Raw genomic sequence first — 109,836 nt, 5'->3', positions numbered from 1 at the left:
AGGCTGCGCCGAGTTTGGGGGCACTGAGGGTCCCTGCCCTGCACCATCCCTGGCTCCCATTCCTGCAGCTTTGCTCTCCCTGCCCTTACCAAGGGCAAGCCTGCCTGTCACTGGGGGTTGCTGTGCCAGTGCCTCTGGGGCAGCCCCTGCATCTGTGTGCACGGGGGGGGGACCCAGGGGACACCCTGTCACCCCAAAGCTGCATCCTGGGTTGCAGTGGGTCCCTTGCCACTGTCTGTGCTCGTGCCAAGTGGCATCAAGTCACCCCAAAGGCAGGAATACCTTTGCTGAATATTATTGAAGAGTGTAAAATGCAAACACTGGAAGAGGATTAAGCCTTACATAAGAAAACATGTATAGAATTGCAATAGGAGATAATCTCACTCTTTTCCTTCCTTGTACTAAAACACTTAAGCTGAGTGTACAATTCTGTTTGAGTCATAACATCAGTGACAAAGGGAAAGCCTGAGTCTGGTTTTCACATATTTTTTTGCTACAAGTTTAAGCCACAAGCCTGTTAAGTTGTGTTGGTTCTCCCCATCAGAGTCGTGGTCACTGCAGTCCATAGGCCAAGGCAAGGAATGCCCCACAGCAGCAGGAGGGGTGAGCTCACAGCACCAGAGGCTGACAAAACCCCCCAGAAGTCCCCAGGTGTAAAGTCTGGTTTCTGGAGAGGGGGCTGAGCAAGGTTGTTTCACAACACAGGGTATGTATGTATCAATATATCCAAACACATCTGTTTCCAGCAGAACATGAGCCACAGTGCAGCACCACAGAAAGTTGTACATCTCATGGACTAGACGTGGCTGAAGTGTTCTAGAGGGTCAAAAAGCAGGAATGCAATGCTCTTGCCAAGGCAGGGCAGCTTCCAGGCAAGTGGCTGTAATGAATCCCCTCTCCAGGGGGTCAGTGAGCCTGGCAGCCTGGTCTCCAGGTCAAGGCACAGGGATGGGCACTGCCAGGGGAAGTTACACATTCCTCTTTGCATAAACACTGGAGCTGGTTTAGTCATCTGCTGCACAGCAGGCTCCAGGGAGATGCAGATGCTTGAGCTGAGCAGTTATTTGCATCTGATTCGGATATTTCATCTCTTTGCTTTATAAATACTGAATAAATGATTGAAGCAAAGATCTTGCAACTCTGCCCTCTCCTTGCTTTCTTGTTGCTGCCTCACAACCAGCCCAAGGTTGCTGTTCCTCACACTGGTTGCCTGTTGATCTAATGTTAGGTGAGTTTTTAGCTGCTGGGTGGCCTGTGCTGGAGAGGAGCAGGAATCAGCCATGGATCTGTAGGTCCCTGCATTCAGACAGGGCCTGTGCAAAGTCCTGCTCCTTTGCCTGTGGTCAGAGGGGAGGGCGGATACAGCGGTGCTTCCCTTGGACTTTGGGATCTGGCAGCCTTTGGCTGAGTCACAGCTGAGGCCTTGGGCATGAGTCACACTCTCCCAATTCTTCCTGTCAGTGTGAGAAATCCCTCCCTTTCCCCTGCACCCTGCAGTGCCCAGGGCTCCCACCACTGCCTAATGCTTTCATGGACCCAGCCAGGAGCACCACAGCCCTCCGGGGGTTTAGCAGCAGGGGTTCTGATCTGCCCACAGTGCTTGGGAATGATGCTCTTGCTTCCAAGCACAACTTAGTGCACTGCCACTTGTATTTCCAAATATGTGTGCCATGTGCATGTGTGTAACTGGTTCTTCCTTTATCTATCAGGTAAGAGGCTACCCTGTGAAATGGCCTCTCATGAATAATGGGGCAATCAAATGATCTGCCTCCATTTGATACTGAGTTACAGCTGCTGTACCAAAGGGATCCAGCACCCTTAGGCTCAGACCTCAGTGTATCTTTGTCCATTGCACTTCGACAGCCAGAGAAGTTCAGAGCTGTTCTCTCCCTCCTGACCCAGGACCCATTTCAGCTAAACCCCAAATGTGGCTGAACAAACACTGAGGGAGAAGATGGCAGGAAGGGGAAGGCACTTCACCCAAAGCAGTATCATTCCGATGGCCCTTCAGTGTCTTGGGGCTCAGACGGGACAGTGTTAATGTTTCTCCAAAGACTGTTACATTTTTTCTCAGCTTGTTCCTTCCAAGGCATTTTCCAAATACTTGATGACAATTTTCTTTTGCCTGAAATTGAATTTAAGAAACTTAAACCAGCTCTAATACAATCCCTTCTCACTGTGGGTGGCTCAGAGGAGACCAATTCTGGCACACACATGTTTCTGTGGGAAAGAACTCCAGATGGCTTGAGTTTCTAAACCATCCTGGCGTGCTGTATGTGCTGTATGTCAGGAGAGAAGAAAGCTCTTCTACATCAGTCCAGCCGAAGGTTGCTGGAATATTTTTGTGGACACTGCTCCCACCCTGTCCAAAGTCACTGTGATGGGTTTCCCCCCATTGATTAGAGCACACCATGTGAACACCTTCAAGGCCTGTACAGGTTTTATTGAGCAGGTCAGGGATAGGAAAAGGCACAATTTCCCATCTTCAACCCCCACACAAGTCTCCTTGCAGCTGGTTGTGGGTCACAAATCAACCCGCAGGAATATATGAGGCTTGGAAAGTGCTGCTATCCTACTGCAATATCCCAATGCAAAGTGTTCCAGGGTCTGTTCCCTGTCACAGAAGTTTGCAATGTGGTCATAGATGTAAAGGAAACAACTATGTTGTTAAGAAAAATAAGTACTTAAACCTGCCAGAGCTGGCAGAGCTCTAGAAAACATTCACTGGAAGGGTCAGTAACATGTGGGCTCTGCTCCGAGTTCACTTTGCAACAGCTGCTTGACTGAGACCTCTGGTGAACAGCAAAGGGGAGGAAAAGATGGAGCTGGAGCCGTAATTTTAGACTGGCGGGGACCTCCAGTGAGGAACAAATGCAAACAGAGATGGGGCAATAAACTGAGGGGAGTTTGCCACTTGCAAACATAAAAGGTACGGAGGGAGGTGCCGAAGTGAAATGAGTCCAACATAACAAAGGCCCAGTTCTTCCAAGTAGTTAACAATTTGCTCTAGTTAAATGTAACCCACTGAGAGAGGAGAGAAACACAGGGATTATCAGCTTGGGTCACAGTGTTAATGAGGGAAATAAAATGAGGAGACACACTTTACATTCCAGTGACACGATCAGCAAACTCCTTTCATCACTTTGAGATAGTGCAAGAAGTTCTTTATAATTAACTTAATTTATAATTAACCTGGAATTGAGGTGCTTCCCTTTTAATGCAGGGAAAGCTGACAGCAGGAAGCCCTGGGGGATACAAACGCTGCAGTGCCATGTGGCCATGCTATCCCAGCTGGAATGCAGGGAGGGCTGGACCTTCAGCCCTTCCTCCTGCACACACTCCCCGCCGAGGCAGCGCTTTGGGGGGCCCTCCCAGGCTTCTGCCACGCAGCACTGGGGTCCTCAGTCATCGCTGTCTTTCCAGAGCAGGCCAGGGAGTTTGCTGGGGAGCACAGCTCGATTCCCCCACTGTCTCCAGCCTCGCCCTGAAGTTTCCCCCAGGGACAGCACAGGGCTAGAAGACACCACAGTGGTGAGAGCCTTGTTTTAGGCAGCTGTGCAGAAGGGTCCAGAGCAACTGTGTGCACCCAAACTCTTCAGGGGGTCACAACTATTCAAGCAAAAAGGAGAAACTTCTCAGAAAAGACAAATGAATGTGCTGTGGGACAAAGTGAGAAACAGACACTTCAACAGCAGAAGCAGAGGATTGGCTAAGTTAAGGTCCCCAGTATTCCAAGAGATAGAAAACAGCCTGTGTGTGTATAGAGAGATATCATGTATATATCTGTGTGCTGTAACAGCATGACCTTTGGGTTGGAAGAGTAACCAGGGGCTATTGCACAGACCAGGATTCCACCCAGACTGTACTGGCATGAAAATTCCCTAAAGACAGCAGGAGAGAAAGATGCTGCCTGTGCTGGCAAGATGCCAACTGCCCGACACAACTGAGAACGAACCCACAGAGACAAGAACAAACACTCCCCGAAGAATATGAACAAACAAACCCCAGCTTAAACTGTAAGTTTTCTCTCACACTAGGAAAGGCTGAGGAGTTTTTCTTGTCATTATTTTCTCAGTATAATCCCTGGATTGGAGCAGTTCTCCTCCTTCCAGCCAGCCTAAGTGGTTCATCAGGGGCAGTGGCTGCAGCAGTGCTGCTGTCCCAGGGGGGCACACAGAATCACAGAATGGATTGGGTTGGAAAAGACCTCCGAGACCATCAAGTCCAACCCTTGGTCCAACTCCAGTCCCTTTACCAGATCATGGCACTCAGTGCCACGGCCAAGCTCAGTTGAAAAACCTCCATTGTACAGGATGCTGTGCTGGACCCGAGGCCAAAGGAGGAGACAGTCACTACCTGCTCTTTCAGCAAGAAGTGGGGCCTCTTTCTCAGACACAGCAATGAGGAATTTGGATATGGATCATCCAACCCCACCAGTGTGTGTGGGTTCAGTGCAAGACAAGCCAGGCAGGCACTGAGGAGCCAGCAGGCTCTGTGTCACACAGGGCACAGTATGTATGTACCTGTGTGTATATATATACCCTGCTCCTTGAGTTAGCCAGCAGCAAGGTGTGTTCTCAGACCTTCCCAAACCAGGCCTAAGCCATTCCTAATGACAGCAGTAATTAGTCAGGGATGTGACTTGCCAGTGGCTAGGGTGTATTTTTTCTCACAGAAGATTAAACAGAGTACAATCACCACACTGCATCCTTATGGTATTTACAGTTTTCTAAAGCAAATCTGGGACATTTCTAGGGAGTTACAAGAAAATCAGACTGGCCAGTTGTCTGCCTGCAGCCTGTGCAAACCCAGAAGTGAATGAAGAGTGTGGGCTGGGCCCCTGGTGCTGGGCAGCACCACTGTCCTCTAGCAAGCCTGCAAGGCAAAGAACTGGAAGGGCACCCTCAGTTTCCCCCACAGGAGAAAATTCCTGCATGAGCAGGAGATGACTCTTCTCTGCCTGCACCCTGAAATGGAAGGAGACCCACTGGCTCCTCCACTTGTCCCCCACTTAATCCCTAGGAAAAATGGAGGGCAGTTGGGCAACTCAGCATTGTAGCCTGAGAATAAACACTTTTCAGATTTCACAGGGCTCCCAACCAGGAGTGCTTTAAATCTAAAGACCAAAGGGTTTGTTGCTAAACCAACCAGGCTGCCAGTGCAGAGCACTCAAGGAAAACAAACAGTGCAGTCTCCATGTGTTATTGGAAAGGTATTTCCCTGTCTGAAGGGTCAGAGGAGACCTCAGGCCAGAAAAGCAGCTCACATAAAACATGCATTTCTGAAGTGGCCAATGCTCTGGCACTGCACGGCCCCAGCACTGAAAGGAGGAGAGAAGTTTCCAGGGATTTCACAGAACTGAATGGAAAACAAACACACAAAATCAATCAACCAAAGAGAATTTGCTCAACCTCTCTCGCGTTGCAGTGACCAGGGAACAACTGCACAGTAACTCAGGCACAGGGAGCAGGAGCCTAAAGCCTGTCTCTAACACGTGACACCAGCTAACAGCACCAGAGAATGGGGCTCATTTAAGGTGCAATTAGTTGGGCTCTCTCCAAACTCTCCGTGGAGAGTGGTATTTGCTCCCTGCACCCACTTTGTTCTCACAGTTACGTCCTCCTGGCTTCAGTTTGGCTCTCGAGTACCTGTAGGATAGCCAGGGAGTTAGTTGGATGCCACAGTATTTGCAGCATTTTCCCTACAGCACTTTCAGTCAGCATTTTGCCCTCTCTTACACCTCAGTCACAGGACTGCAATCCAGGCTTGTGACTTTCTAGTTCAAACACAGCTCAGTTTTGCTGAAACACCACGAGAACATTTTGAAACGCGTGTGGGGGATATCTGGGCAAAGGAGGGCGTCAGGAGTCAGGATGCTGCTCCTGTAACCACGAGCACGCTGCTCTGATGAAGTTCCAGCAGTCTCCACTGGGGCAGCGTGTTTCCTTCCCAGCCATAAATTCCCGCACTGCGCGCCCCCTTCCCCTCCCTGCCCTGCAAAGGCCATGCTTTGTGCTGTTAAGGCACACAGGAAAGGGAACAGCAGGCAGTAGGGGCTGGCTGTGAGGGCAGGTTCCTCTCCTGTCCTGGCAGCTGCACCCTGCCTTGCCCAGCCTCTTCCTCGGCTAACAAAGCATTTCTCTTTTCCCTCTGGAGCCTTTCACAACTGGAATGGAACCAGTGAGACCACAACACATTTCAAAAGCTGCAGCCTGAATTCTCACATCTACTGGAGCCCCACACCACCAACCTGAACTTTCAGGCATTCTTTAGATGCTGACACAGAGTATACCAAACCCTTGGGGTTCATGTAACTGCAGGCAGTGATGATTCGTACCCAGGGTCTCCCATCAGTCCAGGCTCCTTGCAGGCACGAGGCTGGGCTGGGAGAACATGTTCCCTCCCACAGAGCACTCACTTTGCAGCAGTAACAGGAGGACTCCAACCCTGATTTTAGACAGAGATCACTTGACAAAAGCACCTCACTGCTATCACAAAGCCACACTCTGCTCCTGGGGGAGGAGCCAGGAGACACTGCACAGCAGCTGGGAGACCTTACAGCAAGGATTTCTAGGATCATGCAGAAGTAAACAACCACTGAGCTCTTACAATCACACGCATACTGCTTGTGATGAACAGTATCACTGCACATCTCCCGCTGTCCCCTTTAAAGGGCTGGGAAGCTCCGTCCCGAGCAGCTGCCATCGATCACCACCTTAGCCCTCCCCGCTCCAATCATGTGATGACCGTGCCCAGGGATTTAAGCTGCGGGAGCTGCGCGCTGCGTTACTGCGGGCTGTGCGGAAGGGGCTCGGGGGTGCGCTGCCTGCTGGGGCTGCTGTCTGCAGCATGGAGCAAGTGAGTGCTTTTTGCGGCTGCTGGGACAGGCAGGACTAAGGCTGGGCTGTGTGCGGGGTTTGGGCCTGGTGCCAGAGGTAGGAGGAGACAGAAATGAGCTGAGAGGAAATGCGAGGCTGGTAGATGGCTGTGGGAGGCATAGTTAGGGCTGACCAGCCGGTTTTCCTCGCCTCTAGCATGATGTAAGTGGGAAAGCTGAAGAATATTTATATCCTTAAGTACTCTAAAGGTTTAGGCCCATTTGTAACTCTACAGTTTGAATCTTCTTTATACTGGCCTTTTTTCCCCTCCCCTGAAACTTTGTCTTTTCCTTCTGGTGAAATGCCTTTCAGGTACAGGACTGGGTTAACTCCTAACGCAACAGGAGAAGAAAGCAAAGCTGGCAGTGTGTTCTAACCCGCCCTTGCCCCCCCAGCTTGGCTTTCCTCGAAAGCCCCCCTGGGCACTGAGTTCCAGCGTGGCACTAGAGGCTGAGGGCAGAGATAAGGGCTTAGTGACTCTGGAAACCTGACCTGGCAGTCTGGGTGTGGGCAGGGCAGGGGGCAAGGACCCCTGGGGCTGAGTGGCAGTGCCAACTTGTGTGCAATTGATCTCCCTCCCTGAGCTGAGGTGTGGTTAAATACAGCTCAGCAACACAACTTCTGTAGCACTGGTACATCAGTGCCTGTACCCTGCTTGTGCATCACCTCCTGCCCTGGCCCTGCATGGCCATGCTTTGGGGGGTGGGGGACTACAGCTTCTGTGTCCCCCATGTGTGGCAGAACCAATGCCAGCTGGCTCCAGGATGGACCTGCTGCTGGCCAAGGCCAAGCCCACCAGAGATGGCAGTGACACCTCCATGGTAAGATGCTTAAGATGGAAAAAAATCTGTTGTACAGCAGTAATTGCCCACCAAGAAGAGAGAGTGAGAATATGTGGAAGCAACAGCCCTGCAGTTGCCCAGCTCGATGAAGAAGGAAGGGGAGGAGGTGCTCCAGGAGCCAGAGCTGAGATTCCCTTCCAGTTCTGTAGTGAGGACTATGGGAAGGCAGCTGTGCCCCTGCAGCCCATGGAGGTCCACCAGGAGCCTTGGGAGGAGACCTGGCTGGAGCAGGTGGATGTCCCAGAGAAGGCTGTTACCCTGTGGAATGCTCCCATGATGCAGCAGTTTGCCAAGAACTGTAGCCCATGGGAAGAACTCACACTGGAAGAGCTTGTGGAAAACTGTTTCCTGTGGGAAGGACAGTATGATGGAGCAGAGGAAGGACTCCTCTCCCAGAGCAGTGGCAGAAACAACCTTTGATGGACTGACTGTAACCCCCATTCCCTGTCTCCCTGTGCCTCTGGTGAGGGATGAGGTCAAGCTTGGGAAGGAGGGAGGGGTGGGGGGAATGTGTTCTTAGTGTTTTACCTGTCATTATCCTGCTTTGATTTTGATTGGTAATAAATTCAATTAATTTCTGCAAGTTGAGTCTGTTTTGCCTGTGACAGTAATCAGTGAGTGGTTTTGCCCTGTTTTTATTTCAAGTGATGAACCTTTCATTACATTTTCTCTCCCCTGTCCAGCTGCAGAGGGAAGTGGTAGTGGCTTTGGTGGGTATGTGGCATCCAGCCAGGGTCACCCACCACAGCTCCCTGTCAGGGGTGTGGGAGATCCCAGTGGCAGCTGGGACAGGCAGCTGGCCTGGCTCGAGCCTTACTCTGGCACATAACTCGTGTTTGGATCTGCTAGAGCTGCTTTGTGCCTTGGCCTAAGCTGACCTGGGAGCCTTGCCCTGGGCCAGACTAACCCCTGTGCTCTGGCCCTGCAGGGACTGGTTGTTACACAGCTGGACATCGAGCCTGGTGAGTGCATCAAGGTCAAAGGGAAGATCCAGTCTGATGCCAAAGGGTGAGTAGTGACAAGACAAGGAATGGGTTGCTGGGGCACTGGGGGAGGCCACAGCCCCTGCTGTGTGTTCAGCTTTGCCAGCACGGGGTAGCTGGAGCTGCTGCACAGGCACCTCCTTTGCCCTGACTGTCTCCCCAGGTTTGCTGTGAATGTTGGCAAGGACAGCAACACCCTCTTGCTGCATTTCAACCCTCGCTTTGACTGTCACGGGGACATCAACACCATCGTGTGCAATTCCAAGGAGGGTGGCACGTGGGGTGAGGAGGACAGGAAGGCTGACTTTCCCTTCCAGCACGGTGACAAGATTGAGGTGAGGCCCTGGGGGTGGGCACAAGGCACTGAGCACTGAAGGCCAAGGGCACAGCTCTTTAGGGCTGCCTTGTGCCCTGTGGAGCAGGCATGGAATGGGAATAAGTAACAGGGGAAGAGTCTTGTAGCTAAAGCCAATGTGCTGCTCAAGTGAATGCCCAATGGCTCTGATGGGTTCAGTGCCCCACTCTGGCCTTCCTTTGCAAGCCACACAACTTGGAGCAGTTAAAACTCTGACCTGAGACTCGCACTGGGTCTGTCTTATCCTGGAGCTGACCTTGGGGCAAAGCAAACCCAATTCCTGCCCCCTGTGCCTCTGCTGAGCTAATGAGCATGGCCTTGGCACCAGCAGCCACCCTGCCTGTCCCACACCCAGACTGGAGGTAGTGGGGAGTGAGTGAGGCCTCAGAACTGTGATGTGTTAACCTTTTTCCTTGTGGCTCTCCACAGATGTGCATCTCCTTTGATCCAACTGAGGCAACGGTGAAGCTGCCTGAGGCAGAGTTTAAATTCCCTAATCGGCTGGGCATGGAGAAAATTGAATACCTGGCTGTGGAGGGGGACTTTAAAGTCAAAGCCATTAAGTTCAGCTAACAGCTACAGCTTGGTTTGGTTTGTTTTCTGCCCTGTGCATAGTGAAATAAACCCAAACTTGCAATGGCTGCTTCCTCTGCTGTTTCCTGCTCTAATCTGCTTGCTCCTGTGTGTGCTACAAGGGTGGGCAAGGAGGGATATCCAAACACCTGCCTCCTTACACTGGGGATTTGCAGGTGCTACTGCTGGAGACACAAGCCAGGCAAAGCATGACTGACTGATTGAAGCTCCCTTAGCAGTAGTTGCTCCCTTCACCTTGTTGGCTGCAGTGAGTGGTCCCTGTCTGGTTTCTAAAATCTGGGATTAGTCCTGGCCAGAAAGGCTCAAACAGGTGCATGTGGGGTGTCCATTGTGCTACCTCTGGCCAAGAACTGCTGCACCCATCTCCTTGCTGGGGATGGTGACTGACGGGGAACACGGGGCATGGCTTGGGCTCTTGCCAACAGCTTTGCTTTCCCAGACTGTGCCCAGCACGGGGGTGCACTGCAGGCTGGCACCAGTGTGTGCCTGAGGGGCAGAGAGGAGCAGGCAACTCAGGCTGGCTGCACTGGCCAGGGGAAAGACCTGGAGGGAAAGGTGAGGCCTGACAAAGCTTAGGAGTGAAGTCCTGAGAGGAGCAGGCTGGCTGTGCTGGCTCATGGATTGAGGTCTTGACACAGAGACCCAGTCTGGGGTACCACGAAGGCAGGGGCTGAGCAACATGTCCCCAGTGTGGGTGACAACCCCTGTGGCAGCCTGTGGGCCAGTGCCTGTAATGCTTGACTGCTCAGCTCCAGGTGCAGCTTAAGGGCTGTACTAAGAGGTTACCAGAGCTATAAAATCCTGAGTGCACCAAACACAAATAGTTGCAGTTAGGCAGAAGAAAAATTAAAAAAGCTTAGTGGACAGTCTGCTTACAAACTCTCTGCTTGTGCAATGCCTCGGAGTGTGTCTGCTCCTGCTCTTTGCCAGCAGCCTGCTAACCACGCTGACCCGAGAGAGGGCTGCAGCTGGGACTGAGGAGGACCTTTGGTAAGGTGAGTGTGTGTTCTGTGCTGTGTGGAACTGGGAGCCTACACAGGCTGCCCGGCTGTCGGGGGGGGGGGCGGCCCGGGCTCTGCGGGGCTGCCGGCGGGGGGCGCGGCCCGGGCTCTGCGGGGCTGCCCGGCTGCCGGGGGGGGCGGCTCTGGAGCAGCTCAGGCAGCAGCCTGCCCGGGTGAGGCCTTCCTGAGCCAAGTGCTGCTCCACTGCTGGAATGATGACAATGCTCCTTGAACAGCTGAGCAGCAGGGCCAGCTGCTTGGGTAGGGGCAATACCCCACTGCAGGGGATTTGAGCCATTCCAGGCTTTTTATGGAAAGGCTGAGGGGCTGCAAGGCTCTTGCCTTCATGTCACAACCCTGTCCTGACTGTCCTGCAGCAGCTGCCTGGAGATGGCAGGAGCCTGACCCTGCAGGATGGACATGGATAATGGGCTTTTTTTAGTTCCTGTCCTGGATCCACTGCACCATTTGTGGGATAGGATGTTGTTTTTAGAGACTGGGCTGTATTTACTAGGCAAGGATGAGCCAAGTCTTGCTGATGCTTTGCCTTGTCAAGCAAGTCTTTATTTGCTTTATTTGGCAGGGTATTTGGGGTGGGGACTTGGGGACAAGATATGTTTTTTTTAAATTTTTTTTCTTGTTTCTCCCTCTGTCAGGTTACCTGGCTGAAGGAGAACTAAATGAACTGTACAACACTGAAGAAGCACAAGGCCCTTGTGTAGCTGAGGCACAGGGGAACTTACAGCTGGTCTGTGCATGTGTGTTCCTGGCTGTCGGGGGCAAGTGAGGGCTGTGTCTCTCTGAACTGACACGAATAAAGCTAATCTCATTTTTTTTGCCCTTAAGCTGGCAGCCCTGGCCACAAGTGTTGGTGATTGCTGTGCTCAGGGTACAAATAAGTCTTCAAGGGGGCTACCCCCCTCCTGGACTTGCCAGGAGAATTAATTAGGCTTATCCTGCTTTTTAGCACTGGCAGTTACCACTAAGGAGACCACAAAACAGGAGAAAGGGTAGGAAGGAAGAATCCCTTTGCCAACACTTCCTGCTGCCTGAGTTTTGTTCTCCTGTGTCACAGAACTATAAATAATCCTGTTCCTCTACGTGACACCAGGAAATACAGAGTGCCCTTGTTGGCTCCTGGAGTGGTGACAAGGCTGGAGCAGTGGGGAAAGCCAGAACACCGTGCCCTGCTGGAGGCAGAGAGGGGGGCACAGGGAATGGGGAGCAGAAAGCACCACAGCACAGCCTGAGGATGCAGCTTTGGGGTATTGCTTTTTTTTTTTGTGCAGTCACCATTTTATTTTCTTACAGCATCATGAAGAGGGAAAATCAGACCTCAAACCCCCTGCAAAGCAGCTGTGAGACTTTGTGTTCTAACTTGGAGATTTATTTGGGTATGAGGATAAGAGACTTCAGGGGAAGAGGCTGCCCAGGGAGGTGGTGCAGCCACGGTGCCTGCAGGTATTGAAAAGATGTGGAGGGACACTTGGGGACACAGTGGTGGATTTTAGTGGTGTTAAGCTAAGTTGCACTTAAGGGTCTTTTCTAATCTAAATGGTTCTAGCAATACTGATTAACTGTTGTATGTTTTCACTTCACACTTGGGAAGAGCAGAACAAAGAACTAATTGTCAAAGTTAAGAAGTTTGGAGAGCAGATAGGACAGGAATTAAAATCTCATGCAGGACCTAGAAGAGCAGAGAGGGCTAAGACAGACCCGCAGCCTTGTCTTCTCAAAGAATAACTTCTCCCTGAGTGGTTCACATTAACTTCACTTGACAGAAATAGGCCATGGGAGTGACTCTGTGGCCACACGAGCCTGCATGTGACAGTGACTGTCACAGCCTGAGAGGACAGGGGGACACTGAGATGGTGTGGGGGGTCAGGACGTGCTGGGGAAGCCGAGGGGCACTCCGGGCTGGGAAACCAGCAGGGCGGCTTCCCATGGAGGTTACAAACAACACAGTGCCTGACAATTTCTGCCAAACAAAACACACATGAGATAAACTGACATGTGTCGTAGAAAAAGCCAAGGTGCCCACCAGCCAGAGGTGACAGTCCTGTTCGTCCTGTCCCCTCACCTCCTGCTCCCTCAGCCCTGGTTTTGCAGGATTTAGGAACCAAAGGGAACCCTGTCACTCTTTTTCACAAGGTCAGCCCAAAGTTTACCTCAGAAGTGCCCCCCATTTGGGGGCTTGCTTGGGAAATGGTTTAGCCTGGCAAAGTGCCAACAGTCAGAGCTTCTCCTTCTCCCCACACACACTGAGAATGGGAGAAAGGGAAAAAAACCCTTCAAACTAGGTTTAAACTTTAACTACATATATATTCATACAGAAAAAATTAAGAGCAAACTGCAATCTAATACACACTTACACAAGTTAGAAATAACAAGAAGTAACTTCTTACTCTCTAGTGAACACAAATCCTGCTATTTTAACTACAAATCATTCCAGAGAACTCAATTTCTCAAGGGACAGATTCAAGCAGAGAGAGAAAGACTAAGAACAAACATTTTACTTTGGATTCGAGCCGAGGTTGCTGCTCACCTTTGCTGGGGTGTGATGGAGGTCTGGGCACTGCTGGTGTGGGATGGATGTCCTGGTGAGCAGAAACCCTGTCCCTGCCCTGTGTGCTCCCTGGCACAGGAGCCAAGGCCTGGGGGTACCTTCTGCCATGCTGAGATCCCCTCACACCCCACCCCACCCCACCCCATCCCCACACGAGGGGCCCTCCCTCCCTTTGGATCCCCCGTGGAAACCAAACACCCCACACACCTCCTTTCTGACAATTTCTGTGTTTTCCCCTTTTTCCCCTGACCCAGCTGCTCCACAGCAGGCCATGCTGCCCAGTGAGGGGAGAAAAATGCATAAAAAATAGAATTTTACCCACCTTTTCTCCACAGAGTCAGGCTGAGGTGTGTCCGCTCGGTGCCTCAGGTGTGGGCTCCCCTCAGGCTGCCCCTTGTTAACCCTGATTACCCACAGCTGTTACCCACAGCACACCGGGAGGGGCGGGCAGGGTGCCCTGCTGTGGGGTTGGGGCACATTTGGTGTGCTTTGGAGGTGCTGGTGAGGGCTGGGGGCCCACCCAGGAGCCCCTCAGGTGCCAAGGCCGCCATCACAGCCCCCTAAGATGGCGCTGCTCCCGCCCTTCGTGAGGCAAAATGGCGCCCACGGCCCCTCAGGGCGGGCCCCAGGCCCTTCCCCACAGAGCCCCTTTGGTGCCCCGGACCCTTCCCCACAGAGCCCCTTTGGTGCCCCGGACCCTTCCCCACAGAGCCCCTTTGGTGCCCCGGGCCCTTCCCCACAGAGCCCCTTTGGTGCCCCGGACCCTTCCCCACAGAGCCCCTTTTGTACCCCAAAATGCACCCCGGACCCTTCCCCACAGAGCCCCTTTTGTACCCCAAAATGCACCCCGGACCCTTCCCCACAGAGCCCCTTTGGTGCCCCGGGCCCTTCCCCACAGAGCCCCTTTGGTGCCCCGGACCCTTCCCCACAGAGCCCCTTTGGTGCCCCGGACCCTTCCCCACAGAGCCCCTTTGGTGCCCCGGACCCTTCCCCACAGAGCCCCTTTGGTGCCCCGGACCCTTCCCCACAGAGCCCCTTTGGTGCCCCGGACCCTTCCCCACAGAGCCCCTTTGGTGCCCCGGACCCTTCCCCACAGAGCCCCTTTGGTGCCCCAAAATGCACCCCAGACCCTTCCCCACAGAGCCCCTTTTGTACCCCAAAATGCACCCCAGACCCTTCCCCACAGAGCCCCTTTTGTACCCCAAAATGCACCCCAGACCCTTCCCCACAGAGCCCCTTTTGTACCCCAAAATGCATCCCAGACAATTCCCCACAGAGCCCCTTTTGTACCTCAAAACCTGCCCCCCAGAGCCCCTTTTCTACTCCAAAACCTGCCTGAAGTTCTTCCCCACAGAGCCCCTTTTCTACCTCAAAACCTGCCCCCCAGAGCCCCTTTTCTACTCCAAAACCTGCCTGAAGTTCTTCCCCACAGAGCCCCTTTTCTACCTCAAAATCTGCCCCACAGAGCCCCTTTTCTACTCCAAAACCTGTCTGAAATTTTTCCCCGCACAGCCCCTTTCCTACCCCAAAACCTGCCCCAGACCCTTCCCCACAGAGCCCCTTTCCTACCCCAAAACCTGCCCCAGACCCTTCCCCACCGAGCCCCTTTTGTACCCCAAAACCTGCCCCAGACCCTTCCCCACAGAGCCCCTTTTCTGGCCCAAAACCTGCCCCTGTGGCCACTCATCTTCCAATTTCATCCTCACTGACCTGCCCTGGGTACTTTTCTTTTTAGTCACCACGTTATTTTTCATCAGTGGAGTCACACCAAGACTGTGCAGCAGCAGGTCCCTCACCAGCAGTTTGCTCAATATTTGGTCATGCTTTGTGGTAGTTTTGACCTGACTAAACCCATCCCAATCTCACAGCACCTCCTGCCCTCCCCAGCTCAATTATGTGCTTGCTTTTTGTTGTTCTTCTGCATTTCAGACCTCAAACCCCACCTTGAGAGGGGCACCAAAAAGCAGATTTTGGCAGGGATTTCTGGCCCTGGCACACACCAGAAGCTGCACAGCACAAAGGAGGATTGTTGAGCAGCACTTTGCTGGAAAACAGGCAGTGCCAGAGGAACACAGCAGGGATATAAAGCAATAAATACTCCCATGTGGACACTGGTGGAGGGTGTTGAGGAAAGCCTGGAGAAACCCGGGGTGGGGTCTCTGGATTTGCTCACACTGATGTAAAGCACCTTTTAATGCTCAGGATTTGTGTGGAAAGCCATCCAGTTTGCTTTAATTGCTTTTTTAATTACCAGCCTGAACTATCCCAACAGATGATGGATGGGGACTGACACATCACCTGTTGTGTGCTCTGCCTTTGACCCCTTTTACAGGTGACCTTCACAAAAGGTGTGGGGTGTTAAACCAGAATCTGGGATGGGACAGCCCTTCCCTTCCCACCCTGGCATGGGACAGCCCTTCCCTTCCCACTCTGGGCTGGGACAGCCCTTCCTACTCTGAGTCTTGAGGAAAAAACATCTGATGTGAATTCCCTGTGATTGCCCAAGGGCTCTGATTAAAGCAAAGCCCATTTGGAGTTGGATGACTCTGTTTCCTCAGCACTCACATCATGTTGCTGGGAGCATGTGAGGGTTGAGAGCTGGGTTTACTGCTTTGACTGAAGGGAATAATTTAAGGAATGTTGACTCAGGAAAAGGGCTGTGCCCCAACTGAGGGGCAAACACAGAATGAGGGGCCCAGTTGGTTTTGCACAGGATTTAACTTGGGATGGGCAATGTATGCCAGGGGAAATTGAAGCTGGATATCCAAAAAAAAATTCTTTGCAGAGAAGAGTGCTCAGGGATTGGAATGGGCTGCCCAGAGAGGGGGTGGATTCCCCATCCCTGGAGGTTTTTCAGCTGAGCTTGGCCGTGGCACTGAGTGCCCTGATCTGGTAAAGGGACTGGAGTAGGACCAAGGGTTGGACTGGATGATCTCAGAGGTCTTTCCCAACCCAATCAATTCCATGATTCTAATCTATTCTAGGATTCTTTGTGCTTCCCAGGGTTTTGCTCCAGCTGCTGAAGGGAGACTGCAATTCCCACTGTGCCAGGCACCACCTGGAGCCAGCAGGATCCTCCAGCACTCCATGGCCCCCCTGCAGATGTCTCTGGACAAGGAGCTCAGGTACCCTGAGCTGACCTGGGAGGGAGTGCCACCCACTGTCACCTCCTACAGACAGAGGCCACCCCAGCAGGTCCCACAGCAGGGTGGGAAGGGGGACATTCCACTCCAGTGCGCCAAGTGGGTGTTTTCAGTTCAAGATAAGGCTCATTTTTAGCAGAAAAAGGCCAACTGTTTGACAACAGTGCTCACTGTATCTGCTGTACTGCCTTTCTCCCCTGCACCCACTGAGATGCAGGTTCAGGTCTGAAAACCTCATGCAGCCAGACCCAAAATGCAGATTTGTGTCAGGAAGTGACAGAGTAAAATTCTGTCCCTGGTATCTGTGTCCCATGAAATCATTTCCTCACCCTGGGAAATGGATTTCCATTATCCTGTAGTTTCATAACCAAAAGAGAAAGGCAAGATGGGATAAAAAGCAATGAATATGCTCCCATTTTTGCCAGGGGTACTGAGATGTGAATCTTCAGGTTTGGCCAATGCTTAATTACCTTTAAATACATGCCAAGATGTGCTGCTTCCAACCTCAGCAAATCCTGCAGTTAGCAGGGTAATTTTTGAACAAAACTGTGGCAAGACAGTTTCTACCCCTTAGCACAGAAATTTGGGCTTTAACTCAGTTTTCACCTGAAAACAGAAGCTGTTACAAAAATGTGACTATCACTTGCCTCATTAGCTGATGCTTCTCTGTACAATGGAGCACAGTGTAGGATGGAAGGGTGGCTGCAAAAAAAAAATCTGAATTAAGACAGCTTTTAAATCTAAAAAACTAAGCTGCAGTAGAGGGCAGGATTTTATTTTAGGGCAAATTAGATGTGGTGATTGGATTGAAACAGCTCCCTGCAACTCCACTCAATTACTCTTGAGTGACCCTAAAGATATTTTCCCCTCTAGTTTTGCTTTGATTTGGCTGTTAAGGCATAAAAATCAGTTGTCATGAAATGCTGTGTGAGCCTGGAGAGTGTGCACACTCAGAAGGAATGTCCTTTACAGCAAGTTTTGGGTTACCATTCCATGGGTATCCTTTCTGTGGGTAGAATATTCCATTTCAAGTCAGTGCTTCTTGCAGCTTGTAAAACAATTCCTGGTGAAGCAGATTCAGACAAAGGAGGTATTGCTGCATTGGAAGGAGTCCTACTGTACATCACCCCCTGACAGAGCCAGGCCTGTAAATCCTGTCAGCAGAGACTCCTGACACATCTCAGGGAGATCCTTCTGGCTGCAAATGAAGCACAGGTCAGTCATGAGGACTCAAAGCAGAGTTTTCCCCTCCCTGTTCCTGCAGTGAATTCCTAACTTCCAGCTAACCTGGGCTCCTGAGATGCACATTCCCATGTTGAAACTCCAGAATCAAAGGATCACAAGATCCAGAAGAGGAAAGATGGCATTTTCCTGGCCAAGGTCTCCTTGTGGTGTGTCTCCTTAATGGTATGTGTAGCATGTGTTGAAACAGGGTGAAGCTGCTTCTGGTAGCCCTTTATTATATTAAAAAAACAACCACAACAACAAAACCACGACAAGATGTTGCAATCTACTGCATCACTATCTTTGGGGTTCCCTCTTTTCGTTAAGGTCTTCACAAAATACAAAATTAAATGTCTTTTTCTACATACAGAACAAAGTAGAATCAAGTAACTGATTGGAGTATGTACAAAAACTTACACATTCTGTCTTGTTCTTTAAAAAATATAAATATCAATAATGTTCAGTAAAATGGGTTGGTTTTATTTTTAAGGCTTCATTCTTTTAGATCCTTCATTATTTAATGAGGTGCCAGGTAAGCAGGAAAGGGCAGGAAGAGGAGAGGTCATGTGTTTTATTAAAGGTTTAATTCTTGTGGGACTTTTCCTCTTCTCTGGCAGGAGGAGATTTCCCTCCACATTGATTTCAGTTTCCAGGAAGCAGAGGTGGAAGGAAAGGAAAACAAAACCTTTATTATTGCTAATTTTTCCTTCATTAAAATCTTGCTTTAAACCTGTCTCCTTTCATTGTCTTTGTAGAGAACCATCTGGCAAGTCCTTGGATTAAACAGCCTGGAGCAGGACTGTGTCCCAGGACCCCTGGGATGGGTTAGAGTGAGGAGGAGGCTGCTGGAGGTGTTTTCCCCCCGAGCCCTGTGAGTGCTGCAGCCAGAGCAGCTGCTGCCGCTGCGCCCCTGGGCGTGAAGTCCGTGGGGAGGCTCTCCAGGAGGCACTTGAGCTGCTCCTGACCCAGTTTGATTTTGTCGTCCAGCTCCCGCTGCTCGATGAGGAGGGCAGACTTCATCTTCACAAAGTGCTGGTAGTCCTGCAGCTGCTCCTCGGACAGGTAGTTGCTCAGGATGTCCAGGACCACCCGCTCCCGCCGGTCCAGGTTCTCCTTCAGCTCCCGGGCGTCCTCGTGCTGGCCAGCCAGCAGCTTCCTCTTCTCGGTCAGCAGGCTCTGCACACACCAGGGACAGCCCCTCAGCACCAGCAGCTCTGAAATCCTGGATGCTCCCTGCTCCTTCCTCCCAGCAGCTCTGAAATCCTGGATGCTCCCTGCTCCTTCCTCCCAGCAGCTCTGAAATCCCGGATTCCTCCTGCTCCTTCCTCCCAGCAGCTCTGAAATCCTGGATGCTCCCTGCTCCTTCCTCCCAGCAGCACTGAAATCCTGGATCCCCCCCTGCTCCTTCCTCCCAGCAGCTCTGAAATCCCGGATTCCTCCTGCTCCTTCCTCCCAGCAGCACTGAAATCCTGGATTGCCCCCTGCTCCTTCCTCCCAGCAGCACTGAAATCCTGGATTGCCCCCACTCCTTCCTCCCAGCAGCACTGAAATCCTGGATGCTCCCTGCTCCTTCCTCCCAGCAGCACTGAAATCCTGGATTGCCCCCACTCCTTCCTCCCAGCAGCACTGAAATCCTGGATTGCCCCCACTCCTTCCTCCCAGCAGCACTGAAATCCTGGATTCCCCCCACTCCTTCCTCCCAGCAGCTCTGAAATCCTGCATTCCCCCCACTCCTTTCTCCCAGCACCACCTCTGGGTGCTGCCTGCTCAGCTCCCACACACACAGCCAAAGGCCTGGGAGAGGAGGATGCATCTCCCATCATGGATTGAATGTGAATCCCTGAGTGTTCTGGTCAACAGGAGGGACAAAGTGCTCCAAGGAAGTCAGCAAAATTCACTCAAAAGTGACAATTACCAGGAAAATTCGGCTTTGTCTCTTCAGAAGCACCCCAAGGATGCTAAAATGTGGGTTATTCCAGGAGGCACAGCACCAGCCAGGCTCTGCTCTGGCCACGGGGCACAGACAGGCTGTCCCCAACATGGCCCTTCTGTGACAGGACAACAGCCACAGGATCCCAGATCTTTACACAAACTGGGATCAAGGTTCCCAGGGACAAAACCTGCCTTTGCCACTGCTCAAGCCTAAGCACAGAGACAGCTGTGCTGCCTTCCTGGGAGGCCCTTCTGGAGCAGGGTGTTGTGATGGCTGCTGTGCCCACGTCCCCACGGATACGTACCCGCTCCTCACTGTTGGTGGTGTCCCCCAGAGTGCTCAGGACATTCTCCACCCGGGCCAGGCGTCCCGAGAGGGACAGCAGGAGATTCACCACCTTATCCAGATCACCAATGAACATCTTGTACTTGTCAAACTCGTTGGGTTTGCACAGCGTGCTGATCAGCAGCTCCACCTCCTCTCCAAGGGCGTTATTCATCTTGATGTCTGCCAGCAGGCCCTCCTTGGCTTCCTTCAGGATTTCCAGCTTGTGGGTCAGGCTCCCAATGAGCTCAGCCTGTCAGAGGGGAAACACGTTGCTACCATCACCCTGACCACATGGATGATGACAACAAGAGGATATGGCTGTGGTTCCTGAGGAGCAGGGTCATGTCAGCAACAGCTGACAAAGAAGACATTAAGGAAGAAACAATGCTGAAATTGCCCAACTAGGACATAATCCAGGCAGCTGGATGTATTTGCTCAATAAGCATTTATAGAAGAGAGATCTGATTGGTGTGCCCTATTCTGATACCAGTTACCTGGAGCTGAAATATGCAGGTTCTTTAAAACCTCCAGGCAAAAAGAGCTGCAGCCACATCTCCAGTGCATTCCCCACCCCCTGCCCCAGCCTGAGATGTCCTGAACTGTGCAGAACAACTGCCTCTCACACAGAGGCTTCACCAGCAGTTTCCACCAAGGATGCTCTAAGTTTACTCAGCAAAGACATGGAGAGCACAAATCCATTTTGAGAAAAAAGCTGGCAACTATTTCCCTGCTGAAGAAAAGGAGGCCCACAGGGTTGGGTTACTCCACAAACAGCACTGCTGCACATGTGCTGGAGATCCTAATTCCTGTCAGGATTCAGTGGAAATATGTATGCAAAAGCAAGTCAGTGGCCTGGGGCTTGCAATTCTTGCTGCCATTTCTGTGGAACTGTTAGCAGGAAAAGCTGTTCCTACAAGGAGTGAGGATTTTCAGTGTCTCCACTTTGTGCACTGCTGAGGCACCATTACCTGTGTGCTAATCTACTGTGAAAATATTCTCTCCAGGTCCTGTTTCCATCCAAGCTGAGTGTCACTCCAGAGCAGGAAGGATCTTCAAACAGCTGTAAGGCTGGGAGGGAGAGTCCCTGAGCTGGCCCTGCTGCCCAGGGTGGCCTCTCCGTGGGGTTCCAAGGCTGGTTTGGCACTGGGAGGCACATGGCAGTGCATGGCCAGGCACCACCAGAGGGAACACTCGGTGTGCTTTGTCTGTGGCTGCACTGCAGCTGCTTCCAGCTGCCACACACCCCCAAAGGCTGAACAGAACTGAGTAATATTCCCTTAAAATAAACATCAGCTCCCTGGAATGCCCACTGGGCCACTCCACTGGCTGCAGGGTGGTTTGGGGGGAGGGAGCAAAGGTGGTACTAAATCCAACTAAATCAACCAAACTCCATTCTGGGGTTCTCCCTTGAGCAGGACCCACAGACAAAGCCTAACACTTGTCCTTCCCAGGGACTATGATGCTGATGTGCCCTTCCAAAGGTCCAAGGTGCTCACCAGTTGATTGCTGCATCAGGTCCTGAGGAGCAGAAGGAGGGATCCATTTGCAATGATTACAGTGCAGGGGGAAATCTCTACAGCAGGACTCTGTGGGATGGGCACCAAGTCCAGCATTAACCTGGACAGGTTTCCAGGAGGGTGGAGCTGCTTAGAACTGGCATCTGTTCCTCCCAGCTCCAGGAGCTTTACCCTCCAGACTAGGAGGCATGGCACTGCTGGGAGTGACATTCCTTTGTTCTGAAGGGAACTGGAGGGGCCTGGAAAATACTTTTATGTTCATTAATCCGTGGCTCTCCTGCAGTCCCAGCTGTGAACCAACCTCTGCACACTTACAGAGCAGGTGTGCTTGGGTTACCCATGTGACCTCCCACCCACAGGAGCTGCTTCTCAGGTAACCCTTGTGAAAATGTTCTTGCACACAGAGCATGACCAAACACACCAGGAGATTGTGCTGCCTGGGCCTAATCACTCCCATCTATTCCTGGTTTTCCATGCAAGTGTAACTTTTGAGGCCTGGGACCTGCCCTCCATGGCAGGCTCAGAGCTAATTGCAAGCCTGTCAGATGCTTCTTGTAGGCCTTGTAGTCTCTTTCCTGACTCCCTGAGCAGCACCTTGGTCTTGTTTAGCCACTCTGGGATTTGGGAGCTGGGCAACATGTCTGTAGTTACCATGTAGCTAATGTGAGACACCCACAGGGTTAATTAGAAGGGCCTGCAAAGCCCTGGGAGACAGAGCACAGAAACCTCTCCAGCAAGAGCTGCAGGGGCCATTCCACAGGGAAATGTAACCTCAGTGGGAGGGGAAAAGGTTTCCTTCCCTCCTGCCCTGCTCTCCTCCCTCCCAAGCCAGCACGTGGAGGTTGAACCACTGAAGAGTCCCTGGCTTTCAGTGGGTCAGAGAAACAGTGAAGTGTGGAGAGAAAAGAGTAACCAATGTTTCCTTGGAGGTAGTGAGTGCAGACAGGGGGGAAATGGGGGAACTGCCTTCACTGAAAACCCTAAGGGAAAACCTCCTGCACTCAGGCAGTGCAGTCACTAACTAGACTCCTATTTCCAACCTGAGCTGGCCTTGCTCAAGTTGCTTCACCTCTGCCTTTTCCTTCCTTGCTGCAGGACTGGGACTGCTCCTCACAGCCTGTACAGTCAGCATTTGGCATGAGCCAGGCCTGCCCCGGGGTGGTGCAAGGTGTGCACTCAACTGGCAGTGAGTACTCAGATCAACTCTCTTGGTTCAATTTGGGTCACTCTAACGAAGATTCACCGGTGGCCTGAAGGCTCCCACGCAACTTGAGAGCTGCCAAAAGCTGCCAACTAGAAATGCACTTCACTTTAGGGCTTATTACTATTTCAGGAATGCAAGCAGCAAACGGTGGTGTGTGCTGAATTTACCTTCTTCTCGTTGATGTCCAGCAGCTCCTCTTCCTCACCTGCTTCTTCTGGCAAGTCCTTGATTTTATTCAGCAGCTCTGCTTTGGGTGCTGAGACACTGTAGTAAGCAGGACAGGTGACCAGGGTGACAGGAGCTTCCTTTTCCTCTCTCCTACACCACAGTGAAGAAAAAGGAAGGATTCAGTTTGAGCCTGACTTTTCCCTGTGCCCAGATCCATGGTTTCCCAGCCCTCGCTATTCAGTGTCATTACCCACACGGACAAGGCGGATTGCTGCCACCAGAGGGGGTGTGTCACCTGCTGTCCCAGCGCAGCCACGGGGGGTTTAAAGGTGACTGGTGCAGCTCTGGACAGGGTTTACCTTGCTGAGGGTCGGTCAGCACAGCTCGGCTGGAGGTGGCCACAGTGACCATCTCTCTGATTCCTGGGGGGTTCTCCAGCTGCAGCTTGGTGGTTTCAGTCTTAACACACCCACACTGGAGGACTTTTGCTTATCTTGTGCTAAGTGTGTCCCCTCAATTCTCCTTCCAAAACTTGGCCTCTCTTTATCTTTCTGTCTGTCCTGTCCTTATTTTCACCCTGATTTTACTCTTGTATCTGCTCCTGTGCTTGGGCTGAGTTGCTTCCCATTGCCCAGGTCCAGCCAGCAAACCCCAATCCCACCTCCAGGGCCAGTTCATTCCCTGCCCTGTTCCCAAGCTCAGCATTCCTTTCCATGCAGCCCAGCAAGGTCACACACAGAGCCCAGCTGGGGGGAGAGGGAGCTTGGAACACCCTGCCAGGCCTGGGAACTGCAGAACTCGCTCTCCACGGGAGCCCACCTGGAGAGAGGGAGGCCAAGTGGGCACAGGCTGGCCTAAAAGCCAGGGAGCAGGGGGTTGTGCCAGCCCTCGTGCCAACCCAGCAGTGCTTACGTGCCATCCCCCACGGCCGTCCTGCTGACTTGCTTCTGTGACATTTTCCTCTTCAAGTTGCTCTCCTTCAGCAAGCTGGTTCCACTCGGGAAAATCCCTTCCATTAAGTCCATGGTTGTCTTCATTTTGGAATCTGGATCCAAGATATCTGCCAGAGACTTGTCTTTGTGGACAATTTCTTTTGCCAGAGCCTCTGACTTAATATCCTCTGGGGTCTTGTTCTTTGCCTTTGTTGGAGGTGCTGTGCTGACTGTTGTGGAGTCCAGGCTGGTGTTTTCTGACTCTGGCTCTCTGGGGTTACCTTCAGGCTGAGCTGTGGGCTGTGTGTCAGTGCTTTGAGGCCCTCCAGAAGCAGCAGGTGACTGGTGCTGCTGGTCCACAGCAGATGGAGAGCTAGTCCTCTTGGATGCAGCTGGTGAGAGGGGCCAGTTATTTTCGCTGATACTGGTGCCCAATCCTGTTATCTCCCTCTTGGCCAGGGCTTTGGGAAAGCTTTTGAAGCTGCTATGGGAAGAAAAATGAGATAAAGAGAAACCTACCACCCAGGACACCTGTGAACACATGGTGGAGGCCCACAACAAGTAAGTTCTCCTTCTCTGTCACTCATTTTTGTCTCACTTCTTGTTCCAATACAGAAGGGCACACAGTGTGAAGCTCCTGGCACCAGAAGCATTTTGCCCCTTCAACGTGGACACTGCTGGATTGTCTTTGCAACACAAAAAGAACTAGTGAGTAACAAGTCACTTTGCTTTCTGCTGACAGGTTGGGGACACTGTGTCTCCCCCACCCCTTTGTCCTTGTCATGCTGGAAAAGCCAATCACTGCTACAGCCCCAGCCAGATTCTTCCCAGATGGATCAGAGGAGCTCCCTGGGAGTGAGGGAAGCTGTGCTGAGTTGTACCAGCTGGACACCCAGCCCACAGTCCTGTCCCTCAGCACAGTCTCCCTGTACAGTGTGGCTGTGACATGTTTGTGTTGCTGCTCCCTGGCAGATGGTCACCATTTCATAACAGCCTTGTTTTGTGCCAGGTCTAAAATGCATTCTGGGAAACTGTAACTGCCTCGAAAAACCCATCATGGATTTCCACAGTTGTCCCTCAAAAACCAGGAACTGGAAGGAGTTAGGAGCTATTCCAACTCCTCATGCTGGAGCGAGTCAGAGGTGACCCCACTGAAATCCACAGGGAGACCCAGGCTAGGGGAGTTTTTCTTCCACAACCCCCTTTCCTGGGAGCTTTGGGGGAGCACCTGTCTGTGGCCCTGCTGGTGCCCCCCAGAGCTGTGTGCCCTGCCCTGGCCACATCGTTTGGCACCGCTCTTGGCAGCCAGGCAGGCAGTCTGTCTGTCTGTCTGTCCCCATGCCCATACAACATACCCACCCCTCTGCAAGCCCTCCCAGCACTGGGGGTCACTGCCAGCTGTCTGGGCCCCACATATCTCACTGTATGTGGCGTTCCAGCCCGCCCTTACCTCATGCCGGGCTCCTCCAGGAGCTGGGGGGGTTTGTCTGCAGCTGCCCCGCTCCCCTCCAGCGCCAGGGCTGGGGGGGGAGCCGGGAATTCCTCCGTGCCATTGGCAGAAGTGCAGGAGCTCAGCTCGGGGAGAGGCCGGGACGGCGAGGAGAGGGCAGGTGTGACGAACACCTCGTCGTCCCCCTCGTCCTGCAGCGAGGGCGGGGGAGGCGTGAGCTGCAGGCCCGACTCCGAGATCCACAGGGGGGTTGTCCCCTGGGGAGAGGGAGTCTCGGGGTCCGAGGAAGTGCTGCTCTGTGTGGGCAGGGACTGCCACCTCTGGGACAGCTTTGGGGGAGAGCCCCCAGCCCTCGGGGCGCTGCTGTCCTTGCCCGGGTGTGCCCACGCTGCTCGGGCTGGCAGGGCTCTGTGCCCCAGCCCAGCTTTCCTTCTCCACGCCGCTTCCTCCGTGTGGCTCTCGGGGGATCCATCCTGGGCAGCATCCAAAGGCTGTGCCTGAGCATTCCCGCTGCCCTCAGGGGGCAGAGCCTCCCGTTTGGCGTGGTGCTGTCTCAGGGCCTGGCCCTCCCCTGGGGTCTGCAGGTCTAAGGGAGCTGGGGAGGGCTGGCCAGATGCAGGAGGGGTAAGGTTAAGGAACAAGGGTTTAAAGCCTTGCTTTGGCTCAGGATAGTGACTCCTTGTCTCTGTTGGGGCTGGGAAAAATGCAGAAGTCCTGCTGTCTGGCCTGGAGAGGTCTGAGAGCCTGTGGTTCTGTGCCAGCGTGGTGGAGCCGGCGCCGGCGTCGCTGCCGCGGGGACGGTGGGGACAGTAACTGGGGAAGGCCGTTCTCTCCGAGTGGCTTCTTTCCTTCTTGCTGAAAGACCTGCACATGCCAAGAGACAGACCATGGTAAGGTGAAGAGCTAGTCAAAGAGCAGCAAGAGCTCTTGTGCTCCTCCTGACTGGATAAATTATCCACCCTGTCAGGACTCTGGGTCAGAGGTGAGGCGAAACTCAAGTAAAGTCTCAAGTCAGATCCACTTCAACTCACCATCTCTCACCATTCTCAGGGAGTGCTACAACACACACACGTGTAGCAAAGCATCACAACTCTACTCAGTGGAAAAAAATTTGGGAAAACCTAGTGCCTGGCTTCCTTTCCAGCCTGGGTTTCAATTTTGTTTGTTGCAGATGGGTCTAGTAGTATTCTGTAAGGCAGATTATTTGACATCATCTATCATCAAACTATATTCTCAATTGCTGGTAATTTTAAGCTCTATGAGTCAAAAATTCCCACAAGGTTATCCTGCTCCTGTTGGAAAGGTGCCATTAAAATGATTCATCTGTCTCCAGGAACAAGGTGAGTGCATTTTTTGGCCTATTTTGACTGTGGAGAAAATGAAAAGAAGCTCATACAGCCTTGGAATGCTGCTAGAAAAATGAGCTCCCTCAGACAGGCAGGTGTGACAAACCCCAAAGCCAGCACATTCCAGCTGCAAGGGGGTTGAATTATTCCTTCTGGGTCTCTGAGGATGTTCCCATGTGAATCTGAGAAACAGCAACTGGCCTTTGGAGGGAGCATCCTGCTTGGAATCCAGAGCCAAACCTTCTTGCCTGTACAGCTCTTTAGCTGGAAAACAAACTGAGCACTACTAATGGCACCAGAACATGCAAGAAAAGATGGCCTGAAAACATGAGCTCTCACCATACACCAATAAAACACAACAAAGCTCTACTGCCAGTATGTTTTGTGTTCTTGCATTGTTCAAACAATCCCAACACTGCCAATCTGTGATGCTGGAGCCTTGAGCCCCAGATTTGTTCCCAGATGTAAGGGTACAAATTAGGAATAACTCTGTCAAAGACATGGGTTGTTCTGGCTTTATTCTGGTGTGACTGAGAAGAGTTTGGCAGGCTGTGCCTGGGGGTGGGGATGCTTCCCAGACAGGCTGCTCTTGCCTTTGTCTGTGGTTCCTGGACAGTAGCACTGTGTATTCCTTTCAGATGCTCAGGGTTTGTCAGGAGCACCAGATGGTAATTGTAATTCTCTAACTGAAAGATCTCTCCTACTGTGGAAGCAACTGTGGGTTCTAAAACTGGTGGAGCAACAGCAGTTCCCAATATTGTGACAGGACCAAGGGATTGCTGGCCAGGGCTTTCCTAACTTTTCCATCCAAGAGTTTTCCTCCTCGAGCAAGAGCCATGGTGGGGATGGTCCCACCTCCTCTCCAGCACATTAGGCAGTTGTGTCCCAAGGAAACAGAACTCCTATTGCCTCTTCATAACCAGTAATCTTTGTGCAGAGATGCATGAAAATGAGAAACCTGCATTTTGTGCCCCAGTAAACTTGTTTTCAGTCTGGATGTTCAATCCCATTACTTGGAAAATAGGTTGGGCAAAGAAAGAAATTAAAGGCAGCTGCAAGTAGGGATTGAGCAGCAGGATGGAATGCCATCTCCAGGAAAAACAGGGAGGCAGGAGGAACTGAAACAGCTGCATTGTTCTCTTAGGAAAACCTTGGAACAAGTTGTTTCAAATGACAGCAAATGGGTGTGTTTTAAATAAACCTAAAAGGATGTGCCTGAAGGTAAGATTGGGTCTCTTTAAAACAACATGTATGTCTTCTTAGGGGTAAAACCAGCCACAAGTAAGACCCAGCTGGAGCAGGAGCCTTTCTGTGCTTCCAGCTGTCACTCCCTGCCCCAGAGATGTGTGGGGAAACCTTTGGAGACAGCAGTGCTCAGTCCCACTGTGACCACAGACAAGTTTGTGAGCAACAGAGCTCCTTTGTGAGCAATTCTTTTAGTCCCTCTTGATGAGTTTTCCTGTAATGGGAGTTGGTTGTTTGGGCACTCAGGGCTTAGGGCAAACATCTATTTATTATGTAAATGTAAATAAAGAAGATGGACTTCAGTTCTAGTTAACTTCAAAACTATCCCTGGCTAAGTGGAGAGTTACATAAGTCCTAAGACTATGAGTTTTGTGATTACACTTCTCTATTTTTAAAAGTATTTCTCTCTGCCCCTGTTGCTGAAGAAAACATCCTGCCTGCACCAAGAGGAGCACAGCCTGAAGGCAGCTCCCACCTCACAAAATGAAGGAAACCTCCTGGTTTCAGTCCATGCAATGTTCCCTTGCTTTTGGGGAGGCAGCTGGAGAAAACCATCAAGGCATTTTTTCCTTTAGGACCCTTCAGTTAGGGTGGCATCTGGATGGGAGTTCTAGCAGCAGACCAAACACATTTTGGAAGTAAAATAAATGGAAATCTGCTGCAGAAACCTGCTCCAAGATGTCATGAAGAGAACTTGATCAATGAAGCTCACAGCAACTCCTCCTAAGCCTGCTGGGCACAGCAGGCCCAGAGCTGTGTCTGGGCAGGTGTTTCCCTGGCTTGGCATGATCCAGCTGTTCACCCAGGCCATCCCTGGCAGCTGCTGGATGGGCAGAGCTGACCCTGCAGGACAGAGGGCACAGGGACACACCCACCTGGCTCCTGCGCTGACCACGTAGAAGGGATCCCTCAGCATGGGCCCGAAGTCGCTGCTGTCCCTCCTCAGCAGCTCCTGCAGGACAGAGGCAGCGTCAGCCCCGAGCTGAGAGCAAACAAAACAGCAGCACACTGAGGAGAATGCCCTCTGAAGCCTGAGAGCAAGTCATTCCCCGTGGCTCTCCATTCCCTCCTAGCTCTAAACAAATTCCTGCAGTGACAGGGAAACGTGACTGGTTTGCAGCTTGAAAGGAACACTTAGCACTGTACCCAAGGCCCTCAAAAACCTGCAGTGAGGCAGAGAAGGCTCCTGAACTGGAGAGCAACACTTCCCACAAAAAGTCTGAAGAGAGCAACACTTCCCACAAAAAGTCTGAAAAGAACACAAATCAATAAAGAAATATGTAAATAAAATGAAATAAATAATCAATCCCTTTGTGGGTTTGGCTTTGTGCCCCCTGTTTACAGCTGTGGGTTTGCACTGGAGGTGGATCAGAAACAGATCTAATGAAAGAAACCCTTGAACATCTGCTTCCATCTGCTTCCCTTTCCAACAGACCCTGTGGGTTGGTGTATATGTTAGAAGTCAAATTAGGATTTAAGAACAGGATCTTCAGAAGTGCCAGGCTGCTTGTGGGACTAAATCCTCATTCCAGAAGTGGATACAGCTCAATCCCTCTGGAAAACCTGTGGCCAGGTCTGCAGTGCTGTTCACCTTCTTCTTCAAGCTGGTCTCCAACAGGCAGAGGTTTGGCTGCTGAATGTATGGATGATTAAAAATGAGGCAAAAGGGGGAAATAAAGATCTCAAGGACTTTGTGTATGTCCTGCCTGAGAGAGTGGGCTGGGAAAAAATGAACTGGGGCTGCTTATTGTCCAATCTGTGATTGCAAAGGCCATTTTGGTGATTTTCCTCTCTCTGGATGTCTGGTTTGGCTGCTGCTCTGACTGTTCTGGGAGGCAGAGGAAGGGTCACAGCTTGGCCTTCACCTTAACTCATTCTAGACTCTCACTGAATGCAAGGCAAGCGTGACAAAATGGCACAGATGAGCCTGATGCCTGGCTGGGGTGGAAAAATAGCACTGGTGGGATGAGGCAGGAGTGGTTCTGGAAGTGCATTCCAGTCACTTGATATTCACAAGCTGCTCTTTTAATTCCCTCTATTTAAAGACGTGGTGTAGGAGCTGAGGATGAGGAGGAGGAAGGACACAGTGAGTTTGGGAGGGTTGGGCCTGCCTGTGGGATGCTGCCCAGAGCCCCCTCCATGTCCCTTGCCTCAGGACCACCTCCTTGCACCTGGATTGTCTGTTCTGGGCCAGAGGCAAGGGCAAGGGCAGGGGCAGGAGACAGCCTGGATCTCAGCTGCCCTGGGAATACGTGAGCCTCTCCAAACACTCAGACTATTTGGAGCAAGGAGCCTGTGCACGTATTTTGGTCATTTGCTCCCTCTCCCCACGATGAAAGGAGCTTGGCTCAGGAACAGGGATGGGGCTGCAGCCCCACCACTGCTGCAAATCCCAGTGGCTCCACCAGCTGCAGTTATGAAAGTAGCTCTGAACAGATTTCAGCTCAAGAGCTGCACTGGGCAGTTGTTCTTTAAGAATTTAGCCTGGTTCTACTGTTTACCATCCTCAGAGTCAGTCGAATTCCCCATTTGTGACATCAGTGCCATGTTCCCAACCACCAAGCAGGGGACGTGGAGCAGGGTCTCCATTCAGTCATCTCTGTGATGTTTCCCTCCAGGGCTGGAGACAAAACTTAATGGGTATTTGGCAGTGCCTCTGCCCAGCCCTTCCCAGCACTGTCAGGCACAGTGGGAGCCAGGCAATTCCAAGCAGACTTTAATCCTCTCTGCTTTGCACCAGGAAAAAGGGCTGAGGCAGGACAGCAGCAACAGTCAATGACTGCTATTACACCAGAAAGGTGTTCAGTGCTTCTCCAATGCTGGTGGCAGGTAAGGCCAGGGATGTGCAGAGCAGCAAGGCCACATGCACACTACCAGCACATACACTGAAATCCCTGAAATCCCTGAAACAGCCCCAGCAGGGAGAAAGCTGAATCCCACCCAGCCAGCTTTCCATTTCAGTGCAGTAAACTATCTCAGCAGGCACTGAACCTCTCTCTAACCAATGGAGCAACAGCCAGGACTCAACCTGTTCCTTGACATTCCCCCCCATTCCCTGGATCCAAGAGCCCTGTGGATCCCACACACCCCCATTCCCACATACCTGGTGTTTCTTATCCGCTGTGGGGGACGACCTGGAACGTACGTGCACGGGGACCGGCTGATTGTCGTACCTATCGAGCAAGTCTTCCACAGACACTGATTTCCCAGATTTCCTGCTGGAGGAGGGTGTTTCCAAGACCTGCTCCTGCCTCCTGTGGTGAGGCTGGCCCTGCATGCCCAGCGGGTCTGTCTGTGTGCCCTTGGTGAGCTCCGTCCTGGCTCTGTACTCCCGGCACCGCTCTGCTTTCGGCCGACTCGTGCCCGCGCTGTCCTGGCGCCCCACCCTCTCATCTCCACTCGTGTCCAGGTAGTCCAGCAGCCCGGGAGGAAGGGTAGAAGACATCCGTCCCGTCCTGGATATCCGCTCTATGGACTCTCTCCGGCGGTAAAGGCTCTGGTCCTGGAGGGAATTCATGCTGGAGGCAGAAGAAAGGCTCTGGCTGTCTGTGCCGCCCCCATGCAGGTAGGAGCTGTGGGAGCGCTCCCTCAGCAGCCCCACATCCTGCGAGGACGGCCGTCTCCCCGTTTTCCGCTGGATGTAGTCGGCGAGGGCGTTCTGCTGGAGCTGCTTGAGCTCGGGCTTGGACAGGCTGGCCGTGGAGGAGGCCTTGCCGTCCCTTTCGAAGATCTTCCGCCGGTCAGCCACCGTGTTCTCCGGGAACAAAAAGTGGATGCTCTTCTTCTGGAAGGAGAACGGCGATGGCTCCCCATCCGAGACGCCCACCTCGTTCATCTTCTCCGGCTCGGAGTAGGAACGCTTCTTCTGCTCCGCCGTCAGCCGCTTGCGGCCGCCGATGCGCAGCACGTGCTGAGCCCTGGTGTAGTCCAGGGCGGAGAGGCTGCCCTCGGTGGGAGTGATGCTGTGCCTCTCCTTGGGGGTGTGTGGTGATGGTGCCGTGCTCCTCACACCCACGTGGGCCGAGGCGGGCCGCTGGGGCACCCTCCTGGGCGCGCTGCCGAACGGGGGGCTGATGCGGCGGAAGGAGGTGGCCCTCAGCACCCTGGACTGAGCATCCTTAATGCTGTTCCTGTAGGCCCTGTTGAACAGCGTGTCCAGCTGTGACCCGTGGGTGTCCTGGATGTTATCCCTCCAGAGGATGTCCCTCTCAGCGTCACCTGCCAGCTGGAACGTGCTTTTACTCCGTGGCAGCTGAGCCGCCCTTACTGGCCCCTCATTTTCAGGACACAGGCCGTAGTAGTCACTGGGCCTCACCTGCTTCACCGCAGCTGCCATCTGCAGCTCTACAGGGTGCCACTCAGCCTCGTCCAGCTGCCCGTTCCTGGAGGGGCTGGAGCCCCTGGCTGGCTCACTGGGCAGCCTGCTCCGTGTGTCCTCGGGGCTGTGCAGGGAGCACCTCGTGCCAAGGGGCTGGCTGGGCCTGCTGGGCCCGTAGTGCTGGCCAAAGGTGGGCACACCAGCACTCTGGGGCCGGGGAGTGCTCTGCTCTCGCTGCTCAAACTTGCTCACCTTCTCCAGCACGGAGCAGCGGGGCTTGCCAGCCTCTGCTTTGCCATAGGGAAAGCTTTGGGTGCTGCTGGAGCTGAGCCGGCTCCTCCCGAAATCCGAGGCCTTTGGGTGCTGGGGGGAAGGAGGCTCTTTGCACTTCGGCTCGGCGGCATGGAACAGAGTCACGCTCACATCCACCTCCTCCTGCCTTGAGAAGGCCTGTGGGTCCACATCGCTCCACTGTCTGTGCCCCTGTCCCCTGTGCTCTTTCTCCTCTTTGCTGCTGCTGTTCTGGAAGGACAGTTTGGTGTTGGAATAGCCCTCGCCTGGTTGCATCTCTCTTAGCTCAGAGCAGCTTTGCCTCCTGGAGCTCTCTGGGATGTTCTGCAGGGAGGAGAAGCCGTACTGCTTGGCCTTGCTGTGACCCCACTGGTGGAGAGCAGCAGCATCTCTCTCATTTACCAGCGCATTGCCATTTTTGTCCTCCTGGGATCCAGGTGTCCAGTTCTCCTTGGGCTGGTAAAGGGCTTTTCTCTCACTGGTATCCCTCAGCTGGGGCTGTGGAGCCTGGAAAGTGGGTTTGGAGGCCTGGGTGGTACCTGTGGTCTCTCGGTGGCTTTGTGCTGCCTTGTAAAGGGGTAACAGCTCCTCCTTCCGTGCCGTGGCCAGGGAGACCTCTGGGCCTGCCACGTTGGGTGGTTTCTGCTGGAGAAGTTTGGCTTCGAGCTTTCTCTCGGCTGCAGAGGGCTGGTAGAAGACGGTGGCTCTGTTTGCAGTGCTTTGGTTTCCATTCTCATCAAAGCCCTGGGTGCTGCTGGCCTTGGCCTTGTCGTAGGAGACTGGCAGGGATGGGGAGTACCCACTTTCTTTGGCCAGAGCTGGGTAAAGTGTCCCAGGACTGCCCACGGAGGGCTGGGGCACCTGGGCATAGTGCGGCTCCGGGGAGGGCACGGCATAGACCCCGGTGGGCAGCAGGGGCTGCCCCGGCTGGGAGTAGCCCTGCCTGGGCTTCGTGGTGGGGCTGCTCTCGGGGCTCTTCTCCACCACGGTGTGCAGGTGCCCCTCTCCGAAGGGCCCCTGGGACAGGGAGCTGCCCAGAGGCGTCCAGGTGCCCTTGGGCTGGGTACGGCTGGGCTTGCTGGGATCCAGCCCGTGGTGCCTGATGGCTGCGTAGCTGTCGCTGCGGGCGGGAGGCAGCGGGGGGCCCTTGGGGGGCTGCTGGCTCTTGCTGTCGGGGGGGCCCTGGCCTGGCTGTGCCCAGGAGGGCACCGCGCTGTGCCGGCCCAGGCCGTGCAGCCTGGCGTGGGCACGGCTGTCCAGCGAGGAGGGCGTCACCTCGTACTCCTGGGCGATGCGCTGCTGGGCGTCGTACACCGCCCGCACGTACCTGATGTCCGCCTGCCTCAGGCCCTCCTGCAGCCCCGCCCGCGCGCTGTCCGGAGCCTCCTTGCCCGGCGGGGCGCTGGGGTACTCAGGGATGCTGGAGTTGGTGGAGAAGGAGCTGTAGGCAGAGTCCCTCTTGCTGTGCAGGTGGGACAGCTGGTCGATGCTGTTGGTGGACTTGGCCGGGGACAGGTGACAGGGGTGGTAGCCTGGGGAGGAGTGGTCCAAGCTCTCCATGCTGCCCCGAGAGCTGTACTGGTCTGGACTCCTCCTCAGGTAGCCATGCTCATAGCCAGAGAGATCACTGGTGGAGGAGCTGGGGGAGAGCGAGACAAGAATGAGAACCCACTGACAGCAGAGAGAGGCGCAACTACTTATAAGTGAGCTCAGAAGCAAGATGTTTAGTTTTGAGATGAAACCCCTTATTTGGGCCTTACTCCATCCCCTGTTTGGAGTCATCCCAGTTCACAAAGAGGAACTGCTTGACATTGCAACACATGGCTCTTATTTACCACAGAAGGGTGGGAGGGAGATACAGACAGAAAGGCAGTGCATCTCTGGAGCCAGGGAGGATCAACCCCACCCAGCAAACCCATCCAAAGCCCTTGGAAAGCTGAATGAGCGCCGACGCCACCGAGGAGGAGGACAGGAGCATGAGGGGTGTTCTGGGGGGAACCTAATCTCCTTCTTTTTTTCCTGTTTCATTTCTTTTTATGGAGATGAAGGCTATGCCCTGGCAGGCTTCCTGGAAATTCAGCTGTCCCAAGGATAGTTTGTTTGCTGAGAGAAAACTCAACTGGCAAGACAGAGGAGAGATGCATGTGTTTGTGCCTGCAGAAAAGTGGGGTGCAGCCATAGGAACCATCTGAGAATGTCCAGGAATTCCACACAGCTGCCTCCTCGTGGAGCTCAGCAGGTGCAGGCACACTTTGGCACCTCCTATGAGACACACGTGTCCAAAGAGGACTCATGGATGCCAGAGGTGTGATCAAAAAGAAGGATATCCAGAGATCTTTCCATCCATGGGAAGGGAGCTCCTTGTGCCAGCCACAGTTCTTTTCTCATACCTTACAAGGGGACATCACAAATTTCTGAGAAGTTTCCCCTGGCTAATCTCCCTTCCCAGATTCAAGCAAATACAGTGAGGATCAGAGAGTGTAACCCGAGGATTTCACTTTTCTTCTTCCCTCTGTTCCCAACTTCCCTTCCTCAGATATCACTTTCTCTAGTTCCCTGAGCAACTGCATGTGCTGTCCTGGCAGAGCCACAGGGAAGCGGCAGGCAGGGCCAGGCTGTGGCAGGGCAAGGCACAGAGCTGGCAGCTTGCTCCAGATCACATCCCAACCAAAGCACAGACAGTGTGGACAAGGCTGCTGAGGATGAGGAAGGGCAGAAGGCAGCCCGCTCACAGCAGCTCTGCAGAGAGATGCAGAGGGACACAGACACAGGCAAATGCCAGGATAAAGCTGCTTTACTCATTTAAATGCACCACTCTATTTTGGATTCAAGTAACCATCTGCCTGGCAATGCCCAGCACAGCCCTGGCCAGCTGGCCACTAGATGTTCCCCGTGCTCCTCTTCACGCACCCAGGAGACAGGAGCTGCCAGGAGCTGTGCCTGGGAAGCAAATCCCCTCCAGTAGGAGCTGTGCTGAGGCCACAGACCAACACACATTTGTCCTGCAACCATCTCCCCACTTTTCTTGATGCTCTGTTTTCTCTCCCCTCTGCCCAGGCTCAGTCTTGCTTGTAGAAGAAACGATGTGTAAATCCCACAGTCTGCAGGCAGAGTTTGAAACCCTTCTGCCTCTTGGGAAAATCCTTCAAGGGCAGATTTTAAACTTGTCCCTCCTCAGGCTGCCCCAGGGCTCACCACCAAGCACCTTCTGGGCCTGCACACGCCAGCAGAGCCTCAGCCTGCAGGGCACTGCTTCCCACCTGCCTCAGCCAGCATTTCCCCCCACAGCTTTTGTCTCTCCTCCCTTCCCTCCACAGCTGTGCAGAGCTTACCTGGAGTGGTAGGACTGATGCCAAGGGGTGCCAAGCGTGCCCTGAGATATTTGCATCATGCTGGGATCGGGCTGGTTCTCCACAAGTTTGGTTGAATGCCAGGAGTGGGGTCGGCCTGGAGTTTCACTCCGCCTGGGTGAAAGCAGAAGGATTTTGCACCTCAGCAACAGGACAGCTCTTCCAAGGGAAAGGAAAGTGAAGTAGCACTGACATTTAAGGCCAACATTTGAAACTGCTCGTGCTCACTTGTGTTTCACTGCTACGTTCCTGTCTGTTCCAAGTGAATCCTGCAGCAACCACGGGACGTTCACACGCTCACACAACACACTCCCCTCGGGTTTGCAAGGCAAGGGGCAAGGGGGTTATCACTCAAGGCTGGGGATCTTGCCCTCCAGCTCCCAGCCAGTCTCACCCCTCGGGCCGAGCCGGGGGCCCACTCCCAGGGATCAGTTTACAGACAATCCGGTGGCCAGTGCAGTTCTCAGGGGTGCCAGAGGAGCACTCTGCTCCAAAGGTTCCCTTCATTTCAAAGGGAGGGCTGGCAAAGCCATGGAAAGAATCACATGCCATGAGGGGGTGGGAGTCTGCACAAGGCTCTTTGATCACTCCTCAGGGCTGCTAAAAATGCAGGAGAGCTGTGACAGCCCAGCGTGTCCCTGGCAGCCCACCCCGGCTGGACAGCTGTCCCCAGGGTGTGTCCCCAGGCATGGCACGGATGGCCCTCGGTGGCTCCAGCACCAAGGCCTGGCTCTGGCAGCTCTGAGCAGAAAAAACCCACAACAACCTTATTTAAAGCACAGAGTGGTGCAATGGAAAGTCAGAGCAGGGATTAGTGAGGCCTCTGGACAGGCCACACAGACTGTCCCTTGCCCCAGCCTTTGGGCTTGTCCTTAATCCTCCTGCTGCTTTCCAAGGGGATGTCTCGCTGGCTCTGCAGCTTCTCACCCACCCTGGGACAACGAGGAGCAGCACTGCACCTGTGTGCCACTGCAATGGGACAGCCTGCAGGACAACCCTCACTAAGTAAATGACACATCTTTAAAGTTTCATCTCACCAAAAATTTCACAGTACAGCATGTCCTGAACAAGTCAGTAAATAGATTAAAATGCCCTTGGCAGATGCAACCCAGACACTGAGAGAGGCCTCTCCTACTGCCCAAGATTGTGAAAAGAACTGATGCAGGAAAGTGTACAAAGAAAAAATGGTTGTTAGGGCCAGATGCTTTCCTAGCAGCACTTAACAGTGGTACCTGCACAGAAATGAGAGGCAGAACCATTTTTCCAGTGATTTTTCCATGCAGATTTCAGAAGTGCTCGCCATTCTCTCATCATCTGCTAAAACAAGAAGGAAAAGGGACGTGCTTTTCCTTTTAACATCTGTTGTGGCAGGATTGCCTTAAGGAGAGCTGAACTGGAGGTCTGCAGAGGCCAAGCTGAGCCCAGCACCTTTTCACCTTTACATGTGTAGGTGTGTTGAAGACAGAGCTCTCCTGTTAAGCTCCTTGCCCAGCAAGCAAGGAAGCTGGAAACTGCCAGATGGGAAGTTGACAAAACTGTTTATTAAGGATAACCCACATTCTTGCCTTTGTCTCAGGAGGTTGTAGGATTTGAAAATGTGTGACTGTAATAATAACAACCACAGCAACAGCAAACAAACCTCATCCCCTTATTTTTTATGTATTTTTAAGGGTTGCACCTGTACTGTACCTGCAAAGGTGTCTGGGCAATCTTACTACTAAAAAATTCTCCACTTCAGATAATAAAGAAAGTGATCCCTCTGTTGTAAGTGCCAAGGCTGGAAAAGAGACTGCTGGTTCCTCATGGACACCACCAGTGATAAGCTCCCTGGGCATCCAGGTCAGGCTGGCACCATGACAAATGCCTGGGAGTGAAGACACCTGGGGCAGTCAGTGATGCAACACTGGCATCTAAATGGCAGCTGTGACACTGATTGCAGACCTGATACTGCCAACTCACACTGAGAACTGCAACACCAAAGGGAAGGGGAGAGTCCTCAGTCCTGTCCAGCTGGTGTTATCTGGGTGCTCCCTGCTGCTGCACCGGTCCCAGTGCTGGGCATTCGTGCCCGGCCCATCAGAGGCTCCTGAGGCAGCCTGGCACAGCTGGGCACAGCTGGATACAGGCTGCAAGGACCACACTGACAGCTCCCAGGCCCTTCAGCACTAATAGCTCTGCAGCTCTCTCTTATTAGGAAGAGCTGAGTGTGTTCTTCTCTGTGATCTCTGCAGATTGTTTTTATACTTTGTATGCAAAACAGGAATGAACTTTACATACACATCTTGGCACTAACTCTACAAATGAATCAGTGTCTGAGGCTTTCCTCACAGTGTCACTGAAAGGCTGAGTTATCTTTTTCCCAAGATTACAGACTAAAACTATCCAGAACAGAGTGTTCAGTCTGATTCCTGTTCTTCACATACTGTTCCTTGCTGATCCTGGAGCTCACACACAACCTGAGTACTCTGCAGTCCAAAAGTGTCCCTGCCCAGCATCCCCCAGCAGGTACTTTGGTGTGAAAAGGCCCCAGCAGATTGTTCAAATTGCCATCTGCACCTTTTCTACACCCTTAGAAAGCCAAGTGCAATCCCTGTGGGTGTGGTGTGTCCCAGAGCCCTGCAGGAGGTTACTGAGCTGGAAGGGATTGCCATGTCCTGGAAGGGATGGCCCAGCCCATCATCTGGGGAGGCAGGAAGGGATGGGGGCCCTGCAGCACAGACCCTTCTCCTGCAGGAAAGAAGAAAGGTTTGGATGCAAGTGTAAAGCTTGAGCCTCCTGGATGCAATCCCAGGCACTGAGTCACAAGGGAGAGAGCCAAGAGCTGCCCATCCTCACCACGTCACACTCACAGCGGGCAGCGTTTCCAGCTGGGGATAATTCTAACCTAACAAAGCCCAGGAGGCAGAGGCAGCACATCCTAAACCATGCCCTGGTTCACAGAGCAGCAGGATCTTTGTATATGGAGAGATCCTGATCCCACCAGTTCACTTGTACCCTCCTTCAGGGAGACTGTGCACCTGCACCAACAGAAAGCAGCAACAACCAGCTGAGTTCTCCCCAGCACGGACCTGTCTCCAAGATGGACACATCTAAAGGAGTGTCAGCACAACAAGGAGACATTTTCCAGACATCCAAACGTGCTGCTGCAGCCCCTCTGCCTGGCTATTAGGCAGGAGATGAAGGAAAAACTAAAGCACTTGGAAGCCTATTAGGATTTGGACAGAGCGAGGCAACAATCTACTCAAAGCAACGTCGCTCTTAATTAAGGTTCAGTCATGGCTCTAAAAATAAGCAGAACAGACGAAGCCAATTAGAAAGGAGTTGGACCAGAATGGCATCAGCTTGATGTGTCTTTCACTAAATGTGTCTTTTTAGGCTCACAGAGCCCTTCTGGCACATTCTGGGGAGCTCTGTCCCTTCACCACTTTGACTAAAAAGAAGACTCCTTAGAAAGACTATGAAATGGTATTTCACGTTATGGATCTTGGGCTAGAGTGTCTTCCATAAAGCAAAGGGAGAATCATGCCCACATCCCCCTGTCCTTAACACTCAGATTAAAGCTTTCCCTGAGTAAAAACCACACTGGAAAACCCCTCACTTGAGACATTTGGGTGAACTGTGTGAATATTCTCAATATTCTCACACCAGGACACAACCTGCTTTTCCACTATGCGTTAATTTTGCAGCTTCTACAGGACAGTTCTCCACCCAGGGAATCACATTTTTTAGCAGTTTCAGCCTTAAAGCAAAGAAAAAGGAAAAAAAACCTTAAGAAAAATCCCCCAGCCCAGTTCAGGGCTCTGTGCCACCAGCCCAGGCTCATTCCCCTCTCCAGTCCCTTTCCCACTGGCAGAGGCAGATGTTGGGCCTGTGTGGTGTTTCCAGCTCCCTGTGTGGTTCTTCCCTTGGAGGAGCATCACTTGGGATGCCTGGGTTGCATCAGACCAGGCCCTGAGTGCCATGTGGGAACTGGGAGAAAGGTGCTGAGCTTCCTGAAGTGTCTCTGGGATGAGGAGGCAGAGAATCAGACCTTTCTGCTCTGATTTCCCACCAGCTCTTTGGGAGAAACTCCCCACCATGCCCCTAGAGAGCAAATCCCTGTGTGGCAGCAGAGCTGAGAACTGTACATGTGGATCCAGAGACAGATTTTTCCCACTGCCTTTTCCTGGCTGAAGTGCTCTCAGCCCCGGGTTGCACATGGAGGTGCTGGGATCGCTCCGGGGTGGTGGCAGCTGTGAGCAGGGAGAACTTTGCTGAACTGGGGGACAGGCAAACATTGTAATTAATGATTATTGCTCCTGCATGTCACACCTCTGTCTTACCACATTTCTCTGCCTTATCCAAGAAAGGGGCACTTACCCATTTTGCAGCAAAGGAAACAAGGAGTGCAGGGCTCAGAGCTGCCCCACCTTCCCTCTGCCCCAGCACGGGGCTGACAGGCAGCATTCACATTGAGGACTTTCCCTACACAAGGAAAGGGTCCCACTGGCATTCCCTGGCACTAACCAGACACAGGCTCCACTGGGAACAGAGGTGATGTACACAAACCTCACTCGGGTTCATTACCAGAATCCAGGACTTTGTCCTACCAGGATCTTCTGGCAGCTTTCTATTTGAAAGACAGTATTACCAAGCAACAGGGCAAGTGTGATTTAAATTGCAAAACTGAGAGTATTTCAGATCTTTATTTTTAGAACGTGCTTGCCACCAGGACAGTGTTCCACAGGAGTGCAGCTCAGACCTGGAGAAGCCAGGACAGCCTCTGGCCTGGTACTCAGAGAACGTGTACTCTGGTACTCAGGCCATAATGAGGAGCTGGAAAGCACTGGATTAAACACCCTCTGCAACTTTCCTCTTCTTGCTTATTATAATTTTACTCTGTTTCATCTGCTGGATAAAGCAGAAGAAAGAGCAGACATGGGAAAGAAGCAGCTGACTGACTTACAGTCTTTGAGAATGACCCTATAATTCCCTGTCTTCTCCAGGGATCCACATCACCTCTCAGAGCACAGGTGGAAAATCCCAGCAGGCAGAGCCTGCAGTGGCTTCCCCTGCCTGTGCTCTGCAAAGCTGCACTGATTTACCCACACTGATGAACCAGCCCAATGGGCTCAATTCAAATAATTTTTTCTCATTCTTCTCCAGTCAGTAAATTAGTTAAAAAGACAGAAACCCAAGCATAGCTCAGATTCTTTCACACCCCGATATCCAACACACAGCAACTTGCAACAGGAGAGACTTGGGAACAATGGAAGGAATGTGTTTTGGTGCTTGGGAGGGACTGGGTGGCTGGCAGCAGGAGGGCTGCCCTGGGAGCCCCATTATCCCAAGGGAATGGGGACAATGAGGCACGGCAGGTAACCAAGGGGACTGGCAGGGCAGGCGTTCCAGGCAGCAGCTGGGCTGTCCTCGGAGCTGCCAATCCCAGGCAGTGCCCCCAGAGCCCCATCCCAGTGCTCCTGTAGGGATGGGACACGGCAGAGAAGCAGCAGGTCCTTCAGGAGGTGTGCACAGATGTCTGGGGGGTAACAGGGTGAGTGTGCAGAAAGCAAACACAGTGGGGAGCTCCACCCGGTGCTTTGGCCAAAGCAAAGGCTGCTGACTCTGAAATACCCTCCCACACTGAAACTCTTACACATTAAAGCAGCTTCCTGCCTGTAACCAAAGCCCCAGCCCGAGTGACACTGAGATATGCAGAAACAGCCCCCCACTGCAGGAAAAGTAAAGCCAAACATGGGCTGTGCACCCAAACAAATTAATCCAAGGGAAATGCTAAACTTTGGAGCTTCTCTGAAGATCTGCTACTAAACTGATGGACTAGAAGGATTCACAGAGATTTGCACAGATTTACATTTATTCTGACTCACTGCTATGAGAAGGTGCTGGATCTCTGGGTGCTCCCCTTCCCAGATTTGCTGTGGGTCACATACCTGGGGAACTGCAGAGTCCCAGTCTGCAGTCAGAGGTAAATCTCTCCTCCATAAAACCATCTTGAGGAGAGATTTCAGCCTCTAAAATCTGCTCCACTCAAGGCTGGGCAGGGCCAGCATCTGTAACTGCAGTGGCCAAAAGATGAAGCATCTCCACTAAGGTCAGGGGCTTTGCTGCAGAGGGGCATCCTTGCTGCTGGGATCAGAACTCCACATGCCACATTCCCTTCTCAGCTGCTCACTCACAGGCACTGGGACACATCCACTCCAGCTCCAGGGAATCACAGCTTCCTACCCTCCAAAGTGCTCTGGCCCAAATGCAGTGCTGCCAATGGAAAGCACTGCTCTGACTTCATGGTGGCAACCTCAGATGTCTGACAGACAGAAATCTCTGAGGTCATCCAGGTTACATCTGACTGATGCAAGGGGCTCTTTTGATGCCAGCAAAAGCTCTGCCTGAGTAAGTGCTGCAGGATCTGGTCCTAAACTGCACGGACAAAGGAAGGCAATCAGGCTCAGCCAATCCAGAGCGACCCAGGAAACCGATTTCTGAAGACATTCCATTGTTTAAAACTGCAGACAGGCACTCAGCAACCAGGAATGCCAAAGCTCCCACTGAAACTCCCAGACTCAGAAGCAGCCAGGTGATTTTGGAGAGCCAGGCACTTAAAGCTGGGGAATCACAGCAGCCTTACACCACTTCTAAGGGATATTTCAGTCCAGCATCTCTGCTGAGCTTCACCAGCACTGACAAGAGCTTTTGAGGAGAAAGGACACCTCTTCCAGGACCCCCTCCCAGTGAGTGCCCCTCAGGCACAGCAGCAGCCAAAGAAGTAACTATTTACACTCAGTCCTGTGTGGATGTCACCGATATCCAGCAACATCGATGGCCCAGAGGGTGAATTCATTTCCTTGGCACTGTGCTGAAGGCAAGGAAGCCTTGGGAAAAGGTGGGTGTGAGGGTAAGAACCAGCCCCAGACCTCTTCCACCACAGCTCCTGAGGATTCCTGCTGCTCCAGCATGGAGTCTGCCAGCTGCTCCCCAGGAAGAAAACACACATGGCACACAGAGAAAAACATCCTCACCTGGTCTTCAGCCGTAACTTAACTCCTCCAGACCACGTGGCTCTGCTGGGCTGGAAGTCAGTGGTCACACAGTCTGGACCCAGCGGGCTGGGAGACAGGTCAGGGCATCCCTTTGCTGCATGTGTGTCCCTGTCAAAAGAAACCAAGGCCATGTAAACACCACCACACAACAAGCTCAGTCCTTGTATCCTGTGTTTCATCAGGATTTTGGGAAAGAAGGCATTACACAGGCCCGGGGGGGCAAGGCAGCAGCATCAGTCTGGTTTTTGAAAAGTGCAAAGAACGTGTCACAGAAAGCCACGAGCATCCCCTGTGTCAAGCCATGGTTAAATCCTTGTTCTTCTCCAACCCTGGCAGTGCTCAGCTCCTGAGTGTCCCTCAGGAGGAGCTGCACAATCCCACAGCAGGAGTGAGATCACCAGCAGCACCCAAGGCACAAAACTGGTTATCTTTCAGCTGCATCTGGGGAGTCCCCGTGCCCAGGTGTGCAGTTCAGGGGCTCCACTGTGGGATATGCCTTTCCCACACCTTACAGGAGCTCAGGGAATGCTCTGAACATGCAGGAGAGAAGGTAAAACAAAGGTCCATGCAGTGGGAGGGGGAAGGAGAGCCCTTTGCCCCCCTCCACTGCCATTTCCCCAAAGGCCGGAAGCGCATATTTACCCCGCCCCAAGTCACATAAACACCGTGTACCCATCGCTTCAGCTCCTTCCTTCCCCCGGCACAGCAGAGCCCGAAACGCCCCAGTATCGCCACTCGCTGCCACTTCCAGCACCGACACCACGGCAGAGATTGGCAATTCGGGCTCGCTCGAGGAACCCCCCGCGCCGAACAACAGCGGGGCTGAAAGGCTCCCTCCCTGCGCCCGTCCCTGCCCGGGCTGAGCCGCAATCGCCTCTCGTTGTGTGCTGAGCCCACATTTCGGCATCTGCGGCTTTGGATAGCTGAGATGGCTTGGATGCCATTCCGCTGAGAGACCAGCCGTCTTTGTGTCCGGCCGGTGCTCCCTCCCCGCGCCCCCACGTGCCGGGCAGGAATGTTAAGCCTCACATTGCGGGCGAGATATCCCAGGGAAGCGCAGCAGCACTTTCACCTAGATTAGGGAAAGCCACCGGGCTGGAACGGCCTTTTTTCTGCTCGCCCTGCTTATCTTCATCCAGACTTTACCCCAAATCCTGCCTTGGCTGCCTTTTCCTTCCCTGTGCCAAATCCCGTCCTGCTTTGCCTCTGCCACCCCTCTCCTCTGAGATGATGTCAAGCCTCTCATCAAGGCAGGAAGATTCCCTTCCCTGCTCCCATTCCAGCCTTGCTGTACACCGGGAGCACAACCTCCTTTACTGCAGCCCTGGGAAGTGCCAATACCCTCAACTGCTCCAATTCTCTGCTCATCCAGTTCATCATAAAAAATCCCCAATTTCCAGAGCCAAGGTGGTTTCTTTGACACAACTCTCAGCGCTGTCCCAACCTGCTGGAAAGCAGACACCGACACAGGAGATATTTCCTAACTTTCCTGATGAGTGCTTGTCACAACTTCCCGGTTTCCTAAAGAGCATTTTGGCTCTCCCAGGCCACCCCACAGCTGCACTCCCACAGTGAGGAAAGCTGCTCACGCCTCCCCTCTGGCCAGCTGTCTCCAAAGGGGCCAGGAATAATATTTAGGACTGGAAAATTGCCCCTGAGCCAAAAAAAAAGCGCAATCAGCAGCCTGAGAAACTGATACAGAGCAGCAGTGCCTACAGCTCCCAGGTTACCACAGCCTAGTGAGCTTTCAGCACTTAGGCTCCTTTTTTTTTAAGAAAACCCAGCTTTTGAGACATGTTAAGGAAGCAAGAGACAATGCAGACCCCAAACTGCTGCAAGCAGAGCTTTCTAAGTCACTTCAAGTGTTCCCATAGGGGCTCCCCCAGCTCTGCCCCTCGACGGGCAGCTCCACACAGAGGGAAGGAGGGTCATCAGCTTGGGTGTTCCCCTCCCAGGGAGCAGCAGCACACAGAACTTGGGGGTTTACCTCACAAAGACACATTAATTAGTGCCAGCGTGGGCTCGGGAGGTGCTGGGGAGGGAAGGAGGAAATGCCACAGAGTTTTTCCCGAGCCTCTTAAAAAACTGTAATTACAGAGCTCTGTGTGGCACTGGGGGCTCAGTAAGACATTGAAAACCAATCAGCCAGTCTATAAATAACCACATTAATCAGGGCCTGTGGGGAACACAGGCTGTGAGGACCCCTCCACCCTGGGGCACAGCAGAGGGGAGGGTCCCCATGCAGGGGTGGCCCCAGTGAGAGCAGTGCTGGAGGAGGAGGCAGAACACCTGAGGAGCCCCCAGCCCCAGCTCTCTGCCTCACCTGGCTGCTTTTCCCAGAGGGTCTCCCAGGTCATGCCTAATTAAGGCAGCTCAGTCTAATGAGGAGTGTGTTCATCTCCATAAAGACACTTCCCCCACCAAAACATGGGCACAGCCACCCTGGCACAGAGGTGTTGAGGGCCTACCTTCCCTCCCCTCATGTCTTCCTTCAGTGCTCCTTCTCCCAGGATGGCTCCCTGGGCCAGCACCCAGCCCAATGGGATGCTCTTTAAGGCCAGGGCTGCCTTTTATTTTGGGATGCTGCAAAGGGGCTCACAATTCCAGAGCTAAAAAGCATCCCTGGCAAGGAGGAGCCTGCAGTTGTTCCTTTTGTTATCATTCTGTTTCTAAAGTTCTCAAGTGGGAGACAGGAAACCCAGCACACACAGTCTATTTAAAACTCCTTTACCTCCCACCTGAGGCTGGCAGCTGCCTCTGAAATCTTTCCTTTTCTGCAAAGTTCATGTTTAATTATGTATTGTTATTTATACTTGCTGCTTCCACAGTGCCCTTGGTATTTAATACCACACATGTTCATGAGTACACTCTGCTCAGCTTTTCTCTCATCTAAAAATACAGCCTGGTTGGGTTTTTTCACCCCACATCCCTCTCTCCCTGCACAGCCAGCACGGCCTTTCTGCAGCAGCATCCCACGTCCCATGTCTTTCCAATCTGCCCCAATCCCTGCAGAAATCAGCTGTGGGTTCAGGGAGATCCTTTGCTTCTGACCAGAGCTGACTCTGACCTCCCCAGGCCACGTTATCTCTGCCTCCCTCGCTGACCTCCCATCACCTGCATACTTGGAACATTTCATACCACGTATCTTGACCTTTTGGGCTCCTGACTCTTCTTTCTCACTTTCCTCAGCCTTCCCTATCCTTATTTATGATTTTCACATTCCTGTCCTGGGTTTCTACATCCAGCCTGGGCAGTAAGTGTGGGCCTCTGCCCAGCAGATCCCCCCAAACTACCTCTGAGTCTGCAGAGATCATATTCTTAATTAATTAACCCCCACATTTCCAAACAATAGTTCCCTGAGCAATGGCAGCAGCATCAATCCCTGCTCTCACTGAGGAAATGCTGCCATGTGAGCTCAGCTGCCTGGCTACAGTTCCCAGAGAGGAGAGAGATGTTGCACAAATCCCAGCTGCAGAAGTTTTGTCTGCTCATGGCATGTCCTTTCCAGCACAGCAGCCTCACACTTGGCTGCACTACCACCCTGGACTCTGCTTGTTTGTTTAGCTGGCTGTAGTGGCAGGTATGAGTCTTAGGATTCAGCTCAGATCATCCATAAACAGCACCTGGAGCTATATTTAAAATTATTAATTTTTTTAAACCAGGTAATTTTTAATGGTCTCACCTCTTGATGCCACAATTCCTGAGTTTGGTTTGCTGCCATGGGAATAGAAGACCTAAATCCTAGAGGATCAAATCCCCAAATGTTAATAGGTTTAGTAATTTTTACTGTCTCGTTACTTCTAAGTCCAGTGCTGTTCTTAGAAGAGAGGATGGAGGTCAAATTGTCATTTTTAAATCAGTTGGGTTCAACAAATAAACAAAAATTTAAAAACACCAAAAAACCAAATAAAGAGTGTTTATAACCACTGTCAGAAATAAAATAAAAATAGCTGCTCACACACTGGTTCTTCTGAAATCCAGACTAAAGCAAGGAAATCTTCTTCCAACTTCTACAGCTGCATTTCCTGGGATTTTTTCCCTTTGTCTTGAATCAGAGCCTAAGAGACAACCCTCCTCCCCTACAGAACAGCCACAGCACAGCCCAGCCACAGAAACAGAGCAGGAAAAGTGCCCTCAGCTCTGCCGGGCGGGGGGACCCGGAGGAGTCACCGCTGCTGGTCTGCCCTCCCAGCAGCCCCTGTCACACAACGGCACGGGCAGCCCCAGAGCCCAGCCCAGCCCAGGGGCACCAGCAGAGCTGGGCAGCTTCACCCCTGGCTCTGCCCGTCCTGCAGCTCCTCAGGAGCTGGAATTGCCTCCCTTGGGAATGCGAACGCCGCGTGCTGGCGAACAGCGAGCCCTCCTGCCTCCTCCAGGCTGCCAGGGAAGGATGCGGAGTGGGGACAGAGCGCACTCACCCCGTGCTCGCCCGTGGTCATCCTGCCGGGCAGATCTCCCGCTGCGCCTCAGGGAAAAGGCTGGGCTGCTTACGGATTTCTTACTTGTTACCTCCTGTGGCTGGGCCAGGAATAGCCCGTAATCCACAGGGCTGTCACGCTCACAGAACCTCCCTGAGCTGCGGTGGAAGCGCCCCGTGTGTCAGGCAGGGCAGGAGGGGCTCCCCTGGTGGCAGCGATGCCCGCACAGGGTTGTCGGTCTGTGCTCTCGGGACTCCTGAGCCAGTCCAAGAGCCAGGACCGGCTGGAAACACGTGGACAAAACAAGCTGCTCGTAACAGAAATATTTATAAACTGAACTGAAACCTCTCACACTAATACAACATCTAAAGCTTTAGCTAGAGAAAGTCTCTCAGTCCCTGGGTGAAATTTCTTGATTGCTGCTTAGGACACTCACCGAGGATGGGAAAGAGCCAGGTTCAAGGCCACAGACTACTAAGGCACAATAAGGAATTCAAGATTGTTTCACGGATACCTCAAAACGCAGCAGGCTCCACCTGTACAACCCCTGGAAGCAGTTTTTCATCCTAAGCAGAGCAGGATGGGGTGTGAATTCTCAATACAGCTCGTTTAGCACCTTGGGACCGAATTAGGCATTCTTCCCAGAGTTCTGCTGCAAGATCCAGGGCTCACACAGAAACTGTAATAGCCATGTCTGGGATTCAGATGGGCCAGCAGAGCTCAGGGAAAAACACCCCAAAGCATTCAGAGACCTCCTGGCTGCTGCTCCTGAGAAACAGGAGTACTTAATACACATTTTCTACACACACCACAGCCACATCCACGCTGATACCTGTTAAAACAGGATTACCAGAGCTGATCTTTGTGCCATAAGCCAACCACCAAAAGGGAAAAGAAATTTTCCAGGCACAGTGCAGAGGTGGCTTGTGCTTTTCTAACTGCACAGGCCATTGCTTGAAGGCAAATGACAGAAACTACAGGATGGCCAGTTTGAGCTGGATGTATCTCCATTCAGGCACTCATCCCTTTCAGTCTATTGGCTCCCAAGTGGTGGCGATTCTGAGCACGCAGAATTTCAGGGCAAAGCAACAGAGGTGGAGAAGTCACCTGGAATTAATCCAGACTCACAGCTTTCCTTCTTGGAGGGCTCTTCACTCATCCAACTCCAACTTAAACAACCTCAATGAGCGCTGACCTTCAGGGTCCACTCCGAAAAAACCTGGAGAAAGGAGACGGCCGTTGCCCTGTGCAACGCTGCCTGGTCCTACTTGTCCAGCCTTTTCCTGGCATGCCCTTTGCTGTGAGCCTGGATGGGTTTTAGCTGCCCTGCCCTCAATCCTGCAGTCTGTTTGCACAGCCCCACACGAACCAGCTGCTCCGGCGCCGTACCTGTTTGCAAGCAGGGAGCTGAAAGGAGCGCTGGCATTCATTCGGGTTCCTCACTCCCCTGGCCAAGGGATCTTTGAGAAAATGAACTCCCCCTTTGTCTGGGAGAGAGAGCCCTAATCCCCGTTTTGCCCTGGAGGATTACTGGGTACTTAGAAAGGCACTCACATGCACATTTTTGGTTCGTGCCAGCTGCATTTGGGTCCACAGTGTGCAGGCTCCCTTTGCTCTCCAGTTCTGACAACAGGCATTCCACTGCACCCAGAGCTCAACCCCAGGGACTGCCACCCTTTTAAAGGCACCCCAAGCCCACACTTGCTGAACTGGGGGCCTTGCCTGCTTTGCATGAGCCCTTGGCCCTGGCAGCCTTGTGTGAATTCAGCTGGGCACACAGCCCCGAGCCCACAGTCCTTCCTTGTGCTGAAGAGCCCTGGATCCCAGCTGGAAGGAAGGACCTGCAGGGCTGAGGAACTCCTTTTTATCCCACTCAGTTCCTGGCTCCCTGTAATCCAAGTTTATTTGAGTGCCACTCAGTTACAGCTGGTTGTGCCCCAGTGCCACCCAGAGAGCCTGGTGTTCCCACAGGGGCAAAGTGTGACCCAAGCAGCTCTGCCCCAAATCTTTTCAAGGATTGTGGCTTAATTCTGTGAGGTGGTTCAATGGAATCAAGAACTCTCAATGAGTAGCAACTCAAGCAGCACTCTGCCTGCCCAGGGGAGAGCTCACCTGCTCAGGAGGTGACAGCTCAGAGGTGACAACTGTCTGGGCCTGCCAAATGGTCCCCCCACCACAAAAAAGTGGAGTGGGATCTGCCCTGCACCCCGACTCTGCTTGCCAGGGAAATGCATTCCTGCAGCTTGTACTCAGAAAAACCCTTCAGAAAACAGATCTACCTACTTACTGTGTCAGAACAGGAATAAAACTATAGAGAAATGACATTTTCATTCTTTTCCACCCCACACACAACAGGACTATCTCCAGACTTGCTCCTATTACTGAGTGGCTCTTGAGGTCTGTCAGACACCTCTGCTTGGGGAGCCACAGCTTCCCACACAGGCCAGTCAGTAACACTGGCTTGCCCCTCTTTGGGGTATCCCAGCACTGAACCATTTTTATCAAAAGTCATTCTGTATAAATCACAACCTTCCTGCTGTAACACACCCCAAACCCCAAACCGGCTCTAAAGGACAAGTGTAAACGAAACAAAAAGTATAATCACAGCTCCTACAAAGCAAAGCAGCCACAAGGAGGAAGCAAAAGTCATACTCATAAATCAGGACCAGTTTCCATTTCAGGATTTGGGAATCAGAATGATTCCATGGGAAAAGACTACAAGGCCTCCATGCTGAAGGAACAGTTCTGTTCACCGAGAAAACGGACACACAGAAAATATTTTCCCAGAATTACTCTTTGTGCACTCACCCCTCAGAGCAGTGACGTTTTCCAGCTACAAAAGGGCCATCCTTGGGAGGGTTCTGAACGTCACCTGTGCCCAGGGTGCAGACCTGGGAGCTGAAAGGTAAGCCCAGCCCTCACTGGAACCTTTTCCAGCAGCAGCCTGGAACTGGGACCTGGCTGGATCTGCAGTGGTTTGCATGAGCACTTCCTAATATGTTCCACACAAACCAAACTAGGTCAGTTCAGACCAACAATTTAAATGGTTTAAAGCTCAAGATTAAGGGAGTGCTTACAGGAACTGTTCCAGGGGCAGATGGATGAGGTCTCTGGCACCGAAGAGCAAGCCAGGGCATTAATCTCTTCCACCAGCACAGCTGGATGTCTTTTGCTCACCTGCATATTCATGCACTTCCTGGAACACACCCTGAAATTTGAGGCTAGCAGCTCTCTGTGGAAACAGGGATGGCACCAAAGTGCTGAACAGTGGCTCAGCTGCTGTCTGAGAAACTGCTCTCAGGGTTTGGTGTTGAAGGAATGACTTCAGAGGGGGCAGAAGAAAGGCTCACGCTCCCATCTGTCACAGGCACGGTGGACACTCAGCCCCAAGAACTCAAGTCTGCAGCAGAGCTGTCTCTCCTGATTGTTTTTTGCAGTGCTTCCTGGTATTCCAGATTTTAATTGCAGTAACTCCAGGGGTGGAGTGTACAGACCTAAATCTCCTTTACAGGTGTAGCAATGCCTAATCCCCAGAATATGAGCTATTCTTTATGAGCTGCTTCTCCCTCCCACTCTCCACCCTCTTCCTGGACAAGTTCCTGAATACCTTACTCAACACAGCATTCCATTCACTTCCTGGGGGTTTCAGCAGGAGATCTGCTCAAGTTCACCTGGATGAGGTCAGGGCTTCCCCAGTGCCAGTGAAGCACCTCCAGAAGAGTTAAGAGAATTCCACTACATGGCTTTGACTTCCAGGGAAAAGTCTCAGATCCTCCTGGGCTTCCAGGAATATGAAGGTGCTACTCTGAGGATGAAAAGCCTCTCCCAGCTCCTGTGACACCCAGAAAACCCTGATTAGCATAATTGCCTATCAGATTTTAACGGGACTTTCCTCATTTCAGACACATCTCAAAAATCCACCCCCAACACTCTGGAACAGCAGGAACTGCTTTTCCTTGGAGTGGCTCCAGGCACATGAAGCAAGCAGGGATGAGATGAGCACCCCCTGCGGTGCCAAGGGGCAGTGTGACCCCAGGTATTCCACAGCAGCTACAGAATAACCAAGCACATAAAAAATTCCTCTTTCCCAGTGGGAACAGCAGCACCCTCTCAAAAGAAGCTGCATCTTTGCTATGGACATGCAGTGATTTGGAGTCACAGCCTGGAAATCTCTCCATGTCAGCAGGAAAAAGGGAAGTAACACACATGCCCAAGCTCAGCCTCATGCACAGGACATGCTGTGACCATTACAAACATCCCTCCCAAAACGAAGCCCTGGTGGAGCCAGTCCCAAACACAAATTGAGTCACAAGTGCCAAACTCTTTCACAGAGAGAACAGCAAACCCAAATCCTCTTAAGCAGCCATCAGTGTCAATATTTATTCCACACAAATCAGGGACAAGTGGCCTAATAAATGGTGTCAGACTGAGCGTGGTGAGATGGAAGAGGAAGGGGGTAGACAAACTTGGGGAAAGGACAGGACATTAATCAGCATCACCCCTGCAAACCCCTTGACAGAAACAGGGCAGTAAACTCATTAGCCACTTAGAAACTAAGCTCCCTTTTTGCTTGGACAGTGAGAGCCCCCAGTTTCCAGCCTGGAGCTTTGGCATCCTTCACAACAAAGCCACGGGGCCCCATAAAATCCTTTCCTTTAATGCACCTCTCAACACACACCTCTCTCCGGCCCAGAGAGGCTCTGCTGCCTCAACCACTCTCTTCCCAAGGCAGAGCAGACCCAGCCTGAGGTCTGGCCTGCAGGGAATTAACTGAAGCACTCAGACTAGCACGGGGTAAGGGGCTCCCAGGCAAACAATGTCTGCACAGGATGACAAACAAATCCAACGATGATTTCACAAGGCAAACTCCCCGGCTGCAAGAGCCACTTCAAACACGCAGCTTCTCCTCCTCCCTGCGGACCATTCCTGCCCCTGGGGGGTGGAATGTGCCGTTTCCTTCTCCCTGCCTGGGTGTGAAAACACAGTATTAAGACAAACACACTCCAGACTGGTCTTTCCATCAGTTTTTAGAGCTGTGCCTTCCTGCTGCACAGATTTGCTCCCATCTCTCCAGGGAAACTCAGGCTGCCCCACTGGAACTGGGCTGGCCACCAGTCACCATCACGTACTTGGCTTAATTTAGGCTGAAATGGAGTCTGTCTCCAGCCCGGAGCCTGTTTGTAACTGCAAAGGAATCTGTGCCCTCCGCAGCACACGAGACGGGATCAGGTCTCTGCTGGAGAGAGAGCACTTGGCCTGGCTATTTTTATTGTCTCCCTGAATACTTTGCTGGTTTGAGTTGCTGAAAGAATAGTAAAGATGAGATTTTTTTTTAAATAACAGACACACTGATAATCCATAGGAACCGTGTCCTTTTAACTTTTGGATGCTTCTCAAATCTCTGCCCTCGTTGCCAGGATGCTGAAGGCATTTTGAAGGCACAACATGATGAAATCTAATCAGGGTGAAGTGGGCTGGTTTCATTTCCATCAGATTCCTCTTTCAAAGGCACAAATTTACCCTTCTGATCCCGACCACTAGAACTGAGCCAAAAAAGCAGTTACTGCTACATCAAAAGCCCACCCAATCCCCCTCCATCATGAACAACTGAGGACTGAAATTCCTCATGGTTCTTTAAACCCAAAGGACACTGCCACTAAAACTCAGGCCTTGGTGCAACCAGAATGTGAAGAATTAGATAAGTGGCTCTCACCCAAGCACAGGCAAGCAGGCAGCACATCACAGTTAGCCAAGCTTTTCATTCCACTTAAACCTGGGAACAACCCCCCTAAACCATCAGCCTTCAGCCCTTCTCCTACACCAGCACTGCTGTTCCACCTGGCTGTCCTGAGGCCAGACACTGAGCTGTGGTTACCAAACACCCAGAGCCAGCCACAGTGACTCTGAACAAATGTTAGCCAGGTGGGAATCACACAGGGCACCATAAATGCCCTGTCTGATGTCATATCCTGCTTATTTATTTACTTACCCCACTGCTGGGGTGAGGAAGCCCAAGGATGGACCAGGCCCCACTGTGCCAGCAGCTCTGCAAACACCAAGTGAAGGACAACTGCACCCTTCTCAAGTCCATCTGCTCACTGACACATCCTCCTCCTCCCATTGCCAACGAGAGCCACTACGCAGAGGGACAAGGGCTCTACATCACCCTGCTGTTCTTCTCATTAAAAAATCTGGGGTCTGTTTAGGTGTACTGAACACAGGACATTATTCCTGGAGGCTCCTCCTGGCTGCTGCAGAACCACAGCTTGCCTGTGTCCCACAGGCAGGACGTGCCATGGCAGCAGCAACACCGAAGAGGACGGAGCTGACCCCGTTTGTAGTCATTGCCTTCTGAGCAATGTTTTATAGTTAAACTTCTGCCCTGCTGACCCCTGGAAGAAAAGCCTCTGGGATTATTATTAGACTGCCTGAACTTTCCCTTAAAAATTACAGTAATCCCTATTTCAGTCGAACAGAACTTCCCTCTCCGATTTAAGAACCACAGGTGCCAAGCACCATTCAGTTTGGGCCAACAAGCTCTCAATCCTCTAAATCCCTGTATTATGGACCTGCACAGCACTCCTCCCTTTCCCAGTGGTAGGCTGGCCTGGACTTCACCTCTCTTAGTCAAAGGAGTTTGAGGGCATTGAGTTTTCCTTAACACTGTTCCTGCTGGAATCCAGGAAAATCTCGACAAGCACCTTGCAGGACCCGAGTCAGGCCTGGGGAACACACTGGGGTGTTGAGGTTCACCCCACTGCTGACTGGGCTGAAGGGGTTTGGGATGAAAAATGCATCTCCTTCAACAGGTGTGCTGCTGGTGTCATCTCATGCCACCCAAATTTAAGGCTGGGTATAGGCAGAAGAATACACAGAGGTCAATCTTTAAAAGGCATTAGAGCAGAAATGAGGAAAATAGACCTCTGGACCTCCTGGGCAGAAGAACAAGAGGAGTAAGTTGGAGCAAAGGCAAATGAGGTCTGTGGGTCACATTCCTCCCAAATCTGCAAAGCCTGTTGCTGGCTGATAATGTTATATTTGAACATAATTCTGTTCTTAGGCATTTTAAGGAGTCTGTGGGTCATGCCAACCAGGTGACAAAATTTCTCAACTTCTGTCCCAGTATCTCGTTGCAAGGTGCTTGCCAGCAGAACTCCCTCCGGGGACACTACACCGCTTACTGAAGCACGCAACAAGGTGAGAGCACACATCTCCCTTCTGTTCCGATGCCTGGCAACTGCCTCTAGAGAAAGCGCTGTGAAGGGAACAGCCTCAAACCCGGCAGCGCTCGCAGCGACTGCGGATGATGCGCTCCTAGAAGTGTCCGTGCCGCGGGATTGAAATGCCACCTGCAGAATCCCTCCCAAGTAACGAGTTTCACATGTGGACAGGGGAAGCGCCGCACCACGGGGTCCGATCCTACCCCTTTTCCCTCCCCGACTGCGCCTTCCCTGCATCCAGAGGCTCCGAAAACGCCGAATAAGAAAACAGCAGCTGGAAGGGGAGGGGGCGGGCGCCTTTCCTCGGGAGGCTCCGCCGGTGCAGACCGGGCTGCGGGGCCGCCGCCCTTTGTTAGCCCGCCGGGGCCAGCCCTTGGGGGAGGGCGGAGGTCCCGCATCCCGGGGAGCCCCCGCACGCCGGTCCCCGGACACCCCGCTCTCCCTGCATCTCCTCGCTTATCTCCCGCTCCCCGCGCATCCCCTCGGACATCCCTCGCTCCCCGCGCATCCCCCTGGGCATTGCCCGCTCCCCACGCATCCCCCCGGGCATTACCCGCTCCCCGCGCATCCCCCGCTCTCCGGGCCGGCCCCGCCGCAGCCCCGTGTCCGGTTTCCCTCGTAGCCCGGATCTCCCCGCAGCTCGGATCCCCCCGCAGCCCGGTGCCCGGGTGCCTCCGCATCTCGGATCTCCCCACAGCCCTGTGCTCGGGTCTCCCCGCAGCCCGGTGCCCGGGTGCCCCCGCATCTCGGATCTCCCCGCAGCCCGGTGCCCGGGTGCCCCCGCATCTCGGATCTCCCCGCAGCCCTGTGCGCGGTTCCCCCCGCAGCTCGGATCCCTCCGCAGCCCGGTGCCCGGGTGCCCCCGCATCTCGGATCTCCCTTCATCTCGGATGCCCCCGTAGCTCGGGCCCCCCCGCAGCCTTGTGCTCGGGTCTCCCCGCAGCGTGGTACTGGGATCCCCCCGCAGCCCTGTGCCCGGATCCCCCCGCAGCCCGGTGCCCGGGTGCCCCCGCATCTCGGATCTCCCCGCATCTCGGATCCCCCCGCAGCCTGGTACTGGGATCCCCCCGCATCTCGGATCCCCCCGCAGCCCTGTGCCCGGGTCTCCCCGCAGCTTGGTACTGGGATCCCCCCGCAGCCCTGTGCCCGGGTGCCCCCGCACTCACCGCGCCCCGGGGCTCCGCCGGCTCCGCGCTCGCAGCGGGGCCGGGCGAGGGCGCCTGATCGCGGCGGCAGCTCCGGCCGCTCCCGGCAGGTGCCGCGGATCGCAGCCCGCCCCCAGCACCGCCCCGCACCGCGGCACCCCCCGCACCCGCCTGCATCCCCCCGCGGGGTGCCCATCCCCGAAAAAAGGGCAGCCGCACCATCCCGCAAAACAGAGGCTGCCTTGGGGTGCCCCCCGTGGCTCGGTGACCCCGCGGAGGTACCTGAGGGGAAATGTCACGGGCCGCGTTACTGCAGGGGTGGCTTCAACAGCGTCTGCCGTTACCTGCCAGGTTTGTTTCATGCAGGGCATTTAATCAGCAAATGAGCTGTATTACATTAGATTAAAAGCTACGTGAAGATGAACTGTTGCATCTCACGACAGGCAGAGACAAGATAAATAAACCCTTCCCATTTCTCAAATTGCTCTGAATAACTAAATAAAACCTTTCAAGCCACAGAATGATTTGTGTCACAATCAGGGGAAGGAGTTCAAGTTTAAAGCAGGAATTTGTACTTCTAATGCCCTGCTCTTGGCTGGCATGAAACGAGCTCAGTGCTATTACTTGGCTGAGCTGCTTTGTGTCTAGGAATTCAAGTGGCCAGACTTGGTGGGCTGAAGTCTTCCAGGCTGAAGACTGCAGGATTTCACTGTCCTCTTCCCAGTGATGACAGATTTTGCAGGTGAAATGAAACTGGTTTCTGCGTTCCCTCCCTACCCTTTGCCATCCACCTTCCTGCCCTTTTGATGCCAAACACCTTGCTACCCTGGACTCCTGGTTTTCTATCCAGTAGCTGTTTCCTCTCAAGAGGAAGCTCCACGTTCTCCCTTGTTTTTTGGCTGTGCACCTGGATGTGAATGCACCACCTGGTCCCCGGACACCCCTGAACTCAAACTCCTCTACAGGTTGCTGAGAGCACCAGAGCTGTGCAGAAGGGGAAAGTGATGCTTATTCAAAATACCTTCTGAACCCAACAGCTGACTGAAGGAGATGCTGGAGAAACTGTTCTTCATAACATGAGTATCTGGCCCATCTTTTATCCAGTAATGTCCAAAGGCCACACAAAAGTATCCCTATTTTATATAGAAAGAGATTGATACATTATAGAGGGAGGAAAAGTGATGTGCCCTTAACTTGAGCAGGGAAGGATCCCATGCCCAACATGCCCTTCCACAAGAGGCACTGGCTGCCCCGAAGCTGTTTGTTCACCCACTGCAAAGCTATCACAAGAGGTTACATAGATAATTTTATTTCTGTTTATAAGTAACTTATTCTGGCTTAGTTGTGAGTCCCGTCAGTCTCATTTGAACTGAAATATTTGACAGGTGCATCTGTATCGGGTGAATTCCTGTCAGCCAGTGCTACTTTTCATGCTGACATCTCTCTCTCCCTATCTGCAACCTCATAAGCACCAGCCTGAGATGTTTAATGCTTCACCAGCTGCAGAGGTCAGTGGTAAACCAGCGTGGGAGATGCAGAAGCAAAGGTGAGGTGAGGTTATAAAGGCAGTGAGTGTTAGCTCTGAGTCCTCATTATGAACCCCACCTCTCTCAGCAGATCAAGTGCCATTTCCCAAATTTTTTTCCTAGGGAAAATACTCTGTCAGTATAAAATCTGGGGTGCTGTCACAGCCCTGGTGTGGGAGGACTTTGAGCCCTCACAGCCACATTTCCATCGGGGACAACAACATCCTCCTCCTGTGCACACGTGCCCGAGGGGCTGCGTCATCAGGAGGGGTTAATCATTCCAACAGCTCCAAATCACTGTCCTGGGACACGAAAGGGCGGGTTTGGGAGCAGGAAGAAACAGCCCGGTAATAACGGGGAGGATGGGTGGGTGACTCAGGCGGCGCCTGCCTGCCCGGCCCCTCGCAGATGGCATCATTAAAGGCACGGCTTTGGCTACCCCCTCTCCTGATGGCGTGATTTCTCCTCCCTCTCACTGGAACGCTGCCCCTTCCCGCACCGGCACGGGTGTCACCTACCCAGGAGCCAGACGGACCAACTCTAAACTGCTTCGTGAAATAAGTTCAGGTGGTTTTACTGACATTTTCAACATTTTGAGTGTACTTTGCATCTTGGCCAGTAACTCTGTGAGATACCGAGTGGCAAACAGGTTCACAGACATTGCCAGGCAATGAAACAAAGTCCGGGTTGGGGATGTGATCGTAAAAGCTCGGGAATGTTTGTCCTTCTGTGATAAAAACAACAACAAAAGCATTACCACGCGCAGAACGAAGCCGAGGCTCCCCATAACCTTGGAGCATTTACTGAAGTCCCAAGCACGGGGACTCGCCCTGAGGCAGGTGACAGGCAGCTAATCCAAGCGGGAGGTCACTGGGAGGGATCACTGGGAGGGATCGGAGCGAGCACATAGTGCTGACAGAACGAAACCTGCCCAGCTTCCCTTGGACTGAGCAGATGTGGGCAGGACACCCAAGCTGGGCAGCTGAGGGGCCGCAGCAGCTCTGGCTTCGTGCCCGCCAGGAATTCCTCTGCAAGGAAAAGCCCTTCCATACAAACAAATGGAAGAATGTCTGTAACAAAGCAGAGTTTCTCCACCAGGTGACTCCCGTGGCCAGTATCAAATGTTCTGTCCTGTAAGGGTTAAGAATCAGGAACAAGGCTCAGAGGGGTTACTTTTTGTAGCCTAAAAGCCCCTGTGCACACACCACCGTGATGGGCACTGGCTGTGTTGGCTTTTGGGAATAGATGATGCCACCCTAGCACGATGTACCATCCACATCCCTCCCTCCCCTGTGTATTCCAGCAGAGCTGACAGCAATGACTCCTCTGGGGAACCAAAGGCCTCAGGCATTCACCCAGGAGTCTTTTCTCCTTCACTTTTTCTCAGCCACCACAAAAAAACCCCTTTAAACCCTCCAAGTAACATGAAAACCCAAAGGGAAATGCATACAAGAAATTCATCCAAGGAGCAACATCAAATTAAACCCACATGTGGGCTCCATGGCAGAATGAGAAAGCCCAGGTGTCCCAGAGAAAGGGAATGCTGGGTGCATTTTTGGGAGGCTGTTCTCAGGTTTAGAGAAACTCCCCACTGGCTCATCTCCAATTCAAATTAACTCCTGGAAGGTGAGGAGCTGTTTAGATAAATATCAGAAACTGCTCTCTAATGGGTCAAGGCCGTTTTTGGCAGTGAGCAAAAGGGATTTTTCTTGGATCTCTCTTGCACTGCCTATCTCAGACTGAACTTAAGACAGCTGTGAAAAGAAAGGAAGAAGTGAGGAAGTCCAAATCCTGCAGCAATGAGCGAAGTTTGTTATTAAATTTTCTCATGGAGACTTCTCCCAAATAAAACCAATGAAAAATCAGTTTAGGATGGAAGTGACTCTGCACACAAGAGGTTTGTAAGGAAGTTCACTCTTTTTTCAAGGGGAATTCAGAAGGAAATTACATATTCACACTTGGGGAAGTCAATTCCTAACGTTTTTATCCATCTGCCCTGTCCTCTGCACTGCAACTTTCTAGACCATGACCCTGAGTTTTTTAGGAGTGCCACCCTGTGAGTGGAGATATCCCCAAGAGAGAAATCAATGAGGGTGATGGTTGCATAAAGAGGAGGGAGTGGAAGGCTTCTGAAACATTTCAAGGAGAGGAAAAGGGCAGAAAAGAAATGTGTGTCTACTTTTCCTCCAGCCTCCTGGAGAGGTGAAAGGAAGGCAGATGGAATGGCAGTTTTCTCGTGCTGTGAAAACAGCCCTCCTTCCTTCTGAGCGACTGACAAGAAGATTTAGGGAAAAGAAGAGGAAAAAAGGACATTTGTACAGCGAAGAAAAAGAGGAGAAGGCTTTGAAGACATAATTAACAGACTGTCCCAAGTCACTTCAGTTCAGCTGCATCACAAAAGTCTGACAGAGATCCATGGGACCACAACAACCTGCCCAAGAGAATGAGACAACCCTGCACACAAAACCAGTCACTCCAAAAACCCACCCCCCTCCAAAGCCAGGGGGCTGGGAAGGGGAGGAGGCCACAGCTGAGGGCCTGTTTTCCTGCTCACTAATAAATTTAGTTTACAAAACCTTTTGTGAGTCCTTTTTAAGGTTGTTTGTTGATTAAAGCAGCAAACAACAAACTTAGCCTTAATTCATGCTTCTTTTAACATTTCAGGCTTGGGGGGGTGCTTTTTATAGGAGTTAATGAGGCAGAATAGGTTCTTTATAAGGAAGATATTTTCTCACCAAATTAAAACCTGTATTGAAAATAAAATAATGAGATGAAGGTGGCTTTTCTTTCTGAAGTAAATAAACCTTGGAGTAGGAAACTTCTCACGCACTCGGGCCTGTCCTTATCGGGGAGATCTGAGAACAGCAGGTTCACAAGATGTTCTCTCTCTCTCTCTTTTTTTTTTTAATTTATTTTACCTTCCTCCTTTCACAAAAACAATAATAAAGCACTATTTGCTCAAAATGTACAAACAGCTCCAGTGTGTGAGTAAGGAAGCTCTGGGAGCTGTTCCCCTTTGCCACAGCAGAGCCATGAAAACCCACGGCAGGGACTCACCAGCACACCCAGCAGGGCCCAGAGATGGGCCACCCAGTGCCACCTCACACACCTGTGACAACCCTAAAGCAGCTCCCAGTGGAATCCCAGGACTAAATTTCCTAAGTCAAAGCTTGCTTGCTGCCCCAAATCTCCTGCATTTGGGAAATCTGGTGGAGCAGCACAGGGAAAGTAAAGCCCCTGAGGGGCAGTGCTGGAAGTTGTGCTGTGCACCGGATGTCATTAACTGGGGACAAACAGGCAGAGCAAGGGCCCTAAGGGACAGCAGAGCATCAGCCCTGGTTCCTCTCGGAAATGGGGAAGACAGCCCTCCTTTCATGGCAGCCCCAAGCACCCTCGAGGTGATAACCCTGTTTGTCTTCGCAGGAAGGGCGGACTGAACCCTGGCAGGGGCAGAACTGGTCGGTGCAGTCTCTGCCGCGTGTGGTGCTGCTCATGCAGCTGCACTTGGGGGGATTCTGGGTGTCAGTGAAATGCCAGGATTTCCTCTACAAGAAGCCCACCTTTTTGGCTTATTCCTTAGCAAGCTTTGTGGTGTTTTGCTCAATTATCCTGTAAAAACAGGGCTCAGCCTGCTCTAGAGTGCAAATACAGCGTTTCCTTTCCATCCTTGGAAATCCCTGGACTGTGAGCAGTCCGTGGAAATCCCTGGACTGTGAGCAGTCCTTGGAAATCCCTGGACTGTGAGCAGTCCGTGGAAATCCTTAGACTGTGAGCAGTCCTTGGAAATCCCTGGACTGTGAGCAGTCCTTGGAAATCCCTGGACTGTGAGCAGCCTGTGGCTTCCCCCAGGATGCTGGGAGCTTTGCAGGAATGCTGTCCTTGCCCTCCTGCTGGGGGACAAGCCAAGCCCAGAGCACCTGCAGCCCATGGAAAGCTGTGGCAATGCCACTGCCTCATGCAGTGGAGCAACAGCTCCCCTCGAATCTCAAAGCGGTTTTCAGACTCAGCAGTGCCACAGAGAGGGATGAATGGGGCTGTTTTCATGTCTCTCCTGAGAGTGTCCGTTAGCACAACAATGTTACCCACAAACAGCAGGATTGATCCACAGGTACTGCTCTCTGATCATGGAAAAGGTGTACACGGGGCAGGCAAAGGAACTCGATGGCCAGCAAGGCACTCCCTGGGAAAGCACAGAGTGCAGGAGTGAGAAAAGGGACTCAGCAGGCACCACAGAGTCAACACACCCAGGGAAATTCCAGCCTCAGGAAGATCGGTCCCTGCAAACACAAATGCTGCTGTGTGGAGCTGAGCTGTGTGAGAGGGACAGAGAAATTGGCCAGAGACTGAGTGAGAAATGAAACAAAGAAATGATGTGCTTTTCTGTCCATCCAGGAAAGCACAGCAACAATGCCCTGGCATCAGCTGAGGACACACAGCCTTGGAGAGGCAGAGGAGCACTTCAGAAAGAGGTGGGAAAGCAAGGAAAGCATCAACAAATCTCCGCAGAGGAGTTCCCAAGTCAGGCAGGGAGAAGAGAGGATCTCCAAAGGGAACAGACTGGCTGGACTGAGCTGAGTAAGGTGACAGTGTCCACATGAATGGATGTGTTGGTGTCAGTGAGATATCCAGCAGCAAGATTTGCAAGCTGTGAGGCCATCCAAAGGCAATCCAAGAGACAAGCAGGAAAAGGAGAGAGACCAAAGGGCTAAAAGCACATGAACTGGATGAAAGCATTTCCAGCAGGCTGGAATTTGGATGGGTAGGAAGCAAAGCTTCTGCAGGAGCTCCCCCACTGCTCCTTGTGCACACTCCCTCAAAGGGCAGACTGAAGTTCCCCAGCACATTGAGCATCACCCGGGGATGTTTCCTGGGCTCTGCCACTGCAAGTGAACATCTGAACAAAGAGAAAATGCCTCTTGGGTGCTGTGGACATGATGCCTGATGCAAAGCTGCTGAATGGAATGGAAAACCTTCCACTGAGCACCTCAGCTATGATCACTCTGCACAGCACTTTGGATTTCCTTTCTTAGTAAGAGCCATCAGCATAACTCCCCTTTTCCTCTGTCTCTGGTGCTGCTGGAAGGGAAGAGCCCTGTGGTGCAGCTCCAGCTGTCCCAGGCACAGAGCAGAGGCTGCTCCTGCTGCACACACAGCCCTCAGATCTGCCCTGTGCTGTGGGGCAGCAAAATTGGGCCCACAGGCTCATGAGTTCAATTCTCCTCCTCACAGGGACTCCCTGTCACAGACACAGTGCTGGACCTTGGAATGCAATGGGAATTATAGCTGGTCAAAATGTACTGCAGACAGTTCTGTTCAATGGAACACTGCAGGAAATGTCTACTGATTCACTCCAAGGTTAAAAATAAATTGAACTGTTTTCAAGATTTTTGGAATGAAATCAGAATCCTCCAGATCTCCCTCTCACATGAATAATTTATTTTGTTTTGGTTTCCTTGTCACTGAATCCTCTTTTTCAGACTTTGAGTCTTTCATTCAGTTTTTTTTTAAAACCCTCTGGCTGTCAGTTCCACCACCATGATCTCTCCCAGTTTTCTCTTTCATGGTCCTTCTAAACCCTCTGTCTTCAAGAAAGGATGCAGCTTTTAAAATACAGCAGACTTGTACTGTAGGAATTGCAATTTGAGATATTACCACGAGTGAACAGGCTGAGTGAGGCAAATTTGCCCTCACTTCTGCCAGCTGGGTTGGGCCTGCAGTGCTGAAAATGATTCAGAGAATCCAGCATTTTATAATCTCACACACACACTGGTCCAGCCCTCCACCCTGGGTACATACAGTGTGTGTACAGCACTTGGGATTAGCTTAGTAAACCAATGGATGTCACTGTTGCTCTACACAAACCAAAATGAGGAAGCAAACAAAGATAATTAACCCAAAATAAACTCATAGTGGGGAGTTCTCCAGCCTGGTGTGTGCTGGTGAGGTTGGACAAGCTCTTCAGGGGCTTCCCAAGTGCATGTCTGTGGTGTCCTGTTGGAACTGCAGAGATGAGATGGGGCTGAGAGCTGGGTGTACAACAGGAAGGTGCCTAAAGAAGGAGCCTCGTGGTTCCTGCCGTTCAACCCTTTCATTTCCAGCCTCTCCCGAATTTCAGGGGCCAGAGGCACTTGTGGATGGGTTTATTAGGAAGGATCCAGACAAACTAGGTCAGCAGGAGGCTATGCCAGGGTTGGCCAGGGCTGCAGCTGCAGCATTTCTAGGTCAGTGGTCACTCCTGCTTGAACGGGCTGCTAAAGGTTTAAGGAACAAATGGATGCTGGCTGGCATTCCTGTGTGCCAGGCAGCAGCCTGAGGGTCAAGGAGAGGTGCTGCAATGGGGTGGGTTACACGGAATTACTGGCACAGCTCAGGGGAAGCAGGAGGGGAAGGCAGAGTCACCAGAAAACATGGCCTAAAAACAGAGATAAAGGTTTGAATGGTGGGAGGGAAAATGAAGAAAAGTACTTTAAAAGTATGAGGAGTGTGAAGCTTCTGATCCAGCTCTAGTCCTGGATCAGAAGCACAAAATGTGGGAGCTGTGGGCTCAGTTGCCCCTTGTATACATGGACCCCTCTGGGACAAGAGCTCAAGGCAACTGGAATTTGTTTCCTGAGAGGAAGAATATTACTTAGTAAATAGGGAAAGAAAAGTGATTGAGGCTTGTCCCAATTGAATATATTTGAATCTAAAATACACCTGGCATCCCTCAAAGTCTTGGCAAAAAGAATAATTCCATTTCCTTCACATGCTGTTGCAGAGGTAGCCACTCTGCAAACCAATGAAACCAGTGGCTGCCCAGGGAGCTCCTGCCCACTGAACTCCCATGTCGTGATACCCTGATATGACACGCCTTGTGCTGACATCAATTAAACCCTCGTTAACTTCCAGCACTAAAACAAACTCTGTTTTATTTACATTGGAAGAGGCCAAGTAGAGGAATTTACACTCAACACTTAAATAACAAAAGAGAAACACTTAAATCTCTAAGTAGTAGAGAATGACATAACCTAGAGTTGGGTAAAACACTTAAAATCTTTGACAGCTGAATAAAAATGCCTCAATTTAAGCACGTTTAAGCTGCAACTCATAATTGCCTTGGGATTGTCACAGGTACTACTTATTTCTGAAAAGCCAAGCCAGCTACATCTTAATTCCCAGGCAGAAAGTAATCACTTGGACAGTGATGTCTTCAGGAATCACACTGTAATCCAAGACTAAGTGGCAACAGAGCTCTGAGAGGGTGATCATTTCATAGCTGAAAACAAGCCCATGCCCTCAGTCCACTCTAAAGAGCAGAGTCCACCTGCCAGACCCCTCAGAGCAGTTGGCACTGAGTATGGTGACACTGGCAGGCAAGGAAGGCGTCCTATAATCTTATAAAGTCAGATTAAATGACATACTCTGCTGCTATAAAACTAGGCTGCCCCACACCTGGTGTCATTAGGCCCTAACCCCTGTTGGGTGAACAGCCTCGGTGGTTTCTGTGTCCCTGCAAAGGCAAAGCAGGTTGTTTCCTAGAATTGGATTGGCAGGATGGCAAATGCAGTGCTGGGGCTGGAAAACAGATCTCTCTGCAGTCTGTAGCACTTCAGCCAACTCCTGAATGTCATCCCCAGCCTCTGAGTAAACAAAGCAGCAGGAAAGGAGCAAATATTGTGCATTTTATACAGCTGGTGATCAAACAGGCAAACCAAGGCAAGGCAGGGCTTGTGTGGGTGACACAGTGCCCACCTGGGATTAAGCTGCCAGGTGATGTGATGCTGTTCTGATCAATCTGCTGCCATCTAAACACCACAAACATATATTCTCACAACATGGAGCCCACACAGAGCAGCCAGCACACCAGGAATGCCCAGGTCAGTGCAGGCTGGCACTGCTTCACAGCTAAATGCCATACACACAGCTGGTTGTGCCACCATACCTGTGCCCACTCTACAGGTTCAGGCAAACCACACCAAGCAGAACGAGAGGGGACAGCAAAATGCAGCACCCCACCTGTCACCAAACAAGACAGACAACACAAGCAGCACTGAACTGCTTTCCAATGCCACCAAAGGGAGCTGAAGTTTTCCTGGCAGACCCAGAGGCACAGCAGCAGGCCAGGGTGCCCAGGTGAGGTGTAAAATGCCAAGCAGGATGCCCTGCACCCCGTGGAGCTGGTACCCACCGTCGTGCCGTGGTCCAGAGGGCCAGGATCCTCTTCAGCCCGTGCAGGCTGTCCTGCAGCCCCTCCTCCGAGAGCAGGGGGAGCACCTTCACCATCAGGCTGTGCTGGGCAAGGGGAGGCAGCGCAGGGACAGGCAAGGGGAGGCAGCTCAGGGGCAGGCAAGGGGAGGCAGCGCAGGGGCAGGCAAGGGGAGGCAGCACAGGGGCAGGCAAGGGGAGGCAGCGCAGGGGCAGGCAAGGGGAGGCAGCGCAGGGGCAGGCAAGGGGAGGCAGCGCAGGGGCAGGCAAGGGGAGGCAGCACAGGGGCAGGCAAGGGGAGGCAGCGCAGGGGCAGGCAAGGGGAGGCAGCGCAGGGGCAGGCAAGGGGAGGCAGCACAGGGGCAGGCAAGGGGAGGCAGCTCAGGGGCAGGCAAAGGGAGGCAGCACAGGGGCAGGCAAGGAGCAGGCAGGGAGCAGCAGCCAGCCCTGCTCACCCTTTTAAGGGGCAGGCAGGAGTAATGACAGAGCTGTGCTCCCCAGCAGCCAGCCAGCCATGGCTTGGCAGTAATTGCCCTTGCTGCAGGCCCTGAGCTGATGAGACAGGAGGACAGCAGGGCGAGGTGACTAACCCAGGAGGGACAGGTGACTCGGTACCCCTCAGAAAAGCACTCCTGTCGCTCTGGAGCTGAGGCAGGGCCCTGGGGTTTGGTGATCCTGAGCTGTGGAGCCCAGACAGAGCAGTGCTGCCTCAAGGGCTTGCACAAAGGAGTGATGGTTTATCATCTGATGCTTTTTTCAGAGCCCAGAATGTTCTTAGAACTGTAGAAGCTCCTATTCCAGTGTTGCAGCAGAGGGATGGCTCCTTGGGAAATGGTAATTAAAAGAAACAGAGGCAAAGCCAGCAGTTCTGCCTTCCTTCCTGGTTTCAGTCAGTTCCCTGTGTCACCTCTGATACTCATGAAGGAGATCAGAAACCAATTTTACTGCCAGTTTCCCAGCCACACCTCTGGTGCTCTCAGCCCAGCCCTTACACTGGGCACTACAGGCCCTGGTTGGGTAACAGCCTCATCCTTCCTGGCTCAGACTCTGCCTCTTCAGACACTGCCTTTCCTCCCCCAGCAAGAACCAGTCCTGGGAATGTCCTGAGCTTCTCAGTGTGGAGTGACACTGCAGGGCACACTGGGGAAAAGCTGCTGTCACACGTGTCCCTCTCCTTCTCTGCTGCTTCTCCTCTGCCCCAGGGGGAAAGGGAAAGAGATGAAAAAGGAGCAGGAGGGTGAAATTAATAAGGGAACCCCAAAAGAAATGAGAGAAACCACAAAGAAACGCAAAGAAAGGCAGACAAGGGAATCCTTGTGAGGAAAGGTCACCTAACAGAATCACCCAGGATAAACCTTTCTGTGCATATGTGGTGCCATCTTATCAAAACAGCCATTACTTTTCTCATAGAGGGTACTATAAAACATTGATGAAAAGGTTTTCATTCCTTATTATATTCTGAAAGGTAATGCCTCACTTAGGCCCTGCTTGTGCCCATCCACATAAAGGCATTTTTGCCCTACTGCCCCTGTTTTGGATCCTAAAGGAAGCAGGAATTACTTGACCTGTCATGTGGATACTGAAGCTGAAATGTTGCTAAATTTTTAGATAAAGATCTTTACAAAGCAGGTGTCTAAATTCATGGCTGACTTTCCAAAGCACAGGGCTGTTTGCAGCCCCCCTGACTTCAAGGAGTCCTGCTCAGCCAGTCACAGTTTTGGGAAAGGAGGGAAAAGATAAGGATCCCTTTTGATGGAAGCCTTGGCCTGTGGGTCAGGACTGGGATGGGAATCAGGCCTGAGCAGAATGAAGGCACAAGCACATCACGGGTTACTGTCCCCTCCCCACTCAAGAGGGCCGTGTCTTCTCGCTGTATCAGTAACAGGAGATCAGACTGCCTTCAGCTTCGTTAATGATGCGCTGAAATCCCACATGCTTTCTTTAAAGAGTACACAGGCAGCAGGGCAGGGCTCTCCTTTGATCTGCAACCTGCTCCTTCCCGGAGCACTCTGAACACTGAACTCCTCCACATGTCCCAAAGAGCATCCTCCATAAAACAGGAGGACCAGGAGCAAGGAAAGTACCAATAATCGCCCTCCAAAACCAATATATCCACTCCACATCTCTAATTACAGACAGCCAGGACAGATCCTGTGGTGGAGACAGGAATGTTTTTAATTACACAGGGTCACTAGACTGCCAGGTAGCCAATGGCTCTCTCCAATTATCCTGGGCTGGCTGCTCCCTCCTCTTTGGACACATCAGGAACAGCTCCTCTTGGATGAGTTCACCAAAGGCACTGACCCAACAGAGACTTGGAGGGACACTCAAATTCTGCAGTTTGTGATAGCTGAGAACCTCCATATTGCCAAAATAAAATGGACATGCTTACAACACAGCCTTTCTTTCACTCAGTTATCCCACAAGCCAAGGGGTTCACTCAGATGGAAAAACACTCCTTTGCTGTGAGAGGGCACAGAGGTTCCTGCCTGACATTCTACCTCCTTCCACCAGCGGTGAAATCCTGATTCTTGGGAGGCCAAATCATAGAATCAGTTGGGTTGGAAGAGACCTCTGAGATGACCAAGTCTAACTCTTAATCCAACCCCACTTTGATTACCAGATCATGGCACTCAGTGCCACGTCCAGTCTCACCTTAAAACCCTCCAGGGATGGGGAATCCACCCCCTCTCTGGGCAGCCCATTCCAATGCCTGAGCACTCTCTCTGCAAAGAACTTCTTCCTGATATCCAACCTAAACATCCCCTGGCAGAGCTTAAGTCTCTGCCCTCTTGTCCTACTTGCCTGAGAGAAGAGACCAAACCCCACCTGGCTACAACATCCTTTCAGGTAGTTGTAGAGAGTGATGAGGTCTCTCCTCTTTTCTCCAGGCCAACTGATTTCTGCAAGGAGGGCATGGAGGCACCTTGGCATTCCTCCCTGCCAAGACACAGCACTGGTACTTAGTCTGAAGTGCAGCCTGGGGGCTTTGCCTAAAGCAGGCCCTTGATGCCTTATGCAAGTGTTCCTACACAGCTGGTGTTGAATTAAAACCCTGCCTGTTAATTTGGCATATTATTAGCTATGAGCCTTCCTGTTCCCCCATGGCAGAGATGCTGCAGAGAGACCTTTGGCCACCCTGGCTGGAGCTGCCAGTGAAGGTTCAGGGAAGGCAAAGGCAGAGTGTGTGACTGGGGTCTGGCTGCTAAATGACTTCCTGTATCTAAGAAGAAAGGAAATTTCAAGCCAAAAAGCAAATGCTCTGTTCTGAGCAGCAAGTGATGATTAATTGAATGAAGACACCCAGTGCCATCCTACCCCTGTGTTTTGGATTAAAGCTTGGCCATGTGACTGAATATTTCCAAAGGTCAAATCTGAAGCTTCTTAGTTTCTGCCAGAAGAGCTGCTGGTCCCCTGGGCTGGGGGCAGAGATGTCAGCTCTGCCAGCAGGAGAGCCTTCTGCACAAGAAATGGAGTAAAAACCTGACAGAAGGACTGAGAGGATTCAGAGTGGCCTGGAGCTCTCAAGACATCCAAGGTTTTATTATTCCCTGCATAAACTATATCAAGGCAGCACAATTATTCCCCATTTACCCCAGAATAAATGAGAACAGAGCCAGACTCCACAGTAATTGAGAGCTGGGAGTGAACTTGCTCTGTGAGTCTCTGGGAGCCCCGAGCCACCCATCATGCAGACAGTATTAATTTTAAGGGGATAAATAATGCAGGGCAAAGGAAAAAAAAATCCCACGCCATCAACCCACAACATTCCAGAGCTATTTACTGGGTGGGTTTTTTGGTCATTTTATAGTGGTTTTAACAGATTTAAACACTGTCCTCTTGATTCATTAGTCTGGTCTCCAGTGAATAACTGGAGGTTTTTACAAGACTAGCAAACACTCTGCTATTATATTATTTTAACCCCAGCTGTAGCAGTGCTGATCTGTGACAGTTTGATAGCTGCTTTATCTGCAGAGCTGGGGCTTGCATTTTTTTTCCTTTCCTCCCTTTTTTCCTTTTGGTGAGAGCTGGGGGAAAGCCACAGCAGACAACCTTGTAACGTGCTGATTTGTTCTGCTGGGGTCTCCCACCCTCCAGCCTGTCAGATGTGGTTTTCAGCACACACCAAAAAACTAATCAAAGCAGCCCTGTGGCCTGAAAGGTGCAGGCAGAGACTTCCTGACACTTGTCAGGAATTGCCATCCCTGGGAATTCTCATGCCCCACCACCCACCCTGGGTAACCTTCATAACAAAACAGGGGCTCAACGCCTTCAGACATGATTCAGGTCAGAGCAAATGTTGCTCGTGTTTTATCACCAGGGAGACTCAGAAACTTCCCAGGAATGAAGTTATGGGAGCAGGGAAGCCGGGGAGCTCTGAGGGACTGTCTCCCCCAGACAAGGAGGCCTCAGTGCCAAAGCAACACGGCCAAGGGCAGCGAGAGCAGGGAAGAAAGGCCCCCTGAGAACCTGCAGGACACTGGTTACAAACAGGTGGCTGAATGCTAAAGAGAGAGACACAGAGAGAACAAGCAGCAAGACACAGGCATGAATGGAATATATTTTACAGCCTGGCATGAGGAATTTAAGGAATTAAGACGGTTCCTTTTTGTTTCCCAGCTTAGCAGAAGTATTCAGGCTTTAATTATCGCTCGTCTTGCTGATGGAACATAAATCCCCAAGAATCCCCTTCTGGGGCACTCTGCAGTCTTTGACTTACCTGACACCCAGAAAGAATTTGATTTTGTGCCTGACATCGCTGTCAGCAAAGAAGAGAAACTGGTGTTAGAGGTTTTAGCCTCCTTTATTGGTCTTGGCTTGCACAGTTTGAGGACTTGAGACAGACTGGCACTAAACAAAACTGCCCAATGTGCTTTTGCCCTGAATTCCAGGGTGCCACTCTGTGACAGGATGTCTGGCAGTGACCCTCTCCCCTCCTCCAGCACAGGGCCTCTGTCCCCTCTGCTCCAAGGGCTTGATCCTGCCAGGCTGTGCACACTGTGCCCACAACCTGCACCAGGGCAATCTGGATCCCTTCAGTGCAACTGCTCACATTCCTAGAGCTGATCACCATCTCAAAAGCTTTGCTGGATCAAACCAGAATATTTGGCAGTGTAGGGGACTGGGGAATTCAGGAACCACCCCTTTTGGTGAATCATATTCCATGATTCTGTGGGCCCTTTCTCTTGGGCAGCCCAGCAAACACTCCCAGAAGGAGACAAAGGCAATGAAATTATGGGGGGAGCAATTTCCAGACTCTGGGATGGGTCAGAGTCACACTGCAGTGTAAATCATTCATTTTTCCCTTGCCTTTGACTATGTTGGTACTTGTGGGCAGAGGAAACCCCCCGACCTCCAGGCCTGGAGCAGCTCCCTCAGCTGCTGGTCCATTGCAGGTCTGAGCCCAAGGAGAGCTTGAACATCTTCAAAACTCTTTGGCTCAGGTTTCAAGGGAAATCTCCCTCTAATTCACTTGGTTTCTGTTAGAGCCCAAAAGGGTTTGAAGACAATGTCAGGTGAGAGATCTGCAGGGGGAGAAAGCCCTGCTTTAATCCCCAGTGGTGCAGAATGTGTTTGGGTCTCTGCTCTGCAGCTCTGGCTATTCTAACCACATCCCAGGAGCTTCATTCCACCCCATTTGCTCAGCCTGTTTCCTTCACCGGGCTCACAGGAATGTGACTGAGAATAAATCTATCAGCTAGAGAGAAACCTCCTCTTTACATCTCTAAGGCCTGATGGAGTTTAAGCACAGGATTTAAAGCAGCTCACTCTGTTGTCCCTGTGCCCTCTGGCAGTCCACACTCAAGGCAGGAGCCAGGTTTTACAGCATAAACAAAGCAGGCTGCTAAATAATTGAGCTGACAAACTGGTTGGAAAGGTTGTGCTTCCAATCTGGCAAAGAGGCAGATCTGGTCCCTTGACCTCAGGAACAAATCCTGCCCCTGCTTTTAGGGCACAGACATCCCCCCTGTCCTGTCCTGTCCTGTCCTGTCCTGTCCTGTCCTGTCCTGGTGTCAGTGGATCAGTGTGGTTGGAGATCAGGCCCTGAGACATCAGCAATCCTCCCTGGCCTCACCTTAAAACACACAGGCTTGCACTCAAGAGATTGCCTTTTCTGTTTGGTTTTTTGATGTCTGGGTGCAAGATCTGAGGACAGTTCCCAAGGATCCTCTTTCCAGTGTCTAGCCCATTCCTCTCTCTTCCTCCAGAAGTAACCAGCAAGATGTTGGGCATCTGGCTAAAGGAGGGAAGAAGAACCAGTGGCAGAGCTCAGGAAGTGGGAGGAGCACCACAGGTGTACAACATCACAGTGAAATCTTTACAGGTCATCAGTGAATGCTTTTCCTGGAATACCATTCCAAACTTCACTCATTCCTGCCTTACAGAAGCCTCACCACGTGCCACGTCCCTCCAGCAGGAGCTGGGACTGCTCTGCTCAGCCAGCAGGCAACCCCAGCAGCAGTGACACTGCAGGGGAAGCTGCAATGGCAGTGACACTGAACAACAAAAACCTTCTCAACAAGCAAATCCGAGCCCTGGTGAACCCAGCATGGAACACAAGCCCCTCAGAGCAGAGGTGGGTAAGGAACCTGAAATGTGGCAGCATCAGCTCCAAGATGGCCTAAGATTTACACCAGAGCCATTTTCATCAAAAAGATAAGATCCTTCAGAATTCTTAGGCAGCTTATGGTAACTACCAACCCTTGTTCATTCATTCTCTAAGAAAGCCATTTGTTACAAACTCTCATTAACCCCCACACGCTGAGGGCTGAGTCAGATGAATGATGTCTGCCTGGTAAGCTCCATGACAGCAAGTATTTTAATGACTGAAATTAAAGCAAGATCCTCTTAACTGTGAAAAAATAACCCTCAGTACTCAGGTCTGTTTTAGGCAAAGCACAAATCCAGTGGGGAGGGGCAGAGCTGGGAATGGATGGGGTCTCCCATGTGTGCACTAATGGACAGCCTGTGGAGCAGAGGAAGGTGCAAGGAGCAGCTACACCACCTCAGACCAACACAGAACTGCAGCTGCTGGTGTTTGTCACCAACCACTCTGCAGGACACCAGTTTCCAGAGCTGTTCTCACAGCCAGTGTCACTAATGAAATAAATGGTTTGGGGCTGAATAACTGCGTGCTGTACCCTCACAGGCAGGACACTCTGCCACCAGCCCCGCAGGTTTCCGTGGCTCCCTCGGGGCTGATGCCCCAGGGCACACACACCTGGAGATTCCTGCTGCCCCAGGGGCTGGCCCTACCTCTGGCTCTGCTTCTGTGCCAGCAAGCACTGCTGGTTCCCAGCCCATGAGATACAACCAAGCAGGTACCCACCAGCAGGAATTCAAAGCCAGTGTCCCGATCCCTGCAGCATCCAGCACACACAGGGCACTGTTGGTTACCTGGAAAGTGTTTGCTCTTAATCCCCCCCTCCCAGCACCACAGGACTCAGCCTGATCCAAAGCCTGGAACCAGGTCATGCAGTTGGCCAAGCCATTTGTACAGAGAGACACAGGGCACTGCAAAGGAGTTGTTCCAGCCTGCCACCTGCTAAACTGAAATTGAGGACTGCTCCTTAATACCCAGCACAGCTGACACTGCTGGACCAGTGGCCATTATCGGCCTGTCCCTGAGAGGCTCTGACAAAACTGGGACAAGGAACAAAGCACCTTTCACCCCAGAGCACACTGTGGGTCACAAGGTCGTAAGACACAGCCCAAATTAACATTCTGCCTGCTGCTAAAAGGTTCAGGGGCCTGGAAAATACCGCTCTGCTCCTGTCCCAGGCCAGGGGTGGGAAGAACAAACACAAGTGTGGGCAACACTTGGCAGGTCAGGCCTGCAAGCTTTACCCCCTTGAGCAATCCAGCAATCCTCCCTGTCTGCCCAGTGCCACTGCAGCCATCAGGGAGGGGTGCCCATGGAAACCTGCCCAAGGAGGAGAGCCCTTAGCCATGGAAACTGTGCTGAGGCATGCATGGCAGCATTTTAGCAGCCACTTCTCCTGTTGGGACTTTTCCACGTTTCCCTTTGTGTTTTCCTTTCTTTTCCTGTAGTATTTATCCTTGCCAGTGAGGCAAAAGCCCTTGGAAAGGTTTCCTGGTGGCCCACACATGTTGCAGGCTGGATGTGCTGGGTAGCAATGTCATCATAGAATCACTTAGGTTGGAAAAGACCTCCAAGATAATTGAGTCCAACTTGTAACTGATCCCCCCTTTGTCAACGTTCAGCCCTTTTTTGAACACTTGCAGGGGCTCCACCACTTCCCTGAGCAGCCTGTTCCAATGTTTAATCACCCTTTCAGTGAAGAAATTCCCCCTGATGTCTGGGCTCAGGCAGTTCAGTTCTATTTAGGCTGCACCAAACACTCCTGGGGTCAGTCCAGCCCTTCCTGCTGCCTCCCTGAACAGCACAGGGGGGAGAAGAGCTTTTCCTTCTCTGCTTCCATCAAAAGACAAGTCTGAGCTGCAACTTGCTTTTAGTGACTTGCTGGACTTGTGCATGTAAATGAACAGAACACCCAAAAGACAAATGGACAATTGACAGAGCCAAACCCAACTCCCAACTGTTTGTTACTGCTTTTTTCCCTGCACAGATGTCTCACTTGGGTTTACACACCCAGCCCCACCCACACCCAGCCCCATGGCTCAGGATTTATCTTGGACTGCAAACAAACCAAGACATAAAGGCAGGTACAAAGCTGTTTCCCTGGGTCTCTGCTGCAGCAAACCTGCTTTATGGTACCTCCTTTATGGCTCCTTGTCATGTGTTCCTCATTCCTGGTGACCCCTGTGACAGCAGAACCCTCAGGGACAGGCCAACACCAGCATCACAAGTGTAAAGGTGATTTGCAGCACAGAGCCTGAGTCAAGTGGCCAAACTTTCAGCCTGTTGGGATGGCAGGGAGTAGCCCACAGTCCTATGGACTCTCACACTCATGCAGAGCTACAGGCACCTGGGGGATCTGTTTATTAGCCATATTTCAGTACCACCATAAAGAAAGAATGACCCACTGAGGGAGAGGGGAAGCAGCAAGGCCAAGGTCTGGGCCCATGAGCAGAGCCAAGCCCTTGATAGGAGGGAGAATGATGAAGAATCTGTTTCTCTTTTTAGCTTCCAAAGGCTCATTGTTGAGTGACTGTGGCTGAGGAAGGAGATCTTTTCCTTTCTAAGAAGCAGTTTCTCACCATCTACTTAAGCAGGAAAATCTGGGCTGCGGTTACAGCAGCCAAAGGTACAAAGACATTCCTCAGAAAATTAGAGAGGAGGACCTTATATTTGTGATTTAATTGCCATTTCATACTTTCAGCAGTGCAGTGCATTTTGCAAAGTGCTGTGCACATGGTAGTTAAGCCTCACAACATCCCTCACCTTGGGGAGGACTGTCACCTGTCTGCTGGGACACAGAAATGGAAATGCACAGCAGTAAACATCTTGCCTCTCATCCCACAGTGAGGAGGAACGAAACCCAGGCATGCTGGCCCTCTAATATTTGTACACCTACTCATCAGAACTTACAGGATGTAACTACAGGCCTTTATTTTAATGTGGTCTATGAGGAAAGAACTACACTGCTGTTTTTTTAACAGCACATATTAATTATTCTTTCCTTAATCCTCCAAGGGGATAAACAGTGAGGAATAACAGCTGCCTAACTCCCAAATTTAAATGTTAAGTGCTGACAGTTTGTATTTTCCTTTGCCCCTAAACATTCCCCTGGAGGCTTGTTGTGTCTTTGCAGAGCAGGAGATATTCACATGGACTGCACACAGGTCTTATTGAAGGGCTCCATTTCAGACACACCAAAATGCCTCCTTGTCCTCCACAGTGCAGAACTGAACCACAAGAAGATGATGGCTTGGTCCTGGGTAGGTGGATCTGGACTGATGCTTCTCCTCAGCCACTCACTCAGGCCAGGCCTAACCTTCATACTCTGCAATAAAAGGCAGCACAGACCTTCTTAAAACAATCCAGGGAATTCTATCCCTTCTCCACAGACACAACCACCTCTGCTTCCTGATAAACTGGCACCTCACTTCAGTTTGTGCTTCTGTTTAAAACATACTGAGAGCTGAAGTTGCTGGGATTTGTTTCTAGAGGGGTAAGGTCACTCACTGCCTCAGCTCCAGGCCTGGAGCAACACCACTTGCTCATGTCCTTAATGATATCACAAGGCTCGTGCCTTCAAAAGACTCCTTAACAGCAGCAGGAAAAAGAAATGCCTGGGAGGTTCCAAAAACTCCTGTCTGAAGGCCTAAGAGGTTGATTTATGAGTCTGGGCCTCTAAGTAAATGTTCAGTTAGGATTTTGTGGAGGGCTGGGGATCATTTCCTGCTTTGTCAGCTTTATTAAATGGAGCAGCCGCTGCTGCCCTTCCAGAAACAAGGCCCCTCTGATAAGAACAACCTGAAAAACAAGAGCAGTTCAAGTTCCAATAGCACCAATTCATCATTAAGCCCAAACTCCTCTTCATGAGGTCCTTTGAAAAAAGCCTACACCAGGTAAGGAAGACAGAGCTGACCAACGTGGAATCAAAGTGCCTGGATCCTGAACAAAACACAGACAGTGCTGTTTGCACTTGGCTGGGGAGGAGCTCAGTTCTCACCTGCCAGTGTGCAGGAAGGACAAGGCAGGGGCATTTCTCAGGAAAAGCTCAGTTCTTACCTGCCAGTGTGCAGGAAGGACAAGGCAGGGGCATTTCTCAGGAAAAGCTCAGTTCTCAACCTTCCAGTGTGCAGGAAGGACAAGGCAGGGGGATTTCTCAGGAAAGGGTCAGTTCTCAACCTTCCAGTGTGCAGGAAGGACAAGGCAGGAGCATTTCTCAGGAAAAGCTCAGTTCTCAACCTTCCAGTGTGCAGGAAGGACAAGGCAGGGGGATTTCTCAGAAAAGGGTCAGTTCTTACCTGCCAGTCTGCAGGAAGGACAAGGCAGGGGGATTTCTCAGGAAAGGGTCAGTTCTCAACCTTCCAGTCTGCAGGAAGGACAAGGCAGGAGCATTTCTCAGGAAAAGCTCAGTTCTTACCTGCCAGTGTGCAGGAAGGACAAGGCAGGGGCATTTCTCAGGAAAGGGTCAGTTCTCAACCTTCCAGTCTGCAGGAAGGACAAGGCAGGGGCATTTCTCAGGAAAGGGTCAGTTCCCATCTGCCAGTGCGCAGGAAGGACAAGGCAGGGGCATTTCTCAGGTGTGCTCACAGCTGAGGACACACATCAGGCACTTGGGAGGATTCAGCACCTGGGAGAGGCCAAATGCCTCGTGCTCTGTGAATTCACAGCTCTATTTCCAGAGTGTGGGCCTGTGGGAGGCCCACCCTGCGATGGGACACTCCTGGTAAGCCAAAGGACAGAGGGCCATGAGCTCTACCTGGTTAAAGGGAGGGCTGGGAAGTGTCACACCTGACCCCGTGGGGGTTTTGTGCAAGGTCTTTTGGCACCAAAGGTGTTGTTTGAAATGTCCCAGGGAACCTCAAGCATCCAGGAGTCCACCAGCATCATCCAAGAGGCACTTGGGTGTGCAAATAAAGGAGCTGTGCACTCAGTGCTGGCTGCCAGCAGGTCCTCCTGTGCAGGAACAAACGTCAGCTGTGATAAGGATTTGGGCTGGTCACACACAGGGGAGTGGCCACACAGATCCCTGCTGGGAACCAAAGAACTTGCAAGGGTTTAAGGGCACTATCCTGTTGCATTAGGTGGCAGTTCCAAGGTGGGTGATCCAAGCCTAAAGCAACTCAAATCTGCCACAATCCAGTGAGTTTTGGTTTGGATATGCTGGATACACATGTGGGTCTTTGGGAAATGCCTCATGTTGACTTTTAAGCTTGGAATTGTCATGTTTAGTGCTCACCATGCTGAGATGACCAGGCCAATATGTGGCCTCTAAAAACCAGAAGTGAAATTACTCAAGTACTCCTTTATAACTGCCTGAAAAAGCTGCACACACAACCAAGTCAGGAGTAAAACCCACAGCTGAAGTGATGCCAAGAGAACATGTGGAATACAAAGGATACATAACCTGAAGAACCACAAGTAGAACAGATGTGGAAAAGGCATGGGAAAAGGTACAGCTGGTGAGCTGTTGCCAACCTTCCCAAAGACAAATCACTGTAACTACAATAACCCCACCTCTTTTCTCTTGTGTCATTTTTGTCTCTTGGATACTTCAGCATCAGAGAAAAAAACACCAGGTTAACAGGAACACTGTTTAAACTGGGTCATTTATATGTTGCTAAAATACTATAAACCTTCCAAGTTATTTGTATTTTAGATGGTCCTGTCATGCAAATTCAGTGAAAACATTTTTCAGGGCCAGCCCCAACCACAGGTAGTCCAAGATTAACGAGCTCCTGTGTCAGGAAGAAGCAAAGCCAGCCAGGGACTTGGGAAAGGAGGTACCAAGTGTTATCCAAAGGTGCCCCATGATGACAGCAAGGTACCACACAACTTCCAGTCCTCACCTGGGCTCTGCTGTGAAGGCAGAAGTTTGGTGCCAAAGGAGAACATGCCTTGGGGTGCCACTATGTGTCACTGCAGTATCTGACACAGACTGAGAGCTTCAGGAGCAGGGATTAGACACAGACTGAGAGCTTCAGGAGCAAGGATTAGACACTTTCTTTGCTAAGTCCAGAGCAGAGAAAACAGCTGGAGACACCCACCTATTCTCAGAGTTCCCATAACCCCCTCAAAGCTCAGAGCATCCATCGTGCTTTGGAAAAGCCAAGTTCTCACTTAGGATTTCCTGGCTGCACCTGGAAGGGCCCCATCACACAGCTCTCCTCAAGGTGCTCCAGGGGAACTGGAAAAGCAGCAGCAAAGAAATGGCAACATGAAATCAAAAGCTGAGAATTATTCACACCGAATTGTCTCCCTCCATTTGTCACTCCCAACCTCCAGCTCCAGCAAAGCAGAGTCAAAAACTGCCCTGGAAACAAACCCCTCCTTTTGTTCTCTAAGGACTAGAAGTCTTTTTATATTTAAATGAAAATCTGTCAAACTAATTATGTGAATATGTAATGGTCTCATTTTGCACTCATTAGGGAACATGGTAATGGCCATAAATTCCTCTGACGGATGTGGATGTGTGAACACCAATGTCTGGTAGCGTCTCACAACCTTCAGGCTGGACCGAGGCTTTTGTCTGTAGGTTACACCTCTTGAGACAAACAAAAGCCTTAGGATTGCTTCAATGAGATGCCAAGGGCTGCGTCACAGCAGCGCGATGAGCACGGTCCCTGTGCACACACAGACACAGACAGACACACAGACACACAGACACAGACACAGACAGACACAGACACACACACACAGACACACACAGACACACACACACACAGACACACACACACAGACACAGACACACACAGACACACACACACACACAGACACACAGACACAGACACACACAGACACAGACACACAGACAGACACAGACACACACAGACACAGACACAGACACACACACACACACACACAGACACACACAGACACCCACAGACACACACAGACACACACACAGACACACACACACAGACACAGACACTCACACACACACAGACACACACACACAGACACACACACACACACACAGACAGTCACTCACACACACACAGACAGACACACACACACACAGACACAGACACAGACACACACACACACACAGAGACACAGACACACACACACACACACACACACAGACACACACACACACACAGACACAGACACACAGACACAGACACAGACACACACACACACACAGAGACACAGACACTCACACACACACACACACAGCCCGGGGAGCGGGACGGTCCCCGCCAGGACAGCGCCGTGGCCCCGTGTCGCGGGGATGCCCTGCATTGTCCCACAGCGTGTACGATTTTCTGCTTCAGGATAGACGGGCAGGGCAGCACAGCTGCCCCCGTGGGTTGCTCTGAGAGTCCTGTCGGGAGAACTCCACGGGAATGTGGCATTCTTGGCATTTTTCTGGGCTTTCGATAGCCATAGACAAAAGGAGGAAAAAGAAATAAAGAAATATGGACAAGCAGCACTGAAATAAATGTGTGTATGTTACAGCTCATTTATAATTCACACTCTTTTTCACTCCTTTGTCTGATGATGGATAAGTTTTGAAATAAAACTGAATTGGAATTAGAACAGATCCCAGTTTTTAGTTAAACAGATGCTGGGGAAAAAACCAGCATCAAGGACCATCTAAGGCATCCATGCCTGGATCAGGGATCTTGTTGTACATTGCAACAGCTTTCAAGTAGAGGACAGAGCAAAGGAATAACCTGATGCTAAGGTACAGTTAAATTGAGTCAGAGTCTGTGTCTGCTCAGTGCAGCTCAGAACAGCCCTCCACAGCTGGCTCTTGCTCTTGGCTTTTTCCAGCTGGGCCAGAAAAACCAACAGCCTGTAGTTCAAGCTGGCAACTCACAGTCCCCTGTCCCAAGTGCTAAGAGAGAGTTCCTGGGGAGGGAGAAGAGACTGAAGAAGCCATGGGAATACCCACAGTGGCTCACTGAATAAATAAACATGACTAGAGACACCAAGTGCTTGATTTTAATGGCTGTTTTCTCCACCTCACTCCCCTGCTTTTTCTTGGGCCATTTACTGGAAAGGACAGTGGTGAGAGCACGGCTGTGGCCGAGTAAGCCCCTGATTAAAGCCTAAATCTCTGGTTGCAGAAGCATTGCCATTTTCCCTGAGTGAGATCAAAAGTAAAAGATAAAACTTATGAGGAGGTGAAAGGCTAATGGCTCCTGAAAATAGTTTGGTGGTGATAGGGCTGAGATTATTTCTTCGAACAACATTTCTCTCATTAAAAGCAGGTAGGTATCAGATTTTAATGACTTGTTTTGTCCCATCTGGGTAGGGCCAGAGAGACTTTACTCCCCTGTTCTCCACAGCCGTCTCACAGCAGAAATGCTTGACCTGCCTTCTTATCATGGTTAACTGATACCTGTGCTTGAAAGCAGCATTTTTACCCTTCTCTACAACCTTAGGCAAATATACCTGGTTCTCAGAGAGCTGACAGGAAGGCAAATCCCCTACTGCAAACTGACAGCTGTCAAGTGATAATAAATACCTGGAACAGGGAGAGTTTTATCCCCCCTCCATGTCCCTATCAGCTTTCACTGAAATTATACCCCTGCTCCCTGTGATCAAGCCACTGTAGCTGCATGCCCAGCTTCAAACACAGCCCTGAGCACTGGGGGGAAACTGCTGCTTTTCCTCCCCTCTCTCCTTGCATGAAACCTCCCAGAGGTTTGTTTCACTCTGGTAGTTCCCTGACTTCCTCTTGTCCGTGGGGGCTTCTCCACTTATTTCAGGATTTATTGCAGGTTGATAGGCACAGGAAATGCTAAGGAAATACTACTGAAACCAATATACTGTTTGGGAAAGTTAAATAGCCCCGAACTTCTGGATGTCTCACATCAAACCTCTTGAAACTGCTCGCGTCAATTTACAACTCACAATTCCTCGTCTTAAAGTAATTAAAGCACTTGAAACCAATCCACCTTGCTGAGTCACAGCCAAGGGTTGAGCAATTGCCTCAAAGGAATGAGGCCTCAGCTGCTTGACAGCAGCAAAAATGTGAAGGTGTGGGGGGAAGAGAATCTGCATTTCAGAAGGCAATGTTCAGGAGACAGGAAGGAGTAGAACCATTCTGACAGACAGACAGACAGACAGACAGACAGACAGTTCCTGTCCCTGCTGCATGAATAAAGGCTCTTCCAGCATTAACCCTTCCCAGTGCCATGATGTGTCACACTGGTGTCCTTAAGAGACAGAATTCTGATGTGGCAAAACCTTCCCTGGAATAAAAGCTGGCATGTTCCAGTGACACCAGTGATGCTGAGCTACCAGTAACCCCCGAGAATCCAGTCCCACCACCTCAGGATGCAGCCAAGCCCCCTGGTGAGGACAGCAGAGCTCGGGCTGGAGGAAAGGGATGGGCACAACAAACCAGTGCACTGGGATTATTTACACCAGTTATAGCCTTGGCATTAAGGCAGAAGGGGTTTCTGTTAAGAGGACAATCAGGTGGCTCCACATGCACTGGAGACTTCACTGACCTCACGGCAAACACAGACCCACTCTTGAATCAATGGAACAAGATTTTGGCAATTAACAACAAATTACACACGCAGAAAGGAAAACACCTCCCCAAACCAAACACAACCTGAGCTCTAAGAGACCCTTTTTCCCTTCAGCAGCCTCTCTGCAGAGCAGGAATCCCAGCCCCGTTCCCGCTTATTCATGAGTGTGCAGGGAAGAGCGCCGGGAAGAATGTCTTATGACAAAAAAAAGCAGCAGCAGCCCATTCCTGAGCCGCTGTTGCCATGGGCCCGCGGGGCTCACAACAGATGGCAGCGAGAGCCATCCCGAGCCCGGCTCTGAAGCTGTCCACTCAAGCATGCCATGTGCATTCCCCGCATTCCTCCGGGCCCGAGCGCCCGGTCCAGCCCAGGCTCTGCATCCTCCTGCTCGCTGACAAAGGAGGCAGCAGCCTGCGGGGTAACGGCGGCGGGGGAAGGCTGGGCTGAGGCAGCGCATCCTCCTTGCTGCAGGAGGACATCACGGCATCCCAAACACAGATCAGAGCTAAGGTCACGGCCAGAAAGGATTCCCTGTGTAACAGCTGAGAAAGTGTGAGGGAAAGAGAGCAGGAAGAAAACAGATGGACTAGGAGAAGCAGCAGGTGGTGGAAAGCATGGCTGAAGCAGCAGAGTTGTTCAGGTGTGTGGCACGGGGACACCAAAAGCAGCAGCCATGGACTCCAGGGACTAAAGCCAGGCTAAGGAACAGTCAACCCGCTGGACAGCAAATCGGAGCGTTCTGGTCACCTACACCCAAACAACAGCCGGGCTGGCTCTGCAGTCAGCAATGGAATGTGATTTGCCTGTCGCTTGCTGATCACACAGAACCGGGTTCTTAGGGGCTGATTTGCATTTGGCTGCTGGAGTCGGCGGGTTTTCCCTTTTTTTGCTGGGGTGGGTGTTAAAACAAGGCTGGAGACAAAGCAGCAGATGCTGTGGGCTGACCACGAGGCGCAGGGCTGGCCGTCCTCATTGTGTGGAGCTGCTGGGAAATGTGCTCCCTGCTCCGCCACCCAAACCTGTCCCAGCTCTCCTCCAGGGCTGGGACTCTCCTGACCCTCCTAAACGCTTCCAAAGGACCAGGGGATAAAGCTGTTTTCTGGTTTGTTTTTCTTCTGATGCAGACAAGGCACAAGCTTTAGGCTGGAGAGAAGAGCCTGACTTTTGCTAAAAGCTGCTTGGGCAACTATGTGTGCAGTCTTTTCTGTGCAGGCATGCAGGAAATTCTCCCTCCCTCTCACACACACAATGGTTTAGATTTGGTATTTATGAGCTTAAGTTAGAAATAAAGGAGGAATGAAGTTTCCAGGTGGCTCTTTCTTTCTTTAATCTTTCCTATGTTTCTCCTTCTCCCTCCCTGTCTTTTTTATCAGTCTTTAATCAAATTCCTGCTGTTACTTTTACTGAACAAAGGAGATGCTGGCACAGTCCTGCAGTGCCTCTGTACATGGGTTGCCCTCTAACAGCCAAGTTGCTACGATTTATTGCTAAATGGTCCCTGCAGGCTGTAATTTATGTAAGGCAGAAAGAAATGTCCAGGCTTTGGCAACTAATATCTGGTAATTCTTCAGCCACTTGGGGTTCTGGGTGGTGTTGCCTTTAGCCCTTTGAAGGCATTCAAAAGCCTTCTCTTTAACATACTATAAAACAGACCAGAGAAGACAGAAACATCACCCAAAGATGATTTTTTCAATTTGTTTGAAGGGGGAGACCACCAAATTTAACTCAGGCATCTCTTCAATTCACAGGTGGGAGGTTCCTCCCATCAGTGCAGTCTGGGAACATGCCCACCCGTGTAGGCCTCAGGCCATGCCACAGGGTGGTGAGATCTGTGCTCTAACACATGCTGAGGGTGAGCTCCACTGCCTCGGGAATTATGCTGACTGGTTTTGTCCCAGTACTCCACTAGCAACACTTCAACTGGCTTTGACCTGCACTGCCAACTTTCCCTAACCAGACTGGATCACAACAGCATAGAAAAAACACAGTTACAAAAATTTCACCAGGTTTGGCCAGTAGTCAAAGATAAATAACCCCAAACAAACTAAAAGTTAAAAATATTCTAATAGCAGTGAAGCAGGTAATGAGTTTAAAGTTTCATTCATGGATTTACTAAAGGAGTTCATGTCTCGGGAGATAATCAAAACCAAAGTGCAATGACCTTAGTTTTATGATTCATGACCAATCTAAGAGGGTGGAGAGGTGTGTGTTTGATATACAGCAGGTCTCCAAGGAAAGAAAATCTGTGCAGGCCCACACTGGAGCCACAGTGATTGCCAGCACTGGAGCTGCACTGGCTGCCATCTCTTATCAATCAGCCTCTCTCCCATTCTCCCTCTGCTCCCTGCCATGTTCCCATATTAATCAAACAGGAGCATATCCCGGATTGCAGGGCTGGTCCATGTCTGTTAAACAGTGACGCAGAGCACTGGCCTGGGCTGACACCCACTTTAAATGACTCTGTTTATAAAAGCGGCAGGCCAGAAAGAGTGCCACGTCCTTGAGCAGAGATCCTTCCAGACCATAAACTGTAAAATCCACCCTACCAACCGCTGAATGGACATGAATCACATCCTCTGCTCACCAAGACCCAGAACCCCCAGTGCAGGGCATTATAATTACCCTTGGACACCACGGGTGGGAATGAATGGCCTTAGAGATGCTGTGGAGCTCTGGAAGCTCTCCCAAGTTCAGCTCTCCCAAGTTCAGCTCTCCCATCAGCTTCTGGCACTTTTCTAGCCTGAAGTCTGAGAGATTTACTCACTTTGCTCAACAGCTTCCCAGTGACAGAACCAGAGCCCTGGCACAGCACTGGCTCCTGGCTTAAAACAGCAGCTGGAAAATCCCCCACTTCTGGGGTGGCATCACGGCCTGAACACTCATTTGCTCTGAAGTTTATGATGCTCGTGACGTTCAGGACCCAGAGAGTGCTGAGGTGTCCTGCCCTCCCTCTGTGGTGCGGCCCGGCCGCCGCCAGCGGCACGACGCTCCCCTGTGCCTGGAGGGGAGAGGCCACTTACCTTTGGAGACACCAGCCCGCGGCTCAGGCATTCCCATCCCGGCGCCGGAGGCAGCCTGGCATGTGGCGAGCAGGGAATGGCACTGAGAGCTCGGAACGGGGAGAAACGGGCGCACAGCACTGAAGATACCGACGTGCAGATACAGGTGCGGTGCGGAGAGGCACCTCAGCGCTAATCCCGCCGTAAAAAGCAGGAGGGCTGCTCGGCAGAGGCAGCTCAGATTACTGCCCTCCTCCCCAGCAGTCGTCAGCAGGCCTGACGGACAGGAGCACAGACCGTGAGCAAAGGGGGAATTTGCTGAGTGAAAGTGTCAGTCAGCTCTGTCGCGACTCCCCGCAGACTGGGGCTTGGCCCCTCTGTAATTAACACTGGGCTTGGCGGGGAGAGAGGAGGAAAGACACGACAATGAAGAAAGAAGCGTTCCCAGCCAGCCAGGGATTCTCGTTTGTTTCTCTCAAAATTCACCCCTCAAATTGCATTTGAAAGATGTCATTGGGAGCAAGGGTGGGGGCTAAAAATCTCACAGTAGGGGGGAGATGTAGCAGGGACTTTGGTCCCTAAGTTGGGGCTCAGCAATTTGGCTGAAAAGGATGCCCACAAAATGCTTCCCTTTTGCCACCCATCAGCTCTGGGGGTCCCACTGCCTCTGCACCAAAGCATCGGCCTGAGAATGTACCTTGTGTACCTCTGGAGGCATAACCCACCTGAGAATGTACCTTATGTACCTCTGCAGGCATAACCCACCTGAGAATGTACCTTGTGTACCTCTGCAGGCATAACCCACCTGAGAATGGAGCTTATGTACCTCTGCAGGCATAACCCACCTGAGAATGTACCTTGTGTACCTCTGCAGGCATAACCCACCTGAGAATGGAGCTTATGTACCTCTGCAAGGATAACCCACCTGAGAATGTACCTTGTGTACCTCTGCAGGCATAACCCACCTGAGAATGTACCTTGTGTACATCTGCAGGCATAACCCACCTGAGAATGGAGCTTATGTACCTCTGCAAGGATAACCCACCTGAGAATGTACCTTGTGTACCTCTGCAGGCATAACCCACCTGAGAATGTACCTTGTGTACATCTGCAGGCATAACCCACCTGAGAATGTACCTTGTGTACCTCTGCAGGCATAACCCACCTGAGAATGGAGCTTATGTACCTCTGCAAGGATAACCCACCTGAGAATGTACCTTATGTACCTCTGCAAGGATAACCCACCTGAGAATGTACCTTGTGTACCTCTGCAGGCATAACCCACCTGAGAATGGAGCTTGTGTACCTCTGCAGGCATACCCCACCTGAGAATGTACCTTGTGTACCTCTGGAGGCATAACCCACCTGAGAATGTACCTTGTGTACCTCTGCAGGCATAACCCACCTGAGAATGGAGCTTATGTACCTCTGCAAGGATAACCCACCTGAGAATGTACCTTGTGTGCCTCTGCAGGCATAACCCACCTGAGAATGGAGCTTATGTACCTCTGCAGGCATAACCCACCTGAGAATGGAGCTTATGTACCTCTGCAGGCATAACCCACCTGAGAATGGAGCTTATGTACCTCTGCAAGGATAACCCACCTGAGAATGTACCTTGTGTACCTCTGCAGGCATAACCCACCTGAGAATGTACCTTGTGTACCTCTGCAGGCATAACCCACCTGAGAATGTTTTACATACGTGCACTGAAGATCAGCCCTGCCTCCCTTTTAATGCCCAAGTCAAACAGGCAGGAAGGTGAAGAAGGGGGATTGGGAAAAAACAAGTTCTGCATTCTAGAGCTGTTGGTGTAGCCAATGTTTTGTGCAGGTGCACATGTGAATGCTTTGCCCACCTGTGTTTGGGGAGTGAGTGAGGCTGCCTTGTGCCTTGTGCTGCACACAGGAAGGGCTGTGCATATAAAAGACCATTTGATACTGTCTGTGCAGTGTCTGCTCCTCATTGTCCTTCTGACTGAGGCATTCCACTTATGCAGCCATAAGGGAGAAACAATACCAAGGGATTTGGGTGACCTGTACAAGTCCATTCATGAAAGAACATAAGAGAGTCAGAGTGATCACTACACCCTGACATCTGTTTTGCTGAAGTAAACCCAGGCAAACACAATTTATATCTACAGGATTATGTTAGTGTTCATTAACCTTTCCTGACCCCAAGCCCCTTTCAGAGGAAACCTTGGATCAAGCAGGAAAGGCAAGGAAAAGATTCTAAGAAATGGTTTTATATTAGTAGCTGAGCAACTAAATATTTAGCCTAGCTGTGTATGTGTGTGCAACAATGACACACAACCAACCAGCCCCCTGTAAATCAATATTTATAGTCAGCTCCTGGAAATAAAGCCATGCAACTGCAGCCCCTTGCAGCAGAGATGATGGAAGGCAGCTGTTCTCAGTTTCCCCCTGCAGCTGCCCTGTGGAGGTGTCACCCTGCACTCCCCTGCACCTGGACAGGTAACCAGAACCCCACTCCAGGCCAGGGATTTGCCCTGTGCACTAAAGGTCAGCCCAGACACCATCCCAGGTAGTGAACAAGGCCTGGAGTGCTTGGAGAACACATGCTTGTTTGTCTGAGCATTCACACTGTTGTGATCTGATCCAGCTCCAACCTAATCCTCAGGAAATTCCAAAAGAAGGAGCTTCACACCCTAAAAAGCACTTTGTACAGCACTGGCAGAGATTTCCCAGCTTTTCCAGAGTCACTTGCTGACAAATCCAACCCCAGGCTGATTATTGCCTGAAAAAGGCAAACTAATCCACAGGGCCTGGGGGAAAGGAGCAGCTAACATGGAGCAGCAGTGGCTGGAATTCCCTGGGTTCCTCATGCAGCTTCAGGTGAGGGTCAGTCTGTAACATCCTAGAGAGGATAACACATCATGGTGGCTGGCACTCATTTTTTCCCAAGGCATTTTCCTACCATCCCCATCAGTGGCCTAAATCTTATTTTTTTCCCAAAATCTTATCTAGATCTTCCTCATGTTTCCTGCTCCCTGTGGGAAATTTCCTAGAGGCCTGGCAGTCCTGAGCTGTAGGTAATTAAATTCTAGACAGTAAGGATTTGCCAGTGATTTCAAAATTAAGTTCTGTTCACCCCTCAGCTGCCTGTCCTGTGACCCTTCCTAATGTGGCAGGAACTGCAAACATTTAGATGAATGCATGGAAATCTCCTCTGTGAAAATACTGATGCTTGAGATATTAAAGACTTACCAGCTTGATCCAACACACAAGGAAAGTTTAAAGCCTTTCCTTACCTGGGTACAGGGTGCACAGACCTCAGAAACCCTGATGGGCTTTGGCTGGTCACACCCACTGGCATCACATGAGTAGACTCCAAGCAAAGGCTCATTTTTTTGGAGTGTGAAAAGGTGCACTTTAAAAAAGCTGTGACACAAGAAGACACGACCAAGACATGAAGCTGTGGAGTTCACAACACACACAGAGCAGTGCTCACAAGACCACCCTGCCAGCCCGGGCCTCTAAGCTGTCAGTCCTAAGAATTCCCTGTGCACCAAACCCTCCTGTCTCCCGTTATCATCACTGAGCACAAAGTAACTGTGCCACAGAGCAGCACTCTGGGAGTGCAGGGTGTGTGAGCCAATGCCAGCTCCAATTAATTTCATTCACAAAACTTGGATTTATTCGATGCAATTTTTTGGCACGCCGTCAAGTAGGACACAAAATTACATTAGTGTCATAAGAGGAAAGGATTAGTCGACAGAGTTCTTTGAAGAATTGTGCTGGCACTTGTCTTTTTGTACAGATGCCAGCAGCTTCCCCTCTCTCCAGGAACAGCCCATTTTCTGCTGGTCAATGAGGGAAGTCGCTGCTCAGTGAGGGTCTGAGCCAAAGCCCTTTAGAGTCTGTGGGAATCTTTCCACCGATTTCCATGGGCTTGAATCAGCTCTGAGCTGCAGATGTCAGTGGTCCTGACATCTTCCTCCCACACTTCCACACCTCCACAGGGGCATTTATCAGCTGGAGGGGAAGACTTTTTTCCTTTACTTTTTCTAAAGCTTTAGTTATAGCAAATTGCTGCCAAAGAACAACTTTGTAGCTATGGCGTAGGTGTGAGTGTTCAGGATGTCTGGGTTTAATCCCTGATCTTGCCCCAGAGGTCTTTAAATGAGGTGATGGGAACCAGACCTGCCTGAAAGCAGAACACTGGCCATGGGAGGCCCAAGTGGCCCAGCACCTTCCCCCTGCCACCACCTGGAGCCTCATGTGTCAGGGAGAGGATCAGAGCAGAACAAATAGACCCACATGTCCAATGTGCTCCCAGCCCCAGGCAAGGGGGCCCAGGGACAGGGATGTGCCAAGAGACTGAGCTGAACAACCCAACTGATGGAGGGAATCTGTAGGGAAGCATGAAAATGAACATGCAGATTACAGTTATAGCCAAGGATAAACTTAATCCTTTCCTTTTGTACAGTTTTTAGCACTTTAGAAAAAGGAGGATAATGTTTTCTATCCCCACTCCTCCTTTATTTGACTTGCATTTCTAGTCCAAGGTTCTTTGAGACAGAAAAGAATTGCAGGAGCTGCTAAGCCTGAGGCAGACACAAACCACTGGCACTGCAAACAGAGAATCAACTGCCTTGAATACTGATCTGTGGTGGAATATTGTAGATACCACATAAATACACTTGGTGGCTGCTCATGTCAGAGTGGTTGGATCTATGGTGAGAACACACATGTTGTGCACCTTGGAAGAAGCAGCTGTGCTGTAAACCACAGCCCCTGTGAGATTCACTTGGTGCAACTCCCTGTCTCTGCAAGCACCAGTGTGACCATCAGGGCCCCTCACACCCCACTCTGTGCTGGCCTGAGCCCTAAAAACAGTACCCTGAAGGAGCTCTGCAGGGCTCCTGCATGGCAGCGTGGGCAGAGCAAGGGCTTAAAGCACTGGTAATTCTCTGCAGAACATTGTTAGCTGCTGTTCCACCAGCAAATTTTAATAGAGCTTTGCATTAATTAACCAAGGCCAAGGCTGATCCCTTCACAGTGTACTGTCCCCTCAATGAGAATGACTTGGTGTGTTCACCTCTGCCCTCCCTGCACCAGGCCAAGGTGGGTGACACAGCAAGTGAGCAATGGCCTCTGGAGGCCTTGGCTCAGCCCCTGTTGGTGCCAGAAGGGGTGTGTGGAGTTGTCCCCATGGCTGTGGGTCCCTTTGGTGTGACACCACCATGCCTGGCTGAGCTAATTGCTGCTGTTACAGACACGTTGAGTGCCCAACCATGTAAACAGTGTGAGGCTCCCACACCATTCCTGCTTACTGACCTGTGCAAAAGGCTATTTTTGGCAACTGCTGGAGGCCACTGTGGTGGCAGTGCCCAACTCTGAGCCTTATCAGCTGATCCAAGCATGCACAACACAATGAGATCAGACTGATACCACTGAAAAGGGTCTTTTTTATAACTGCACCCAAGTCTGCTTAGATACTGGAGTTGGAGAGGAAGCAACAAATAAAAAAAACCCGAGTTGGAAAAAATAAACTGTCTTTCATAAGGAAACAGGTAAGGCTGATTTCCTTTGTAGCTTTAGCTTTCAAACAGCTTCTCCTGCAGCTGGTTAAAGATCAACTGAATATCCAAACTCTCTTGGGCAGTTTGCTGAGGACAGTAGGGCAGCCTCCCTCTACAGAATCCAAGGAACTGGTCTCTCCAGTTTCCCCCAGTGATTCACACCTACTGTTCCCAAATGGCCAGACCTTGAGCAAAAAGATCTCCCCAGAATCAGCCTGAGGATTCCTCAGGCTCGCTGGAACTGGCTCTGCTCATACAGACATTTGTCAGCAGCAGTGACACAGGCACACTGAGTCATTCCCTGGGATGCAGAGCAGATCTGGCTCCAGCACAATGGAGTGTGAGTACCAAACTCCCTCACAGCACACCAGTTGCAGGCCTGAGGTGTACAGGAATGAACACAGACACACATATCTGAGGCTACTGTCCTGGAAATGAATGGGCAAAGCAAGCCCAGGGAGCCAGGAAGGAATGGGAGAAAGACAGGAACTGGCTTTAGGAGTAGCCTTTGAAACAAGTGAGATATGAGCAGCCCTGTTAAAGAAACAGAGAAAGCAGAACATTTGAAAACTGTCACTGGGCTCCAGAGCTGGGGATGAGACAAAGTGCAGCTAGAGAGCATCCATGGAGAATTATTCAATGGTTGTCTCCCAGATAAGGATCCTCTTAGGGACTGGGCACAGTATTTATTGATCACTAGGGCTCATTTGGTCATTCTCTGCCTCTGCCCTACTACAAGTCCATGAGCAAGGAAGTAGAAAGTACATCAATTCACAGCTTCATGTGTCTCTCCTCCCACAAGTTCCTCCCTGAGGACAGCAGGAGATCTGCTCAGGAGAGAAATCCAGACTATGGTCCTCATGTACTAACTACTCTGGTGCTGGCTGTTTGTTTTAAACCACTCAAATTTATTAATATTAAAAATCCTTGTGAGATGGGTAATTTTTCTATTTATTTTAGCCTTTCCTCTCATACTGAATTTTCCCTTCACATTCCCTTCACTGAAACCATTCCCACTCTTTCCCTCCATTGCACTGATCAATCAAACTGCAGCTGATGAAGGCTGACGATGATGCATCAGTGCTGGGCTTTGCAGATGACATTCCAAGGGAAATAGCACATGATTGCATCAGGAGTGGGAAGACCTGCAAGGTGTTGTAACATCCAGTTTTGCTCAGTAACACAAGTATGGGCTCACTCTGCTGCCACTAAAAGCTTACCTTTGTCCTGAAATAAAAGCCAAGGTGAAACAGAGATCTGAAGAGTGTGAGTTTATGTCATCCCCTAAGCATGTCATCCCTCAGGTCAGGGAGTTCTTGCACTGCTGGTACTAAGAGCAATCAACCCTAATGCACTCCACTGAATCATCATGGCTGATTTACAAAACACAGCATCACAAACACTCCAAAAAGAAGTTATTCTGCCCACAGAGGAGTCAGGATGTCACTTTTTTGGGGGCTTTTGCTGCCTTCATGCCAGCACTGCAGGGTCAGCTGGGTCTGGGTCGAATTACCCAAACTGAAGGCTGGGCTCTTAGCTCTTAATTGGGATTTTCCACTTCTAAGTTTATGGATTATCACTGAGCTTTAATTGTGCATGAAGGGCCTAAAGTACCTTGGCAAGGGTTCGGTGTGTGAATGTAACACCTCTCAAAGTTAATGGGCTTGATCCTTCTAGTGGTGATGACATGAAACCATAGAGGGCTCCCAACACAATTTTCTTTCTTTTCTGCTAAGTGTGGAAATTCAAGACAGAGCATGCCATAAAGTGGTACCAGCTGCCACCTGACTGGCACAGCAAAACCTGTTTGGACATGGCCACAGTGAAAAACATACAGAAAACATCTCCATTAGGGTTTAAAAAACCAAACAACACAAATTCCACACCCAAACATTTCTGATTCAGAATTGTCTATCACTCACCTGCAGAACACCAAACAGCTCCAAATCTTGCTGAGGCCAGTGGAAATCTTTCTGCTGTCACAGCAACAGTGACAACATGCAGCATATGAGGCAAGAGCTACGAACAGAACTGCCACCTTTCCACAGAGAGCCCTGAGCACTGGGGAGCAAGGTGGGACTGCTCATCCATCACTGACCAGGAATTCTGGAGTGTCATGTGCAAGAGAGTGGGGTAAGGATTTCACAGGCTTGGACATACCAGTGACAAAGGAGTGCTAGAAATGCTGGCTGTAAGGAACAGACGTTTGCCCCTGGGCTCATGGCTGTGTGCTCCAAACAAGGCTTGTGCTAGGCTTAGGCCAAGCCATAGGCTGTGAGCTGGAGCTGTGGGGAATGCTGGGATGGCCTGTGGGGCAGGAGGGAGGCAGGGAAGGAGTGTGGATCTTGCCTACCTGCGGACAACGAGCTTCAGCTTCTTGTAGGAGCCTTTCACCAGCGAGATGGCCTCTCTCCTGGAGCTGCTCAGTTCCACCTCGTTGATGTTCACCACTTCGTCACCAGCCTGCAGCTTGGAAGGCAGCGAGTCTGCCTTCCCTCCCTCTTCCACCTGCACAGGGAACACAGGACAAGGCAGAGCTGAGCCCGTGCTTCTCTTGGAAGAATTAGGTCCACCAGCCCCAAACTCTGCTCCCAGATTAAGAAACCTGGTCTCCCTCTGCCAGCCACCTTGCTCCAAGGTCTGTGCTTGCCTCTCCTGTGTTTCATACAGATGGAAGCCTGGAATCAGCAGCCAATTGTTTTGAACCAGCCCGAAAAGTCTTTGGTATTTGGAAGCAGTTAACACCAATCAAATGGCCGTGGAACAGCCGATAAAGGCATCCAGGCACCAGCCCAAGGGCAAAGCTGGGATTAGAAGAGCTTGGATGTGATTTTTTATTTCAGGCTCCTCTTGGTGATCCGTGTGCCTGATGAACACCAGCTGCAGCAGCAAAGAGGTGCACTCAGGTGTAGGTAGTTAATGCTGTGCAGTGCCTCTGTAGGGCTTTCCAGCTGGGGGTGTAGAGAAAGTAGACAATTATTTGAATTCTATGTGAAAGGAAGCAGCCTGCTCAAGGCTATGCAGTGGCAAGGCTAGAAGGAGAATTCTAGGGCACTTCCCTCTGCTTGGAATGGCCCATCACGCACATGTGACTCCCCATCAGTGTGCTGGCAGAAATACATCGAGTCTGCAAAGACAGGGACAAGGCAGAGGACAAGAAAGTTTGCCCTAGGACCAGTGAGTCCCAGCAGTCTCTCTGCAAAGGTGTACTAGCATAGCAGAGGGCCCTTGCAAATCCTGAGTTTCTGGAGATTCAGGAATACCACTGATTCCAAGTGCAACTGATAATCCCTTTGATCACAAAACTTGCCACCACAGAGCCTGATATTCAAAGCACTGGCAGCCCCTGCTCAGCACAAGCTGTGCCCTACGTTAGGATTGTCCTGGGACCCACACTTGAGTGTAACATCTCAGGGACAGCCTCCTCCTTCAGGCCTTCCCAGAGGAATGTTTTGGGCTGGGTTCAGCCCCTGACCCAGGCAGGAAGGGCTGCTCTTTGCATGGGTGCCATGCTGGGGGCACTCAAATTGCACACATACTTCTGGAAGTGGCTTTCATTTCAAGTCATGCCAAGCAGTGTGTGACTGAGCCGTGCCCCAGACATGTAACTCAGCACAAGCAGACACAGCCCCCAGGTTTTTACCAGGACATTAGTTTCAGTGTTGAAGAGTGATTTCTCACAGGCAAAGCCTGTCTGTTCCTCTGAACAATAGAATTCCAGCCTGTGTTCCTTCTGAAACATCAAATCTGACTTCCCCAAACATCAGCCAATAAATTCTCCAAACCCCCTACAAAGGCAGGTAAAAATCATTGTCATTCATCCTACCAGGAACTCATTCCACTGATGAATGAGGTTTTTCTTTTCTTCTTAAGAATGGATAAAACCACAGGAATGAGCCTTCCTATAAAGAGTCTTATATCACAGTCACCAGGAAGGGTGAGAGATGAAACATTAGCCCTTGCTGCCAGTATAAATAAATAACAAATGAAAAATGCAGTATTGCTGCAGTTTATTGCTGCTGTAAAGGAGAACAGGTGGGTGTCATTTCAGAGAAATTACAATAGTGGGGTACCAGGGGTTAGATTAGCTCATGATATAGTCAACAGAAGGGATTTTTTGTTTGTTTTTGGTTTATGTTACAGCACATGTAATGGAGAAAAGGCCTTCTTGGAAGGGTATCTCCTGTAACCAGTGCCAGCTACTTCAAAGCCTGAGATACTCATCAGAAGCATTTCTATAAACTTGTGCCTATATGAACCCTGGCCTGAAAAAAATCAACTGAATTGTGATCTGTGCTTTATGCTCTAATAATTCCTATTGCATTTATATATTCAAAATTTTTCACCCTACAGCAACACAGTTTTAAGGTTCTCTTTGCAACCACGTGGGCTTGGCCTTCCTTTTTCCTCCTCTTTTTCAGTGAAAATGGACATCTGGATTCTTCCACCTTCACCTTTATTAATGATGTGAAATCAAAGACTTTAAGGAAAGACTAAACCTTGCAATACCTGAGATAAGGCTGCTGACATTATGAACGGCTCTGAAAGAAATCTTTCTCCAAATCCTGATGGATTCCAGCTTGTCCCTATGCCAAGGGCTCTTCAAGTGCAGCCTGCAAGGCCACACAGCCACAGCACCAGGGTGCCTTGGAGGAAAGTGTGCTAACAGGAGTACAGAGCCATCTGCAAGTGATTCCAGAGGCTGGGAGGGAATTGCTTTGCTCCTGGGTATTTAAGCTCTCCAGAGCAAGAGCTAAAACCAGACACAATTCTTGCCATTTTGATGGCAGCATTGAAACTGTATTATTTATGGATTTGGAGAGAATAGAAATTGAGATATGGATTTGTGTTTTGTTGTTGACACAGTTCTCTCATCCATTACTAACCTGTCAGCCTTCTCATCTGTCATCTGTTCAGCTGGGGTTACCTGGATGCAAATCCTTAAAGGTTCTGCAGGAAAACATTCCCCACAGGCCTGTGACATGGCCTGTTGCTCAGAGAGGCAAAGAGGCAAAAAGACTCCCAAGTTCCCACCAAAAGCCCAGGAGCAAAGCCCTGTCTCCCAAAGCAAAGCTCAGATGCTCCACATTCATTCTTCCTCTTTGAATGCCTCTGAAAATATTTGTGTTTAAGGAGTGGTGATGTTTCATGGGAAGGATTGGGTGATTTAAACAAAACAAGCTGCACTATAAACACAAAGCTCTATCTCTACCTGGTGTTACGATTATCAACAAAGCAAACAACCTTCACCATCCAGGCAGGCCATTTGAATGAACACCTGCTCCGCTGGAGGAGGCTGCACAAAGCCAGCCCTGCTGGAGGGGTTCAGTCAGCCACAGCACTGCCAAAATCCCCCTCAGCAGGCACTTGTGACAGAAAAGTAAAGGCTGTGAGTTACAGGGCCTGGTGCAAGAGGTCAGTCCAAAGCCAGGAAGGTCTCTTGTGGTTTACTTAAGCTGAGGAAAACAAGGTGAAATACAGGCAGCAAAGCTTGTGGGTGTAGGATTGTCACTCCTCCATCAGGAGCAGGAGGAGCCAGCCAGGCCTGAAGGTTTTCCCTTTTGGCTGAGGGAAGCCAACTGCTCTGCCAGGGTCAGTTATGAGAGGTGGCTCTGGCAAGCACAGGGTGGAGGAATACCTAAAAATCAATCTGGCTTTGAACCTCTGGGGCTGGATCCAATGTCTTACTGCAGGAGCTGTGAGTAGAACCAGCTGCCTGGGCACGTGGGGAGAGCAACCCCTCTCCTTGGAATCTGTACAGCAAAACATGTCAGTAGCACAGACACTCTTGTTTTCCATGCCTGTTTCCCACCTGTGAAAGGGACACAATTGCTCTGCCTTGCTCTGTCCTGTCTATTTAATGTGTACACTTTCCATGGGTGGTGAGGATCCAAATTTTGGCTCTTATTCCAAGGGAATAAAACACCTTGTTTTGCCTCTGGGAAGTAACAGGTTTATTTTAAAGTTCTGGAAAGATTTCAGAGCACTGCTAACCCTTCAAAACTGTGATGTTTAACTTGTTCTTCCACTTCTTTCCACTGCAAATCCCTGGGGATTAAAAACCCTGGGGAGAGTCTGTGCCAATTAGAATCATGCAAAGTATCCCTTTGCAGAGGGTGTTCTACCACCCATCGACAGGATGACTCCTACTTCCTGTGAAATCCCATCAAACTTCTGGGATTTCAGCATCTCCCCACACCTCTTTACCCATCCAGCTGATTCTTTTAGGTTCTCAGGAGAGGACAAGGAGCTCCCTGCCAAGCTGGCCTCTCCTGAAATACACCCACTCCAAAAGGCCTCCACAGTCTCCTCAGGCTGCAGCAAACTCAGGTTCTTCTGGGAGATTGTCTTTTTCTGCACTAAAACCTTCCATGCCCCCTGTCCTTTCCTGAAAATCTCCAAGGCCACCCCTGCTCCTGCTCTGCATGAACACCTCAAACTGTTTTTGCATTCGAGGAGGCTTCTTGTCATTCAGCAGATCCTGCAGGAGCCTTTGGACCCATCTGTTTCCCCCTTTTTTGGCTTGCTGTAAAAGGAAGAAGTTGGTTAAGCAGATCTCCAAGGATACAGAAGACCCACTACTTTTGTTTGGTTCGCTATGGTTACTGTAGGTTTGGAGAATGTTGCCTCACTGAGAGCCTGTCTGGATTACTTTAAAGAAGTTTCCCTTATTTATGCCTCTTTTTCCTTTCTTTGAGTAGCTTTTGTAACAACAATTTCTCTGTAACTCCTGAGATGGATTATTCCATCTCTGTGTCCTTTCTGTCACTATTGCATGTGATTCCTACACTGCCAAGGTGTCACACGGCCACACTGGTCAGTCGTGCTCTGCACCCAGAACAGAGCAAGGCACACAAATTTGCCTTGCTCAGAAAACTTGCTGAGTTGCCTAATTGATTTAGGCTTCATGTTCGAGGTTTTTAAGCCCCAGTGGAGTTCAGAGATGGCTCTCAAACCTGAAAAGTTGCAGAGCTGCTGAATGACTGCAAAGAATACTCTGCTCAGCCTTAGTGCTGTGTCACCCTCAGCGAGTGCAGCAGACAGGAGTTCTTCCCCAGTGTCCCCAAGCTCAGTGTCAGTGTGGCAGAACAGTTAAAACATTTCAATTACAAAGTATTAAAGTCAAAGGCCTCCTCCTGGAGCCCTGTCTCTGCTGGGTTTCCCCATCCCTGGTGCAGACACACATCCTGAGGGAGTTCAGCTATTGGCATTTACTCCAAGCCAAGGAAAGAATTTCCAAATTATGGTTTTGTGCTGCAGGGGAGCAAGGAAGGCAGTTTTTTTCTCATAGTGCTCTGGATTGCTCTGCAGTAACTTTTCTGCTCACCAGAACAAAGCATAGCAGTGGAGAGACCAATTTATTCCAGGTAATCATACAAGGTTCACATTGAATGAATTCACCTTGAGAGGCTGAATTTTATCCAGTGGAAGAACAAGTTAAACACAACAGTTTTGAAGGGTTAGCAACGCTCTGAAATATTTCCAATACTTTAAAATAAATCTGTTATTTAACAGAGGCAAAACAAGGTGTTTTGTCCCACAGTCAGGCTGAGATGTGGGTGATGTGGAAACCAGGAGTGCAGGCAGTTTACCAGAGCAGCAGGGCAGACCGAGGCTCCCTGAAGGACCAAGATCTTTTGCAGCAGACACCAAAGCAAAGTGACTGTGGGCACCAAAGCAGCAATCCAGCTGCAGAAATGCCAGTGGGATCTGTGCAGGGTGGATGCAGCTTACTGACAAGTGGCAAGGATTCAAGGTCATTCCTAGGACTACCCTGCAGGCTCCAGCACTTCCACACCTTTCATTTCCTGCGTGGTTGTTTCCTGTCCTGGGAGCAAGGTTAATCTGGCAGGCAGCCCCTCAGCAAAAAGTGGCAAGCAGTGAATGGAAAACAGATAGCTGGCTTCAGCTCCAAGAGATAAGGAGACATGCCTGGATGAGTTAGCATCTGACTCCTCTTGGTGGCTCTAAATTCCTAAGCCAGTGGAGGAAAGAAGGCTTAGCTCTTAAGATAATTTCCCACCTTCTTAAGCAAAAAACTGTTAGGCTCCCACAGAGAATTTTACATTTATAAGAGGAAGGGGCAGGGAAAATCAAGTCAACTAATGCACAGAGAAAGATGGGCCTATGATGAAGCTTTGAGTCAGGCCTTCAAGAACCCTGCAGGATCTTTTCTGTAACAAGGGGCAAAGCCAACAATAAATGTTCTCCACCCTCCCCACGCATACAAGGCAAGGAACTAATCTGTGTTTGCTCTGGTAACGCCTAGAGCCGTATCAGGTCCCTCTTGTGGAGGCAGGTGCTCCCCCTTGCCCACGTTCACACCTGAGGCACCGCTTTCTCCTGCTGCTCATCTCTCTGCTGCTGCATCCCAGCAGCGTGTCCTGCCTGCACAGCACGCCCTGCCCGTGCCCCTGCGAATCTCAGAGCCTTCCTTCTTTGTGCGCTGTTTGGCTCCTGCAAACAATCCATTCCAAGCATGCCTCGGAGGGTACAGCACCAGGTGACACAAATACAGGCGCCCGGAGCGTGTTAACTCGATCCCTGTTTGGTCTGCGGTGATTATCGGCCCGTATCAGCTCCAGGGGCTGCAGGAACTCCCTCCCTGTCCATCTGTTGTAGCTGATACACCTGCACCTCTCCAGAGCACACAAAGCCGGGGCTGCACACGGCTGAGGGTTAATATTTGCTTTGCAATGTGAGAGTTAAAAATAGCTGCTTGCCCAAGAGTCTGCTGGAAAGGTGTTCTGCTCGGCCCCAAACACACCCAAGGACCCCTTTTCTCACCCTGCTTTGCCATCCTGCCCCCAGCCTCACAGTCCTTTCTCACATTTCTCACAAGGTTTCAATAATTAAACACCCAGTTCCTATGACGTTTAGACAGTGAGCCCAATACCCACAAACCTTAGGAAATTCAGTCAGTGACATCAGCTGCTCCCTAATCCTTTCCACAGGCACCCACACACCATCTCCCAACAGCCCTTCTTGGTGGCTGCAGTGTATCCCTCAAACTGGGGGATGTCAGGGACCAACATTCAGTTATTTCTTAATTCTCCCTCCCAGCTGTTCTAAAAACAAGATTCAAACTTGCCTTTCAATCCTTTCTATGTAGCACTGCCTTGTGCCCTTCTTTACACAATGATTTTTGTATTACTTGCTGGTATGACCACAATCCCCAGAGGTTGTACCTTGGCAGAGTGACCAACTGCCAGGAGACTTCCTTTGGATTGTCTTTTTGGGGTAACTGGCAAATATTCCCACTTTAGAAAACATGGCCAAGGCACCTGTGGTTGGTTTGGAGGAGAAAGAAGACAATCAACAACTACCAAAGTACAGTTGTTGAGGGTTTTTTTCACCACATGGTTAGGCAGTGAACTTCCTGCCTTGGCATATTGCTTACATAAACTCAAAGAACTGTCAGGAAAATCTGTCCTGCAATCAGGTAATTCCATGAATTAGATAAACCTAAAGCTGTGGGATTTTCTGGCTGCTGGAACAGGTAGTGCTTTATCTCTCCTGGAGACAGATCCCTGGCCCCAGCATGGCCAGTTACTGCTTTTGATGTTTGCCATTTCTCTTTCCCTTCTTTCCCTTCCCCAGTATTAACACGTCAATTATACCTGTCATAAATAGCAATAATGATAGTAATGACAACAGTAATAATGATCCACCAAAACTTTCCTTCCATTAGCTAATTCGACCTTTCAACACCATGGGAAGACAGCAGGAAGTATTGTTCCTAAATTAGAGAGGAATCAAAACAGAAGCCATGTTTATGTAACTTTTCCAGGGTCACAGAAGGAGCCACAGGGCCGTGCTGGAGTCGCACTCCCTGCTCTGGCTGATGTCACGCTGTGCTGGTGCCAAAGGAGACTCCCCACCTTTAACACCTCATCCATGTCTCCAGCACTGAGGCATTTCCTCTCAGGGTAATGGTCCCTTTCCTGCAACCAACAGGAACTGCTCTTGGCTGTCCTTCCATCGTTATTCCTGTCTGCTCTGGCTGTCCTGTCCCTCACGGTGCTATCACTTCTCTTCTTCCTCATGCTCCTCCTTCCCCCCTGAGCCCACTAATACAAACTAACAGCCACTAGACAGTCTGTATGTGAGAGGAAAAAAGCAGATGATGCAGCAGATGAACTGACTGAAGCTCTTGCCAAGGATTCAATAGCTGCTGAAAGGATTTAGGTATTCACTCCCCTCTCATTTTAATGAGAATCAGATACCCAAAACTTTCAGGCACTCGTCAAAAATCGAAGCTTAGAGCAGCCAAGAGCAATTAAACCTCAGCTGAACATCAAGAGATGTGTCCTCCATGGCATGGGAGCACTGCTGGCACCCCCAGGGGATGAAAAGCCCACGCTAAAGGACTCCCCAGAAGGAGCTGGGCTGGTTGCTCCCAGCATGGCAGCTCAGTGCCTCTTGACTCTCTGCCAGCTCACATACCCTCTGCAACTCTCCTTGGGCCAGATCCTGGCTCAGAGTGACAGTGCCAGGACAAAAGAGGAATTTCATGGTCCAAGCCACTGTCATCACATCACACTTGGCAAACCCTTTCTTTATTCCCCTACACTTCTGGAGTTATTTACAAGTCTTTTCAAGTGAATTTAGAGCCCATGAAAGATGCCAGGATCACAGCCCTGGAGATTCCTTTTCCTTGCCTACAGATCATCTTGTCCCCCTTCCCTCCCTGCCTATTTCTCCCCCTTCTTTTGTCTCCAAGAAAGACTCTTCCTCTGAGATCCTCAGAGGTGCTCAGCTCCACGGATCCAAGTGCAGCAGCTATTTCAAAAAACATCATTTGTGTGTTCCAGGCTATCCACATGGAAAAAAGCATGGGAATCGAGGAGCCTGTTCTTGCTCCTGCCGTGGGGATGCCTTGAAGGGCTTCCTGGTCCTACTGGGAGCGGCAGCAATGAAGTCTGCGAGGGCGATACCCAGCTCTGGTCGCGATCCTTCTCCTCTGCTGCCCTCTCGCGGCAGCTCGACATTCAGGGAACAACTGCTTTTCCATGGAATTTTTCAGTGGAAATAGTAATTACCAGTTACTACTGTTGTTGTGAAAATAGAGCCGTGGCTGCGCTTAAGCAACAGGGGGATCTGAAAGGTTCAAAGGCAGGTGCTTGAATAAATCTTATCGTGTGGAAAAGTTGAAGAGTGACATTTTACTATATTTCTCAAATATTGAAAACCCAGGCAGATGTCCCAGGGAATGCTGCAGCCCCTGAAATCCCCTGTCCACGTGGCAGCATTTCACAGCAACCCAGGAACTTCCTTATTGATTTCTGGACATTTGTGGAGCCACAACTGCCAGGGTGTGAGAGGAAAGACATTTGTTCTCTTCTGCCTTAAAATAAATCCCTTCAGATGTGGGTGACAGGGACAAGAGCTCCCTAAAGCCACTCTCACAGTCACACACAGCACCCATCCCTCTCCTTGCCTGAAGCCTCTGAAGTTGCCACATCTTGCTTAGAGCTGTCTTATCCAGATCTTCGTTTAGGGAGGGGAATATTTGCACCTTCATTTCCAAGCTGATTCATTTATCAAGCCAAACACTTGTTGGGAAAACTCTTTCTAGGTGCAGTAGACACAGGAATAAATTCAGCTGCAGCCCAGGCTGTGGCAGGTCCAGGTTCTCAGAGCTGTCAGGTGCCATCAGTGGAGATGGATGAGGCAAACATACCTGTGACAACACCAGGCACTCTGCCCACTGCCCTCCTCCTTCCTGTGGCTCTGGCTGCTTTGTGGAAGCTTGGATCTACAATTTCCCTGCATCTCAAGGATGACCTTTCCAGAGGAAGGGGTTCAAATTCTTGTTCTGCTGTATGAGGCAGGGAAAAGTCCCCACAAGCATCTCAAACACAAGCAGAACACATGCACTCCCTTCCTGACTTGGTCCCATTTCCTGGTTTCTCACAGTTCTCTCCATTATTTTTTTGCTGCTCTTGTGTTTCCAGAAATGACATTGAAAATAAACTGACAGGACAAACAGCCACCAGATTCCCACTGACCAGGGCGATGTGAAACGACATGTTTGGCTTTGGGCAGCAAAAGGCCCTTGATCTCAGGGAAGATCTGGGTTACAAAGGCACCTTTTCCATACTCCAGTTCTATCCCTAACCTAGAGCAGCACACAGAACGTGCCCTGAGTGCTGCATCATGAGAAGCCCTTTAGACTCACTGGTCTCCTCTCTCCTTGCACGTAGTGCCAGGCCCTGGCGGTATCACCATTACACACACAAGGTGAGGGATGAATCTGGGCACAAGGAGCACTTTATATCCAAATATTGCACAACCTTTTCTGTTTTCTTAGCTTCAGTCTTAAGCACTGGAAAATCATAGTCCTGTCACCCTGTTTACACAACGCACTGGAAACTTTACTTTTATGTCTTGGGGAGGAGAAAGGAAGGGAGCAGGAATAACTAGAAAGGAAGGGAATGTGCCTGCTAAAGCCAGTGGTTACACAGTGGCTACAGCATTTCTTTAATCGCTGTGGCTCCAGGGGATAAGGCAGCAGGCACATGTTTTTATAAGCAGAATTACACATTAATGAAAATCCCAGGACATTCCTGTAAGAGCAGAGGCATTAGTGGCAGCTGGGCTGCTGGCCAAATTCCAGTGGAGGTAACTGCATTGTGTTTCCCTACGGTCTCCCCGCCACTCCAATGAATGTGGGCGATTGTTCCAGCTCCAAGCAGCATCCCTGGGATGTGCAGTTCTCTGGGATAACATTCTCACTCGAGGAATCTTTGTGGAATTTAAAAATAGGTCCTGTGAGTGATGGCAACGTCCTTTCTGGCAAACAAATTTGCAACAACAGCTTTGAGTCAAACAGGCTGCAGAGAACTTGAGGATTGCGTAAAAGTTCCAAGAGGAAAGAACAAAACGTACCCTCGAAACCTCAGGGCAGAAATGCTGTGGAAGACACTGCTTGGGTTGTTTGGAATTAGTTTAATTAATATCCTTCCAGGGGCTCGACCACGCAGTGCTAAATTCAGTACGTGCCTTTTCCATTTCAGAGGATTTGGATGAAGCCTTTACAGCAGGGATTGTTCAGAGGAAAACTCCCACTGTAAGAGGGCCTGGAATGGGTTTTTCCTCTGCTAAGGCTACAGATGGCCAGTGGCAACCCTTCCTCCAGGCTTCCAAATTTTTAAAGATACTCATAGGGAGTGTCTTTATCCAAGCATGTTAAAAACCAGGTACTATCTAGTTTGTATCAAATCAGACTGTGTTGGACATGTGAAAAGCTTGGATGAGCTTTAAACGCTTCAGCTCCTGTTCAAAGGGCCTGGCAGGAGAAGAGCAAACCCACAGGGAAATGGCACAACAGACCTTAAGGCTGCAAGTCTGAGTTTCCAGCTGTCCCAGCAGAAACTTTTGGGAATGCTAATATTGAACTGCTGCTGTTTGCTCTCACCCTTGCCAACACAATAATTAAAAATGTACAGTGCTGGCCCTTTGAAAAGCTGCACAGAGCACCAGTTACAGTAAAATCCCAGCATCTGTTCCTCAAGCTGACTTAGGAGCAGAGCCAGCCGACCCTCTTTTTGTTACATCTCCCTTTTGCTGACAGGACAGACCCCCAGATTGAACAAAGCCTTAGCAGTTTGATTCTCTCCTGCAGTTTGGCCTGTACTGAGGTGAGGATTAATGCCTTCATCACATGGAGAGCCAAACCATGGAGTATGAAAACAGCACACTGGTGCTGGTGGCTTTTTGGCAGTTCCTGTTGGATCCTAGAGATCCCTGTGGACATTACAGCTGCTTGTGTATGTGTGCAGAGAGTTAAACAGCACACAGAGGACAGACAGGGATGGAGCCTCTCCCCTCTCCTTGCCACTCCAACTGTCGCCATTTGCCACAAGACCTGCCTTCATTCCGGGTGCGGGGCAGCTGGTTTCAATCGCGATAAAACACATGAGAGCAGAGGCCCGGCGTGGCTGGTGGAGGAGCCCAGGTGGCCGGGGCCGGGCTGCGATGCCGAGCTGGGTTGTTCCCCGCTCCCCCATCCCTGTGGAACCCGGCTCGTCCCTCGGTGTCCGAGCTGATTAGGGGCGCGCGGGCTGAAGGAGCAGCGTGCAGTACTTAGCTAATTACACTGCCCGAGCCCTTTTGTCCTGCTGCCGCTGGATCGCCTCAATTGATTCTTTCACTCCCTAAACAGCTTTGCGGGCTGTGTGCCTGCGCAGAATAAGGTCTTTTGTCACAGTTTAATGAACAAAAATGTTTTAAATCCTCTCCTTCTCCCTCCACTCCAAGTAGCAGCAAGGGTAACCCTGCCACAAGGACAGCTGAATGTGGCTGACCGGTGTCTGTCAACTACTTTCCTGGATGTGATGGCACATGCACTCCTCTCCTGCCACAAACATCCTCCTCCTCCTCCCAGGCTGTGGGAGTTACAACCTTCCCAGCATCAGCTATCCAAGATATTTATTACCATCTCCATGGGCTACTCGGGATTTAAGCCTTGGAGACTTCAAAAATACAGCTAAACCCAGTTAAATTCAGCAGGATAACACAGGTTCATGGGTAATTAAGTCCTGCATAAACCAATCTGAAACTATTTTTGGGGGGGCAGGATTAAAATAAAAATCCTACCTTCAGTTTAAAATGTTAATCTTTTACCTTTAGCATCCAACCACTGGTGATGATGTGGTTTTTTTGTAGTTCAACTGAAAACACTTAATATTCAGTTTAAATTCAGCACTATCGGGATTGGCAGCGTCTCACTGAAGTTCTCCACAAAATGTCCCCCAGTCAGTTAATCTAATAAACTTCCCCATATAATGAACACTTTCTCAGCATTGTCCAGGGTCGTTAATCCTGGCACAGCCTCCCAAAGTACAAGTAGTAAAACACGGATGTCACGACCGAGCTCTGAGCTGACTGTGTTGTGCTCTACGTGCCTGTTCGCCAGAGCTGGTTATTTTTCAGCTGGCTGAGTTTTAGATGTAAATTAAACTGATTAATAAATGAAAAGGCTCTTATCATCCATTCCTGTGCTCACAGCATATGCTTCATCACTTCGTGGTCAGAACTCTTCATTTGGGTAAGAAGGGCAAACCCCATTTCTTTCCCGAGGAACGGACGTGGGGAAGGAGAGAACACCTTGGGACTAACAAGCAGGCGTTAACCCACCGTGATCAGAAAATAAAGGCGTGCTGCTCTTTTCAGCCTGCTGTTTACCCTGAATGGGCTCCCCGTCAGACCTGTCCCTTTTGAGTTGCAGTAAGTTGGTTGGAGTGCCAGCTTGGTGTGTCTGAAGCGCTAATTGTCTTGTTTCCATTTCACACATCGTCATCATCATCATCACAGTAACATTTCAGGAGCTGGGAGACGAATGCCACTTTGACTGTAAGGCAGACTGAAATACAGCCAGGCAACCTGCAGGTTTAGTGCCACTTCAAATATGGCTTTTCCCTGAGCCAATAAAAGATTAGGACTCTGGCAAAACTGCAACCCTATGCTTTGGTTTAAAAATCATTGCTTAAAACAAGGCTCTTGCCTAAGTGCTCACAATACAGTTATGTGTCTGCTTGTACCTCATGGCGTCAGAAATGCTTCTTCTTCACTGAGGAAGTACAGAGAAGAAATCAGTGTGCTTTAAGATGTGGTGATCTGGCATTGTCCAGCTCCATTACCTCAGCAGAAGGTCCAGAAGCTGGTCACTATTTCCTGTGTGCAGGTGGTTCAGTGTGTGCAGGGAACTAAAGCCATGGAGCACACAGAGTTCCTGAGTCTTTCCCTTGTGACAGAGCACTGTCCCAGCAGTCATTGGTTGTGTACCTTGGGGACACGTTATTCACTCCACTGAAAGGAAAACACAGGCCAATTTCTCAGCTGAGATCCTGGTGTCACTCCAGTAGAATAAGGGTGTTGATTTACATCAGCTAAAGCACTGGCCTCTGCAAATGATTGCTCCATGAATTATATTTGATGGATTTGATGAATCAGGGAGCATTCCTGAGTGACAAAGGAGGTGAAACTGAACCAGGATCTAAATAAAAAGTCACGTGGCTATTCAGCTCATATACATTTTTCTTCAGAACTCAAAGAAAAAGGCCACCATACTTTATTTCCTCTCTGTCTATGAAAGGTCCCCTCTCCACAGATCCAGCACTGCTCCCACTTTTCCTTCTCTCATCAACAGCTAATTCCAAATCCAGCTGTGGCCTGGAAAACACAGGGGAGGTGTGAAGCAAAGCTCTACAGGCAGGAGAGAGATTATTTCCCCTGCTGCTGGGAGAGAAGCAGCTCAAATGAAAAATGCTGTCCTTTGATGCCATAGCACAGAATTGGGATATTGGCCAACTCCCCAGAGCTGTCCTTGGATGACTTTGCTGTTGTCTCTCCATTTCTCCAGGCATATTCTGTGCTCATCCATCCCCCTTAAACAGCCAGAACCAAACTGAGATGATAATGTACCTGTTGCTTGTCCAGCTCCTCAGCTGTGCTCTGTCCCACAGCTGGTGTGATTCCTGGGGAGGGTTCACCAGTGTTTTGCCTCACACTGTCTATGACTCACAGGTTATTGAAAAAACACCCCTTGCTGCCACAGGCACTGTACAAAGCCTGTGGTTAAAGACAGAAACTTTGTCGTGGCAGAGTTGAAAATTTTATTTCACCCTCAACAGCCTCAGCTGAGGCTCTTGTGGCCCAAAACAACAGTGAGGCAAAGAGGGCACAAATGGGGACCAGAAGAGAGTAGGCTGCAAGCAGCAGCTCCTTGGCCCTCTGGCAGGGCCCCTGCTCTTCAACCACACAGCTTTCCTCAGTGCCCAGGAATTAAAGTGCCCAAAACCACAGTGGAGAAAGGATCAGGCCTGTAAGGTGGTTTCACTTTTATTCTTTGTTCCCAGCCTGCCACAGTTCCCACGCAGGGTCTGGAGTATCGATCACCCCACAGCACAAGCCTCCAAAGCACAATGGCTCTGTGGTTAATGAGGCCCAGCCACTCCACTCACCTCACTCCAGCCCTTGGGGTGAGAAAGTTAAGTGTTCCTGTCCCAGCTCAAGTGACTGCTCACCATTTCCTCAATATTTCATCTCTTTGTCTTGTGTAGTTTGCCTTCTGCTGAGCTAATGTTTATTTTTCCAGAGGGAGGTCATTGTGGTAAACTGATACCAGACCAGCAGTGTGGGAAGTGAGATTTCATCTCCTGTACTTCAGTACTTCATCCAGGAAGGCCAAAGAGAGCCAACCTAAGAGCTTTCTTTGTCCCTAAGTGGGAGGACACCTTGTTGTTAGTGCAATGGCGATGGCAGGTGCTCCTTGATGCTTACTAAGTCTCTCTCACTGTGGTGTGCCATGATTTAGAGTCTATGATTTTTTTCTGATGCACAATCCATTTATTTCAGTGTGAGAGCCCCTTGGGCACATCAGCATCTTGTGCTGTTGTCTGGGTGTTGGGACACCAAGATCTCTGGGAACATGATTCTTTCCTGTTTGCTCGTCTTAGTCACAGCCTTAAGCATGTTTTACTTTACTGACATAAGAAATATTAGAGAAAATAATGGGATTTTGGGGCTGAGAACAGATTAGGCCCCACTGGTGTGTTTGTAGACCTCTGGCACCCAAAACTGTGGAAGAAAACTGTCCTTGAACTTTTGCAGTTGTGAGCAATGGTTGTTTAAGGTTAATACAACTCTCTAAGAACAGTTTCTATTCTAATCTTGCTGACTAATCTTTCTTTCTCCTAAAGTTTTAATCTTGCTTAAGGAATAAATGTGTGATATTGTGCTAGAACAGCCAGTCAACTGCTCAGGCTCTGGCTGGGAAGCAATGTGAGTTCCCCTTTGTACAAGCTCTCCTCAAACCTGATTGTTTCCCCAGTGTCAAATTCCACGGATTTTAGCAGCTGAATGGGTACAAAATTTGACATGGTCAGAAACGTGTGCTTATAAAAACTTATTACCACTGAATAGCTGGAGCATTCTTGGTGCACTCATGTGCAAACTGCACTGGGGGGAGCTGGCTGGCAGCACCTCTGGGCCTCATTAGCACACACACACGCACACATCCCATCCCCAGCACCGTGTTCCGTGGGCAGGAGATGCAGGAGGCCAGTGTGGAGACAGCCAGCACCCAGCTGTCCTCAGTTAACCTCAGCCTAATGCCACAACTGGGCCAAGGCAGCTCTCCAGGGCCAGAACTCACGTGCTGGGAATTACAGCCCAACCAGAGAACAAGCTTGGGCAGAAACATCAGGTTTTGTGAACTTGTGGCTGGTGCTGCTGTGGGCTGCTCGAGGGTTCTGCTGGGCACTGGCACACAGGTAGGTCCTGCCTCCGTGCCATGCACCACCAGGAGGATAAAATCCAGCACGGGGTAGTGAGATGCCAAACTCAGAGTGCACGGTGCAGCCAGAGATGGAACTAAGTGGCTGAGGGGCAGGTTGTGCAAAACTGGGCAAAAAATGGCAAATCATGGGACAAAGTGTCAGATGTCCAGCCTTGGGAGAGCTACAGGACTGTTAGGATGGCTGAGTCACTGTCACCCAATGCCATGGCACTAACACAAATGGAGCACACACGGGTCAACCTATCATGGAATCACAGAGTAGTTCGGGTTTGGGCTGGAAAGGACCATAAAGATCATGGGCAGGGACACCTTCCATGGGACCAGGGACACATTCCACGGGACCAGAGACACCTTCCATGGGACCAGGGACACCTTCCACTGGACCAGGGACACGTTCCATGGGACCAGGGACACCTTCCACGGAACCAGGGACACCTTCCACGCAACCAAGGACACCTTCCACTGGACCAGGGACACGTTCCATGGGACCAGGGACACCTTCCACGCAACCAAGGACACCTTCCACAGGATGAGGGACACCTTCCACAGGACCAGGGACACCTTCCCCGGGACCAGGGACACCTTCCACAGGACCAGGGACACCTTCCACAGGACCAGGGACACCTTCCATGGGACCAGGAACACCTTCCATGGGACTAGGGACACCTTCCACGGAACCAGGGATGCCTTCCATGGGACCAGAGACACCTTCCACGGAACCAGGGACGCCTTCCATGGGACCAGAGACACCTTCCATGGGACCAGGGACACCTTCCACAGGACCAGGGACACCTTCCACAGGTTGCTCCATGCCCTGTCCAGCCTGGCCTTGCACACTCCCAGGGATGCACAAAGCCAAGGGCTCACGCTGCTCACACAGCTGGGCCGGTGCACACACACCAGCTGCAAGAAAAGCTGCGTCCCTCTCACAAGCTGCTCCACTGCAAGGCCTGACCCTACCAAAAGCTCTTTCCCTGGATTAGTGCTACCCCCAGACTTAGAGACAAATCTCACAAGTTATTTGGAGGAGTTGAAATAAGTAGGGTTTGGCAGCCAGGGCTGTGGGGGAAGGTGCAGCACTAATGCTGAGCACGCAGTGCCTCCTTCCTGGCCTTATCCAGCTCCTCACAAGCCTTTGCTTGGAGCAGAGCTTTTTGATGAAGGTAGAGGGAACTTTGGTCCTCCTGGCAGCCCAAAGGATGGTGGTCATCACAGGACCTCTCTGCATTCACAGGCCACAGTGTCCCCTTTGGGCAGAAAGACACCACAGTGAGACTCTGGGTATGAATAAATAAGAGCAAATTGCAAACAGGGAACTGACTCCAAATTTTTTTTTGAATATTCAAATAAGGACCACAGAAATTTCCCTGGACACTTGAGTGTTCCTGCAAATCCAGTTCTCATCTACTTGGCTTTAAAGGCTGCCCATGAACTTTCCTAATGCCTATGTGAGCTGGGTGGTTAAGTCCAACTGGTGTCATGTTAGTAGTGGACACATTTCCCAACACACACTGATTCTGGTAAGATACTCATTGCAAGGAAAAAAGCCCAAAGGTCACTATTTTTAAAACAAAATGTTACAATTTTTTGGTTTAAATAAAAATTTCGTTATTTTAGTGGTTGAAGTTATCTCTGGGAGTTGTCAAAACTAAAAATATTATTGAAACAAACCATCTGAATCAAGTGCAAATATTTTTTTAAC

At 50.9% G+C, this 109,836-nt stretch overlaps 2 protein-coding genes across 9 annotated transcripts; one reads left to right on the top strand and one right to left on the bottom strand.

The window, feature by feature from the left end:
- Positions 1-6,748: 6,748 nt before the first annotated feature.
- LOC139671794 (16 kDa beta-galactoside-binding lectin) lies at positions 6,749-9,699 on the top strand. Its single transcript, XM_071555055.1, has 4 exons — positions 6,749-6,858; positions 8,649-8,728; positions 8,867-9,038; positions 9,488-9,699. The coding sequence occupies exons 1-4, from the start codon at positions 6,850-6,852 to the stop codon at positions 9,629-9,631; spliced, it is 405 nt and encodes a 134-aa protein (XP_071411156.1). The 5' UTR covers positions 6,749-6,849; the 3' UTR covers positions 9,632-9,699.
- Positions 9,700-17,796: 8,097 nt separating this feature from the next.
- SHROOM3 (shroom family member 3) lies at positions 17,797-92,220 on the bottom strand. 8 transcript variants are annotated; one of them, XM_071555359.1, is made up of 10 exons: positions 92,184-92,220; positions 42,684-42,812; positions 35,650-35,781; positions 30,812-33,956; positions 28,584-28,690; positions 25,118-25,981; positions 23,648-24,151; positions 22,735-22,885; positions 19,824-20,096; positions 17,797-18,762 (listed from the first exon to the last, which is right to left on the bottom strand). In XM_071555359.1, exons 3-10 carry the CDS (start codon positions 35,706-35,708, stop codon positions 18,412-18,414), a joined length of 5,454 nt encoding a protein of 1,817 aa, XP_071411460.1. In that variant the 5' UTR covers positions 35,709-35,781; positions 42,684-42,812; positions 92,184-92,220; the 3' UTR covers positions 17,797-18,411. The 8 variants fall into 8 exon arrangements, with proteins under 8 accessions (XP_071411460.1, XP_071411452.1, XP_071411453.1 ...); XM_071555351.1 differs by lacking the exon at positions 92,184-92,220 and adding an exon at positions 84,307-84,472; XM_071555352.1 differs by lacking the exon at positions 92,184-92,220 and adding an exon at positions 84,307-84,472 and having other exon boundaries at positions 23,648-24,148.
- Positions 92,221-109,836: the final 17,616 nt, after the last annotated feature.

The sequence above is a fragment of the Pithys albifrons genome, chromosome 5 (genome assembly GCF_047495875.1).
Source record: "Pithys albifrons albifrons isolate INPA30051 chromosome 5, PitAlb_v1, whole genome shotgun sequence".
NCBI classification, from domain to species: domain Eukaryota; kingdom Metazoa; phylum Chordata; class Aves; order Passeriformes; family Thamnophilidae; genus Pithys; species Pithys albifrons.
Note: the sequence above shows the minus strand (reverse complement) of the source record. Positions and strands in the feature narration are given on the sequence as shown.

Excerpts from the sequence above, each read along its gene's own strand:
- LOC139671794 (XM_071555055.1), top strand. Across the intron at positions 8,729-8,866 it reads ATCCAGTCTGATGCCAAAGG|GTTTGCTGTGAATGTTGGCA; the intron begins GTGAGTAGTGAC and ends CTGTCTCCCCAG. Across the intron at positions 9,039-9,487 it reads AGCACGGTGACAAGATTGAG|ATGTGCATCTCCTTTGATCC; the intron begins GTGAGGCCCTGG and ends GGCTCTCCACAG.
- SHROOM3 (XM_071555359.1), bottom strand. The coding sequence starts at position 35,708 with ATGATGCAAATATCTCAGGGCACGCTTGGCACCCCTTGGCATCAGTCC. Across the intron at positions 28,691-30,811 it reads CAGCGGATAAGAAACACCAG|CTCGGGGCTGACGCTGCCTC; the intron begins GTATGTGGGAAT and ends GTTTGCTCTCAG. Across the intron at positions 20,097-22,734 it reads TGGACATCAACGAGAAGAAG|GCTGAGCTCATTGGGAGCCT; the intron begins GTAAATTCAGCA and ends CCCCTCTGACAG.